General features: G+C 43.6%; 1 protein-coding gene across 1 annotated transcript; it reads left to right on the top strand.

Moving 5' to 3' along the window:
* Positions 1–15,245: 15,245 nt before the first annotated feature.
* Positions 15,246–126,672, top strand: LOC119222665 (phospholipid-transporting ATPase ABCA1-like). Its single transcript, XM_037479473.2, has 50 exons — positions 15,246–15,374; positions 19,112–19,241; positions 22,262–22,355; positions 22,745–22,886; positions 23,050–23,177; positions 24,988–25,115; positions 25,862–26,059; positions 28,968–29,054; positions 29,187–29,361; positions 36,534–36,673; positions 37,466–37,582; positions 40,738–40,935; positions 43,271–43,476; positions 43,929–44,105; positions 49,092–49,314; positions 53,157–53,378; positions 55,941–56,145; positions 56,367–56,483; positions 56,997–57,168; positions 57,975–58,106; positions 58,798–58,937; positions 59,667–59,804; positions 63,812–64,026; positions 64,945–65,023; positions 66,555–66,760; positions 68,120–68,168; positions 68,836–68,943; positions 69,102–69,134; positions 69,681–69,820; positions 72,598–72,722; positions 75,310–75,408; positions 75,987–76,176; positions 82,805–82,899; positions 83,551–83,656; positions 86,317–86,391; positions 87,822–87,991; positions 91,597–91,774; positions 92,640–92,755; positions 93,445–93,589; positions 98,476–98,599; positions 99,434–99,563; positions 99,902–100,025; positions 104,223–104,285; positions 105,402–105,508; positions 108,392–108,533; positions 109,399–109,533; positions 111,106–111,209; positions 112,393–112,485; positions 120,878–121,121; positions 125,575–126,672. Exons 2-50 carry the CDS (start codon positions 19,176–19,178, stop codon positions 125,701–125,703), a joined length of 6,729 nt encoding a protein of 2,242 aa, XP_037335370.2. The 5' UTR covers positions 15,246–15,374; positions 19,112–19,175; the 3' UTR covers positions 125,704–126,672.
* The last annotated feature ends 10,226 nt before the right edge of the window (positions 126,673–136,898 follow it).

Genomic DNA, 136,898 nt, shown 5'->3' with positions numbered 1-136,898 from the left:
TTTGTTGGGGGCCCTGAATACTTTGTAGTATTGCATTTGACAGGCATTGTGCAAGCGGATCGCTCTGAAGTTGTCGGCGCCTGCCTCCGCAATCAACCTTCTTTGAGAAGAAGTGGTCCAATGGGACTAACAGCACTTTTTGGGATGAGATTCCTGGCCTTGAGTTATTTGATATTTGTGTCATCACTCGTTCAGCTCTGACCAGCACCTGTCAAAACAAAATGGCCCCGGGCTGTTTTGGAGAGAATAGCGATGGAAGTGATTGTTCTGCTGTGGGTAAAATGAGAAATCCCCTTGCAGATGGATATTTGTAACTTGTCCCTTTCTTCTGTATACATGGGCGACCTTGTGAGATCTAAATTCCAGATACATAATCCACTCCAAATTAAAGCTTTGCGCAGGAAACTGAACTGTCGCACAGATGGCGGGGGAGGAAAGCGCCATTTGTAATATAGTTGATTTTCATGCAGAGGGTCCGCTTTTGCAAATGACAGATCTAATGACTGTTATTCTTTATGGAAGGCATGCTGATACACTTTTTTTTTGTCTCGGTGATTAATTGGTTGGAAGTCTATACCGTCTATGCTGAACATAAGCTATAAAAATGAAAAGAGATGAATGCACTCACAAAAGCAGGTTCGACTGACAGGTGGGCTACGCGGCCCTACGGTGGTTGTGACAGAGTCCCTCCCCTTTCGCCCATAGCATTTGATGTATTTTTCATTTCATGTATCTCTGGGCCTACTTTTTGAATTGTCCATCTTCCCCTTTGATCCTCAGTATGTAGTTATTGGCAAGTTTTGGGATCCTGTGTTGACAGAATTTCATTATTTCTTTTCCTTGTTTTAGAGCAGATGTCATTTTGTGGTCCCTCCCGTACATGCTACGTTGTCAATCACAAAAGAATAACAAAGATAATAACACTAAAAGATACTTTTTACTTTTTATTGTTTGTTTTATTGCACTTGCCAAACATCTTGCTTTTTAATTCATTGGAAGCAGGACTTCCTCTAGCTAACTCTGTCATCAAAACGGAGTTGAGTTGTAAATCAGTCCGAGGTACAAATGTTGCTCCTCCGGCACATGATCCATTCTCTTCCCATGTTACTGCCATGACCTTACGTTGCCTCTTGAGATATGAGTTTGAGTCGCCGTCCTTTTTCTCCCATCTAACTTAAAGTAATGACCCCATTGCTTATCGAGAGCTATTTCCATCCAGAAGTTGTGGTACTCTCTTCCCCTGGAAGGCTAACCAAGACAAGTCTCCCAAGCCTTTGACATTGCACCGTTTCGAGTAGATCATTCCTGAGTGAACCGAATGGCCTTGTCCTGGGAGCAATTTAAGGCAACAAATGACCTACCAGATGGAAAGTTGACTGCAGCCTTTGCTGTTATTATCATATCTTAGAGCAAAATACAGCTATACGCCTGGTCTTTTTTTTTTTAGAACTGTCCAATATTAAGCTTTTTTTCCTCTTAAGACAGATTGCCACAATATTTGCATATACTATTACACCTAATTTGCCTCCATTATTTTGAATATATCAATTGAATATACAATCAGGACCTTGTGTGCTATAAATGAACGATGACTGAAATTAGTATCCAACTAAATCTGAAATAAACTCCTGTATTAGGTTTAATCTCCCATCGGACAAATGATGTGCCTGCATCATATTGAGTGAGCCTTCTGATGCCATCATATCACCCCGAACATCTGTGTCTGTGTTCCCGTAATTATGCATGTCCCACTAAGAGAGCTTTAAAGGCCATCTATGCCAGTGCTTATGGAGTGGACCTGCACAAATACTGTCAATTAGGTGTGACTCCCACCTGGCCACCTAGACAGTGAGTGGATTGATTAAATCGTACACTCAAATGCTTCTTTTTCACTCTTTGTATGCGCTGGCAATGCAATTATTGGCTAATTTAGTCGCCTTTTTTGACATGTGAGTCAGCAGCTGGATGCCTTTTACGGTTCAGTAAGTTTTTTTTTTTTTTCTTATGGTATCATACCCTTGATATTTGGAGAACAGAGCAATAAACACAAATGCTAAACACTATTTGAGTATATTTTGCTGTACTTTGTGATTTCAACAGCAATTCTATCGCGCTTTAAGTGTGGTTAACCATGCACTGTTAAAAATGAAATTACTCTCAGTAAACTGCTTTCACTTGTCATTTTCTTTAAATCTAATGTTTTCACCATTGGCAGTTCATTGTGTAGTCAGACCGTTCTTTGCTATAGCCAAGCAATTTTCTGACAATAGAGTAATAGGTTCTGCTCTCCTTATCTCGACTGTTGATGTCAGACTTGGTGTGCTGTTTTCCTTAATCAAACAAACCATATGATCTGAAGCTTTGAGTTCTATTTGTAACGCCTACACTCCTTTTTCTTATGGATGTTTCAACTTAGAGTTTCCCCTATTCACTATGACATAATGGATAATTCATGCTTTGCCGTGGTGTTCTGGGTAATCTGCGTGTGAGTTCAGTGTGTCGCCGCACAGATATTAAAAGCCAAGCATCCAGCTATAATAAGTACAACTTCATTGGATTCTAATTTGTCATTCCTCGACCAAATGCGACCATTAGAGGAAATTGATAGCTATTTGATTGTCTTACTGTGGCTATACTTCATCGCTTTCAGTGGCAGTAGTGTCTAAAGCCTTGTCTAATTACCTTATTTTGATCCGCCATCCACATTAAAGCCTTTGCCTTTTTGCACTTCTCTTTCGTGGCTCATATCTTTCCCCGTCTGCCTGTTTTCTCTCCCAGGATCATTCAAGTCACACATGAGGATTAATGCACTCCTTTGGGGACACTTCCCTTGGAAGTGGCTATTTAGCAGCGTACGTGTATTGATAGTCAGCGGGCTGATCATGAAGTACAGCAGTGTCACTTCACCTCATTTCGTAGGCAGCAGTCCCCCACATAGTTTAAAGTTGTCTCATCTGGTGTAAGGTGATCTTAAATCATTTTGGTCTAAATTTATTTAGTCATACAGCTATATTATGTCACTGGATTCATAAGGCAGCAGGTTTCCTAACTATTTAAACTCTATACTATTTAATAGCTTACTAACTATGGTCCATACAATGACCCTCAGACACATTAAGCGTGATGCACCGTTCCTCAAACTGACCAATAGAGAAAAGGGCAACGCCGTTTAGCATTATGACTAATGGGGTTAATGTGCTGCTAACGCGAGATACTCCCAACATTTTATTTTATTTCCATGGCAATGAAACTAGAACAAATGATTTCATTATCATCTCGGAGCATCTTGCTGCACTTTGTAAAGAAAGAAATCTAAAGTTTTGTCTGTGTCACGGTGCCAGGGACGCAAGACGGTCGAGCTGTGAGCTCAAGAGGACCCACGTCTGTCTTTTCGCTCGGCTGTTCCACCCTGGAGATTGCAGGCGGCCTGGCAGAGAGCGCGCCGCGTTTCATTCTGGAAGCGGCGTGCCATCAGTGTCGAACCTCGTGAAGTTTTTTTATTTTTCATGGGCTGTCGTGTTTTGTCAGTGAGTTTTTGGTTATTCTCTTTTGTGTGTGTGTGTGTTGACACAAGTTTCTGCATCGGGCAATGATTCGGCAAGTCCAATGCTGATGGAAGTGTTGGTAAAATGTTTTTTTATTTTTTATTTTTTTTAAATGCCAGTCCAAGCATCAATGTATTGGTCACAAGTAATTAATTTTTTTGTCCCGTAAAAACGCCCATCTGGATGATGGAAAAGGCGGGTTCATTAACCTTCCTCACCCGAGCTTCCGGTGGCACTTTTACGACGTCTTGGTTGCTGCTGCGTCCAATCTCGCGTAGCGGAAAATGTGCAGGACCACTTTTTCCTTCAAGGTGGCTGTTTTTACTTGCAGAATAAAAAATGAATGTTTTTTTCAGCCTTTTGATAGAACAGGAGGGAGAGCCTCACTTGTAATTGTATAGAATACAATGCTTCTCCTGATCAGCGCAATTAAATGACACAGGGAAAAACCCCATGAATACAAATATCCACAGCTGACTCAAGTACTCAAATCTGAAAATCTAAAATCTGCTGATGCCGTCCTCTCTGCCAGGTTTCTTCCTGTCCCCTTCTCTTTCTCTCACCCACCACCATGTCGCCTGTCCTCCCAAGTGATTGGGTTGGATTTTGAATTGCTTTTTTCACAGTTTATTTCAAATTGACATTTCACGGCGTTTAATCTCCGCGGGGAACAATGGGTACATTCCATCACTCAGTGATATGAAACTCCCCCAGACCTGAATGGGAAGTGAGAGACAGAATAAAATCAATAAATTGTTATTTTTTTTTTGGACTACTGATGGCAGGAACTACAATGGTGGGCAGCTTTGCATTTAGACTTGAACACGTTTCCCTCTTTCTGTGGCGGTCTCTTCTCTGCTCTGATCCTCTTTGTTGTAAACATTGGTCATTAGCTGTAGATGTGTATTTATTCGTTTATATGTGTGTGTGTGTTCCCTCAATGTAGATACTTTCAATAATGCTAATTAGCTCCAACTAGCACTGAAGGGAAAAAATAGGCTGTGAATGCCTGTAGGTGATGCATTGTTATGCCTCTTGATCACTGTCACATAGTAACAAACCAACCAACCAGCTGGTGTCATCGATAACTAATGATCTGCAATTATTCCATTTATTTGATTTGTGAAATAAGGTCACTGCTCTTCAAACTCCCTTTTTGGATCGACCGCCGAGCCTAACCTACAAAAGCTTAAGAACGTCTCTAATTTAGTTGGAAAGTTGGGCTGATCCACTTCCTCAATACATACTTGCAAAGTTTTTTTTCCTTCTTTCTGTCGGGCTGTGAAACAAATTATTCTCAGTTTGACCTTTTTTATTGCTTATTCACCAGCCGAATGTTTTCTGTTCGATGAAGTCCTCTACAGTGGTGGACTTCTGGCATCGCAATATCATACATTTGGTTATAAGACTTCCAGTAGATTTCCCCTTTACTTTTTAATAGATTGCTTGGTCACGTCCGAAGCTGCGGTTCTCGCAGCGTTGTAACTCGTGGCTTAAAAGCCTCGTTCTTAATTTGTTCTTGATTCGTTTCATCTGTCGGAAAGACAGAGAGCCTCTTTATGAATGCATTATGATGAGAGAGGCGACATACATCTGGTGCTATAGTCTCCAGATGATCTCATTTAAATCCCCTGTCTGTCTATTTCATTTTATTTAAATACACTGGCTTAACTGGATTCTATGAATTTCGTATGCCAGTGTTGTTTATCAGGTTGTAACCTTATATACTAGCTATCAACACAAGGAAATAACACACAGTTTTCATATCCCTCCCCATGGCCCTTTTTTGGACAATGCCGCACCTGATGGGCTGATCTCCGCTCTTGGCTTTTGGACAGGCTTCGCTCCGTTAACAGCGGTTCACGTTCTCAGTCGCCACTCCCATCACTCCCAGTCATCCCCCCCCCCCACGGGTGTTGAGGAAGACTCGCAGAGAGATTGTGGAGGCGCCATTATCAGAGCCCAGTAATGGATTACCTCAATGGTCAGCCCGTCACAGGCAATGTTTGTCCTGACATTTCATGTATAGTTCCCTTCCCCTGTTGGCTGTTTGGCCAAATTGGTTGTCACTATCTTGGTAGTATAATTTCCTTTTTCTTCCACTCCCCGTCGCTCCTTGTGTCTTACCAGCTTGGCTCCAGCGATCTTGGTTTTTATTTTCCCTGGTAATGCTGAAAGGATGACAATAACACAAACAGAAAGTTGTAAATATGGAAACAATTTTGGCTAAGAGCCTGATAATTGGTATAAAGATGTTTCAGTGCATGGTAAATTGCTTTGTGACAAGCCGTGCACACGCACAAAGGGTGTTCTCGGCGAATTCTTGCTGATTACCCCACTGCTCAGGTGGCTGGTGGGTTACGTACGCTCTGCTGGGAATTGCTTGAGGTCACCCAACTCGATATTCCAATAATAATTGTAATTGTATAAGTAGCCCTGATTTCACAGTACAAGCAGTAAGTGAGCAAGATGTCAATCAAGCCCGTCCTGTGGAGAGGTCTAATCAGAAAGAAATAACCCATACACCTGTGGTGAGCTGTACAACTGGCTGGTTGTATTTAAATTTCATACATTTGGATTGTATTAAGTTACAATGCCACTTAACACATATGTCTATTTGAGTATCAAAGATTGTACCCTTTTGAGCCAACCATGCACTGTGAAAAACAATAGGGTAGTAATTATTACCCATGCAAATCATTTACATTTTTCTTGAATTATATTACTCGGCATACAAATTTATAATTATGTGTAATTTCCACATACACTATCTATTTTTCGACAGTAACAACTACATCCTTATAAAACATTTGTTTTAAGTAAAGCTTACCTTCCATGATTAAGTAATGGTTAATAACTAATATTATCCTATTTTTAATAACAATTATTAGGTCTTATGTATTTACTACCTATTTTTTGTAAGTAATTAAGTTGTCATAAAGTTTTAGGTGGACTTTACCTGATTTATTTTAGTGTAGTAGTTTAGGTATGCTTTACTTAAAACATGTTTCGAAATCTACTCAAACATACTAAGTGCAAATTGTTTCCTCACATTTAGTGAGTAGATTCTATAGGTTGTTTTTTGTTTTTAGATTTCCCTCATTGACGACATCATCAAAGCTATTGTGCTGTTCGTGGTACAGAAACCTGAGGCAAAATGAGTTTGACATTGGTCCATTGTACAGGCAACAAAAGGTGACATAGCCAATATCGAGTGAGTGGCAGGGCTAAATATTTTTGTCAGGCCAGCGGCTTTACTGCTAAGAGATGTAGGGTTTATTTTGGTCGGGATTTGAACCCTGCACTCTGTGAACTCTAACTCCAGGTAAATGATTGTGTATCCGATTTAGAGGCTCTTGTGTTTTCCAAAATACGCTATACAGGCAATCACAATCACTTTAGATGAGCCAATTTGCCAACGTTATATCGACTAGGCACATACAAAACATATTGTAAGTATTTTTACCATTGGTTGAAATCCATCAAAGCTCCCAAAATGGTGTTTCAATTAAATGAAATGTCCTTTGCACTTAGGGATGTCAGTTGTGGTTACATTTGCTTTCAACTCAATGAGCTTTGGAGCCCCATCTCAAAGCGGTATCCACTTAGAGGTGCTACATTTTTTTTTGTGTGTAAATATCTTTCCATTTATTTTATTTCCAGCCTTTGCTGAGTGCTGCAATCCATCGAAGTGAAAAATGTTCAATACTCAATCGCTTTGCTCGCGTAAAAATACAAACCGATATAAGTGTCTGGGTCAGCTATCGGTTATGTGAGACCAGCAGGGCTGCACCGTCACCGTCGGCCCTGCCGTGTGCTCTGTAGCATCGATGAAGACAAAGTCAACTAGCCGACAAAGCATATTGCTCAGCTAAAAACGTAGCCTAGAGCACAGTAACTAGACTCAATGGACGTGTAGTCCGTATTTCGCAGGAGATGGGATGGCCCCCCGTTGCTCATCGCTGCTGAAGATTGAGCAGCTTCATGCCTCGGTCGGCCTCTGTCCACTACTGGTGCTGTAGTTAACCCATGGGTCATAACGAGTTAGTTTGAGCCAGCTGGTGCCGCCTGCGCCTACAAGTCCACATCCTGCTGCGATACAGCCCGGGGAGAGTGTCACAGCGGGGGAAATAACCTGAACAAATCGATGGACTATTTTTTGAAATGCCAATCAGACTTTGAACTGAGAGCAATTTGGGTCCGCCAGAGCTGTCTGCACTCAAAGGTTTGACTCTAAGGTCAAACCTTTTAGAAATCCATTGTTACCCAGAGCTTTACAGTTCAAAAGACTAGATAAAAACATGTCAAGAAATTCTGGTAAGAGGCTCTAATGGGAGATGTGATAACCTTGTGCTATACTACACTATACTTAGTGATAATTTAGCAATAACTAAACTTCTTTAGCTTCAAATCAGGCCATACAGTTGCCAACATGAAGATTGATGCTGAAAACCTCAAAGCTATTTTTCCTTAAAGTACATTTGTGAAAAGCCCCTATTTTAGATTTCTTATTTTACTGGTGCAGTAAAGAGTTGTGGTGCATTGCAGATCTATAATATATTTACATGTCAGCAAATTCCTCATCGTTACCTTTTGAAGTCAACAGTACACTGCTAGGAAAGCACAGTGCTGTGTAACGGGGGGGGAAAATGCCGTGCATACAGATGCTGCTCCAAACTGTGTTCCTGTGTGGGTCTTCATTAAGAGACGGATGCTGCTCGTTCACATGTCCTGCAGCCAGTTTATCCGCCTTTTATCGACTCCTTTCCCTCATGCGGTGAGGTGAATCAGAGCAACCTCTTGTTCTCAAATACAGCATGAAAAGATACAAGACAATTTCCTGTATTCCCAGCTAGAGCTCAAGGCTGTAACATCACACTGAGAGCGATTCGAAAACCTACTATTTGTGTTTCCCCAGCCGTATTACATAAAGGATAGGTTGGAGAAAGCTATTTGATGGTTCTAATTTGTGATGGGTTAACCTCTTATTTGAAAAACCAGCTCTATTGCGTTGCATCGTGAGGTCTTTTCTTTTTTTTCCCAAACGAATCCAAACAAATCTTGTTTTTTGTTTTCGGAGTGAGATGGCAGTTCTTTGGCCTTCCTACAAAAGGGTCCTGTATGGAAACTTTCATGTGTGTTCACAGGAAGAAAAAAAAAACTGAGGATGGAAAAAATTCTTCTTCAACAACCTTGTGAAACACAATAACATTTTGCAGAAAGAGAAATGGAGAAGCATCAAGATGTTTTTCATTCCTAATTTGCTCTTGACCTAACCCTGTTGTTTTTATTTTTATTGGCTTGACTTCAAGTTGAAACTCTGGGGTGACTTGGCTGACAATCAGATGAGTATGTGTATGGTATGTTTGTTTGTAGTGTGAATGTAGAATATGATTTTCCAAGGGCAACTTAGCGGATTATTACGGATTTATGATGGAGTGAATGTCTCGTAAAATAAGAATGATATGGTCTTTAACAGCCAAAAACAATAAAATAATTAATTGATGCCTTTTAATTGCTTGACTCTGAAGAGGAATTACATTTGTAACACCTTTGTTGTGTATCATTGTTTGCCACATTGTGTGCCGGGGTAATGAATGAAATTTAGAAAAATTAAAAAGTGAAAAAATAAATAAAATCAGGTTGATCACTATCCTTTCGGTAGTCTTTAATATGTTGCCTTTATCAAGGCATAGGAGTATCAAACCAGCACAATAACTTGTGCTGCTGTGCCCATTGTGAAGGGAAAACATAACTTAATCTTCTAAAACCTTTGCTTATTTGCTGCAACTTAGTAGTTCAGTATTTACACTTCTCAACTTGCCTGTGGAACACTTTTCATTCCCTTATGCACTAGGAAGTATAATTAAATGCGATAGATCATTACAGCGCTGTCTTGTGAATATGACAGATGTTGCCTATAATCCATCAGATGTGCAGAGAGAAAAATATTTTATCGAGGTTATTAAAGGGCATTATCCAACCACATCCAACCATCCATCGTTTTTGTTTATGGCTGCTGACGCCGCTACTTGTTTTTTCCACCTTTCCTCATGAACATGAAAGCAACATCCTTGAACTCTGGGCAGTGCCTTACTCCCAGCCCACAGGTTAATTTTTTTGAACCACGGTGTCAGACTTGGAGATACTGAGTCTCATCCAATCTGCTTGGTCAATTTTTGAAGTAGACAACACCACATCATCTGCAAAGAGCAGAGATGCAGGTTTAAAGAAGCCCGTTTCCAGCACCCTGGAAAACTCCAGCGCTGTGAAACCACCATCATCTGGAGTAAAATATGTGCATTTTTTCTCCTTTTTTTCACAAATTGGCAAACATGGTATGTGTCGGTTGTAGCTATATTATTGCTGTTATTTTGAGGCACAACTTTCCCTAACTTTGGTTATCTGAATTGCCGACTAATTCAAAGTCTGTCTTAAACCTGATTGCAGCCTACTTTCACCTTTTCTGTTAAATGTTTTCTGAATATTTTTCTTTGACAGCATTAAAATAAGGAATGCCCACTGTGAGCTTAATATGACTTCTTCTCTACCTCACTTCTGAAAAGCAATAGGAAGCAGGTTACCGGCTGATTTGACCGTACTAATTGACATTAATACAAGTCTATTTGTGTCGGAGTCCATGGAGTGCTTACACTTTGTACGTGGGCGGCCATTAGCACTTTGACATGGAACCATAAACAGTGGTCATAGCGCACTACTCACCAAATTAAAAACACTAATTCATTTTGAAAGCTTTACAGTTTGATGAATAATGTCAATTTCAAAGTTGTATACTGTGTAGAAAAATAAGCCCCATGATAGATTTTGACCTTAAAATTCATTTCTATTCAATATCATTTAAAAAAAGTATTCATTATCCACTTGTGAGTTTTCTTTTAATGCTGAACAATGGCAAAACCTAAATGTGCTTTTGTGCATATATCAGACTATTCCATTTTTTCCCCTCTAACCATTTTCCCATCTACAAAGCTTAGTCCAAGAATGAGAAGCATGGTAACAACTGATGAGTCAGAATCAGAATCTATGATCTATATTGGCCACGTATGCTTATGCATACATGAAATTTGACTCCGGCTTCCTCTTTGTTCTCCTTGCATACATACAAGAAAAAACAAGAACAAAAATAAAAAAACAAAGATTGGATGTAACGATCCAAAGTGTGTGTATATATGTGTATAGAGTGACGTGCCGATGGGGGGTCTGACAGATTAGTTGTTCATCCTGAGATGGCCTGAGGGTAGACGCTGTTCCTGAGTCTGCTGGTCTTGAAGTACAGGGCTCAGTAGCGCCTGAGGGGAGGAGTCTAAACAAGTTGTGTGAAGGGTCTGCAGTGATCTTTCCTGGCAGTTTTTCTGACTCTGGAAGTGCACAAGTCCAGGATGGACGGATGGATGGCAGGAGCCAATGATTCTCTCTGCAGGCCTGATGATCCGTTGCAGTCGGTTTAGTGGCCTATCCATGCCAGTGATGGGAGAACAGGACCAGCAGCTCCTAAGGAAGGTTGAACTTCCACAGCTGGCGCAGAAAGAAAAGATGGTGAACGTATCCAGGTGATATTTATTTGAACAAGACCTAACCATTACTCAAGCCCCCCCAATATTTGGCCTGCCAGTGACTTACCCAAACACCCTCTATATGCTGATGTGAGGTGGGATATTCTTTTTCAGTTTCCTCTCAAGCCTAACGCTCCAATTCATACTTTTGATAAGGTTTCATATTGCAGAGGTTGCTCTGACCTTTTCCTCTTCTTAAATGGATTTGAGAAAACTTGATTTCATCTCTACAAGACTCAATGAATTCCACGCACCTCGCAGACGGATCAGGGACAACCTGCCTTTCTCTAATTGTTCTTGTTGGCACTTGGCAGTAATCAATACGCAATCAGTTTTGTTATTTTCATTTTACCTTGTAAAGAAATTATTTGCAAGCACTTTCACATTATTGGCACTGTCGCCGGAGGTAGACATATGGGGGGCTGAACATAACTGGCACATTCTGTGAAAAAATATTGCAATCCAATACAACAGCCATGCAATAAATGCTAGCCTCGTGAAGCTTGTAATATAGAACAGTATCAGAGACGTGTTGAATCAGGTCTGTGTGTCTTTCCAGAGGCCTTATGTTGTATGTATAGGGAATCGATGATAACTGATCTCCTGAATTGATCAGAATAAAAACCTTGAAGTCAAAGCTCGACGTTGCATAGATCTAAAGTGACAACCAGTGGTTTCCAGAGGTTCCATTACAGTCGCAATATCAACACAATGTCGCTAGACTAGTGTTTATGTTGTGTTTCTGCACCTTATGCTTTGGCCTATAGTAATCTATAACTTTAGTATGTGATGATGATAATAACCATGGAAGCAATTAGCATACACAGTGCTTAATGTTCTGTAGCAAATGGAGCGATTTCAGAGGCCGATGAATGGAATGCCAACAGGCTAGAAGTTATGAATATGAACTTGTCAGTGCACCTGATGTGCAGTTTCAGCTATTTGTCTGTGAATAAATGCTCCAACTCCTGGGCCATGCTTGTTCGGTGGCTTTTAAGGTGGGCCGAAGGTGCAGGGATGAGTGTACTGAAGTAAAATGACTTGGCAGTTAGCAGTGCGAGCAGTAATGCACATCATGTTATCTTTTTGCTTCCATTTTGAGTCAAACTTGTGAGAAAAAGACAGCATGCCATCGACATACGTCTGTGTCTTAATGACTGTCAGGTTAATGGGTGCTTGTTTTAAGAAGCATGTGTACTTTTTTTCCGCAGTTAACATGAGGGCCCGTTCTGTCAAATGTTCTCTATGAAATAAGTTATTTATATATAACACAAGCGCGTTATTCTACAGTGGAGCATTGTCTATATTTCCACAAGAGATAGAGATGAAAAAGAAATTATCATTTGTGTTGCTTTTATCTCTGCTGCAAATGTGGCACTTTCTTTTATCCTTTTGAAAGAGAAGATTGTAAAACAGTAGTGTAAAAGTTTAGAATTTCTTTTGAAAACCGAGTGCTAGCTTGGAAAGAAAACATGAATCTTCCACTAGAAAAATCAATCTGCAGTGTTACTAAACATTTAGTTTAATTTTAGAGCAGCAGATATGTTTACACATATTCTTAATGGGATAAAATGATCCATTGAAATGATTTAATCTGTGGCATGGATGTAAACTGCAACTTGCCTGGATAGCAAAGGCATAAAACAGCAGGTAAACCAAGAAACGTCTTTTTTTTTTTAACTTCTTGATCAACCGTGTAAGTTGATTGTCACCCTTTTATTTTGGCTAATCTCATTTCCTAAATTAATAAACCTGTTTGTATCTTTGCAATTTTCTATAATTTGTTTCCAAGTGAAAAAGCAGTGCATCGGCTTGAACAGAGTCCAGATTCCCAGGTGTTGCTTGTCTCGCGTTGTCACTGCAGCGTGCGCGGTGGCGATGTCACACAGACTTCGGAGGTTTAGCAAGTGTTCTCCCTCTGCACAGTCTGTGTGGGCTGAAGTCAAAACAAACACAATGGCACCCGCGGCCCGGCAGTCAGGAAGAGGCAACAGCATCCGTCCAGGAAGGCTGTTATTTACTGCTATTTTTTTCTTTTCCCCCGGACAACCCCCCGAGGTAGAGACATTACAGGAAGGAAACCAAAAATGCCAACTGTGGCCCGATGGGCCCGCTGACAGTTATCCCTCCACAGCCTCCATCGCCTGTCCGCATGAACATGGCTAACAAGCACTTGTGTGTTTTCTCCTCACCTCATCAACAGGCAGGGAGAAAGGCTACAGAGGGCGGGCCAGCTAGCGTTCGCTGGGCCGGCTTCGCAAGCAGTGACTCTCTGGGACTCTCTGTGTCAAGCAGCCTGGCTTCGCTCCGGGTATTTATCTGAGAATCTGTCATTTCTTTTGCGATGTTGGCGATGTAAATGCACCGGGTACACGGGTGTTACCGGGTGATGTTGCCAGCCCCGTGCTGTGATGTGCACAAACAAGTCAGTCAGTGAACTCATCCGCATTTGAGTTGCACTGAAAGGGCAACAAAATCAGATTCTAACTCCTTCCTCTAGTTTGTTAAGTAAGGAATATTTTGACATTAGTATGCTGTGGAATATTTTATTAGTCCATACTAAATTTTGATATGTCTTTTATTTTTTTTATTCACACTTTATAAGGATTTTGGTAGTGAGGGTGATAAAGTTGGAGCAGCAGTGGGTACGTGTGTAGTTGTGTGAGTTTGCAAATTATTTGAGTTTTTCTTTTTAGAATAATAAACCATTTGCTCATCATTCCACCCAGGCATCCCAAAGACTGGAAATAATGTAGCAATGTTGAGCCAGTCAGACATGGGAGCTATTAAATGAAGTGGTTTTTTGCCTCACTGAATATTTGCTTTCATCATAGCCTCCTCTGTACTTTCTTCACTTTTTTTTTTATTTTTTTTTTTACTGTACGCTCATCCACTTCACGCCCCTTTGCTCATTTCTTCTCGTCGGGTTCAGGTTGTCGTCCCGTTTTCACTTTCTCCTTATGTATGCAAGAAACAAGTTACAAGGAGTGCGCACCTTATTTTTCATTAGCATGGCTAGAGTAACGCAGGGTTTACTGACCTGGGAACAGCAGGTGTACACCACTACAGCGGCTCCTTCGAGCGGCAGCACTTCATTATTCAAAGCAATTACTTTTGGGCAGTTGAGGTTTCATCCGAGGTCCATGAGTGTGAGGAACCAAATGAGAGTATCACAGGAAGCCTTCGTTGATTGTGAAGGATCACGAGAGCTTGGGGAGACTTTGACAGCTATCTGGCTTTAAATCTTTCTAATCTCACTCAGGAAGAAACCTAAATAATCATTTTTACAATAATGCTAATGAAATGCAGTCATAATAAATTGCAGACAATTATTGAATATCCCTGCTTTATCTTTAGTGTGAAAAGAAACCAATGTTTTCAGTGACCCATTTATTAATGACATAATAATAAACACATTATTATCACCCTGAGCGTGAAGCATCCTGGTTTATTTCATGTCTGAACACCCCTCTCATCAACATATTCATGTCCTCGCTGTGCAGCTTTGATGTTATTCTTTATCACCCAGCGTAATAAAATCATAGCCCCTTTGTTACCAAACTATATAGTGGCTATAAAACACTACTGTTACTGCGCTTAGCTAACCCCCCCCCCCCTACCAGCACACACACACTGACATGTTTGAAACATTCGGATGATTATCAACCTCTCTGACCTCTCTAACCTTAAGTTAGGACTAAGTAACGTTAACGCTAACAGGTGACTACATTTGAAAAGTTTCCTGCGAGAGACCCCCCCGGCAGACAAATGGAAAGAGCCCAAGAAGGCAAAAAACAAGGCCAGCGTAAATGTAGAGCAATGCTCCGGTTCTCACCCCGTCCCCCCCCCCCCCCTCCGGCAGGTGACTCAGGCGAGACTACACGATGCGGCGGGCGTATGTGCTCCGCCACGGGGCGAAGCTTAAGGGAGCGCCCGGTCCCGTTAGTGTGGCTACGGTTGTTACCAACGGGCCCAGCTGAGGTAATTTGCATAGTTTATGACTCTAGGTAAAAGAGTACAGAAACACGATAGGTAGAAGAGAGGTGTGGGTGGGTGTGTGTGTGTGTGTGTGTGGGCGGGCGTGTGTGTGTGTTTTGCGTGAGAGAGAGAGACAGAGACAGAGAGAGAGAGAGAGAGACAGACAGTAAAGAGCGTGTCCCTTATGCGTGACTCATAAGGGCCGGCAGTTAAAAGCGGTCAAATCCATCTTCAGGCCCTAAGATGTGCTGATGGGTGGGAAGTAAACAGCTCGGAGGTAGGTTGATTTTGACATTTAGTTTCCTCTGTTACGACACGTGTTTTGTAGCCAGTGCTTCTGTGCTGCTGACTCTCGTCTGCTCTTGTTGTTGTTGTTGTTGTCGTCGCTTGCTCTCTGCTCCCAAGGCTGGGCTCCGGCCCGGGAGTCCGTACACCGCGTCCGTGTTTTTCTGCGTTCGCCTTCTAGCAAGTAGATCAAAACCTTTTCCTTGACATCTGCTCGGAACGTAACAAATAAATCCAGTTTTTAATTGTTACTTCTGTTGTAGTTGACAGCACATGAAGGACTTCAGACATGCTCTCATTCCAACAACTTTGTCTGCTTAGTCGAAAGGGTAAAGACCTGCGCTTACTCCAATACTAATGATTAACAAGGAGCCCAGACACATGTAACAGGTAGTAAAGAGACATATATAACCGCTTTACTGTGCTGTTTACTGTTTAGTTTTGAATGACATTTCTTCATAATTCCCTAAGTGCTAGAGTGCATCCCATCGTTTTTTATTTATTTATTTATTTATAATTTTCATTTGTTCATAATGAATGAGTAATTAGCTGCTAAAAGTGATTGACAGGTCGCCCGGGGAAACGCAGTTAGCAGAGACGGGAGCTGTTTCGTCTCTTGAACTAATTACGTGTAATGACAGACCTGGTATCCGTGGTATCATTTTGACAGACTCTAATATCACAGCTTCACGTCTTTGTAATTAAAGGTAGTTTGGCAATAAAACGATTGAATTAGAGACAGGCAGGGACACACAAAATGTGGTCAGAGGTGCGTTTTTCGAATTATTTCTATCATGGATTATGTGGATGTTGGTGATTCCACCCATTATACTTGATAGTATCAGTAGTGAATGGACATTTTGCTACAGTGAGATGCTTTCCAGCTGTTTAATGACTGCAGAAAACCTTTCATTGTTGGACAAAGTTGTCTTTCTCTCCTATTTTTATCCGAAAACTGCAGGTATCAGTTTGAAGGATCTTTTACACCATATTATCCGCATAACATGTCCCTCTCTAGAACATTTAGTCAGTTCACATTATCTTTGTACAATGAACTAAAGCAGCAGGATGATGAGGGTTCACGCTGGTGATTAAATTGTACATCAATTAAATAATCAGCATGATCATGCTGATGTTAAGCAAAAAACCAACTGCGCTCTTGTAAAACAACCTGAATATAACATCCAAAAGGGAAAAATGTTCACGCTCAACATAGCGTATGACCTGAAATTATTAAAAAAACAAAAACAAATATGTCCTTGCCTCGACTTTGTCAGAGTAGTGTGACATCCTGCTGTGGTGAGGCGTGTGATAGAGACGAGTTAGAAAGACAAAAAAAAAAGACAGAGTGAAGGAGCACAGGGACCACTACGCCCTTCATAAGGCCGTAGCTGCCCCCCCCCCCACCCCCCCTCCCCCCCATGCTGCATGGAGAGTATCCACTTCCTCTTTTCAATCATTTTAGGGGCTGAAATGACGCACTTTGCTGTCCCCGTTCCCCAAAACACCCGACGTGCATCAGCACGTGCGTTTTCTCTTCTTTGTCTCGCTACATTGTCTAATGTAGTCGAACTAATGATACCGTGAAAAAAAAGCTGATGGCGGCGCCTGATGGCCACACTCTTGTGTAAAGACAAGTCCGAAAAGGACTTCCGTTATTGTCTCTGCTCCTAGTTGGAGATTAAAATCATGATCTGGGAAGCACTCTTCACAGTGTGTGGTTTTTGTTCTCTGTGTGTTCATTGTGTTTGCTTCTTTTTCTTTAACTCTGCGTCTGCAATGCAAATCGCAATCATATCTTTGCTTGTTACTTCTTATCTGTTCCTTAGATGTGGAATTGCACATGTGCAATTCCCCCCCCCCCCCACACACACAATCACACACACCGTCCTTTACAGATGCGTCTCTTTTCTCGGAAACCAACGCGTTTTGCATGCACATATTTTAGACTGTAGTTTATAGTTTGAGGTTATTCTTAGAAATGTTGTTTACCCTTCATGCTTGACATGATTTCAGCGTGGAGGAGGTACACCAGGCTGTCCTTGTCTTACGCACTTCACGTTTCAAAAGATGAGGCTTGAAAGCAGCGGACACTCGATCATCCAATCGTTTCATGGAGCCGAGAGTCCTCGCGCACACTCCCGCACTTCCTTCATGGCGTCTTTGTGGAGACCCAGGCCAAGTTTTCCCTTGGACAATTCCGTAATCACCATCTCATTCCAACGATAGGATGAAGGTGAAACTAAATAGTGAATAGTAGTCCAGAAGACATGCTAGGAATTGACGTGGTAGTGTTAAATTAAACCTACAGTATCCCCGCCGGATGTAGTCTGACAGCTGATTGACGGGTTTTATAGTATGAATTACCACAGGTGGCTTTTACAATGCGTCACACCTCACCATTATTCCACTGTAGATTATTAAACCTACATGAGTGTCCGCTGCATGTGACCATGTGACCATGTGAAAGTGAGGGATCCTCAACTTTCCCATGACGGTAAATAAAACATCCATGAAGTAGCAGTAAATAATGTAAACACACAGAGGGAAGATGGAAGCTGTACACAACGAGGAAATGGAGCGTTAAAAGGTGGCACTTTGTCAGGACTACCCTGCGGCTAAAAAGCCCATCGCTAACTGACCCCCCCCCCTCTGCACACATACTCAAGTCTCTGCAGAGCATCCGTTTTTTCCGTGCTTTTAACACAGCCAGGTGGCATACTTTGGCCTAGTAAACATTCAAATTAAACGTGTTTAATCATAAAAGCCTTTTCAGTGTGTTTAAAAGCCGTCCTCACATTTGTTTGTAGTCGAACTTGTTAACATTCTCTGAAAGGCCGTTGCATTGAGGTAAAAACTCATTTTCAAGACCTGGCCAATTTATCTTTCGTACCAATCATACAATACTTCTGCTGCCCGTATCATTTGTTTCAAATGGTATTTTTTTCTTAAGTTAAATGCATAGATTTAACCTACAAAACATCACATAATACAAACCGTGATGAAACGTGGATAATACTTTACTGGAACACATTTTGAACGGTGACTATTGAATTGTTAAAACGTCCCCTTGTATAGTTATATTTAAAAACACGTAACATTCCTGTGATAATACCTGGGACCTTTTTGACTGACCGATGTAGGAGATGCAGTTAAGAACAGACATTGTCACCAGTAGAGTTTTTTTTTAATTTGTTATAAAGGTCAGACTTGATGTAACGGCATAAAAATGCCACAGTAGATCCATTTGTTTATTATCTGTGTAATCATTGTACAGTGTGTAATAAAACCTGTGATAAAAGGTTTACGGCAATCTTTGGCAGTTTCTCGTTATGTTGTTTCTTTTAGTTTGCTCTAGACTTTTCATTTTATTTTCTGAGAATTTGTTGTGGTTAATAATTCAACAAAGCGCCCAGTTTTCAAAGCATTGCCCACCTTTTAAGATGAACAGCGGTTTTAGGTTTTGCCTAATATTTTGTTTGTACACCATATATTAAGCGAAACAACCATAAAAAAACATGAAAAAAATATTCCTTCATTCGTACTGCGCAACCTCCAGGTGAGCCATGGCCCCGTCCTGAGATATTCTGAGTTTAGGTGATAATAATTCTTAGAACAGGTGCTGAACCGTAAGCCCCGTGGCCTGGGGAAGTGGATGATTAGTGGCACTCCCCGAAGATGCATTGCTCCTCTGTACTAAAACCAAACTCTGCCTTTTATTCCCTGCAGGGTTTATTAAGTGGGCCAGTTTCCATAGCGACGCTTTGGCAGGATATTGCCAGGATAAGCCGTAATGGGTCTCCTGACGCAGTTCACTCTGCTCCTGTGGAAGAACTTCACTCTCCGGAAGAGACAAAAGGTACACAACCCCCTTTGCAAATCCACGTATATCTGCTAAGATTGGTCAGCCACGGAGGGAAAGTGAGTATACGGTCCCAGAATTGTGTTATCAAGGGCAACTAAGTTATTCATGAGAGGGGAAGTAATAGGAGGGATTTACAACGAAAATGGTCTCCTATAGAAGTAAGCCGCCTTTTAGCTCTCCCACCAGAGAAAAAGAACAATCTCACCTTAATGCCAACCAATTCGGAGTGCCACTTTCAATTTTGGGAGATGCGTCTCTTGTGCACGTTATGTCACATCGCTGGTGTTTTAGTCCTATCGGAGCCGGTCTTTGGCAGAAGAGGAGCGGGACGCCGAGTGGCAATCGTTGGAGGCTTCAGTTGAAGGGCAAACGCTCCTTCTTCTGGCCAAGGCCCGTCCTCGGCGTGGTAACCCAAAGTGTTTGTGTGATTAATACGCCTGTCAATATTTTGTTGTGAACTAGGGCTTTTGTCATGACTACTTTTACACCGATCACGAATATTTTGTGGCCTAACAGCGGCTGCTGCCGAGGCTTAATCCTGTGAGGCGTTGTCCCTTTGCCCCGGCTGGTTCCCGTAACCTGCCAGTCATTTCTTCCTAATCACATAACAAGCACTGGCCTACACATGATGACCCAGTGTTATATCCGATGCATTTCATTGCCTCTCATGTCCTCCACAATGGCACGAGGTCACATGCCGGGGGAAGATAACAGTTGCACGATGTGTCGCAACTGCATTTCAAGGTCAAAACGAGTTGTCACGGAGGCTTTTTATTCGTCTTACGCGTCGTTCTGGGGCAGATGTAACGCGTCCCTTTGATTTGCGTTGTTGCAGTGATGATAGGAGTTACATCCACCCACTTGTTTTGGAAGGGGGTTCCAGCACAGCAGTGTGCCTGTTGCCAAAGTAGAACAAAGGACATCGTAACACAAAAAAAAAAAATCTACTTTCATCAAAGTTCATACTTTCTTGGAAAAAACCTCAAGGCAAAGTCATTTGCAGTTTTACAACTTTGATTCTGTGAAACATTCCCCTCGTCAATTTTGTCAACCGGCAGAAAGAACTTTCCTTTTTATATAAGGGAGAAATGTGCAGCTGCGTTCCCCCTCGAATATGTAAGGGGACAGTAGTGGTTTTGTGCATGGAATGTAGGATTTTGGCCAATGTCAACATGAAATATTGGCATTACACAAAACCAGAGGGAGTTAGCAAGGACAATGGTGTTTCTGGAGGGCTCGTGGAGGTTAATGACCAATTATATGAATGCTTCACCAAGCATTTTAAGATTTTATAACAGGCATGAAACCGATTTTATGGTCCACTATTCCACATAATTTCATAGGAGGAGATTATCTACTCACAAAGACACAAGTGTCCAATGGTAAATGCCTGGGGAGCCAGACATTGAGAAAGTCCCCATGATCTCTGTGTCCCGTTACCATTTCTATTCTTTGAAATACATTATGATAATTCACCCTCTCAGCAGAACTACATCCTCTTTGACACACAGACGGGGGGGAAGGGCACAATTCAAAGAATCTTTTTAGTTTCTTTGAAATTTATGCATTTTTTCTGTTCTGTAATTCATCGACAACATCATAGACACGGCCTTTTGCTTACACTAAATATACGCGTCTCCAACCCCCATCCCTTATTCCCATTCCTTTCTCTTTAATTTATGACGTTGCCATGGCGCTGTGACATTACATGCAATATGTGTTTTTGTATTTCCTCACCTCTGCCTGCCCTCCAGTTTAATTATCAAGGCAGCAGCGGCAGCGTGGATGGCTCCTCTTATTATGTGCTAATGTGCGTCATCATATGTACGATGACCGTTGCCATAGCAAGGCCGCAGGGCTAACCGGAGCTTTCTAGTTGATTCCTCGAAGCAAGTCGCTCCGCCCGAGACGCCGAAAAAAGAAATGGATTGAGCGTGCCGGCGGACCGGGTCAGCGGGAGGAGGGAGGGAGGCTCAGTGAAATGAAAGGGGATGTGGAGCGATGGCGTGTCTGCGGATGCGTAGGAAAAGCCGCGGTGGCAGGCGGCGTCGGGTTGAAGACAGAAGGAAGGAAGGATGAGCGCGCGGCATTGTAATATCTCACTGGAAGTTGTCGGCTGTCTGATATTACTTCTTGCTGAATTATGAAGTGACACTACCGTTTTACCATTGTCACCTGGCCCGTCTTCTTTCAAAGGTGCACATTACCGTGACTTATGTATAAAAGAACTCGACTACTTCAGAGTCTGCACAGTAAAAACAATGATCCAGATAATCATGGGAGTGTGGTAAATGAGGAAGCCTTGACGTGAGTGTGTGTGTGTGTGTGTGTGTGTGTGTGTGTGTGTGTGTATACCTCATAACTCTAAGGTAGTCTCACTTTGCCTCTAGAACGCGCCTTAAGGCCAACTGAGCAGGGAAAAAATGAGAAACAACTCCGTGAAGGAGTAAAGCCTCGAGGTCATCAATTTCTCTCTCCACCCATCCCCCGAGGTTGGAATAAAACGCCCGCCATGTCACATGGGCCTCTATTTCCTGGCAGGTATTGAAGGGGTTTTATTAAAGCAAGGAAGTGGTTGGTGTTCTTCATCCAGAAGAGGATTAAATGTGTGGTGCAGACGCGAGGGAGAGTGTGTGTGTGATAGCTTTGGCTTGTGGAGTCACACGCCAAGGTTTCTCCCTCAACCCAGTAAAGTGCTCTGAGTAAAAGCAAGACCAACAGCATAACATCTGGACTATGGCTTGCGCAGCTACATTGTAGACTCACAGGCACAGACACAAGCCCGTGAGGTCATCTTAGTCGATCATTAACCATTCCTCAACGGCCGTGACTCATCATTTTCCGTTTGCCTTTTAAATAATAGTCCACCCGCCTTTGCTTTCAGATTTGCTTTGTTTTCACGTGTAATGTCACGTTTCACTTATGAAAATACAATGCAAATGCTTTCATCCTAAACGTGTTCCAATGATGTGTTTCCAGAAGGTTATGAAAATGAGTCCACTTTGTTCGTGCAGGTGCGGCTGGTCGTTGAAGTGGTGTGGCCTCTGTTCCTCTTCATCATACTGGTGTGGGTGCGGTCCACCAATACGCCCGTCTTTAAAGGCCAATGTAAGACCAAGTCTAGTAATGTAATGGTGCACTCAAAAGCTTTAGAACCAGCTCTCAGATCCAAACCTGTTTTCTCGATCTATAGATCTATATACATTATTTTACATGTAATTTAGCCGACGCTTTCATCTAAAGCGACTTACAATAAGTGCATTTCCACCATAAAGATACAAACTCAGAAGAACAAGTAAGAAGAAAGTACAATTTCGTCAAATAAGCAGTTTAAAACATGTTATAGAAAAGTGCCATTATGAGTACAATTTAAGTACATAGTATATAGATCTCTCCTCGATGGTAACATTCCTAAATCCATACATCAAAGCATCAATGTGTTAACAAGAGATCTGACTGGAGGAATCCTGAAAAGTATTCATCCATTTTTCCGGCAGGCCACTTCCCGAATAAAGCCATGCCGTCGGCTGGCGTGCTTCCCTGGCTTCAAGGAATGATGTGTAACATCGACAATCCCTGTTTGAGCGACCCGACGCCGGGGGAGACGCCGGGACAAGTCAACAACTTCAACGACTCCATGTACGTACTGCCATGTGCCCTTTTCGTCTTCTCGCCTTCCAAGGTGCCGTACATTAGGATGGAGATGAATGTCTTGTCAATGATTTCCGATTTGATCGAAGACGTGACATTTACAGGCCGTTTGCGATCTTTTGTTTTTCTTTTGTCCTCCTGCTTAACAAAGAGTTTCAAGGATGTTGATAGAGCTGCAAAGCCTCCTAGGGAACGGATCCATTCTCAGCAGGGCTCGGTTTCTGGCAGAGGACCTCGACCAGTGGGATTCAGTGCTGGCAAAGGCAAACCCTGGCAACGGTAAGCTAATTCTCTGGATCCACCGACCTCAAAACGGTGGCACGATTCATCGAGATAACCTGGTTTTAAGGTTCAAACACAACCGTCAAAGTCATCGAAAAAGCAACAAGGTCAACATAGACATCGGTGCGTTTCGATGTGCGCGTTGTTTCGCAAAAGTACAAAAATCACGTCTCAGCAACAATCACTCTGCAACGTCTTTGTTAAGTACTCTCCATCAAGGAAAGTATCCCCTTCATGTCGATGACAAGTTAGAGGATTTGTTATTCCCCTTTATCCCTCAAAAACAATAGCGCATGATTATTTATGATGCAATTTGCTGTGCAGACTGACAGATCGTTTGTCTTGATAAGTTGCTGCTTTGCATTAGGCTCATTTACCCTGATGATATTCAGATTTTCATACGCCACCTAATTTGCAAAGAGACAAGGGGGGGGGTGGGGGGGAGGTGGCGCCGCTGTTCAGCAAGCGGCTTGAGGGCCATTTGCATTTTGGTTGGGGTCGCTGGCTTGTAATATACGAGATTAAATCCATCAAAGATCTAAGCCCGGCCATAATTAATGGGATTCACTGTCGGGAGGCAAGAGCACAAAAGGTCATGGACAAGAATGGGGAATGGAGTACTATCAAAAGACCGGGATGGCAAAGGGGATTGTGTTGTCCTTTTTTTTTTAGTTTTTACCCTGGGTTGATTAAAAGACTCGGGTGGTCATTTAAATCCGAACGGCAAGCGTGTTCGGGAGGAGCTCAGAGCACGTTTTTTTCTTCCCCCTAATCTAACCCGGTCCACCCCACCGCCCTGATGCTCCGGCAGGCATGAGGGGCATAATAATATATCCGCTCAGTTGGTCGCATCAAACAGCATAATTAACTCAAAACAAATCTGAATGATTGTTATTTTTACAAGACATTTATCCTAATTGAACCTTGAATAACCCTGCATGAGTCACTCCCTCCCCTCACCTTGACAATCGACTGAGCTGAATGCATTACACTGGCGAAAGGGCTAATTTAATTAAATTGCGTAACCCCCTTCGTTATCTCAACAGCACGAGCAGGAGTCCCAGAGAGAAGAAAACACATGTTGAATAGATGCGGTTTCTGCATGGGTGTGTGGAGATATTTTAGTGGCATCCCTGCGACGTTATGGCACTGTGAGGGGGGGGCGTAACAAAGCGCCGTCTGTTTTTTAACCTATATCATTTAAACCCTGCTTGTCCGTAGCAGCTATTCGGTGAACTCTGCGGTACGTGTTAAGCAACAAATTGTCCCCTCTTAACCACTCATTCGACTCAAGTGCTCAACCTCTACTTGCACCAATGAGGAGTTTAATTGCAACAGTCATCGTGAAAGCGGCGTTTAAACTTGAATAACTCCGACTGTAAAGCCACTTCTGACAACTTGTAAAACTAAACCAGATCAGAAGGCAGCCGAGAACTTTAATTACACCTATTTGATGGACGTCTTATAGGGGCATTGTTCATGTAATTTACAATATTATGTTCTCGGCAACTGCAGTGGTAGGGATTTTTGTAGTCGTGGGCTTTAGTTTGGACCTTTTTCCTTTCATTGACGGAGAGGCCGAGAATAGAGGGTTGGCTGCAAAATATCTGCAGTGCAGATGGCGAGTAGGAACGATTTATGGCTTAAACTATATGACGACACAAATCGTGTGAAATGGAAGCACACGCATTTCCCTTTTCGATGTTTCAACCGCTTACCAGTTGTCGGCATTACAGCATCAACATCAACTGCACCGCTGTACACTACATTTTGTATTGGTAATGCTTCTGCTTCTCTGTGTTTTAAGCTCAACCGGTGATCCTGAGGAGTGTCCTCAGAGACAATGAAACTTTCTCCACACATCTAAAAGAAAATTTGTCGATGCCGCCAGCGGTGGTCCAAAGCCTCATGAATGCTGAGATTAAACTCAATCCAGTGAGTATCCTTTCGCCACACCGGTCGCATGATGAAACGGCAAGCATCCTCCAATAGGAATGCCAGCTGCTTTGAGACCGCATTTTCCTCCTGTAAATAAAATAATTTTTGTGTTAAATATTGCATTCCAAATATTCAAAGGATCAAATGTGCCAGGAATGTTTTCTTGCGTGTTATAAATGTAAAATAGCACTGCCAAGGACTGCTTTTGAGACATCTATGCAAGTCATAATCAAAGCAAACTCTAACATTTACTTGATTAAAACAAGTTGTTTGAGGCTGGCTACAGAAGGTAAATTGGAATTAAATTAAGTCCCAACAGCAATAAAAATATCTCTGAATGTTCCCCAATTGGTACCACGATGTGTAATATTAGTTCGGCTGCAAATTTTGCTTCACTCACATTGACAAGACTGCTTAGTTACAGTGCGCAGTGATTAAAAGAACCTTACTGTATAAGTATAAAGGCATTCTGATGGCAAAATGTACCATCTGGCCAGAAAGCAAAAGCTCCTGTGAGTCATTGTCTGTCATGTATCCTGTCTTTCTTGGTGTCAATGTGTCTTTACTCATAGATGAGCAAAGACCAAATAAGGCTAATAAGTTCATTTCAAAACAATCACTTCTATCTGATTTTGAAGCGTGCTGTAGCATGCCCTCTGCTTGCTCGTGTGAAATATGTTGCTCTGATGCAAAGTCCCCTTGTTAGTCAACTTCCACCAAATTTGGGTTCTTTCTTTTTTCAGACGACGGGCCTCCCGAGACCAGGCGACCTGAGGAGCGTCCTGTGCGAGGGGACGGATCTGGATGAGTATATCCAATTTAGCAGCCAAGCCCAAAAGGAGGCTTTTCAAAATGTCAGCTGCTCCCGCGATCCGCAGCAGCTGATTAACGCCCAGCAAGTGTTCCAGCGGAACCTGGATGGGAGGAAAGTGCTTTCTGCGGTGAGCTGTCTTCCATACCAAGGAGGGACCTCGCAACTTTTGAAGTTGATGAGACGTGGAGTCCTGCGTGGCGACTCGCACACAATTAGTCTCAGTTTGACAAACTTTTAAGAGTGAATGCATCCGGGAGCTTTACATTAATTGGCCCGACTAGTCATACAGATCATAATCTCTATGCACGAAAAGCCGTATTTCCTGCTCTGTGAGGTCACCAACATTTGACATGCTTATGAATTGCAATGTCTGAGCTAAGGCGGGTAATATTAAATATGTAAATCTGAAACTTTTGTTGAGGAATTACTGGTGAGAATGCATACATGAGGGATTTTAAAGTCAACCTGGTGATACTTAAGCTACGGTGTGAGGCTTTTTTCAACATTTGTGTGGGAACTGCACCTTTCTAGGCATTTCCCAAGACTTACATTTGAGAGGTGCATGGTGTTGCTAGGAGATGCACTGTCGGCTCCCTTTGTCAGCGCGGCGCAGCTCTGTGAAGCCCTCGAACATTGGCCCCCGTGCTTGAAGCAATACAAGAAGGCATTTCAGCGTGTCCTTGCTGGCACATACTGAATGTGTCGCTATTTGTTAGTGCCCATTTGTTAGTTAACAGAATGCTTAACTCTGACCAGTAATCTGTCCGTTTTCAACATTTCACATTTGATGTGACGATTCTGTCCCACTGGTAGTATTAGAGGCGGATATAGTTGAGGCAGTAAACATCCCAATCCATCGGTGATTGAGAGACATTGTGTGTTTTCGCAATGTTGTGCTGAATACCTTTGCATTTAATATTTGCAGACACAATTGGATTGAAAAAAATGTAACGCTAGAGTCATGTTTTTTGTATGGAGGCATAAACGTCACTGCACACGGTCATTTTCGCCATGGATATTCTATCAATAGTAAGATTAGACTCCACAGCTAGATACCTTTTTTAAAGGCTTTTGACATCATTGAGTCTGCTCTAACTGGAATTCTCGCAGGGCTCGCAGTAATTTGAAAGGCAATGATTTTTTTGTGACGGACAATTAAGTCACCAATTTAAAAGTCAAATGTTATTCTTTTCTTGTTCTGTGACTTACATAGAAAAGAAAGTAGCTTTCAAAGGTAAAACTCGCCTTCTGCATCCAATTAAAGAGAGAACCTAGAGGCACCACGTTGTTACTGTACCATTATGTTAATTTATTTTTTGTGTGGAATAAATCACTTTTTAGGCCCATAGGGTCAAAACATTTAAAAAGCTCATCGGCAGTGATTTTACTAGAACGCATGCAATCAGGTGGGAGTTATTTCTTGGAACCAATTCTTTTAAATCTCCAAGTTCCCTTTTGGGATGATAAGAGATTGCACTTTTCTCTGAGCTTATCTTATGGAGAAAATATATGGGACAGCAAATCCAATAAATAAGTGATAAGGAAGAAAGTTTGTAGGAGAGAGCATTTGAACAATTTAAGCCCACAGGCATTTTCAGATGCAGGAAAAAAAAAAAAGCCCATACAAGATATGGCGGACGGGCTCTTCAGCGCCGCCAGCAAATGGATGGAAAAGAACATCAAGCCCTCGCTCTCAAAGCTGGACGTCGCTGAGTGATTGTGATAGCAACAACAGTAACATAAAGGATAGGACCAGGGAAGAAGTCCGGGTTTATCAGTGGGGTCGCTCGCGAGAGGCAGAGGGGGATTTAGACAGTGGTTCCACCACTCGGGTTCAATGGCAATCATTTCAACGACACAATGCAGATGGGAACAATGGAAAAAAAAAAAAAAAACACATTAGAATGTAATTTGAATGTCAAGTTTACCATCAAAACACTTGTGGCTGTTTCATTTTTGTTTGATTGCCTTCTCTAATCTGGCAGCAGGTTGGCAATAGAAACCCCTGACGCCTTGAGCTGTTAGTTTATGTTCAACAAATGAGCATGAGAAAACTATTCAGTTCATGTTCACATCTCCTAATGTGACCAAACGACCAAAAACTCCATCCGTTGGTCAGTGATTTTCCCCCCCGCAGAGCTCAAAATAGTGTGAGACTCACTCCCGCACATGTGGTTTACAAACCCTTTGGTAATTGATATTGGAATATCGGGGTTCCTTTTTTATATTTTATTAATTGTTGATTATTGTTATATTTGTATTTCCTATTGCGTGCTGTAGCCACACAGAGCCTCCCAGTTTAGAGACCACTGCCTTGGGGAATTACCTTGAGATTTAACCAATAGCCAGGCTGTTGTTTCGAAAATGTGCCGGAGTGGGATTCTATTTAAAAAAGATTTATTTTAAAAACTCAAAGCAGTGTGCTTTAAACCTCTCTCACCCTCTTGATTGAAAATATCTGTTCTGGACCAATGTCTCTAACCTCTGTAATTTTATTTGCTGAAAGACAATGCAGGCCCTCCTAGTGCAGCCTTCACTTGACACTTGATGCATGAAAATGACAATGGTTAAAAGGGCATGCCATTTAGTTCTAGTAATTGGACTGGGGCTGTGTACGTTCAGGATGTCACTGTAACACACAGTACCACTTTTCATTTTAATGTAGTTTTTATTAACCACTGCTCCGGAGGACGATGTCGGGCAACAATTTCCCGGTCCAGATGCATAAATGCGTGTGTGTTTTGCCAAAATATAAAAGCCTCAGCAGAGAGGCTGAAATGGAGCTGGTGTTTTTTAGCTCAGATGTGAACACACCCATGGAATCAATGAGCGTTTCAACTGTAGCTACTCGTTATGCACTAACCATAACACACATCTAGTATTTCTTTCTCTTGAGAAAATAGCTTCAAACATTTTTTTTCAATGGCAAGCTCAATTGATTACATTGGATTCCATCACCGTCACAGGTTTTTTTGGCCATTCATCTGGTGGCTACAGTATTGTTCTGTAAAACCTCTGTCCATGCCCACCTTCAGGTACCTGCAGCTTTGGATCTGAATGTAACCGACACAGTCACACTGATTGGGAAAACCACTCAAGATGCATTACCAGTGATTGAGGAGGTTAGTGTTGCTACTCAGTCACATACACCGCACACCGGAATACATATTTTTACTCTATGATCACAAGGCTATTTATCTGCATTTGAAGAATTCATTGAGATTACTTACTTTTTTTTTTTTCTTCTTCTTCAGATGACCAGGTTGCAGAACTCCATGATCTTCGAAGCTGCCAGTTCTCTGGATTTCCAAAAAGACATGATTGGCAGTATCAATATGCTACTTTGTGGAAAGCCGCCTAACATCAGCTTAAGCTCACCTACACCGATGGATAACAAGACGTCTGTCTCCATTAGGAGCAACAGTTCCGGTGAGTGCTGCAGCGAAGCACAAAGTCATCACATTGCCTTTATCGTCTATCTGCAGTTTGGCTGCAAAGTGCTGTGTACAGTTATTGTAGCCGGCAAATGGAGAAAAAAAAAAAACATTTTTACATATTCTTTTAAAAACCAGTGATGTATCGGCAGTCCTTTGGTGATTTGCCAACCAGAGGCGAAAAAGCATAGCTGGGTTGGGTAGAGTGGGAGTTATGCTTAATTGGTAGGTGGCAGAGGATTGAGTGAATCGTGAATAATCAAATCGAAGTTCTCAGCCACAGTGTGTCGGGCGGTTCCTCTGTACTCCGCACAGACATATTCGGTGCAAGCCAGAGTGGTCCATGTTAAAACAAAGGCTCCTATTTTCCATGAATAGCGGGCGCATGGCACACACGGTGCCTGTGTTTTATGGGGACGGGGTTGTTCATCCGCCGGCGCGTCAGAGGCAGGCATCAATCGTAGCCGATCAAGTCAGCTCCTCTCCTTCCATCTAAAAGCGCTTTGACGCAGTGATGGTTTCTAAAATGGAGAGACAAGTCCACAGCAACGAATCCCAAGTGGTTGATGTTGTTGTCTGGGTAGTGCAGCGGTCCCAAGGCGGGAATATACGACATCCTAAATATGAACATATGGCGACCCAAACTTTGTGCGGAGGACAGATGGTGTCACTAGAACACTTTTATCTTAAAACTGGTATTTTGCACTCGTCAGCAAGGGTAGTTTGCACAACCATGACTGGCATATTGTTATCAGGTGTACAAACATGATATGTTGTTATTCCTTGTTCTATATAGATGGACTGTTTATTTATATTGTCAACTTTGTTGTCCTCCTTTTTAGCTGTATTTAGTCTTTTTAGGTGCATTGATGTCCACTGTGTTGCATCACTATTCTTGTGGTCATAGCAGAGGGCCCTCCGTGGCTTTACCAGCCACAGTCGTGTGCCTTTGCTACAGCACCGCGCTTCTTTTAATGAACGGCGTGCGTCAGGTAGACACATTTGAAGACCCTTTGGTACTTTCACACTGCTTTGAAAGTGCAGGCCGCGCCACCCACCCTCCGTGTGGTTGTGAACAAACGCTCTCATGCCTGCAAGGAATCAATTAATGAAAGAGGGAAGATATACTCCACCAGCATTTGTGGATGGCAGATAAAGTCAAGTATACTGATGCGAATCACACTTTTGATCTAACCCAGAACACACTTTGCTGGCATTACTGCATCAAAGTGTTTTTCTGATTCACACATTTGTACGGGACTCAATATGAAAGTGAAAAGGCACATTTTACATGGACAATTACAATTCTGTAACATACTAAAGCTTACATGTTGACCATGTTGCTTGCTGTGTAAACCAATGGTAACAGCCAGGTTCACTACAGACTGCATTAATGCATCCCCAGACGTCTGTATGATGACTCACAAACGAGCACGGGGTGATCTGTGTGAAGTATTGTTCATTGCCCAGTAGGCAGACCTTCCTGACCTACCATGTAGAATAAATGTGAGTTTCCCTTTCTTTATTTCATCTTTGGGACTTAGGGAGCCCGTGAACTGGAAATTTAAAACAAGCCCTGACCTTGTGCCTGATTTTGATTCATGGGTGGACATTTTCAGACTTAAAAATGTATTGATTGAAGTACTTCAACATTTTCTTTAAGTGCATTAATAATTCCAAGTTATTCATCTAATAATATATTAATCATTTCTTTAGTAACAAATGTAATCATGTATGTATGTCATGGATACATTTTTTAATGAAAACATTTTCTATATATTCAAAAATAGGAAATAATCCCCTACTGGTGCGGTGCAGTGAGGTTTGTCAGTCTCTAATAAAAAGCAAGACGAGTAAACAAGAGTAGCACAATCGTTTTCCGTGTTGGTGGAGACGGCCTTGAAGATCACTGAGTGTCTGTTCCCAAAAATCCTTGAAAATTAGATCTTCAGCTCAACTTCGTGGAGTCTCATGCTCATTAGAGACCAGGCATTCCTGTTTCATTAAATGCCTGAGACAGCCGCATGGAATTAGATTTTAATAAGAAGCCCTTATTTCCTGGGAATAAAGTTACACTGCAAAGTAGAATCGCATGCTTGTGCCAGTGCAAATTAGGCAAAACAGGGCATCGTCCATACAAAATAAGCACTAACATCTCTGTTAGCATGCTAATGGCTGCTTGGGACATGCCGTGGGGCTTCCTTTCTATCTGGTCTATGTACGGTTAGATTAATCTGGAATATGCGGCTCGTCGGCATAATGGCCAATTACAACTATTTTACATGTAAAAGTACACTCCAAGGAATAGCAGAGTAGCAACAATAAAGGCCAACACAGAGGTTTTGTTAATGCCCCAGCGCAGTTCCCTTCCCAATTAATCGTTGACGGCAAAAGGAAAACGTCCGAGTCATTATACACAATTCTTCCACCAGTTATTACCGTTTTTTGCAATTTGCTGAACAGATGAACACAAATAAGATGGTGGTTACATGGCTCCTACGCGTATGGAATTGTTGGAGAAATTAGTGAAACGATGACTTGTCGGAGACACTTAAAATCTTTTTAATGGTTGCTTTCCTGGCTATTGTTAAATACAACATTATTTGGTTCCATATGGAGAAATACGGCTTTATAGAAAGCCCTGTAAAACCGGGGGGGGTCTCTTTTGGTCTGACGCCGTTTCCAAAGTGAACCTTTAACTCTGCTTGGATGTGTTGTACCCACTCCAAACATCAGCCCTTTCGAGTGAAACCTCCTTGCTGATCTGTCAAAATAGTCTTTCCTTTTTGCATCGCTTTCCCATCGTCCCTGGTGAGAATTTCCCCCGCATTGTTCATAACGTTCCCTAATTATCTCGAGACTTGTGCTGTCATCCTCCGAGCGTTTCCTATCGGTGTCGCTTTGAATGACTGGTAAGTGGAACCCTTTTATTTTCCCGGTTTAAGTTGCGCCCCTTTGAATACGCTGGAGCAGGTGAAGGCGGGATTCTTGACTTGCAGTACGGCTCAATGTCAAAGTGGCCCCTCTCTCTGTCTCGTTGGCATTTATTGAGGCCTATTTGACTTTCTGGTTGGTAGGCTGTACGGTAGCACTTGATTTGTACCGCTCGTAAGGAAATAAGTGCTCCTCGATTTGAAGCAAAGAAGTAGATCGCTCCGGACCCACGTGTCACGTTTGGCGTGTGCGCGTCTGCCGGTCTGTGTGCCTCTGGTACACGTTTTGTGTGCGCTTTGTGTGTCCCCCCCCTCCCCGTGGCCTCACGTGGGCGCACGGGAGACACGGCGCGCGCGTGTGTGTGTGTGTGTGTGTGTGTGTGCCCAACAGAGCCCTTCTCCAGGGTGCCGCTCAAATTGATTAAATTTGCCAGGTAAGTTGAGGGGCCGACTTGAGGCTCCAAGCAATTATTAGACTGTGGCTAAACCCGGCGTAAAGAACGGAGTCTCTTGTTCTGGTCCTACCTCTGTTTTTTAAGGTTGAGGGGGAAAAAAAAAAGCAAGAAAGCCGAGGAAGTGTTGTCAAAAGAACCCCAAGGCTCTGGCTAATGTGACAGTCCCTTTAGCACACATTCTTTCAAAAAGTGATATGTCTTTCCCCAAGATACATATGTTTGAGAGTAGTGCTTTGTGAACGGGCATCTAAATTCATGCTCCAGCATTGTCTATAATTCTTTTTAGTTTTCGCGTCGCGGTCAGAGTTTGTTGTTCGAGGCCCATTTGCATTGTTTTCTCTTCTCGTAATCCAAACGTACTTATAAAACAAAGGAGCAGACTGTACGCACAGAGGAGGTGTGGTGCAGACGCGCATATTTAAGCGGATGGGTTAAAAAATGCGAGCAAAATGATGAACCGCAGACTATAGGGACAACGATGTACGTCTCCTTGTTGAATAATGACGAAAAAACAACTGAAGTGACTTGTGATTGCAGTATTTCAACATATTCAGCTCTAGAGTTGTTTTTGTGTGCACCATAGTTTACTTTTATTGCTGCCGTTGGTGCGCTGGCAGCAGCGTGTTAGAATGTGCACACTGGATGTCTGCGCAGGCGCCCGAGCAGAACCAGTGGGTCCCAAAACAAGGCGAGGTTCAAATGTTTTACCTTGTTTGGATCACAAGTATATCTGGCTGTTTGAAACGGATGAGAAAATCCCAACGCAAGCTGTTTGCTGTTTTCTGGCCCGGCCCGAGCGGCGGCATTTTCCTCTGTGCCAGTGCGCTGTTTGTGGCTTTAAGCCAGCTTAGAAAGACCCCGGCACAACCCGTGGCTTCCTAAAGCTATCTGTGCCCCCGTCTCTCCCCTTGCAGGGGAATCGGGGGGGGGGGGGGGGGGAGGTGGGCGAGGGGGCTCATGTTTCCCATAGTAAGACTGTCTACAGCACGGCAGACTGTCATGGAAGTGTCGGGGGTTCTGCTGCACGAGCTCTCAAGCTTCATGGTTGCAGATTTGTGTTTTGACCTTCTAAAGATTAAATTGTTAACCCTAGCATAAAATATTTCAGGTTGTACTTATTTTCAAAAGTTGCCTCCTAATATTGTTCTCAAATGGCACCAGATTAGTGAATTTAAGTCTAAAGGGAGTGACACGCGCCACAGCATCACAAAATTCTGTTCCTAATATTTAGAGTGCAACATAAACTGGTACCAGCCTCATTGGTTATGATTGAAGACTCCATGTTGCAGGATACCCCACTTTCAGATATGAATTAAAAGCACATTTCCCTGCCCGATGCCCCTTTACTGTAACATGGATTTCTCTACTTTTTAGTAGCTTTGATTACTATTTTTTTCTTGCACCCATGACGCATTGTTTACTATGGTGAGTTTCCCTAGTAAACAACACAGTGAAATTTACATTCAGTATTTCTTACACATTACTGTTCCCGCAGAACACTTTCCATATGAATCCTTCTTCATTCACATTAAGGTCCCCTAGCCAGCTGTCTTGTGTCGATGCCTTGGTTGCTTTAATCGCTTCCTCTCTCTGCCACCAACAGTCAGTCAGTGGAATAGCAATTCAACAGAATGTTAACGATAAGGCTTAACGATATAGACGTATCACAAGCACGTCTATTTCTTCACTCTTGAATCATGTTGTGCCCCCCCCCCCCAGAATGGCACCCCATAGCATTCCTTACCTCCAGAGTAGGAACCACTGCTTTGAAATGGTTATTCTCCTTTTTTTTTTTTTGCCTCATTTCATCCGGACTGCCCCTTTTGTGTCAGTGTTATTAACATGCATTAAAGTCTACTCTTTTCTGAAATGGTGACAATTCCACAATTTGGACTAACAGGAGAGAGCTGTGTCAAGCCCGTTTTTTCATCCCCGAGTGTTATGATTGCGAGGAGTAGCATCTGTGCAGCCCGTAGAGGGAACAGCTGGTCCTACTCCGTCTAAGGGGTGGCCATTAGCTGCCCGCGCACAGACCTCCCGGGAGCACCAGGTAAAGATGGCCAGGAGACAGACAGGCTAACATTTAGTTGCAGCAGAAATGGTCGCTAAAATCTCTCTGATGGGGGAAATGGGTCACACTGGTGAGATGAGAAGGAGGTGAGGATTGGAGGTTACGGTCTTGACAGGCGGGAACGTGAGAAGAGACCGGTGGAGGCACCGATGTGATGACAGGTGTCTGAAAGAAAGGGGACAGTTAGCAACAGATCAAAAGAAAAGCAGACAGACGGTCATGTTGACTGGCAGACGACACCCACTGATTGATCAGATGTCTGATGAGAACCACAGCCCAGGGGCAAGGACGATACGGGCACAGGCTACTCCACGCTACAGTACGTAGTCGGCTCTTAACTCTCGCCATGTATTTCCTCCCTGTGTATGTGTTTTAATTAGTCTTCACCAAAACGTTCTGTATGTACATTTGCTGATGTTGTAATTGAGTACCAGGGCTTTTCAATTTATAAACGCAGGGGGGCACCTTCTCTGGAAGAATCTTGCAAATGTATGCAAGGAGTATCAAAGGTGTGTTTTAACAGATATGATTGGACTCCCGTTGACATAATGAAATGCTGTTGATTGGGTAACTTTTTGTTGTACGTGTTGATTGGATGTATCAATGCTTGTCAAACTTGTCAAAACCCCAGATTCTACAAAAACTCTATGCTGAATATTGTGATATATTGCAATTTTCTTTCAACAGCAAATTGTCCCCAAAGGAAACCGTTGTAAAACATCTATCTTAAGAACTAATAAGATTCACTTTCGATCATTTTTGTTGCAGAAAAATGGGTCGAGCAGACAAACTGACCGACACTGTCATGAGTGATGCACGGGCCTGATAAACTGAACTGTTTGTATAAATAATAGTACTACTACCACAAGTATTTTGAACACTGAAACTTGTAGAAAAAATGCATGCAGCACCTTTAGCAACCAGTGGATTTGAAAGTAAAGAGTTTTTCTGTGATGCCCCGTCATTGGTTAACGTTATTTCTGGCTGGTGGCGTGGGGAAACGAGCCCTCGTGTTTTTAGTATTCCCACAGTTTTTGATTTTCACACGGCACTACTTACAAATCTCATGTACCATATCCACGACTTTCTTCCCTTCCTTGTTAAAAAATCCTGAATAGGCCCAGACGTTTGATATAAAATTTGATTCGAACAACTCCTTCCCAATCACTGACCTGACCTGTAATCTCGGCAGATCTCACCAGAAAACCGCACCACTTAGTAGACGGAAAAAGCATTTTATTTTTCTAGGACCAACAAGTTTATAATTGATATAATAAAAGGTTGATACTTGGCCTCTGTGTATCGATACAAGATTGCCACGTAAAATTTTGCAATACTAATGCTCTATGGATTTTTTTTTTCTTCCCGTTGCTACTAATACTAAAATTGATAGCTAAATGTATCCTGACTGTACGAAAAGGCAGTGTGTCTGTGGGTTGTCTGCTCTGAAGTGCTGTGATTGGATCACTACTGTATATCTGGTCTAAACCAGAGGTGCTGTGTACCTTCCTCTCTTTGCATCTACTTCATTCATTTCATTTGGCATTTTGCCGGCACTTGGTGCTGCGAATGTTATGACTTCTTCCGGATCAGACCGCTTGTTTCTTCTGATCCGTCCTGTGTAAATGGGTGTTGGTGAGGGGGGGGCGGGGGGCTTGTGGAAGGTTGTATCTAGCAGTCTTATGCCCTCTGTTCTTCTCTGCTATAGATGCTTTTTGTCAGACTCTTGTCGAAACCCTGGAGGGAACACCTGGTCTGCGCTACATTTGGAGCACCTTCAAGCAGTTATTGCAAGGGAAGGTCCTCTACACACCCGATACACCTGCTGTTCGCCTTGTGGTGAAGGAGGTAAGAACAATGAAACTTTTCATGCCTTTGCAAAGTAGATGAATGCGTTTCTCCTATCAGTGTTTTGTGAAAGTGAAACAGCATTTTTTTTAATCTTCTTTGTGCAGTTGCTTACCTTCCATGTACGGGACAGAGTCAATTTTTGAGTATGCGTAAAAAGTGTGAAGAAGCCCCCAGTAGTGAAATGAAAAACACTAGCTGTCACACAAAGTTACCACCTGGGGAAGAGAAATAAATATATCACGGTAGTTTGTCAGGGGGCCTGTTCATAGAACGCGGTGGATGTAATGCATTTTCATGACATGACATTTCTCCGAGATATTAGTATCATTTCGATAACTGCATGAGCAAAACAAACAGCAGGCAAGCCGTGAGGATTTTGTATTGAGAATACATAATGAGCACGAGGAAAATCCGCCGACTTCACAGCAAGTGGTCCGGTGCTGGCGCAGGGGGCCCTTCTCACACAAGATACAGGCGGATTGTTTACAAGTCAATGTTCAGGGGTAAATAACCCTATTTACATTTCTTCACCGTGGGGGGTGGCTGTGTTACAATGTGATGAGTTCCTCTCGGGGGTTGGCTGAAACATGTAGATGTACTTTCATGTTTGGATTGGCTCACAGCGCTCGCAGTCGGAGAAAGGCGGCTTAGCTATTGTCGCAAACATGAAAACGTGTGTGTGTGTGTGTGTGTCTATATATATATATATATATATATATATATATATATATATATAGACACATATATATATATATATATATATACGTTTTCTTTTTTTTCTTCTTTTAGGCAAATAGCACATTCAATGCCCTGGCTATGCTAAAGGAGCTCGCTGATTTGTGGGAGGAACTCGGGCCTCGTGTCTGGGATACCCTGCAAAATGGCCGGCAAGTCAACACATTACGGGTAAGATCGCACTCAGTAACTGTACAACAAAATGACCTGAATCACATTTGCCATTTTTTCTTTTCTTTTGCTAGTGTTATTCCAACATGTTTTGTTTATAGTATCTCTACAAGTGACAGCTTTAGAATATCTAAAAGGTCAAATTACACTTGCAGTAACGCTTTTTCACGATGCTGTTTGACCTTTTAACCTGTACGGTTCAGAATTAGAGGACTAGTGGGACTTTTTGGAAAAACAGCTATTTTTCCCCCAGAGTAAAATTGACACCTCAATGAATCTGCAGCAAGGAGAGCATTAGCTTTACCCAACCAGCTGGTAACCAACCAGCACCTCTAAAGCTCACTAATCCACTGCAGCAGAGTCACAAGTCAGTTGTACTCATAGGTGTAAAATCAATCTGCTGCTGTTGTCAATGTGTGTGTCTCTAACCAATCACAGACATCCTGAGCAGTGTTGAGCTGGTGACGCAGTGACAGCACTATAAAAGCACAATAAAAAAAAAACTCCTTTGAAATATAAGTGGAGAAAATACACCATCCTCTTTAAAAAAACAACATTTTCAGGTAAAAATCACACAGAAATGATTAATCTTTTATATATATATATATATAAAAGATTAATCATTTCTATATATATATATATATATAGAAATGATTATATATATATATATATATATATACTGCAGGTGAGAGTATAAATGATGTTTATACCAATTTGTGGCACCTTCTGTTAGGAAGGGAAACCGAAAGAGGAAGGTAATTATGGATAAGTGCAGGATAATTTTCATCCTGGCGGAAAGGATTATCTATAGAAGGAAAGGACATGGACTCTTCGCCTCCACTTCTCCCACTCCCTCTCTCCTCCTCGCTCCCTTTGCCTCTCTCCGTATTTCTTTGACACTGACATTACTCCAGTGTCACTCCAAATGAGCTTATAGGCAGCTGGAGGGAAGCAGACATCGGGAGCTCCATATAGCCAGGGTATTCATTACCCTAGCCCTAACCTTTACACAAATGGGCCGGCAATCCTCCTTTGTCTTCATTTTCTCCCGGCCCCCTTTCCCTCTCTCCCTCTCTCTCTCTCTCTCCGTGCACATCTCCCTATGAAACTGTTGGCTTCTGTCAGCTACAGAGGTCCGTCAAGGTCGCAGAACGGGTTGATGGAACAATTGCCATCGGCCCCGTACGGCACCAGCATGTGTGAGGTGGATGAACCAGGGTGTAGGACACACCGTACAGGGATGACGTACAAAGTGTAATTGTCTGAGAAGATGTTGGACATAACTGCAAGTGGCATTGCATTGTGTTTACGGGTCAAAAGCTGGAATCCTTAAGATTTTCATTCCTTGTTGATTTGCTGGCGTCTGTGGTTACTATGGTAACAGCAAGCGCAGTTTATTACTGCAGGTCCCAGAATCACAGTGCAGCCAAACAGGCTGGCTTTGTTTTAATAAAGATCTCAATAATCTGCCTTTTTCCATCTCGCCACGAGCGACTGAAATATGATTTCATGCCGCTCTTGACAACTTGAAGTTGTTTTCCACACAGCGGCATGAGAAGTTTACGAAGACCACTGTGCGTCCGACAGCTTACTGCGGCTGCTCTTTTTTTGTCCCGTGATGTTGAAAGGGTGTTTTTGGTGATCGCTGTTTAGGCTAACCGCAGTGGCAAATAGCCGGCTTGAATACTTCTGACGTGAGGCAGCAGCTGTAGGACATTCTGATTTGTGGTAGCAGTGACTCAATGCAGTGTAAAGGAAGCCAACAGCAGACAACCAGGCTGTGGATGATAATGGGAGAGATGATTCTGTTCATATATAAACTTACACGGGACTCATTTAACGTGAACCGGCAGTGCTTTTTTCGCCCAATCACGTAACCGCTATTTTACATATTAACAATTGCTACAGGAATCGGACTATTTATTAAGGCAAGCGAACACATGTCACTTCCGAACCTTTGACACATGGTTAAATTGCATATATGCAGCTCATTGACTAAAATGCCCCAGAAATCTGTGCCAAATGGAGCCGATGAAGATGTCAAAGTCCTGAGCCTGTCCAACGGTCGCAATCAATAGGCAAGGGATTCTGCCGCTGCTACATTAAGTGGGACGTGTCCTTAATGCAGCACCCTCCGAGATGTACGTGTTGATTTTCTTTTCGGTTCTCTTTAAAGGTCACATGCGGCATTGAGATTACTTAATTTGACACTTTTTCTTAAGGTTAAGCAGAATATCATCAGAAGTGTTGACACTGAAATGCCACTGAGCACACTGGCCAGAATATATCTGAATCTAAACTCAGAAATTTCACACTTTAGAGGCCTAATTCTCCGCTGACATCCTGCGCCCTTTCCTCTCCAAAAGTCAGAGTCCAACATGGTGCCGTGAACCATACGCAATCAACCACTGGAACCTTTGGTGCTCGAGGGAAAAGGGATTTTTTTTTGTTTTGTTTCGCCCCTGGAATAGTGAATGGCTGTGTAATTTTAAGCAACATGTTGTCTAAGTGGGTGAGGTTCCTTTTCGGTGTTCCCCTGTGTACATGGCAGGTAAATTACCACTGTTATGGTTCATTTTGGTTTTGTACAGTATCACTGTCATTAAAGCAACAGTGTCCTTACAACTAATTGGGCATTTATCTCTCGGAAGCCTTGAACTGTGAACATACGCGCTGGGAGTGATGGGAATAAATGGTTGTTGGATACTAAATAGAGGGCAACCGATTAAAACAAACACGCGGGAGTAAAAAAAATATCTAATCATGCGAGAACTACTGTGTATAAGGAGCTCTCTGTTTTTCAAATTTGTGTGCTGTCTTAATTTGTGTTAATTTTCGCTCCCTCGTGTTTAAATATACATCCACGTGCATTTGCATCGTGTGCTGCTGTACATGAGCACTCCTTGGCCATGAGAATAGTTGATGTGTATTCCACAGCGGGTCCATCGCTCTTTATGCTTCTAATTAATGCTGCAAAAGAACGAACGCCACTGCCACCAAGGCAGAGCTCTGACCTCCCCGGGCTTTCTGCGCCGAAATAATTAGCTGCGGTCTAAAGCGTTTTGGTTCCTTAGATTCCATAGCATTCACATTCACTCTGATCCTCTCACCGGAGTAACTATTTAAATCCTCCCCTGTGCCTTTCTCGAAATCAGACGTTGCTGGCAAATCCACTGTTTGCTGCTGCGCTCAACCAGCGGCTCGTCGGCACGGGATGGACGAGCGAGGCGCTGGCCAACTTCCTGTACAACGGGCCTCCAGCGGACCGGCCCCACGGCGCGGCGCCCTACGACTGGCGGGACACCTTCAACGCCACCTCCGGCGCCCTGAAGCTCCTCTCAAAGTTCCTCGGTGTACGTAATTCTCTGGTTTATGCTTGAGGTGAAACTCCTTCAGCTAAGTGGGAGATTTGAATCAAAATGATAATCTGTATGCTGACATTAGAGATTATATTATATATAGTGTAATAATTATCACAGGGGAGGAAATGGGAAATATATATTTGTTTTTGTCTACCCTCTCACTTCGGTTTTATTTGTTCAGTTCAACTTATATGTGATTTCTGTGGTTGATTTGGTATATGGAGAAATATTTTGGTAAAATTAGGTTTTTAGATTGGTGTGGTTGGTTAATATGGAATGTAGAATTAATATAAAATGATCCAGGCTGGCTAATGTAAGACATGGTGAGCTACTGCCGCAGCATCTCACACATTTATCACTATGACTTTGTTTTGCAGCGTTGATGGTCATTTCCAAACTGTCTGGACTTTCTAGATTATATCTAAACGTTATCTTGCGCTCGCTACCAGTTCTTGTTCCTTTATTTTTTTAAGAACGAGCTGGTCTTCAATTTAAATGTCCTTGAGTTAACCGACTGTCAAACACACAGGAAGATCTGTCGCAACATTGCTTCCATGATCATCCTGAATATAAAAATGAGAGACTACAGTGAATCTGTATCAAACAAAGTAGAGTGTCCCTAAGTAGGAAACACACACACACACACACACTCAGTTTGACAGTGATATATTGATCTCTGGCGCACAGTTATCTGTGATAAAACACACAGACACACACACACATGCACATTACATCAAGCTACAAGGGAGATGGCAGGTTGGGCCCTTGGGGTTAGCCATACATGGCCAATGAAATTCCAACATAATGCAATCTGTTTTCTGCCCTAATGGAAATTACATTGCTCAAAATGGATATTGAGATAGGGACAGTTGTTAAGCAACCTTTACTGTGGTGCCCTCATGTCTGGGGGAATACATATGTTGGGGATAGATCTCCTTGATATCCAGGGAAAATCAGGCCCACCATGAGTCTATAATCTAACTTTGATTTTGGATCTCTCATCCGCCCACCAACTGTGGCCATTTTATCATTGGAAAGGTCATTCAAACCACTCCCCCGCTGCGTTGATGAATTTCCCCAGAATTAAATAGGATAAAAAATGTTAAGGGACAGAAATATCAATGTTAGGTAATAATACAGAAAGAATATGAACTACATAGCAGGTAATTCTGTATCCATGGCAGCACTAAACGCAGTGAAAAGTTGCATTGAGTCATCTTCGTTATCCTTGGAATAGCACCTCATGAGGTGCTTCACATGACGCCGTTGCTCAAACTGCAAGATTTAGGACACTTTTGTAATTCATATAAGTAGGAATTTGTTGTATGAGTCAGTCAGTCAGAGTAGATTATTATTTGATATACTCAATGTGTTTCCCTGGGCCTTCTTCTGAGTGAGGCCAAGATGGGATTAGTGAGCTATTAGTTGGGCCAGTTTCCTGTCTGATTGTTGACATCAGCCAGCGTCTGGTCCAGTGGTAAAAGACCAGAGGAAAACCAAAATGAACAAACAATCCATCTCTTTGAAAACACCATAGTTGGGAAATCTTGACACCAAATAGTGACGTCATTTTAAGATTAAATGGAGACAAGAAAGTCCTCAGAATGCTATTGCTGCTGTGTAGGCGCTTCATACATTAATTCATTAAAATAGCAGTGCAAGCAATAGAATTGTTGTGCTATTTAGTTCTGATCCATTATGATTTGCATCAGTCATCAGACTTGGTGGTTAACACTGTAGCTCCTGCCACGCTTTTTGCCAAATCTTTCCTCTGCGCTTTCAAACTTGACTAACCGCTCCTCAGCAGTGATATCCGCACTTTGTATCTCCCGAGCAAATGCCATCGCTGTGATATTTTGTTTACTACGGTGGCTGATACAGAATCCAGACTACACAATCCTGAGGGGTGCGGGCGGGGGGGGAGGGGGTGATACAACTATTGAAGCACGGGGATGTGTGGACAGCTGTCAGGTGTGACTGCCTCCCAGGACGGCGAGCTCGTTATCGTTTCATGAGACAGGGGGGGACAAGGCTACAGAACGGGGCGTGCTAGCGAAGCTGTATCTCATTTGCTTGTCTCTGCCGAAGCCCAAAACACTTCCCACCCCCTGGCAGCTCCAGATAATTTGAAACTGCAGTCAATAGTGATACTTTTCAAAAAATACCCATCTGCCGTTCTGTCAGTGAGTCCATGCCTGTCTCTTTTTTTTTTTTCCCTTTTTTGTGGGTACTGAAAATGTATAAAAAAAAAACAGGAATCACATGATAGAACACGATTTTATTAAAGAAGCCATCTTTTTGTAATACCTTTTGCATTTGCTGACAGTGTTTAAACCTGAATAAGTTTGAGGCGGCCCCCACGGAAAGCCGCCTGGTGAGCAGAGCCCTGCAGCTCCTGGAGAACGGGACCTTCTGGGCTGCCATCGTCTTTGAAAACCTCCAGCCGAACTCCAGCGGCCTCCCAGCGTACGTCAAGTACAAAATCCGCATGGACATTGATGACGTGGAGCCCACCAATAAACTCAAAGACAGGTATCGGACACAGCTCAGCCTCTCTCTTCAGTGCGAATAAGGGATTTCTATCATTCCTTCTAAAATACAACAATGACTTACTGAAAACGGTTTTTTTTTATTCTTGCTGACACTCTTTCGTGTCACGTTAAATTGAATTTGTTAAAGGAATAATTTAACATTTAGGGAAACGTGCTTACTTGCTTTCGCTGATTTTATTTATTTATTCATTAACCACTTTAGATCTATTGATATTTGCTTCTAACTCTCTGCCAAAGAGTTGAAATGCATATTTCACTTAAGGTTAATGTTGGTTTCTTTTCTTACCAAAAGAACTCATCTTGTCTTTCAAAGTTTGAAGTGCAAAATCATGATCTCTATAAGCAGTGATGAAACTTTGCCAGTACTTCTGACCATTTTGGTTGTGGTTCACTTTGCTAAAGACAGATCATAGTGTGTCTGATTTTAATAAGGTCTTGGTCTCCCGGGGCTCGGGGCAACTCCTTTAACGACCTGCGCTATATTTGGGGAGGCTTCGCCTACCTGCAGGACATGATGGACCACGGTATAATACAAGTGCAAACCTCAAAGACCCAGCCCCTTGGAGTTTTTGCACAGCAGATGCCGTTCCCCTGCTACGTAGATGACAGGTGAGTGCAAAGGTTGTTTTTTTTCTTCTTCTTTCAGCCTTGTGATTACTGCATACGGGAAGGCGGCAATATATAATGCAATTCTGCTCACCCTGGAGAGTTTCCACAGTGCCAACACGCTGTTGAGCTATTGTGTTACCAATCACTCAGGCCTTCCATATTTCCCCGTGGAAACTGCACGATGCTCTCTCTTATTTGTCCAACTTAACCTTTCTTCCTAATGTCTTGTTTTGCTCTTGCGTGAGTGTCTCGGCCCGTCGCTCGTTAGTCGAGAGGGGACAAAGTCACATTTAAAAGTCTGCAATAACAATGAGGCATCTTTGAGGATCATTGATTAATAATAAATTGAGACTCAACAAGGGGAAATAAATAAATAAATGAGGCAGCAAGAGAACGAGTTGGGCCAAAACTATTGATTTTACTAAAACCACATGAAATTCGTGAATAGTTGATGGATGGTAAATTATTTAACCAACCACCCCAACTTGGCTCTGTTTCTTAGAGAGGAGAGAGAGGACCGTACCCCACCTCTCGTACCTCGCTGCATCATGTTCAAAGATTGATGCCGGGGCTCCATCCGCGTTGCGTATGTATCCATCAATAGCACTGGCCTCCATCATGTTAGATCGTTCACCTAGGGTGCGGATTTATGTGTTATCACTCTTCGTCTCCCACAGTAGAGATTTCCTCAGAGTCGGGGAAATCACTCCCATCCACAAAACATTATGATGTTCATTAATAAAGGAAGAGCCCAATGATGCCATCAAGAGCGGAGATAATTACCAGGGAGATTTAAGTCCAACAAAACAATATGCCCCTTTGCAGTAACACAAATCTTCGCTTCCTGTGGGAAAACCCAGTTCCAGAGATTAGGGATCTAATTTAAAAATTTGAAATGGTTAGATAGCACAGAATTTACAATAAAGCAAGACAATGGGAGCTTTGAAGCTAGAGGAAGCATAAAAGCAAGAAGAAGAAAAAAAAAAAATGTGCCGAAGGATTTAGCGAGCTATCGAGAGCCAGTTTTAAATATTTATGTTCTATTCTGTAGCACATGTTTGTCTCAGAGACAGGATGACAGCGCTTTTGTTAAAATAAACAAATCTATGTAATGAATGTAATTATCAGGGTTCTCTATTGGTTCAACGTCAAGCGCTTTCCTTCTTGTCTATATATATATATATATATTTACAATGTCCCTTTTAGATTAGATAGAGTGGAGATGCTCCTTCTGAGGATGTTTCGGCATTTTGAATGACCTGTATTGTAAAAAAATTCCCCTCTAGACATTAAGGAGTAGACACACTGCAGTTAGAACAAGACGTTGTCTGACTGTACTGTTCTTATTATTCTAGAAATGTTTATCACTTTCAGACGTTGCATGCTGAATATAGAGCATTGCTTATCATCAGTCATTTGCAGCTTATTATTGTGATAATGATCTGAAATTAGACACGATACAGCTTACTTGCTAATGCAGGTCCCATAGCCTCAATATCATCTTCCTTACACAATGGACTAATAATTACATAAGATAAATGTGAACCATAAAGTGCTGCAATATCCCAAATCCCCTCACCATTTACTCTTTGCCTGAATGAACATTTGGGCATTTCTATAAATTATGAACACTTGAAAACTGCTATTTCATTCATAAATAATTGACAGTGAAATCACACAAAGGAACGATGTGCTCAAACACAGGGAAGCATGATGGGGAAGAACCTCGTCGGTAATTATTTTCATCTTGAATCTTTTAGTGTCGTCAGCCAGAAGGAGGCAAAGAACATTTTGCATTCAAACACGTTTGCAGTCTGCTGGAGCGGTTTTTCTCTTTCAGCGTTTAGTTACTTTCAGATGTGCCACACAGAAGAAAATGATTTTCTCCAGGGAAGAAAATATGAGATGAATCATACACATGTATATGCAATGGAAAGAGAGGGATACACCAGGTAGTGCTAATTAGTGTGTTGTTGCTGTAGCCTTACTAAATTCAAAATATGAATTTGAAGAAACGTACAGCAAGTTTAGACATGGTGCAGTAACTTGCAGTCATTTTATTTCTTGTTGCAATATACAGTAGGTTTAACAAATGAACATTTCAAACCAGAAAACATATATTTTAGCAGCTCAGAAAACAGTTGCCAACTGCACATATACAGTAGTTCCTGTTAGAACTGTCGCCTCAAAATAGTTATATTTATATTTTTGCACTTCCAACTAGCAACAAAGAGTTATCTGAACTGACCTCAACACTGTTATTATTAGACTTGCCTTTGGAATACAATGCTTTTTGCACTCCCTACATCCTCCTTGCACGGCTGATGCACTACCAGCAATCTGGGCCACTCCCGCCACAGATGAACACGTTGGCACTTCCAAAAGTGAGACAGCTAAGCCGTATTATAGCTTCCACTGTCTTCCTGTTCACAGTGTGCACCGGGCCGAGCTGACGAGGGGGAGAAAGGTGGACCCTCGCAGGGCCGGGGTGGCACACAAACTGGCCCTCATATCGGCCACATCTGCTCCAATGCACGTTTGGGTACAACGGTCTTGATGTGAGATCTAAGGCTGCTTTCAGCAGTACACGACTTCGGGCCACAGTGGGTGGGGAAGGCTATTTAACCGAAGGATTTTAGAGGAATATGCTTTAGTCCATCTCAAGGAGCTAATTAACCTTATGTGAGCACTGGTAGTACTGGTTGGAAGCATAAGAAGAAGAAGAAGAAAGCAGAAAATATAGTGTTCATTCTTGCTTGTATAAAAATAGTGGAGAACAGAGAAATGTACAATATAGGCTGTGTATTGTATCCAGTATTTTATTATTGTTAAATGGATTCTAAGCGGTCCAAATGAACATCAACATGTTGATTGGGGCTGAAGCAGAGTGGAAAATAATTAAACACAACCTCACCTATGCACATGACGTATGGGAAGTTCTTGTACATTAGTTCACATCAAATATCACTATTATAGTGATATATATATACATATATAGTGATATTTTATATATATGTATATATATAAAAAACTCAAAACCGGGGACCCCACTTTGATATGACTCTTTTATTGAGAAATACCTTAGAAAAACATTCTTATTCATTCTTCTCTGAAATGCATAGACGAGATTTAAATCTTTAAAATGATCTTTATATTCATAGTTTCTAAAATATGTATCATCTCTATTGTCCCACAGCATTTTACTTATTTTCATACATAGGATATTTCTGTCACAAATCCCCCCCAAAAGAACACGACATATAGGTCCCTGAGTGCTCTTTGTGCCATAACTGCATGCAGAGTTTCCCTAAAGCAATAATTCGTACCAGCGGCGAGATAATCCACATTAAACAATAAAGCCTGCTCCCTTCAATGAATTGCTCATTTCCAGCCAGCCAAGGAACTCAACGGTATATTTGCTCATAATGAGACAGGAAGCTTTTTCTTTTCTTTTTTCTTTTTTTTTTTCCAGCATAGAACGCCAACCTCTGGGGAGGCAATGCTCTACTATCTCTGGATTTACTGAGAAATCAGTCTTCCAGCTTACCTAAATTTAGGTCAGGCTGCCAATGTAACGGGAGCTCCGAAACACAGACCTGCCGGGAGTTCTATTACTTAAGCACCCTTGATCGATCAGCGAATGTATAATTCAAGAGCATCTGGTGGCAAGGTTGTCTGTGTCAGACGCGGTGTGCATGACTGATCTCTTCCCCCTTTCCGTGCTACGAGTCAGAGAAGGAGTAAACCCACACAAGCTGTCAGCTGTTACAGAGATGTTAGGGTGGAATCGGGAGCAGATAATACCAGAATTAGTATTCAACCTGATGCCTCTGCGACTTGAGACTGCTCACCTCCCCAGAATAGGTGTCAATGTACGAGTTAGCTTTATTTGTTGAAGTGCATGGATTTCGAGCTCTTGAGGTGGTGATTTACGGGCTTGCAAAGGCAATTCTACTCATGCGAATTTCAGTTTTAGTCGCTCCGGGTATTAACTTAATGAAACTGCAACTTATCCTTTATTGGTTTTTATTATTTAGGCCTTGTTTGAAAGAGATCAATCCCACAAGGGCTGGGAAAGTGTCCTCAAAAAAAAGAAACCCTCTCTCTCCCTCTCATTCAAGTTGCTGTATCAAAACTCTCGGTGCAAAACAATAGTTTGTATAACTGAAACTTAAAATGAATGTATTGAAAAAAATATAGCCTTGCAATTGACTTAAAGACCTTGAAATGGGACCATCGTTAGGCGAATGACTCCATATTCACATCAGGCTTTGCTTGCATATAGCGTCAGTATTTATACAATATCACAAGCAATTTGGGAAATCTTAATTCTGTCAAAATCCATCTGATATATGTCCTTCAGTGTGTAATAACGCAAAATAAACTCTTTGTTATATTGGCAGTGGAGACTGCAGTATTTACACGGCATTTTCGTGGCATTATAAAGCCAGTTTAATAATGCCTTATTATATTGTAACGGCATCGAATCACACATCCCATCTGGGCTGAGGTGCAGCACTAAATGGCTTGATTGAGCTGATGCACCAGGTTTATGAAGGTTAGCTCAGTGTGAAAATATAAAACGACTCTGTGACATTGACTCCATGAACACAACCCCCATTGTCAGGATGGTCCAGCTGATGACAATCTTTTTTTTTTATCTGCAAAATATTTCTTCAATTTCTTTTACATAACAGGCAAGTAGTAGTTGCAGTTACATTATTTTTTTGATGGAGTAACACATTCTTAAATACATTTCCTGACCCAAGTATAATAACATTTGTTTTTAACGCATCGAATTTTCCTCGCCTACACAATCTTGTCAAAAAACTTCACGAGACGCATCTGATTTCATTCTCCAAACACTAGTAGTTGACGTCTTAAATAAACCATCATGAGCCGACACTCTTAAACACAACCTCACCCACTCCTTTTTGTCAATGTGCAGTCCTGACCCTTTTTTGATTGCTTCCTGTCGCAAACCAGCTTCGTGCAGAGCATCGGAGGCATCCTCCCCATGTTCCTGGTGCTGGCCTTCATGTACACCGTGTGCATGACCATCAAAGGCCTCGTGCTGGAGAAGGAACTGCGGCTCAAGGAGGTGCTGCGCGTCGTTGGCATTCAGAACGGCGCCCTGTGGTCTGCGACGTTCACAGAGAACATTGTTCTGCTCACGGTTCCCTGTGCGCTCATAAGTGTCATGGTTAAGGTCAGTGGAAAAGGAGGCATCGAGAGGATCGACGTACCAAAACACAAAGCATACACAGAAAGGGATCTTAACGCATGCGCTGTTGTCACTGATTAGAAACGTGCCAAAAGATCACGGTATCGCTCGCCAAGAGCAGCAGGACCAAGCAGAATGAGCCTCGGAGCGAAAGCGTCCAACGTGACACAGAGAATTTGTCATGCTTTGTGTTTTGTTATGTTTTTGATCTTAGTAATCATAACCGACCATTGAACACTAAATCAAACCATTATCTGTGATTCTTGCAATCAGCTTTCTTGTTCTACTTAATTGAGCTCGACACCAAAAATGTAATTTCGTCAAAAGAAAATCATGGACCCTTTAATTCCTGTAATTGCTTCTCTTCTATGTTTTGCTTTAAATATAAAGATGGCTTCTGTTATGTAATTTAAGTAGTGATCGTTGGCACTATGCAGTTGCATGATTTCAATGGAAATGTATTGCTACTGGACTCTGTTACACTACGTTTTGGGGCCCCAAAGACCTCATGTTTGAAAAGGGGGGAAAAGGGGTTCAAGTGTGTGGAAACACTGGACCCCCCACATGCCTGGGGTAGCCCTGGTTATTTAATATTTTCATACACCTGATATGTCCAAACGACACTTTTTGGCCCTTTTAAAAAAAATGTTTTGACCAAAATAGAGATTGACCCCTTAGAAGTAATGTGAACCCCCGAGAAGCATCGGGTTCAGGTATGTTGTGTCTGGAATATACAAAATACGCAACCTCGTCTCCTCATCACCACGCTCATGATCCATAATGCAATCATCTAATGGGTCCAACATCATCACTCACAGGGGGAAACTTTGCAACGCAAAATGGAGTTGGTGTTATTACCAGAAATGAGGCGAAACACAACGTGACGTTAGTTATGTGCAGAATGTTTTTCCCCGTTCAGCCGTTGTCTACCTACTGGAAGTACGTGTTTCCAGTCTGCTGCAGCGATGATTATGCGGGATGTAATGAACTGGCTTATCTGTTGGAGGGATCGCGCTCAGCGATCGATGGCAGCAGATGCACGGAGCCCAGTCACCACAAAGAGGAGCCGCCTCGGGCCCCCGGGGGGAGGGGGGGGGGGTGTGTGACACACGAGGCTGCACCATTATTATTTCCCTCCTTTTTTAGACTTTTGTAGTCGCGGGTCGTGAAATTAAAAGTTATTGATATTATAGGAGGGTCTAATTAATTCTTCTGCAGTTTAATTGGGAAATGCGGCTGGTAAATAAAAACGTATATTTGAACAGCTGGCTGAAATGTAATTTCCCATCAGCCTAATGTGTTTGCAAGCCATCAACAATTTGTTAGCATTAATAACAATAAATTGAGTTAGTGGAGAGCCTTGGAGAAGCAACCGCAAACATGATGTGTATTCAGATCACAGGGCCGTTCTAAATGATAATTTCACAGCCATTTCCAGGACATTAATAATAATAGCAAATTAAATGGTAATTATTGTTATGTGGATACAGGTTGACAACAACCTGTTCTGTCACCTCCACCTGAGTCCCTTTTCACTTGTTTTCTCTTGCATTAGAGAGGAGGTGATGCATTTATTGTTTGGCATCCAGACTGATGTATTTGAGCTGCTTTCACATTTGGCTGCAGTCTCCAAAGAGGCTGAATTAGGGTGTCGTTTTTCATGAAAGCTCGCACTGATCAGTGATGATGCTCGTGTTGGCTATGTGATACCGCTATGCAAATGCTTGCTCCTGTTTAGAGCGTTATTGATGCAGAAATGGATAGTAGCTAAACATTCCACGTTTTATAGTCTGAATTCAAAGTACCTAATCTCTGTATTTTTCTACTTTACATTTCCTGTCATTCATTCATTTGAGATTTTGGCCGTTACTGGTTTAAAATTTGATACATCATAATGTAGTAAAGTAGCTTTTTTAATTAAAACGACTTTGTACTGCTAGTTCCAGATACACATAAAGCGATTAATACTTTTTATACCTGATAATGCTTACATACTTTTGCAGAAAGAAATTCCAAGCTTCAAAGACATTTTCCCAGTGAATTTACATTGGGAAATGAATAATGTTACTGGTATATCTTTCTTTGAGTGCTTCTGATGAACACTGATGATGGGTCACACCTGTATTAGACTTCCACTGTTCCGCCATGTTCAACAGTACTGTCACGTGCAAGGGCTTTTTAAAATCATTACCATGATGACAGACCTGTCCGCATTTACGCCAAGTACTAACAGTTAATCCATATTAAGGGTATCTCCCTCGGAAAGGACAAAGCGCACCATAATCAAGTTGTACATGTATGCAGAGCACATAGCAATCAGAATCTTTATGGATTGCTGTGTGATAACATCTCAGCAAGTGCAGTCTGCTCAGTGTGGCCACATTCTTGAAGCGGTTATACCGGTAATCAATATTTGTATATATCAGCAATGGCTGCGTGCGTGTGAAAGGTGATGCTTATAGTGAGGAATCTGCAAGGAATAGACCCCCCTCTGCTCTATGAAGCCCTTAAGCATCTCTCATCTCTTTTCGGGGTCCCACAATGTTTGCTGTTCAGGTAAAGTATTCTGTTTAGTTCGAGGTCTCTTGAAACCCAATGTACACCAGCTGCTAAGCAACGAACCCCAGACAGAGTGACCACTCACTAGGCAACAAAAACAGCACAACATGTTGATAAGTAACCCAGATTGTCCTTTTCCATCTATTAAAAACAAAAAGAAAAAGGTATTCTTATAGCAAAAAAGCTTTCTATGTTTGTTAAAGAGGCCAATTCATCTCCTTTGTTCATTTAAACCCAATCATATTGCTGGTACAATCACAATAAAAGGAAAACGGATTAGAGAAGTTAGTGTTTCTACATACAAATTACTCGTTAATTCCAGATTTAATAATGTGTGATCATCTGCTCTGGTCCGGGCTCCTCCCACCCTTTAGGTTCCTCCGGTCTCTGGCAAGCTCCCTCCCCTTATACATGACCTTAGCGTGGATATACTCGGTGGCCATGATCATTAAGGGCATCGTGGCGGAGAAAGAGGCGAGGCTTAAGGAGACCGTGAGGATCATGGGCCTCAGAGGTTCCATCTATTGGCTGAGCTGGGCAGCGTCCAGCCTGCTGCCGCTGGCCTTTAGCGCTCTCCTCCTTTCCTTTGTACTGAAGGTGATTTCAAAATGATTCAAACAATAATTCAAGGAGGACCCAACACTCATTTTGGAGAGTTACATCTATGAGGTCTAATGGAGTGATGCAACTTGTGTTTGAAATGCAGATGTTTGTCCAAGGTGAAGCACAAACACGTTTGTACATAATTGCACTTGAAACTAGATAATGAGAAGAGTTGCTCCACGTAACCGCCTCCTCTGTAAGAATTTCATCCCAGAAGCGTCCGTTACAATAGCGCCATTGATCCAACAGTTCAAGCGCCCTTTTGAACATATAATCAGAATAACGTGGTGTCATGTTGTCGAATTGGATGGATTAACGATTTGCTCGCTAAAATCAACGTTGGGTCCTCCTTCAAAAGTGCCGGGGTAAAAGAGTGTTCATTAGATCACGTAAGTATCAGAAATATGAACATACACATTTTATGTAGTGGATTTAGAGCAATAATACAGCGCCAAGCAACAATTTGCAATGTAGAGATGGGGGTAGATGATGCAGCCTGAGTTCCACATTGATCACCTTTTAACCCTCTCAAAACACTCTTCTACTCTGCCCACTACGTATTAATAAATGAACTGTAATAATCACATTTGCTGTTTCTCGGTTGCCTTGATAAATATCTATTTTTTTTTTATTTTTTATTTCTTTCCTCCCGACTACTCACACAGTATGGCAAAGTGCTGCAGTACAGCGACCCCTCGGTGATCTTTGTCTTCCTGCTGGTGTTCTGCCTGGCGACCATCACTCAGTGCTTCTTCATTAGCGTCTTCTTCTCTAAGGCCAATTTAGCAGCGGCGTGCGGCGGCCTCATCTACTTCGTCCTCTACCTGCCGCACGTCCTCTGCTACGCCTGGAGGGACGTCATGGGTTTTCAGGCCAAGGTTGCAGTGGTAAGTCCGTCTTTGGCTCCGACATGGTTTTTAATATCTGCGCCAGCTGTTACCGTACATGACTGTCTTTTTGAGTTTTATTCTTCACTACCATGATCCAACTTTTGCAATCACGGTTATTAATTCTTCTGTATTTTACCGCGACATCCAAAAAGGCACAGGACTGATTTGATTGGTGCTGGTTGTTACATATACGGACGTGAATTCAGTCCCACTGTCGATAATGTGTGTGAGGGATTGGCCTGTATGCCGCCTAACCAATTCTGCTGATAAGACATCAAATGTGTGTGCAAGATGAATTGAATAGTCCCGTATGGTATGAACCCAAAAAGGTTTAAAAAGTGTCGTAATATCTGTCGTTTTTCATTTTTTTCCCCAGTTTGTTATGACTTATTTGGGCAGAAAACGGAAGGGATTTGTCAAAAACCAGACAGTACCATGAAACATTCCGATAAAAGAAGAGACAGAGTGAGGAAGTTTGTGATATTCTCTTATCCTCCAAGAGATAAAGATAAATAGTACACCATTGCTCAACTTTCAGTGTAGCCTTTCTGCCTGACCTTTGTGGCGGTGCCGGTATCATTTGTCCTGCGGCTCTCCTTTCTGCAGAAAAGGACACACAAAATCTTAAATCTTCCAACGTGCGAGTGGATCCCTCCAGAGTTTCTATCCGCTCGTGTTTTCTTATTTGCCAATTTCATCATTGCTGCATGGGGTGCAGGTGGCCGTGGCCAACAGTCTTGTGTTTTGCATTCATTCAATTTGAATAGTGGAGGTCAATAATATCTTACATTGGCACCTGGCAGGAGTCCCATTCGTTTTCTTACACTCCCTGTTTACATCCAGCAGTGCCGACATGGCTTGTCTTCCTGTAAGCCCATGTTGTATATAATGCACTGCAAACCTTGTTTAATCTCGACACAAAGTGCTATTTGCTAGGTGCCCCCCATTGCGCTGAGTTTTCTCCGCTGCTCCAACTAGATGAATGGCCCTCTAGCCCTCTAATTAGCATGAGCAATGTTCCTCTGACCAAACCACTTCCAGTTTTTCCTTACTCTGTGTGTGTGTGTGTGTGTGTGTGTGTGTGTGCCCCCACACGCACACTGTCCTTGATAGTGAAGTCTTTAATCAGAACAAAATTATGAAAGATCCCTTGAATTTATTATTATAATAACGGGTTTAGATTGCAGCTTTGTGTTCATCAGTTTATCAGAGGGCCACTATGTCAATATCCAACAACCTGTCTGCGTACTTTCATTATTTCTCCGTCTTTCAACCAGTTTTTAATGAGGTAGAAACAAGAGAGAGCCCAGATATCCTGAAAGCCCAAAATATTTTTAATTAATCTTTCAGTCCTCAAAAAATGGTAATTTTCTCCCTACATCATTCTCCAAAAAACACCTCCTGTTTTCCTTTGCTGGAATTAATTGAATTGATCTATTCTTTTGCAACATCTGGAAGCTCCCGTAAGCATATTTTTTTGTTGAAACTTCTTGGTTGCAGTATTATGGCCGCTGACATTGTACAGTATACATTATAAATGTATTCTGCATTTATATTCAGGGCCCTTTGTAGTTCTGTGGTTTCGACCTTGACCAACCATCCAAAACAAGTCATTTCCCTCCGTTGTGATCATATCCGTCACTCCAGCTCTAGTTTTCAAACAAACACTGACCTGCAAAACGACGTCGTAGAAAGTGCTAAGATGCAGATTCATCGGAAGGGGCCGTATTTGTCTGCCTCCCCCAGGCCCCGGCCCCCTTTTTCTCACATGCCAAATAAGTGGCTCCTGTGATTTTGTCAGCCGTTCACACAGAGTTCAAGGATGGATGCCTACCAGCCCTGCTGTCACGCCTCATCTACTTGCTCACTGTTGATTGCTTGTCAGAAGACAGGGGCGGGGGGGGGGGGTGGTTGGAGGATAACGCAGGAAGTTGCGAGCAGTGTCAGGAGCCGGGCCAGAGGTTTCGGTGTCGCCGCGGGGGCTTTCTGGATCCTCTGCCCCCGATAAACGCGGCCGACGAGGCATCCGCGACTGTTCGTCCGCTATGCGGCTTCAGCTGCTTTTCGACGGGAGGCGAGGATGCTGCGAGCAAATGAGGCGTGAGAAGACAGCTGGCAGGCAACGTGGCAATGCAGAGTGATAGGCCATGCTAGATGATGTCTCGCGGGCAAAAGCGTCATTTGCAATTTCCTTCTGTGTGAGAGGCGTCAACACGTCTCGGTTTTCCAGCGCGCACATTTTAGTCTCCATCGTTGTTTCCTGTCTAAAATGAAGTCTTGAGAGATTTCCCACAAAGGCAAACGCGGCAATTAGACCAGCTGATGCCTGGCTGCGTGTGTTCTTCCTCCGTCTGCGGCGGAAGTTTCTTGATCAGTTGAGTGTGACCTTGGGTGGCAACGCAAAGTAGTTTACCTGAATTATTTAGTGAAATATAGTTTCAAAAGACACTTTGAGAGAACAGAGATCTCCTTTCCTATGGAGAATTTGATGAGCAGGTGGTAATGATTCTCACATGGGTTAAAAAGCTTCGCCTTGGACTTGGATCTTTTCCCTCCCAGAGTCTGCTGTCGTGTGTGGCCTTCGGCTACGGCTGTGAGAACTTTGCCAAGTACGAGGAGCAAGGCATCGGCATCCAGTGGTACAACATCAACACCAGTCCGGAGGAGGGAGGGCGCTACACCTTCATAGTGTCCATCGTCATGATGCTCGTTGATGCTGCAATTTACTGCCTTCTCACCTGGTACATCGAAAATGTCTTTCCAGGTACTCATTATTCAGCAGATTGATTAATTTCGTGTTATTTTTAAACTATCTAAAAATCCTTTTTCCCCGGGTCCTGCCTAATAGCCGATGCGGCCCTCTCCACAGACTAGGTTTAATGCATTTCTCATTGACTTCAATTAATGCCAGAATGTCAAGAATAAACACGCGCTGTAAATAACCACTGGCCGAGCTGTCGTAACGTTCCTCACGCTCGATGGCAGGCCAATATGGAATCCCGAGGCCGTGGTACTTCCCCTTCACTGCATCCTACTGGTGTGGGACAGCCTCCACGGCCGCCGCTGACCCCGCCGCGCTGCAGAACTCCACCGAACACGACGGTAAATTAGCCATTTCATTTTCAGTAACCCTAACCCGTGGTGAAGGTGAAAGAGCACAGGTGAGTTTCAAGTATTACAAAAATGTTTCCAATTATATTTCAGAGGAGTGGGGTATTTTTGTGTTTTAGTTTAGAGTTTGTTTCTTTTTACATTTCTGAAGGCCCAATCAATATCTTTGAAGTATCAGAGGAATAATTCTTAATTTAAAAAATGCATACATGAATAAACTTTCTGCAGCATCAATACATATTACAAATTTAGTAGTGCAGTATTTTCTCCTTGAGTTTCTAATAGAAGAGCTACCTTTTTCATGTTTCTGTTTAATTTATTTAATATGTCTGTTAAGCTTTGTTTCTTGTTTTAATTGTTAAATCAACTGTCAAACTAATGAAAGGTGGTACAGATGATTGACAATTTGACTACAATGGAAAAATTCACACCAAACCCTTTTAAGAAATGAAACAATGTGTGTGTGTGTGTGTGTTCATGAATGTATGCCTTGTGTTCCTGAAGAGTACCTGGAGAAACCGTCTCCCAATATGAAAGCAGGGGTCTCAGTCCGCAATCTCGTTAAAATCTACAAGACTGGAAAAAAGCTTGCCGTGGACGGACTGAGCATGGACTTCTACCAGAATCAAATCACATCTTTCCTCGGCCACAATGGAGCTGGAAAAACCACCACAATGTGAGTTTCATTTCATCATCTGTTTCCCCCACGCTTGGCCTCTTGTGCTCCGCGATCAGGTATTTTCATTTTCCGGGTGCAACTATAATCCAACAATGCCGACTGTACCGCAGCAACGTCAATGCGCCGGGCCCCCCTGCTTTTTAAAGCACACCGGGGCGGCCGTTGTTTTGATTGCGTAATTCATCTAATCGCTGTTTACATTTTTTTCTGTGTGTGTGTGTGGGGGGTAGAAGCCAGTGGCCCAGAAAGAATGAGTGAGAGAGTGAGCAAGTGATGCAAGACTAAGGGCCGAAAGGGGGGGGGGGGGGAAGACATCCGCTCTGAGCCGCTGTAACGAAACGTAACAGAGGAAGGACTCGGTCACACACCGGCGCTCTGTGGGGGGGGGTCTGTGAGAGGCAGTGTCACAGTGTCACAGTGTCACAGTGAAGGCGTGACAGAACACCTAACGGCTTGTTGCTGCTTTTGAGAATGTACAGACATTTCGTTGCGTTCCACATAGCATCCCACTATGACCCTGACACAATATCAGAAAGATGTTCGATGAGGTGTTGATTTTTTTCCAATTTCATGATATTTTGTTTGCGGCTTGGAAATGATTTGCTCATGTTGGTAACTAATTACAGTATAATTAATGAGATGACATTGACAAGTTAATGGAGGCAATGAGGATAATCATTGCTCCAAATCTCTGTTTCTTTTTCAGTTAAAAATATTTTTTGCTATCTTTGAATATCATGATATCATTAAATTTAGCTTCCCTAATCTGTTTTTTTTTTGTGTGTCTTTTATTCTCTCCGTAGGTCAATTCTGACAGGACTGTTCCCACCCACGTCGGGGACAGCTCTCATCAACGGATATGACATCCTCACTGACATGGACAGCATCCGAAAGTACTTGGGAATGTGCCCGCAGCACAATGTCTTATTCAATGAGTGAGTGAATTTCGAACCATTCCTGTTCCCCTCTAATTATTAGTCTAATCATGTTTGGCTTCCAGTGAATTTTAAAAAGAAGGACATGGGGAGAAAGAGATCATTACAGTGCTTTGTGGTAATATGCATAATTAGAGCTCAGTCCTGGCTTATGTTTCACATCAACACACCATTATCTTTTCCTCCCCAAATTTCACTTATTCACTGTCGCTATTCAGTTTTTTTTTAGTTTTTTTTATTCCACCTTTAGAGTCCCCTCTATTTCTCTCTCCCACGAGCTGGGTACCTGCATCCGAACGCAAGTGCTACATCATAATTATGTCTGAGGACCTGAAAATTACTTTCATTAATATTAATCCCAGACAGTCAAAGCATCTACACTAAGTACAGGTTAAAATATTCATGCAATCATAGAGTTAGACATATTAGTATCCCACTTCTGAGGCATATAATGAGGTTATGATGAAACTCTGCACTTTTTCCTTACATCATTTCGCAATAATGCCTTTAGAATGGAGCCAGATGATCTTACAGAATGCGTACGTCTGACATTTAGATCTTTCAAACACTTGCATATGAACGAGTGGGCAGGTGACGGCCTTTTTTTTTTTTTTTTTTTTTTTTTCTGTCACCCCGTGCCGCCTCACGTGTCAATCAAATGGGCGTTGCGATATTATTTTCACCTTGACAGCCTCACGGTGGAGGAGCACATCTACTTCTACGCCAGGTTGAAAGGACGCAGCCGAGCGGAGGTGAAAATTGAGATGGACCAGATGATTAAGGATGTCGGCTTACCACACAAGCGGAAGGAGCTTGCTAAGAACTTGTCAGGTGTGTCCGGATGTGCGCATGTGTGACATGTTTGGGGCGTGTGTGACGGGGTGCCTGATTGAATTTATGTAAAAATTTAAATTTAGTTATTGATGTGTTCATCAAATTCTGTGCTCGGTGCATTCATTTCCTCAGGGAAGGAATTTGGCCCGTAGATTATGCTTTTCTATCCAGGATAATGCCGCCCAGTTAAATGTGCATGTGCAAGCAGCTGTCTCACGGTACACATGCACTGTACCTGTGTGTCACAGGTTGTAATTCATTGTCTTGGGGGCATGAGCAAGCCCTGCTTGATAAATTGTTCCCAGTCACGGATTGCTTGTGTGCAAAATCACTGAAATATGACTTTCAAGGTTGATCTAGGCTGACATTTCCACTACATTAGCACCGCATTGGCTGCGTTTTGAAGAGCGAGCTTTGACAATGGAGACCAGAATAACCCAAGGAAGGTGTATCTATCCCACTGCTATCAATCATTTTACTCTATCGTGAAAATAAAAACCTGGAGAGGGACATCTTGACACATTTATTTGACAAACAGTTCTCCATATTGAGTCCATTCCACATCTAAAACCTAATGCTGTCGGATGTTTGTCGAGGACCTTTCACTGATAACAGGCAGAATAGCACGGGACAAAATGTCACGTCAATTGCCGTTTTTACCTTCTTTTTTTCTTCATAAAGCACCTGCGATACTAGGATACTGATGGAGATTGCACTGTGTTCTAGGTGGGATGCAGAGGAAGCTGTCTGTGGCAATAGCGTTTGTCGGCGGCTCAAAAGTCGTCATCTTGGACGAGCCCACAGCAGGAGTGGACCCTTACGCCCGACGGGGTATCTGGGAACTGCTGTTAAAATACAAACAAGGTACGGGAAAAGGCGGCAAGGACCAAGGCTTTGAAACCCTCCAAGTTTGTAGAATTGGCTTGAATTCACCGAGTGCATGTTTGATCCGTTCCAAGCTGAGAAACTTTCCCGAAAAACTGAGCTCAAGTTCAAGGTAGACTTTTAAGTGCAATGGTTGAGATATATTCAATATGAAAGCTGTTACGGTAATGACTATCCAAATTTGCCAGCACTTGTTTTGTAGGGTTTTTTTGGGCCTTTTTTTGGGCCTTTTTTTTCCCCTTGCCCTCAGTGACACTCTGTGGGTGGAGAGAAGTTATAATTTGTACTAGAACAGATTGAAATGGAAGTGAGGACAAGTGAATCCACGAAGATTTAATTGACATTGCTATTTAACGGAGTCTCTAATTGTCTGCACCATCGGCCTGCTTGTCACGCGCTGGCCTTATATACTGTGTGGTTGCTGGTGGCTTTAAGCGGGACATGGACGTCACAGTAAGACTGCTCTCAACAGATGTCTTAATGTTTAATGTGCATTGAGTGACATTCCGCCCTCGCTGTGTCATTAGCTTCTCTCTCTCTCTCTTGTTAAGGTGGAGATGACTCTGTTATAATGAGAACACCCACATCCTGGCTGCTTGAATGACTCATGTTTTCTGCCTCTGTAGTCTTATTCGTATCAAAGTGTTACTAAGGTTTGTCATTAAAGAAATGACGCTGCGGGCAGTCTGTTTGTATGAAACGGATGAAATTGGACCTAATATTGCAGTTGTCCGTAGCTAATTAAGTTTTTCATACGGAATGGATCCTTTAATGTACATTTAAGATGTTCAAGATTCGACAACTATGCTGAATCCTGAATCTTGTAGTGAATAGGGGATGTTTTTCATATAAGCCTAATAAGGTTGCATGTTGGTATTGAATTATGAGTTCAATTTTTGCATTTAAGTATGCTTCTATTCCGTAGAAAGTGGAGATTTAAAGTCATTCATTATTATCCACTACTAGAAGTCGATTGCTTTTAAATTGCCTTGTTCATTATGTTATGGAATGGGCTTTGATGATGCTATTCATATAATGGGATTTTACTCACAGCCTTGTGTGTTTTAGCTGTGGCAGCATCATTTCATATCACCTGTTTTATTGATTGTGAATTAATACCTTTAGCAATTTACAAGCCCATTCTCTTGCATTGAAAGGCCTGATTTCTTTTCTCTTTTAACTTTTTGTATTTCTCAGTGATGCACACTATACACGATGTAAAACATTTGAGATTAGATATTAAGTATATGTAAGTCTCCCACTTACAGGACCAGTTAAAAGTTTGTACGCACTTTCTCAATGAATTGAATGAGAAAATGTGTCAAAACTTTTGACTTGTACTGTACATACAGAATTTCAAACTTGTATTTGGACAATTAATCACTATCCATGCACCTAAATTATTATGATTAAGCTCATGCAATCGATTAAGACAGCTCCTCCAAAATGCAATGACCCTTGATATTTTACAGAATTTTAAGTTTAATAAGTTATATTTATTGTAGACATTCACTTTTTTGAGTTTCTCCGTGATTTGTAATAAAAGGTTGTGATTCCGGGATGCATTTTCCCATATATAGTTAATGTAAGTGATCTTAGTCGAGTCATTTTCAGGACCGAAAAAACCCTTTCTCAAATTGTTTGGGGTGGCTTATTTATTAATGTGCAACATTTTCAATAAACCCTGTTGAAGGGTGGAGGGAAACATTTTACCCAACACTCACCTGTGTGACATTTATCAAATTGTCACGGATTATTTGCAATAACCACAACGTTAAAACGCTGACAGTGAACAAAGATATTCATCTTCCAGCTGCATTTCTACCCATTTGTGTTTTTCCCTTGAGTTTGGTCACATTTAATCAAAACAACAGGCTAGCTGCGTCTTTTCGTTTCTAAATGTATTAACCTAAATTGATTGCGGGACTTGAACCCCGCTGGCTATGGCCCTCCCCCACACCTGTGTGGGATTTGCTCTGTTTTCCTCCCACAGTGTAGGTGTCAAGGAGGTTCAGTTGACTGTAACTGGCCCATGGGCGCGAACGTGAGCTTGAGCGGCTGGATGTCCGCGGACCGGATGTACCCAACATCTCTGGGTGGGATCGTGTCCCGCCCTTGCTTCCCTTCCCCGGGATAAGCAGGTCCAGCTAATGGATGGATTGATGGATGATTGCCACAAACAGCAGTTAATCAAGTTTCGTCCTGTAATTTATCTTACTGCCGATGTGAATCATATTTGTCCAGGCCTACTCACCCACTGTGAAATCCATTTCTATCAACTTGATTTAGAGGGAAGGAAGCTAAATAACAGAAAAAAGATCCCCAGCCTCACTTTGTTGTACGTATTGCGAGTACCAACAATTTACCTGAACAAGGAACTCCATTTGATATATCACTTTGTGCCGTAATGCACCACAACACACTATAAATCAACATACCTTTGTGGGCCATCTGCAGTCCAAACACATTTATTCTACTCCCAACTCGCAGATGATGCAGTGCAATTTGGGGGTTTTTTTCTCCCCTTTTGTAAAGCACAACACATCCTCGGGAAAAATCATTTGTGAGTTTGAGCATCCCCTGCTAAATGCGCACTCAAACTAAGCAACATCCCCCCCACCCCACCCCTTTACTCCCCCTCCCTTCTTAAGCATCGCTTTCTCCATCACATATGTTAAATGTGACTGAGTTGTGGCTTTTAGGAGTTTGTATTTAGAAGGATCCAGACTTGCTTGGCATAGCATGAGGCAGCAATACTTGACCGAGCTCAGCTGGTCGCGGGGCACAAAAAGTGTGGGAGGTGGGAGATGAGAGCAGGGGAGACGGATTTCGAAAATACTTGGCCAAGAAAAATGGACTCATTGGGCTGCAGCTAATCACCCCCGAGTGCGTCCTTGTCCCCCGGAGTAATGGGGACCTGCGACGATACAGATTTCAGCTAGACCCGTGTGACAACTAAAAAAGCTCAGCAGTGCACCTGACCTTTATGCAAAAAACACCAAATTCAATGAATACAGAATGACAACTCCGCCCAACCATCTACTTACTGAGAGTACATCTTTCAGTTTTGAAGCCAGTGGGCTTGATGCGACACACCTCTAATCTCTAAAAGGAGTTAGTGTGATCTGGACCTTGCTTCCCAAAACTTAAAAGGAGTCTGCAATCTTGCTATGGACATTCTACAGTTGGGCAAAGCGGTGCTTTGAGCTAAATGTTAGTGCAATGGACATGGTTAAAGCCTCCTTTTAGCTTCTTGTGATCTTTGGAAAATATATATTTTTTTTTTACAAAACGAGGGCTTTAGACAAAGTGGTGAACCCGTCAGCTGACCTCGGCATCTACAAAGTCATGCCAACAGCATGGCTGAAAATAAATCAGCTGTAATTAGCATTTGTTTAAAAAAAAACACAGTTAGTGACTTCTATAAACGATCTTGTCTTCATCACTTAAGGGTAAAGGCATCGGGTTAACTTTTTCCTGCTTTGAAATGGACTGGATCTAAAGTCCCAGAGTGCTCTGTGATGGCGCCGTCACGCCCACCGCGGGGGGGCAAGACCACGCTGTGACTTAATTACAGATCTGATCCTCCTGATCTGATTTCTGGGGTATGCGATAATGAATGTGTGTTATGTGGTACAGCGCTGTGTTAACGGATGATGACACCTGCGAATAACCTCGCTATGCATGCTGCAGTTGCAATTGTTTGATGCCTCTCGAATCAAAGGACTTGCAGCGCAAGGGAGGGGGCTGAAATGAACGTGAAAGGCCTCTGTCGTAGTTTGAGTGTAGTCCCAGAATCCTCTGCAGTTTCCTTTGTTGAGTGAAAAACCCTGTGGCAACGGCAATGACGAGATGGGTGACGACCAGATTGAGATGTTGGCGTGATTTTGGTCTGCGGCGTCTCCTCATTAGGTTGTCAGAAGACCGCACATGTACTACCACAGACGAAGACACCACTCAAGGGCCCTCTGTCTCTCTCGCTGCAGGTCGCACCATCATTTTGTCCACACACCACATGGACGAGGCGGACATCTTGGGCGATCGCATCGCCATCATCTCCCAGGGAAAGATGCGCTGCTTCGGCTCCTCGCTGTTCCTGAAGAAACGTTTCGGCAGCGGCTACTACCTCACCCTGGTCCGGGATGGGACTGAGAAGATGGCGGCTCAGCGCGGCGGCATCATACACCACGAGGCCAAAGAGGTACCGATAATGGATGCGATGTGTTCATGACCCCTGGGTTAACTTTACCTAACACCGCCGTGATTGGAAATAAATCGCTGTTTTTGGGATTCGCGTACAAAGAAAGGAACTTCAACGGCCTTTCTGCGGCCTCTTATTGAACATGGCTCCTTCTCTGTGCGCTCTTTCTCCCTCGCTGCCCTCCCCCCCTGTAATGATCTGTGTTTAGTCTCTCCCAGCATGAGAATTGGCAAACGCCTCGGTGCTGGATGATACTAATCGTCGCCGGGGAGAGGGGTGGTTCTCGCGTCTCCTCGCCAATGGTGCCTCGCGCACTTAGTTTTAATCAATAGGAGCAAATGAACAAGATGCACTGATGCCAGCAGGGCTAGAGCAATTACCATTAGTCTGCAGCCTCTTTGAGGCGAGCCGAGTCATTTGTTTCAAATAAATAAACATGCAAACACCTTTGTGGGCTAGGTAGAATAGAGCCCCCCCCCCCCCTTTTTTTCTTGAGGACAGGTTTGTAATTCCATGGAATCATTTGTAATTACACAGCCAATGCAGCTCTGATGAAAGCGCCGGACAAAGCGTGATTGTCCTGCCCTCATTTAGCGTGATTAAACTCCATTTAATGATTGTCATGAAGTTCTCACAGTGAGTGAGGTTTATTCAACCTTTGTTGGAATTAAAATCTAATTCTCCTTTGGCTGTATTGTCTTGGACTGAAAAGATTGTTGCATTACCGGCTGACCACAATGTCTCGCGCTTCTATTTTTTTTTTTGCGGGGGGGGGGGGGGGGGGGCAATTAAATGAGAACCCACCAACGGCTTCCATTGTAACATTGACACAAAAATGGAGTTGTCTAGGGAAGCACTGCTCATCATTCTCAGTGGTGGCGGATGACAAGTCTCTCGTAATCCAATTCTCGCTGACAGGAGAGAGACTTTTCTCCGAGGAGCAGCAGCCCGGATGACGGCATCGGCAGCCAGAGCTGGAACAACACGGAGCCCTCAGGTAGAAACCGCCTCCCAATGTTCACGATCAGCGCCTACGTCCGCCTGTGAATCTACGCTTCAGCTAAATGTTACGCAGTCGGCTCAACACACATTCCAAGGAAAAACTGTGGGGTCATTTGCTCAAAGATGTCATGTCATTGTTTACTGTATCTCCTGATTAATGCACTGTGGGAACGACACAAAAAGTCTGGGGATGAGTTTTGAAACAGGGAAACAATAACCATGAAAGTTGTAGTCGTTTTGTGATCTGAGGGGCCGTTAGGTCATTGATTTCTATTTCTCCTTTCATTATCCAACCAGCCAACACAGGAGTAGTAAAGTAGCCGCTGCCTTTTAGATTGTTGTTGAAACGTTGTGCTGCTGGTTCGAGGGCACTTATACGTCCCAGTAAAACGCTCGGCACAAATGGGAAGGAAAGAGTTTTAGTGATGGGGAAGGAGTTGGGAGAGTTTTGTGAGTGCAGTAGTATTTGATCCATTTTAAAGATGGTGGTTAAAGTTGGCCAACTTAGCAAAAAATAGACGATGTATTACAGTTGTGTTTAAAACCTGTTTGCACTGTCCCAAGTGGCCTGGAAAAAAATATATAATCGCAGGGTTTGATTGATTCCTCCTTTCAAATTTCTTTAGAATTTTAATACAAAACACTTTTTCTTGTGTTTTTATAGTAATGTCTGCGGGTAAATTGAAGGAAAATAAAGCTGGAAAAAGGATTTTGCAAATCATTTCAAATCAGTTACTAGACAGATAAACAGCACAAGCTGACGCTGGTAATTTTACTTTGGTTTGATCATTTCAGCCACGATGAGTAAACGAGCACAAAACATGATCAGATGAAACATTTTAGGCAGGAACTATTCTATTTTGGATGGAAAATGAACGACTGAATCCCAACTTCAGCATGATTATACGGTAGACTATGTGATAGAAAGTGCCATAAAAATAATCGTATTCCCACAACTGACAGCACATTTCTTTTCATGACAGCGCACACACCGGTAAACAGACAGAAACACACACTCATTTCCGCTCGAAATGATTCAGTCTGACGCGTGAGGCCGATCCATTTACCTCTTCATAAAGCATCAAGCCGCTGGATGTTAAGCTGCAGTAATTATGTATGAGAGGTTCTGGATCGATAATGGATGCGATGTGTTCTGCAACACTGTCCTGATTGATTCTCACTGAGACCCGGCTTCGGGAATGGATGAGACAGGAGAATTATGTCCACTAATCTGTTTCAGCACGTTTTAAAGGTCCCAGCATCAGGTGCCGTCCGGATCTCCACACAATACACGCCCCGTACACGATATTTTGGTTCCTTATTCTTTTTTTTACACTGCTTTAACTCGACCCTACGTCTCCCTTCCATACGTCTGACCAACTACTTCACAGAGAAGAAAGAGAGGGATTAAAGGATGCAGAGGGATATCTGTTGTTTGTGTGTGTGTGTGTGTGTGTGTGTGTGCGATTTTTACATCCTTTTGGTGTTTTGTTCAGTGTGTAACATCACGGCTCTTTTTTTTCCAGCTGACTTGGCGGCTCTAGACCAAATCGTGCGGCGCCACGTCCCCGGGGCGGTCTTCTTGGAGAGCGTCGGCCAGGAGATCACCTACATACTGCCTTACGGCGGAGCCAGAGACGGGACCTTCGCCCTGCTGTTCCAAGGGCTCGACCTGGCCATGGCGGACCTTGGCCTGACGAGCTACGGCATCTCTGACACCACGCTGGAGGAGGTAAGCCTAAGCGTGCGATTGACAACCTCGCTGCGGGCACACAATGCGTGCGCGGATCGCACGCACAGCAGCAGGAAAGCTCATACGCTGACGTCCTGGCCGTGTTTTTTTCTTAATCTATTATTGACTTTCCGTCACATCTCCTCCTCCTTCCCCACCCCGCCCCCCCACCAAAATGTTGACGGGCAGTTTTCAAATGCCGTCACGCAGAAGAACGAGCGACTAAGGAACGAGCAGCTTTCGGTCAGAAATGCTGATGAAATTCTTTGGTCATAAAATGAAGCGAAAATACAGGTGAAGGATTTACTCTATTCCAAATCATTAATACCCCAGATGAGGACCCTGATGCAAGTCAACAGTCAAGTCCACTTGTCGCTTCACATTTGAATCACTCATGTGTGATGCATTATAATTCGTTGAATTCAGAAACGGGAAGAAGACTCCGGTTGTTGCGCTGGTTTGCATTAGCTGCCGCTGTTCAGCATCCAGCAGTAAAGGGAAGTGCAATCATTTTAATTCAGGCCTGCTTAGGATGTAGGTGCCGAAGCCCCGCCCTCGCTTCTGCACAGGACAACGTGTGCTTGTTTCTTACAGTCTCTACACGCGTGGTATTATTTTTTCTTAATACTCTTGTATTTGGCCCTTTGTGTGAGTCAGGCATGAGTGAGACATTCAAGGCCTGCAGGCAATCCCCCAAAAAATCCTTTTGCATTTCAAAGATTTAGACACAACAAGGTTATTTCATCCATCCATGTTTTCTTTGAAGTCCAACCACACTGCAATTGAAATATTCAGTGAATTTCAATTCAAAGCACTAGTAAATAAGGGCTGATAAATGGGATGTTTCATCAATGTTGGCCATATAATACAATTTGCCCTGATTATTGTTATAAATAAAGGACTCTGACTGTTTCATGATGTCAGTAGTTAGATTTGATGTTTTTGACTGATGTGACTGACCACATAAAATCACATTCGGTACAAATGTAGGCTTTGCCAGGTTTGACTTTTTAGAGGGCAGACGCCCGAAACGGGGCTTTAACAACGCACAGCAGATAATAACCGAAGGTCAATTGGACATTTTTCTCAAATATGGAGATATATTTATTTTTGATACATGCCTTGAATTAATAAATAATATCAAAGAGGGCACTTCTCCGAGAGAAGCCTATGAGCGAGTGCTCCAGCAAAGGTTAGGGGCTCCGTGGATGCACAAACCAGATCTTATTCTGAGCAGGAACTTAATATTGTGTTACACTGTGTGTCATCCGTGTTTAACCATTGTTTGCTTGTTCAATACATTTTGTTTAAGTGTAAGAAAGAGCAAGTGTATTGATAGGTAATTTGTTCATGTCACAGATATTCCTCAAAGTGGCTGAAGATAGTGGAGTGGATGCAGAAATACCAAGTAAGGTGACAATATGTTTGCATGCCATCACATGTTGGGGCGAGGAGCAGTGTAATGTAAAACGGATGAAGCTCAAAAACAAGCCCTGTTCAAATGTATAACCGTTTAGAACTTTTTTTTTGTTATGTCATGTGAAAATACAACACCTTGAGCCTTCGACATGTTCTTGATGATTCTCCTCCAACTTCTGAGCCCGATTTCACTCCACACTGCAGTTGCACCACCCCAATAGAACCAACACAACATTTAAAAAAAGCAGTTCATATAGTAAAGGCAACTGTCTGATTCACAGTGAATCTCATATTATTGTGGAAATAAAAAGGAGGTGAGTGGCAGCTTTTGTGGCCATGTTTGCAGATAATAGAGATGCTCGTCTTACCCCTGTGCAATTAAATTGTTTTCATACTTAAATCCAAATAATATTGTGTTTACCGATCACTTCTCGTTTTCCCATCGATCCATCTCAGTGAATAAATATTCCATCCGGCAGAAAGCAGCCTCCCATTTCAGTTTAATTTCCTCACGTTCCTAAAAACACACGTTTTTTTTTTTGCTTTCATAAGTGAGCGATAAGGCAATACTACGGGGCAGGTAGCTTTTCTTATTGTTATTTATAACCCTAAATTGGGTCAGGCCAAAACAACATATCTTATTTGTATTCCCCCAGCAACAAAGGAGCCGTTGGTGAGAGACTGCAAAAGAGGCTCCGGTACATCCAAGCGGAACAGCATCGCCAGCGTCCACATGAAAACCGAGCAAGTCTCCGGACTGAGTGGCAAGTCTCCTCAACTTTGTCCTGCGGTTATTTGTTTTCACGAAGGAATCTCTGTGAAATGCTTGCAAATTTACTCGCAGCAAAAGGTGGACCAAAGCAAATATTCTGGGTGCTATTTCAAAATGAACTGTAATTCCTGCTTTCTGTATCTCATGCAGACTTAAAGGAGAAATTCACAAGTAAAGTTGAAGGTAGGTTCTGTACTTTGTCCTTTCTACAGACAATCTTAGTTGTATATTTTAGAAAAGGTTTTTTTTTTCCATCCGTCTTTAATTTCTCAGTTAACAACTTCAACTGAGTTTCACTTCAATTTGACCTCATCTAAGTGGAAATAAACAAGAGTTCTGTCTCCACAGAAACATTATTTCCTTCCAATCCATTCAATTTGGCCCTAATGAACGAAATTCACTTGCATACAATGTCTTCGTGGTGAAAATAGTTTTCAATCAGAATAGGCTTTATTGGCAAGATAGTTCTCCTTTTCAGCAAAGATATTCTTGAAGCATGTGAGACATAAAACCCTCTACAAAGCCCTTGTTTATCACCTGTTCCCTCCTTAGTAATGCCCAATAACCATTTCCAAAACCATGATACATTAAAAAATAACTGCTTCACTGTAGTGCAGCTGGCAGGTTTAATACTTTAATTTATACTCCATGTGCCCATTAGAGTGCTTTCCAGGTATTTTACATATGCGTTGATGATGAATAACACGGTGGGGTTAACGTCCACTCCAGACTTAACGAGCAACGCCGTGGTCAGCGGGAAGGGATCCACGGTCATCGCCGGGTGGAAGCTCATCCGCAGGCAGTTCCTGGCGCTTTTCATCAAGCGCTTCCACCACGCCCGAAGGAGCCGCAAGGGACTCGTCGCCCAGGTAATGGCCTCAGTCTGTCATGTTGATGAATTGAAGGGTTACACAGGGAGGGTTGCATGGGAGGATCGAGGTAGGATCGCATGAAATACGTATGGCCTTTTGAAATCAGTTAATGACAAATATGATGGAGTAAGCTCATTTAAGGCCCTTAAGGAATAAGTCGTGGAATCCATCTCGATCTGCTCAATAGTTTGGGAATTTTAAGTTGCGTGATAATGCAATTCAACAGAGTAGTTCATAGTAAAGGAAAAAAGGTTTGACAAATCTGAAGAGCAACAACAAGAGTGATGCAAAATCACCAGTGAACTGCACGTACAATAATCATCATTTCTCCCAGAGGAAAACTTGAATGACTGCCGAGGCCGATAACGACATGAACAACGTGCCCATTGCTGTTGTAGAGGAGATTTCGCTCATTGGTTTCCATGAATCACTCCCTGTGAGCACAAAAAATGTCGATAGCTGGGGCCGTGCTTGTTTAATGCAAAGTAGGTTCAAGCCACAAGTGAGTCCTTGAAAGGTTTTTTTTTTTTTTCTTTTACTGGCTTCAGTCCGGGTAGCTTCTCGGGATCGCTGCGATTGTCCCCAGAAAGGCAAAGTGACACACATGATTTGTTTTCCCTTCATTTCACTGTGCGCTAATCATGTGCATTCGTTAGCTATGTATTGAATGTGATCGCATAACAATTACAGCGATGACAGACTGCTATTAGCCTATTAAGTGAATGTCTACATTAGTTTGCTCCTCATAAACATAATTTTCAAAAGTCCAAACCAATCAACGGGTTTAATTTAAAATAAGTCAAAGCCAATTTTGATATGCAGCAATTTCCAAGGGACTTAATAGATTTTTGTACCCAAGTTTTAAAAAGTGTATTCTGACTTGCGTCGTGTAGTTTGTCCGTGAATATCTCGTAATGCCATCAGTTATGACAGCTGCCATGATGCTGCCATCATAACCGAAAATAAAATAAAACGTGTGTGTGTGTGTGTGTGTTAGAGAGAGAGAGAGCCAGCGAGCCAAGTGGAGAGACAGCGATCACTGTTCCACCTTTCTGAGGTGTATGGGCTCTGCTTGTAATTTGCTGCAGTACCGATCCCCATTAGTCACTGTCAATCTGGGACGTCCCTCCTTAGTGTGGACGCAGAGCCCCGGTAGAGGGACAAGTGTGCGAGCGTGCATGCACAAAGGTGCCCATTGTCTGCAAGGGCCGCACATCCTGCCTCTCATGTCAACAGCAGATGTCAGCAGATATGATTGTGCGGCGAGGTAATCTCCTCAAATACAAGTGGTTAGGGGGATATGAAAGATATTATGGCAAGTAACACAAAAGCAGTGATTTATGGGCATGGAAGTTGGGGACATTGGAGCGCTGGCAAAGTCAGAATCAGGGAGAGGCGGTAAGTGGCTACGTTTGGGTGGATGAGTTGAAGGGTTCTGGTTTTTAGAGCTCAAACTGACCATTGCAACCTTTTCCAGATGCAGGAACCGAGCTGTCAGGCACCTGATGATTTCCATTGAGCTGTCATTAGTTTAAGTTGTTTGTATTATTCGTGTCTATGCTTAAAAATAACTTCACAGACTATTTATTATCTGTTGTCCGAGTAAAGAAAAGTCAACTCAATCTAATGGGAAATAAAACACATCTTATTGTGTTTTGGTTTGCAGGCAATACCGTCCTCCTCTCTAAATCCCCAATGACTTTGAGAACACGCACGCGCTGTTCAATAGAGTGCATTGGCTTTCTGAGAAAAATAAGCTTTTTGCAGATTTCTCTCAACGGCAGAACACCAGCTGTCACCTGCAATTACCTCTGAGGGAGGGAGAGAGAGAGAGAGAGAGCGCAACAGGAAAAGAATAGTTGTTTCTTTGGTCCGCCATTACACTTTTCCCTTTCTTTGCTGCTCTTTATCTCACTTCCAAGCACATTTCCATGGCCGTGGCCCCATGCAGTAAATTTAGGGTTTTCAATTGTAGCATCTTGAATTGGCCTGGCAAATTGCATGCCCTGCAATTAATCAAGTGTACGCAGGCCTCCCCCTGCCGCCTAGTGCGCTCCAACCGACAAGTGATTAAACATTAGAGATAGCTTGCATTTTTCCCACTGACCTTTTTGTCAGCTCCAACAATGAAATAAAAAGAGAATTACATGACGAAGAAAAGAGGATTGGATTGGGGGGGGAGGGGGGGGCAGCAGGGGGGAGAAGGGGCCAGTATGAGCTTGGAAGCTTCTGGTTAAGAAAGAGAGAAGAGAAGAAAAACGCCCTTAGAGAATGTTGAGAAACTAATTATATTCGAGTGGCCAGATGATGGTGGCGATGTTGGAAGTGTTTAATCAAACTCATAAAGCGTGCAGGAGAGCCCAAACAAGGGGGTGTCGAGCATATTAATGTGCGCCCATTATCGCAGCGGCCCGTGTTGTTGTGGATCGCATCAGTCATTTTGGAGCACGTAATGACAGAGAGAGGGGCCTCGGCTGGGGGGGGGAGGGGGGGGGGAATTGATCTCGCGTTGAATCTTGCGCTGTTGTTCCTCCAGTGTACAGATAAATATCTATATCATCAATGTAGGCATTTTCTTCTTTTGCTTTTATTAAGGAGGCCACCTTAAATGTTATCTCTGAGAATGGTGCAATTACAGAGGTCTTAAAGTTGGAAATAACTGTTCCCGCGTCGGAAATGACAGCACTTTACTGTGATTGTACACCAAATGTTGATGTTCCTTTGTTCATAGATGTAGCAAAGGCGTAGCACTGACATGGTTGCCCTCGTCCTAGGTGGTCCTGCCCGCGGTTTTCGTGTGCCTGTCTCTGATCTTCTCGCTCATCGTCCCGCCCTTCTCCGAATATCCAAGTCTGGAGCTGCAACCGTGGATGTATATGCCTCAGACCGACTTTTACAGGTAACGACTACATGCAACGGCATCGAATGAATTGGCAGGGCTTCTTCTTATCCTAGTCCATCATGTCACTCTGACCCAATCCAACAATGGGTTTGATTTAGTTGCATATTATCACCAAAATATCCAATACGTTTTTTTTTTTACTTTAATATTGCAGAATGCTGTAATACACCAAATAATAAAATGCCCAGATAAATTCTAATAGAAAAGGATGTATATTATTATCAGAGGCAGAACATGTGGAACCTTTAATGAGAGCGTCCTAGTTATTGTAGTTGTGCAAATACGCTGCAAGAAAGTTGAGTTTCGAAGACAAAGAATCAAAGGAGAAAGATGTCACTGTGGTGCTCGTGTTGTTTGATCACCATCAATCTGGACACTGTCCCCTCCTCGACGGCAGCTTGCTAATCTCGTCATTGAGAACACACGCACTTGGTGACAAGGCCCGTCCTTGGTGGACTTCAAAACCAGCTGAATGCAAAGTTGAGTTATTGTAGGGAGGATGAGGGGTAAACTGTTTTTAAAAAAAAGTGCAATATTGTGCTTTTCTTATTTCACTGTCTTTTATCTTTGCTGAGGACGAAAAACTTAATCTTCTAAATTTTAACACAATGCACAAAGGGAGACGTGGGAATAAAATCCTTGCTCACAAGCACCAGTTTCAAAGTACCTGAGTTGCTTAATTAGTGACATAGCCTCTTGTGGCTGGACCTGAACTACTTATTTAGCCTACTTGGGAATTCCTTGGGATGGTCCTTGCATGATACATTGCAAAACTGGAGTGTATTTTTTCTGACATTCCCTCAGGCCAATTGGTAAACATTGTCTTTTCTCTTAAGGGACTTTAAACATCCTGCCTGATGATGACAGCATGATAAAAAGTGGTGTGCCTTTTCATCTCAGCAGTGAATTCAGAGGAGAATTGCAGCATTAAACACGTCATGCATACAAATGCTCCATTTTAGTTGAGGGTGATTGATCTAATTTAGAGGTTGAAGCTAACACATCTATACAACTATGGTAAATGTACAACTGAGGCAGTAATGTTTATTAGTTGCCCTCTATTTGTAGTTGGAAATGGAAGAAATGAGATATCAGAATATTTACACTTTGGTTTATTCAAAAGAAGTTAATATAATGTTGCCTTCATTTGACTTTCTTTTAATGTTGTCTCAGTTCTTTCTTCTGCGACTACATGAACTAACTATTCATTAGTTCCACTGTTTCTGTGTATATGCAAATGTCTGCATTTTGGAACTGTCCAGTAGTTTTATTATCTCAAATAACGTGGTAACCCAGCCATGGTTAATGGTAAAACAGATGGCTGCACATAATCCATTTTTACAATCAGGCCCCTTCAATTGCGCTCATTGGTGGCCCACGGAAGTGACCGCGGGACCTTCACGGAGACGCCTCTAAGTGAGACGGCGAGCGTGGCATTAATCCAAATGGCCCGGCTGGACTGTGACCACATCGGGCAGAAGCCCGTCCCAATGGTCTTTTTGGAGACCCTGTGCTTTAACTCCCACGCTACCTTTAAGATAAAGGGCAGAATGTGTGTTGTTAGCAATGAGAATGACATTGGAAAGGGGAATATTGTGTAAACTTGAGACGCAGGGCGTAGATATGCACAGGACACTGAGGCGATAACGAAAGGCTGCAAAGAGCCCGTGCTTCACTCAGAATGCCGAGGAGGCTCACATCCCAACGTGCTTGCGCGCTCATGAGGACACAGACCATGGAGGAAGAGAGAACAAATCACTGAGCTGCCCGATGGTGTTTTGACTTTTGGCCAAAAGAAACGAGCTGGAAAAACTCAAAAGACTGCTCCCGCTCTTGATGGAGATAGCCCCAGTAGCCTGCTGCAGTTTTTACTTGAAATGCACCACATCGGATTCCCAGATGCACGCCATTTCCTTCCAGGCCTTCTCCAATGTCAAGATACGTTTAAGATTAATGAGCATTTAAACTCCTGTGCTCTGCCAACGTGGAAGACTGATTAGATGAGTTGTAAAATGTTAATCGATTGCGAACCACACCTCTTAAAATCCTAACCAAGTGTGATGGAAGACATTACCCCTTGGAAAACCCTAGCTAATAGTGACAACGCATTTTCTCTCATACAGGAGTACAGAAATACTGCCCCACTTAACTGAAATAATCCTTGTTGTCAACTGGGAAAGAAGTTAAACCCGCGGTAGAGGTGCAGAGTCGGAATGCCTCACTGTTCTGGGAACTCGACTCTTATTGACTATTGGCGGTCTTCACCACAGAACCTTGAAGATGCAAATACCATTGGGTGATGGTTCACTGACCATGACCACCAAGACCAATGTGGATGGTTACATTTGGGATTATATGGGTAACTCCACTTAAAATCAGACTTAGAGGTTGTCCTGCTCAAGCAATCAATGCTGCAGTACGTTTAATAAGATACACCTAGTGTCACTTCACCTTTTTAGGGTTTCACTGATGGTCTAGGATTTAAAAAGTGTTGTGCACCTCCTATCAGAGATGATACTGAATGCCGTGCAGCACACGGAAATGGTTGCATTTGTATTGATAATGTCCCTCAATATTTTTACAGCAATGATGGGCCAGACATCGTTGAGGTGTCTAAGGTGGTGGAGACCTTGGTGAACAAGCCTGGCTTTGGGACTCGCTGCATGAATGGAAACCCAATACCGTAAGTATGACGTAAGAATGGCGTCGGTGCACGCGTGTGCAGTCATGCCAAATGTCTCGGGCCTCCATCAGGAAACGGTGCAGAAATAGAACAAGTTGTAAAAAAAAAAAAAAAAAGCAGAGTATCTCAGAGGAATACTCACGCACAATCATTTTACAGACTCTTCTAAGAATCCACTCCATTAATAAATCATTAGCTTTTCTCACACTGTCCGGTTCATCCGGACCAGAATAAGTTGAATATCTTTTTAAACCTAAAAGCCCCATAGAATACAGTATTAACTTGGGGCCCACACAGTTCACAGGAGCCTGTGCAGCCTACTCACAATGAAGTTCTTCAAACAGAAACCACACATTTTAAAATATTTTTCTTGTGACTCATGTACAAGTATGCCCGCCAATCCAATGGCATACGAGAGAATACAATACCTTCGCTGATTATGAAGCGGTTTTCTTTTTTCCGTCCCACACAGCCGTTACAATTGTGAATAAGATAAGAAAGCATATTGTGTATCAGCAGATGTGTTACGCATTATTTCCATTTAAGCACGCTCGCCCTCTTCCATCGTCTGCTCTTAGGAAGTTGCCATGTTCTTTGAGTGGCTCTGATTGGTTCACTCCCGCCGTTGATCAGTCCGTCGCTGACGTCTTCATCAACGGGAATTGGAGCATGTCTAACCCCTCCCCCCCGTGTCAGTGCAGCACCCCTGCACGGACCATCATGTTACCCGACTGTCCACGTGCTGCAGGAGGGCTCCCTCCACCTCAGGCAAGTCTCTTAAGCATTAGCATTTTAGCATCATAGATTTGTTGCCCTGCAGCAGTCAGTGTGAGAGTCTCCTTCTGAGGTTCCTTGAGAAAAACACCTGATCCAGGGCCACTGCTCTTGACTGTGCGCCCTGTGCGTGTGTGTGTGTGTGTGTGTGTGTATGTCACAGTGTTATATACTGCAGCCCACTTGCAGAGTGGGATAGTGTAAAAAAAATAAATCAATGACACAACAGTACAATAAAAAATGCTTATCATGGAAGCTTTTGGCTTGCCGTCTAAAAGTCCCAGTCAGCATCCTTTTGATTTAAAAATGTAAAGGTACTTACTAACAAGGAATTCGCATTGCATTGCAAAATGTAAATCAGTCTTTTGTGCCGCTTACCTTTTCTGAGCTAGCGCGCATGCATGAAAGCAGGGCCAGAATACGTTCCAAGGAAAACACAGTGAATTGGACATTACCAGGGATTCAGCCAGTTGCCCATACCTGCAGAAAATTCAGTTGAAATAGATGCTTAGTTTTTCCTACTCTGGTACTCACCTTTTAGGATTCAAGTCCTTGCATAACTCAAATTATGATTTTTTTTGGGGGGGGGGCTTGTGTGTCTCAAACTGAAGAAATCAATACCATACCATCTTTTATAGGCCATTACTTGAACAGTATGTACTTGGCAAAATGCAGCCACCTGCTGACTCAACCAATCAAGTTACAGAGAGAGAGAGAGAGAGACGGGGAGAAAGTAGGTGATTTGAGACAAAATGCTTTGCGCTGTTGTCTCACAATGATAATGAGAAATCTAAGCTTGAGAATATGAGGAGAATTTTCCACCTCCACCCAAAGTCATTTCGTTAGAAATGGCTATATGTCTGCATTATAAGAGATTTGAATTTCAATGTCTCCGTCCAAACCCCACCTACGTCTGCCAGTATTTTCTTCGTCATGGAAACATTTTAGCATTGGTTTGCCGTCTTTGTACCCTGATGAAGAGAGGAAAGCAACGGGGGAGTTCTGCCATCCGATCAGGGTTTGGATTTTCTGCCAGAAACCTATTGGGCCCTACCTGTAATTTGTTGAAATTCCCCTGTGCTTGAATGAAGCATATAACAGTTTTGCATTTGGCTAGAGGAGGTGCATGTTGGAGATTAAATCACATGTTTTTACTGCAATGAAAATACTTATTTTATAAAATACGGTACTAGTTTGAAGCTCATCATTCATAACGTCAACACTCAAATTACAACTTTAACAACTGCAGCAGTGGCCAAAAACATGCAGGTTTATTCAAGGTAAACTGGATTTTTTTTTTATACTTTGAGATTTCGCTAAAAAACAGCCTTATATTTACACAATAGCTAATTCTCAATATAGTACTCGAGACTTTTCATGAGAACTAGCAGGCAGCGGCAGTCCATAGACAGTATGCACGCTGAAAGCTTTTTGGTTATTTCAAGAGCTTTCAATCCCATTTAAAAAAAAAGTGGGGGCAATAACTCAAAGACTGGTCTTAGACGGCCTCTGTGTAATTGTTGTGCATGTGACAGTGAATAAGTTGAAAAGTGTGGGCCTCAGCTCGGTTCAGTATGATCGGATTGCCGATGTGGGTCTCTACAGCTTGCGCTTGTCATCGGAGTATATTCACTCAGTTGAAAACGTGTCTCTCGAGTGCAGATCAAGAGCAGAGACACCTTTCAATGCTTCCCACTCACACTTAACCTGAACACAGTTTAATTTGCTCTGCTCAAATTTCTTACAAAGAAGCTCTAGTGTGTATCGTTGTTCTTGTCATTGAGCTACATCATCCAGTAAAAGCAGAAAAAAAATATTTTTAGGCATATTATAAAAGTTTAATCAGCAAAGCAATGTTGTTATGTAGCAAAGTACCTTCGTGTCTGTTGTTGAGTGAAGGGAGCGAGTGTAAAGAAGGATTCTGGCTCAGTTAAGAAAAGACTGACAGGAAATCAGAGATGTGCCCAAAACGGTTTTGTCTCATGGTATTCACGGCGTCCCCACCGAGACGACACAGGGAGAGGCAGGACATAGAAGGACACGGTTTGAAACCGCTGCGCTCATCTCAGTCCTTTATTTTCCTTCCAACCCCACAATACCTCCTCTATGCAATAACCCGCACTATGTAATGTGCCGTTTCACACCCTCCACGGATCTGAAATGGCTCGTTGAACTCGCATGAGTCTTCCTGTGTGCTCCTTCCTGCGACAAGGCCATCCAGGGCCACTTTAAAGGAGCAATTGTCTAGGAATCGTGTTACGGGATGATTGTTGAGACAGCCAAACAAGAGACGTGCCCTTTGTGTAACCTTTTTCTCTATTCCCTGACGGTTTGTTCCGAGCTTATGACAGCACTGTCAGGGAAACCCTCATTTGTTGGGCTGATATTTGTATCTTTGTGTCATTCTTTATCGTGCTAAGCCATCAAGGTTTCTTTTTCTAACCCGCTCTATTTTATTCTGCTTTCTTCCTCCTCTCCACCTGCTTCTCCCGTTTTAAAACGACCTCACTCATTCTCTCATTTAAGCGTTTCTCCGCCTCAATCAATTCCTGTTATTCTATGATTTGTCACTACTTTGCTGGATTTGTGCTTTATAGTGTCATTTTGTATGTGGCTGGCACTTTTAGTACACTTAGCCTCAATAAAAACGACCATTTACAAAGGCCAGTTCTTGTCTCCATCTTGTTACATTCGCTTGCATCATATCTCTTTTATTTACAACATCCCATCCGGATCCTGTAAAAGGATGTTAAATGGACTCTCATCTTTGCAAGGAAATAACCTTGAGGGACATTATGACTCATAATGATGCAACAAGATTATTGCCAGCCATCTCCCGTTGTTTTTTTTGGGGGGGGGGGGCTTGTGTCTCTCAAACTGAAGAAATCAATACCATACATTGTGGATGCGTTGATTTGTCTCTGTACCGCAGAAAGCCAGCACTCTTTGCAGCCTCTTATTTCTTCATCTAAAATCTTGAAGGATTTACACCACCGGGGTAGTTTTTGAATATACATGGTAAAATCATACAGAGTGATAATGAGGGGAAATGATTTCTGGTGGTCAGACCCCAGCACGTTAGTCCAGTTCAGTGTGTAACTGTACGCCCTCCACACTTCGTCCAACTTTGCCTCCCTGCTGTTAACTGCAACCCACCAGCGGGCCATAACCCACAGTTTACAGTTTGTAATGAAGTGTGAGGTCGTGGGATAGAAAGTTTAGTGTGCCTGTCATGCTCAGATATACAGCACCAACTCTGAAGAGAATATCATTTCCGCGGAGAACCGTTGCTTTGCGAGGTAGAATAAATATTGTGACGGACGTTAATATATGATGGTAAAGAGCCGCTCGGTATAAATACGCAATATGAGAGCACGTCTTGTGTGTGGGAACATGCGCAATTACCACCATTGCTGCTTTGCCTACCTGTAGACGAGTCCATAGCACGGGGACGAGCATTAGATAGAAATCCAAGGCAGAGACCACCCGTGGAAGCTGAGCACATTGCGAGGAAGAACTCCCTTTGACCTGAAAGCTTCTCCTGCTGAATAAATCATCGCAATGTGTACCAGCTTCACACTTTACTTTTTTTTTTTTTTTTCTTTTATCCATCCCATCCTTTCGAATATGCCCATGAGAAACTAGAGAAACGACGAGATAGGGATAAAACATGGACGTGTATCCGCGGGAGGGCGTGTGGAATCATTGTTTCCATAGAAATGGCAGGCAACAGTGAGCCCATTATCAATTCTGAGGTATTGACTCTCGTTCACTGGTGATATTTAACCTTCATAGATGAATGGGCCGTCATGTGGGCAGAGGAATTGATAAAGCCGCCACGTTCACAGAATTACGATTGATGTACTTATCATATGGAGACCCGGCCTAACTAGAGCTTGCTTGCAAATTACTCTCCCTGGTCTCATCAATCAGTGTATTGAAGTTGGGCATCGGATGATCATTTGTGTGCGGCGAAAATAGAACTTGTATATTGGAAATGAAAACACCATTATCTATTTTAGTTTGTCAGTTTAAGGGGGGGGGGGAGAAAAACTCCCCAAACAGTAAATCAGTCTTTTCAGCAGGACTATTTGTTGCACTCTTAGACAAATAACTGGATAATTGTACAATGCAGCACCATCTATGTTATCATCTTAAGTAAACATAAGATATCCGTGAAATGTCGAGTGCGAGGTTTTTTTTTTTTTCTCCAAACAAATCCAACCTGCCGCTGATGGGCTCCTCTCTTCGATCTGTCACTTTCACTGACAACCGCGCATCCGTTTCACTGTGAACCGACCTGCCCTGAGCCACCCTCTCAGATAGAAGGCAGCAGACGCTCAAACCCAAGCAGAAAAGGTCATTGAATTGTGAGGTGGGGGGTGGGGGGGGGCGGGGGAGGAGGGGGGGTGGCGAGGTCCCTTTGTTGCGACTAATCGGAGGAGAAAGGGCATGGATGAAAATCTGTCACCGGCGTATGATTGTGATTCAATCTCTCGTGTTGTGGGACGGAGCCGGGGCAGCGTTTCCTTTTTTTTTTTTTTTTCCTCCTGTGGTTGCTAAGTGCTGCGCTGTGGCCCGGCGAGAGGGCTTCCCACGCTACTCTCACCATCATCTAACGGCGGCGGCGCTGATGGTGATCACAGTGGACATAATCGCAACGCAATGAAAACACGGCTCCTGAAATACCTGTCACTTTCTATGGAAAAATCATGGTGTAAAGAAGTTATACAGTACATGTTAAAAATAGGTTGATCTGCTTCTGCCACATTTTTAAAAAAAAGTCATATGCTCACTCGAGTTTTACCTCAGTGGTTCAGCGTGATGTAAACAGTGCCCGAGATTAACGTGAACACGACGGAGTCTCTTATCTCTCTCGGCGCTGCGGTACGCCAGCTCGTTCGACAGATTTGATTACTCCCTGGTTTACATTTCCCTCGACCCTGTTTGCTTTCCCCGTGCCATCAAGCTACGAGTTGTGTTGTGGAGAACTGATGTCATGTGCGGAATGCCAAGCACTCTGAGGCGGTTTCCAGGTGATGAACAAGAGACGCACGACCCACGTGCCGCACAGTGACGTCTTCCCATTTCAGGACTACGGGGGGGGGGAGGTGGACCGCGGCCAAAATAATTAGACCCACACCGACTGTATGCTGCCGTATAACTCAATGCACACACAGCGGAATGTAAAAGCTCTTATTCTCGGGTTCTGTTTGTTTTGTTTGGTTCCTGTGGCTTTTTGAAAGGGGAGCATGTTTGTTCAGAGATAAGCCAAGGTGGATGCGCCGCTCGTCCTCCTTATCTCTGATTCATAAGCCAGATGCGTCCGCTTTCTCCTTCAGTTTGTTCTTTTCCTAGTGATTCCAGTCCTCCTCGTGTGCTTTTCTTTTCGATCCTCTGATGCTCATCCCCCACCAATTTTATCTTCCATTTCTTTCCAGATCGGCTCTCGCTCCGCTTTTCTTATTCATCCTATTTGTTTTTAATCTTGTTTCTAAACTTTCTTTATTTGTCTCCTCCTGGCTTCACTCCGGCGTATCCTCGCATCCTCTTTTTGCATTTATGCTGCTTCTATTTCCCCTGGCGCTGCCATGCCATGTGCTGTGCACTGGATGTTACACGTGGTGCATAATCGCTCTACGAGCAAAGGTAAAAAAAACACGTGTACCCAAAGCTTGCCCATCGAGCTGTTTTTACTGAGGCATAGATAAGCACGATGACTAGGGGGTACGCTGGTAAATTGCCTTGCAGTCGGGGGTCTCGATTCCTTTATCAAGGATCACTCGGCTAATTGGCATTGCGTTGACTCTGTAAATAAGCGACGCTGGAGCAGCTTGGCGTTGGCAGCGGCGCGCGCGTGCACTCGAAACCATCAGTCCACGCGCCGCGGAGCGCATTCGGGGTCGCGTGTCGCACCCTCCCTTAATTGGATGTTTGAATGTACCCATTTATCCGCAGAAGGGCATCTAATTAGGGTTCCCTCGACATTAGACAGAGCATCGGCCGGGGGTCTACATTTCAGGCAGGCCTCCTAAAAGCCGAGCATAATTGACTATTATGATGAGGAGAAGTTTCTTTTTCTTTCTTTTTTTTGTTTCGTATACCTGGAACCGATCTCACCTGCAGAAGTAATTTGTACATCTACAAGGTGAGTTTCCTTGGCGACGTAGCCCCTCTGTGGTTAGCCTGGCTGCACATGGTTCTACACCACTGCTGTAGTCAAGGGCTACAGTTGATGCAAAAGTTATATATATATAGTTCCATAAGTAAAATAGTGAGGTATCCAGTCCTTTTCTTCAGACTAGCTTTGCACATAAAACATTTCTAAAAAGGTTTTGAATCAAATTTGTGCAACTGGAGGCTGCTCTAAGCAACAGTTTGTAATAGTCTTGGATGATGTGACAATGTGTAATGCACAAAAAAAGCTCAAATCCACTGTACCCAGCACCATGAGTTAGTGTAGCACATGTAGCACTTAGGAGCCAGATACCTTTTCCTCAGTAGTTGACAGAAACCAAATGGAGGGTGAGGGTCACTATTACAAAGACAACAAATCGCAAACCAATAGCGTTCATTTATTTTTGTTCCAGCATTTGAACTCTTTTGTTTCTTTTTCCAACAGAGGATCCAGAACACAACAGAAACGTTGTTGGATCTCACTGGACGGAACGTTACGGACTTCTTGGTGAAGACCTTTGAACGCTCGGGCAAAACAAGGTAACCTGAGGTTGTGAATGTCAAGTTTTTATTTTGTTTTCTGGTTGTCTGTTCCCTTCCCTTTGCTTTTGGGTGGGCGAGATCGCCAAAAAAGAAGGCCGGTAATGAAAGGTATTGGGCAATGCTTGCTTTTGCAACCAATCTAGGGCACCTTTTAGCTATAGAGGGCGATTCGAGGAAGAGGGGGGCGTCATGAGTAATGTGAATGATTGAGATGAGGAAGGAAACCGCAAAAATTAACAGCCACGCGTTCAGGGACTATTTCCCCTCCTCCGCTACGCGTCGGGCCTAACAACACCCTTGAACTGTAACATTATTTGCGATAAAGTACGGCCTCTCGTACCTTATTGCTTAAAGAGAACGTTTTGGGCCGAGATGGAAGTGACTTGCAACATACAGGCCTCAAGTGGTAATAGTTTCAATAAGCCGGAGCATTTAAGGTGGGTGATTTCTTTTTGTCCTAAAGACAGCCGAATTACCGTTGTTACCCTAATGGTAATATCCATCTGCTTTTCCTTGAGGCCCTGTATTTTGTGTGTGTGTGTGCCAGAGCAAGTGCAAAAAAAAATCAATGGGCGTGTCCTTGCTATTAACCACATACTTCTATTTACCGCATACCTAAACCTCTCTCTTTTTTCACTCCTTTTCCAGGTACGGGGGCATCTCTGTCGGAGGCGTCAACTCCCAAGTCCGCCTGAGCGAGGCAGCAATCAAAGCTTCATTCAGGGATTTAAAAGGCCTATTCAATTCCTCTCGGGTATGTTACACGTGTTGGAATTTGCAAGTCACACGTGTTGATACCGAAACATTATCTGCAGCGTTAAAACAACCTCCCGAGTGCTGTGTTTTCCTTTTTTTTTCAAAGTACGGTCCACGTGGTCCCATTTTGTTTGAAAGGACAAAAAATGCTCTTGAGGTTACTTTGTCAAAAACAAACACACATTGTCTTTTAAATCAAGACAAAACAAAGCTTTTTCAATTTCAATTAAGATTTCTCTGCCGCGTCACAGGAATCTGGCAGTGATGGTTGGTACGTTCTGCTGCTTTGTAAGTCTTTCTCCAACACTAAGGGCTCCAACCAGCTTTGGTCCTGAAGAATTGGTTCAAAAACAGTTTCCATCCCGTAAATTCTGCAGTTTGCCAGTTGCTCCTCGAGTGAGCTGCTCCTAATTGGAGCATGGCGTTCTTTGTTCAGCTTCCTTTTGTATCTTGGGTACAGGTGACGGTATTTGTTGGGGACTTTTGGACCCTGCTGTATTCTTGAATGATTGACAAAAAAAAAAAAAAGAGTGAAATCAAAGAGGAGAGGAGGGCTAGATTCTTCAAATCCATTCAGCTGAGTGTCCATGGCAACAGGCTCTGATTGTGTGTGCAGTGCCTTGAATAAATCAAGGTAGCTGGGTCCTTTCTGCACAAAAAAACACAATCCTGTGTTTTGTTCTACTATTTGTTTATAACTTGTATTACCTCAATTCAATTAATGTATTCAGACATATATATGTATATAACACTTTTACTTTCGTACTGTGTTCCTTGAACTAAAGGCCAGCTCACTTTTCCCTTCCTTCTATCTCTCTCTTTCAAACGCACAACGCACATCTCATTAACATTTTCTTTTTTTACTCTTAAACTACCTTGAGATCGGCACATTGCTTTGCCCCGAGGCAACTCTGGACTCATCCTTACACAGAACCCCCCCCCCCCCCATTTTCTCTAACCTGGATCTCGCCAGCAACGTGACTCTAATTCGTGCGACGGCGATGATGTAACCCTAATGGCCGGGCATTAGCCGTCGCAGCGCTGCGTTCCCTGTTATTAAAGTGCTTCACTGTCCTTGGGAAATGTGTCTCTCTTCTGCTCGGCCCTGCGGGACAGTGTGAGACGGTGGCGGGAGGTGGCGTGTTTTCTGCACGCTCAGCCACATGTGCAGCCTGGGAAGTGGGCTCTGAGACTTCACTTAAATTGCATTTATCGGGTCTAGCAGGTAGGAATCGGTTTCGGTGGTGCAGGAGGTGAAGGAAACGATGCGAAGAGGAAAGCCTGTGTACTGGAAATGGTCGAACTATGCCCAATACTTGTGTGTTAGACAGGTGGTAATAATGTCACTACCACCCTGTTTCTCTGGTAACCTTTTCCAACTATATTTTGTAATTATTTATATTAATCAACCTTCTTTCCTGGCAACTTCTGAGTACACACACACACACACACACACACACACACACACAAGCAGACGCCTATTAACACAGCGTCCCTGGGACCATATACGACCAGTGAGTCACGCGGGACACTCGACCGCTGAACTGTGCAGGCCGCTTTGCAATCCGAGCCAAGAAAGTCACCACCCACTCGAGTGGCTTTATTGCCGTGACGATAGCCGCGGCACGGGCCCGGTCCGCCGGGCCAAAGCAGCCTCGTCATTGTCCTTGAGCCGGGAGGAGTTTGTCAGGGATTAGACCGAGGCAGCCGGCCGGCCCACTTCTCATCTCGTTTCAGCCACCGCTAATCCTCCGTGAGGCCGCCTAATGGTGCTGGAGGGGAGGGGGGGGGGCGGCTACAAAAAAAAGATTCCCTGAATTACAGACGAGAGTAACACGGTCAAACACAACTGCCTTTTAATTTGGGTGTTTTTTGTTGTGGCGTCATGGAAATTGGGTCCATGCTGCGCTGCTGAAAGCTGGAGGAGAGGAAAACATTCTTGAAATGTTTCGACATTTCAAAAAAAAAAAAATGCCATCATGTGGCGGGTGCAACGTCGGCTGAGGAGGGGGATTGTGTGGTCCCAAAAAAAGCGAGGGCACAGGTGGCGTGATCTCCTTGGTCCTTGTCCTTGGGTATCAGTTTAGGGGTCTGCGGTGCCGTTAGTATTTCTTTCCACTTTCACTCAGAGCAGGCCTGCACTTGCACCTGAGCACACTCTTGCATTCTCGGGGTGTCGGTCTTGATATTTCTCCTCTCATTTCGTCCACCCCCCACCGCACCCCCGAATGTCAACAGTGCTTTTCATCCACCGACGACTCGTCACTCCATGTCACATCCCCCCCCCCCCCCTCCTCCCCATGAAGGCATGCTTCCAACAGGAGGTCCATTTGCATTTATATCACATGTGTGACGTGCTCGGTGCTCTTATGGTTGGCCTGAACAGCATGGTCTCGACATGGCACTTTGGAAATCGCCTGTCATCTCAAGCCCCTCATCCCACGGCTCATTTCACATGCAACATGAGTGGAGTGCATTTCTCCCAAGTCTCAGGAAAATAAGTGTCTCAACACACCCAACTGCTCCCGGGAAGTCTTAATTCTTGTCTCCCTCTGCCTCATGCTTTGCATTTCAAAGAGGGTTGGTGTTTTTCCAAGTGTATCCAATTAAGTCTCCGACTCAGTTTTTCTGTTGTCTTCCTTTCTTCGTCCCCACTAGGATAATTTGACTGACCAGATCTTCCAGAAGGCTGAGACGCTGCTGAAGAAGCTGGGAACCAAGGACAACTTAAAGGTAATCTATTAATTAGGGGCTACTTTATGAGATTATGTTGAGATTGAAGTTGAATGATATTTGAGTTGAAATAAGGCAGGTCCTGCTTAGATTTTTAGGGAGTCACTGTGGTGATGAATTCAAATATAGAAAGATAATATTGAAACAAAGATATATCTAGGTACATTCATGGTGCACCTAAACATTTTCTTCACATATTTCTACGTGCAATTCAATTCATTGTAAAGTATAATGCCTATATCGTTAATATCTTGAAATGAAGAAGGGGATGGGTTGATGATGACACCTCGGCATATCGTGCACCAACAGAGGTGTTGTGTATGCAAGCAGTTTACTGCTGTAATTAGTTGAGATGGATCTAGGCTAAACTACAAAGTCTTGGTTCAGCTTAATAAACCAGCTTTCCATATTCACGTATCAGCAGACTACCAATGTAGTGTGATTTATTGGGGACAGATGTTTTGATAAATCTGCAGCCTTTGAAAAGTGCCATGTTTTGAGCACAGGGCCGTCACACGTCACCTTTGTTCTAGTTGAAGTTAATACGCTGTACTGAGACTGGAGTTTTGCTTCTCACGAAAAAGGGTTGATGTTTAAAGTTTCAAAAGCAGAAATGCAATGTATGTTAAAATGTTCTCTCCCTCAACCCCACCTCCCCCCCCCCATGCCTTTAGTAGACAAGCTTGTTCTTTTAACTCTCTCAAACACATCAAATGGTATTTTAGCTGTAGACCCTTCAGAAACTGCATTCTGAGGAAAATATGATATGAAATAATATCAATTGCGGTTGATGTGTGCTTGATCTGAGATACAGTGAGAACAGGGAGAGGCAAGAATGTGTGTGTGTGTGTGTATGTGTTTACTCCATATCCTCCTCTATGATGCAGTGTTATGTTAGGCTGGCACTCAACCACCATCCACTCTTATTAATTAGCGCTGCACTACCAGCGGGGAGTCCTCTCCCTCCCACTCTCTATCATCCATTCTTTTTCTTCTGCACGCCAGCCGCCGTGCGAGTCGGAGAATCACTTACATTTAAAATAAAGGTCTTTACTCTGTCTCTGCATGCTAGCATGCTACGCCGCTTTGGGATTTGTTGTTGAGTGTCCTGGCCTTTTTATGTTCTGTTGAATGGAAAAGAAACGCTCGATTGCTTAATTCTCACAGATGGCTACGTTGGCCCCCGAATGTTTGAGGGATCATTTGACCCCTCTCTCTTCGGAGGGCGTACCAAGTGGACACTCACTTTTATCACTTACTCCAACCATTACATATACAGTATGGGTCACTTCACTGTACTGTACGTTTCGTAAGAATGTGACCACCGGCTTAAGTCCAAATGTCCATTCTATTTAATAAAGATATGTTATTTTTATTTCCGTGCTGGTGCATGCTGTGCTCAGTGCTGATGCTTTCCTCTACCTCTGCAGGTGTGGTTCTACAACAAGGCCTGGCATGGCATGGTGTCCTTCCTCAATGTGGCAAACAACGCCATCCTGAGGGGAAATCTGCCAGCGGGACAGGATCCCCGTCAGTACGGCATATCCGTGTCCAATCACCCCCTCAACCTCACCAAGGCGCAGCTCTCCTCTGCAGCCTTGTGAGTAGAACAAAACCCGGGTCAAAGGTTAGATGCTGTTGGGCTTTAGCTTCGTGGAGCGAAGGTACAATCCCGCGCCGTTGGTCATTAATGCATCACATGTGCCTCGTAGTGGTTCGGGGTCAAAGGGTCGGAAGGAACATGGCATCTAAAATCTGAGATGGGTGAGCCAACACGTGTAATCTGTATGTTTAACAGGTGCTCAGGACCTAAACGTGTTAAAATAAATTGTCTACGGTGTCTACAATTTATTTCCGGGTTGCTGCAACCTCCTCCTTCAGAAATAAATATTTAGCGCTTTCACATAACATATGACTCCTGCTGGATGAGGCAGATTTAGATTTTCCAAAAAATGCATCAGGGGACGCAGAGGAGGGGGGTGGCTTGTGGTGACTGGGGAGCTGAGAGGGATAAATCCGAGCGAGAGGGACAGAGCGAAGGAGTGGGAGGAAGAAAAGCTGCGACAGCACGGACAAAGGGAGAGCAGATGAGTAAGAGACAACACAATAGAAAGCGCGAGACAGATAGATAGATGAGGCGTCCGTAGAGCCCTTTATGAGGATACACCCCTTTTTCTCCGGGCCTCATCCCAGGGCTTGCAGTGGAGCGGCTCCCCGTGGCAGGCAGAGATTAATGGCGTGCTAAATCGCAACACACGGATCCCCGGCGCTCTCCGCGTAGCGTGTGACTTCAGAGCCCGGCGTCTGTTCCTCAACGCAATCAGTGGCTGATGTCATGCGTTTAGTTTGTTTGGAGATTTTGATCAATCCTTCTTTAAAGCAAAGAAAATGGGAACGCATCCAGCTGCAGCAAATTGCCAAAAACAGCGCCACAGCCACAACTCCTGACCTTTTTACGAAGGCGATCCGCTGGCTGCTAACAATCGGCACACACCGCAGCGGTTTTATTTCCGCATTCACGGCGTGGCTCCGGGCCGATCACCAGGTATTTATGTAGTGATCGGGGGCCCTGAGTTAGAGAGGGAGACTGCGGCATAGTTAGGAGATGATTACGGCGGTTCGGCTACCACAGATTCGGGATGCGCCTCTGCTCCTCTCTACTTCAGAGACCACAGAGTGTGACGACTACAATTTATCAACTATGATTTCCAGATAGGCTCGGACAGTTCTTCACTGTTAAATGAGGCCGCAGGCGAGAGTGGAGGGGTGGGGGGGGTTGAGGGCCGAGTCTTCCGGAGCAGATGACTCGAGAGCTACGGAATTAAAAACATCTCACGGTCCACTTCAGTGAGTTTAAAATGAAAGTGTTGTTTTAAACCATGAAAACTGTTAATTTCAGAGTCAGATTATCTTCTTAACAATCTCAGTTTGTTTAGAACAAAGCTAGGCTAAAGGAGGAACATTGCATAACTATGAGGAACTTTGAACTGGTTATGTTTCAATGCAGATGCCTCTGACCTATAGAAGGGAGACATTACTTTGTAGCAACTTTCAGTGAAGGCTTTTTAAAACTAATGTTTATAGCTTGAGCTGTTCAATTTGTATGTGATTTGAACACAAGGGTTACACTGCTCCATCTAAAATGAAGTGACCTTCCCTTTTAGTGCGCCCTCAACGCGACTGGTTTTATGATCCATTGTGACCGTATGCGGAAAGAAAGTAAGCCCAAGCACATACCTGTCGCAATTACCACTTCGTTCGCACAAGGTCTCCGAGTCATTTGCAGCCGTGCAGAAATAGATATTCTCGATCATTTTCCGAAATGTCAGACTTTGACACCATTTCATTATGGAAATACACAGGATGTATCACTTCTTAATTGCTCAGGAGTATCAATTTGGCAAACTGACAAAAAAGTAACGCTCTTGCGCCCCGGTTGAATTTGATGTGTAATTTGGTTACACTCTGCAAATTAATATTGTTTCGGATTCTTGCGTGCTTTCCGCACAAAATATCCCATTTAAAAACCTTACACGGTTGAGCTACCAAATTAATTGTAATATGCTTCCATCAAAATTGAAATGGTTCTCAATGTTATCTACCTATAATACAAATGACAACCCGAATGTTGCGCCAGGAGCTTCAGGTTTGATAATTAGCTCATGCTTTTAGCTCCCCCTACACTTTAACATTTAAGACTGCACCCCTGTAGCCCTTGTCATTAAAAAAAAAACCTTAAAAGCAATAGATCCTGTAGAGCTTTTCCTGCTGCTCGCCTTTTTTTGCTCTTCAATTACTAGTTAATTAGCAGATAGCTTGTCCTCTTCCACACAGCAATTAAGCAGCTTCAAGCATTTGGGCTTAGATCATTCACAGCTTTGCCCCCTTTCATTATCAAACCACCCAACCGGAGCACATAACCCTTGGCACCTGTTGAAATGTGGGGGCCGGTAGCCACTGCGGCAGATTATTCTATATTTATGGGTTTTAATTGTGCACGGTTGCCAATGATGAACACATCTACATGTTGCCACACAGCGTGATTCATTTAATATGCTAATCCCACAGCAGGAAATTGCGTCAAATCATATGTGGGGGGGGGGTGAAGGTGAGAATGATACTGGGATTTTGAAGAAACCCACACCGTGTTAATCAATATCAATATAGCTGGCATGAAGGAGGACAGTCTCACAGATAGGATGGATGAATGAAGACACGACAGTGAAATGAAGGTCAACGTCTCGGAGGAGAAAGGAGCCATTTGTTTCAAACCCGTGAGGAGGAGACGGTTGCGTAGAAAAAAGTCTGGGGAAGTAATATGCTCCTATTATGTCTTTACTTGGATATACAAATTAAAGGGGAAACAGTCGTGGTGCCAGGACGCTAATGAGCATTATTATACACAAACTGCACTGTTAATGCTTTCCACTAATGTGTGTAGTGCTAATGTCTGATGAAGCAAGGACTACTGACACAAGCCTGAAACATTAGTTATATATGGCATTTCTGTAGGTGTAACACAATGTATTCAGACGCATCCTTGTTATTGCAAAGTCGTGCAACATTGTGTATTTTACATTACAGCAAATGAGCCAATTGCCACTTTAAAGTTGTTTGAGGGTCATCTGACTTGAAGAATGGAGGCAACAGATGGCTTTTATCTCCCCCAAAATCTCGCATACACTTTTTCCTTTGAGCAGTACAGCAACATTTTCTATTTTTCTTACCGAGACCATTGTCTTTGGTCCTTTTCCCAAAGGAGGTAAATGTGACTGTTTTGGGATTCACTGAATTAGTGCCCTATTCAAATTGAAAATAAATTGAACCAGCGTGCCCGAGGAAGTGCCGGCTAAGAGTCACAGAAACCGTGATCCGCGGCTTCATAATTTGTAGATTTGACTCCTGCAACTCTGTTGCTCTCTGGCATCAACCAAAGAAATTGCCTTCAGCTCATCCCAAATCCCTCGACTCCGATCCAGTCTTGAATCCCGTGTTGTGACGAAAACAACTTCTGTCTTCATTTACTCCCTTTGTTCACATCCAACCATGTATTTTCCGAGCATCATGTGACGTTTTGTTTTGAGTGTGAAAATGGACACGCCGTGCCCTGTTTTTGTGTTGGTGTCATTGTCCGTGTCCTGGCCTGCTACACAACGACCGCTTTCCACTCAACTTCCCTATTTGCTTTCCTCCATTCAATCACAGCGCCTCGTCCTCCACTGATGTAGTGGTGTCCATCTGCGTTATCTTTGCCATGTCCTTCATCCCCGCCAGCTTTGTCCTCTTCCTCATCCAAGAGAGGGTGAACAAAGCCAAACATCTGCAATTTGTCAGCGGAGTGAACCCGGCTGTCTACTGGTTGGCCAATTTTGCCTGGGACATGGTAGGTATCAGCTGCGCCAGGCCGCCTTATCACCTCCTCGCTGAACGTCTTTGGGTGCAGCATTTCGCGTCGCCGTTCCTTTAGGTGCTTCATAAAATCTGTGGCAAAAAAATACCCACGATAATGCAGCTCAGACGACTCAGGAACACGTTTTGTAGCCCTCAAATGTGCCCTATTTTGATACTTTGAACTGTACAGTAAGGTGGAATGTAACAAAATAAAAACAAAAAAAACACCCATTCACTGTAATCGTTAATATAGCTTTGACACCGCAGCCTTCTGGGAAAAAGCTTCCTAAGAGCAACACTTACTGGCTGAGGCGTAATTATTGATGCTGGCCGCCCCCGCTGGTTACACACAACTGCCTTACTGACTCCCTGAGGCATCATGGGAGTAAACATTTTATCAGGTACCTTTTAGTAAATAAACGGCACCTGGACCATTATCATTATGCTCGTTAAATTCTGACTGAGTAGAAGTTTAGCCTCAAGCTTTCTGCATTATAAAACACTCTCCATCAAAACATCAGGCAATCCAGGTTAAAGAGGTTTTTTTTTGTATTTCGGTTTAAAGTTTAAAGTAAAAAAGTAAAAAAGTTAAAAATTGTAAACAAACAAGTAAACTATTGGTTTGCTCAGCAGCTAATGGGAATATTAGATCTGCAAGTGAAAGCTCTTGTGTCCAATCTTCTTTGAATAATAAATCGGTGTAAGTTTCTGAAAGTCAAAATCAAAGGGACCGCTTGCCTTAACCATAACAATTGGATGGGTCTATTATTTAGAAAATTGATGGTGGGTTTTTTTCAGTGCTAATGCTGATGGGGGTAGATGCTTATTTGTTTTTGTGCGCTTGTTTGTTCCGACAGTGTAACTACGTCATCCCATGCCTCATTGTGATCTTCATCTTCCTCTGCTTTCAACAAAAAGCCTACGTTTCACCTCCTAACCTGCCTGCTTTGATTCTGCTGCTTTTCTTTTATGGGTAAGTAAATTCAAATACTCAAACTTCCAATATCAACTTTAATTTCACCCTGAAAGTTTTAATTTTATTCTCAAGCGGTTTATGAGCGATAGTGGGTTGCAATTCATTATCTCAAGTAATGTTGTTGTTTTTTTCATAACATTTGGATTATGGATGGTTCTTTATAAGATTGCTTATACTGACGTTTCTTCTGCATCCGCTAATTTAGGCACGTAAGCTGCAATGCCACCATACAAAATGTAATGATCATATAATGTCATCGGTTACTTAAGGGGTAACCGATGCTGTATAGACTTTCAAGTGAAATGTGCAACACATTTTCCAGCGTGTCGTGGTTGTAATCCGAGCCAACGCAGCGGTTGATGCATCATATTCCGTCTGAGTGAAAATCAAAAGGTTAAAGAGGTGCATCGCCCCCAACGTGACCAGCTTCATCATGGAGCCCACAGTCATGCATACAATATTATCTGAAACATTTATCTGTTGTACATACTTCTGCTACCTCTGATATTGAATTTGAACCAGTGCAGCGCAAGTGTGGGTGGAAATTTCTCCAGCAGTGATTTACGAGTAGTTTATTGAACATATGGAGGCAGAAAGGAGAGGCTACATGGTCATCTTCGTTTTACTTTGTCTCTAAATCATAGCAGAGGATCCCCGTTTGTGTGACAGTGCCTTGTTTTCTGCAGGTGGGCCATCACGCCCATGATGTACCCGGCCTCCTTCATCTTCAGCGTGCCCAGCACGGCCTACGTGGTGCTGACCTGCATCAACCTCTTCATCGGTATAAACGGCAGCATCGCCACCTTTGTTCTGGAGCTCATTGATGACGACGTGAGTAGCTGTTGCACACAAACACACACAATAACACACACAAGAGACTCACATATATGCAGGCGAGCGGTGGAAGACACAGTTCCTGTGAAGTAGCAGGCACAGACATCCATTCTCCCGTAGTGGCATAAAAAAAATATTTTGGGGCTATAGCGGTGGATTGCTAATTGAATTCAATCGTGGAAAGACGTGTTTTTTTTCTCCCGAAGCAAAGGATTCCATGTGGGTGAAGTGTGGACCCACCTGCTACAACTTTTAATTTATTTCCTTTATCCTGTCAAGGATTTTTCAAAGCAGTTATTTTCCCTATCCTCTTCATTGTTTAATCGTTTGGTTTGAAACGGGGTCTTCAGAGAACCTTCCTCATCCGTCTTTCAGCAAGTGTTCGTTTTAACTGCAACCTGCTTTGGTCTATGGGGAATTAAAATACAAAGACACCTAAAAAGACCTGCATCAGTAATGGAGAGCTGAGGAAGAGAGAGAGAGGGATGTGGCCTGTCAGTCATTCTGCTTTTGGCTAGAATTTAAATGACATTTCGTGAAAATAAAACATATTTAGAAAGGTGAGAAAAATATTCTCAATGGGACCTCAGTCCCAGTTACAGGTGATGATTAAGAAAATGACAATTTTTTCTGAGTTTTTTTCTTTTGTTCGCTGAATTAAAGATGAGCAATTTTATTTTGAGACTTAATTGTTGTCTGCGTGATCAGCACACGACAGCGACTTCTGTTTTTTTTTTTTTTTTTTGTTGACATTTCGACTGATCAGTCGTTGCCCCGTCAACAGACGCAATGGCCGCTTCATTCCTGACAAGCTGCTTCCCCATCTGATGCTCCAGACCGCTCTGAGCCCACACTTCAGACCGCAGCGCACCACTGCCGCCCCCGGGAGGCTTTTGCCTCCGCGCGTGCGCTGTCCTCTCCGACGCGCCCGCCTCTGAGTTCGGTGCCGCCTCTGGCGCCGCTCGTCTGTGGCGCGCAGGTTTCCCGTCTCCTAACGAGGCGGCCCCATTTGCGTCGTGATGTAATCGTTGCCAACATTCATTATCAATTTGTGTTGTTCATCTGGCGAGTTCTTGTCTGTCATTGTCTGTCATTGTTGCCGTTTTGTTGTTCTGTGCATCCACTTTATTTATTGATATGGCGTCAGAGGAGCGTATTACTCATGCTGGGTGCCATTGGTAATAATTTAATGGACAGCATGTTGCCCACTGGCAGTGTAAAGAGATTTATTGGGCTCTTCCCTTGTCCAAGGTGCTAGGGAAAGAGACGGCGTGTCTCTGCCACTCGACAGGGACAGAGGTCCGTGGTAATTCTGCTAATCTGACTTGATTTCACTGCCGATGTGAGAGCCAGATGGGTCGACATCAATCAACCGACGTTACAACTCAATTCAAGTTTTGCATGTGTCCCCCCCCCCCGTCCGGAGGAGATATCCTTTGAGAACAGACTCTTCACAAAATAACTCGCCGCGATGGGATGAGTGCAAAAAGGCGCAAGAGCTCGGGCAGAAAGGGTTGATCCTACATCTGACAGCTCAGCCGAGCCTTCCCCTCTTGCGGCTTCTAGCGCCTCAAAGCTTTTGTCTCATCATTTCCAGACTCCTCGGCGGTGGCATTAGTTAAACAATGTCACTCAAAAGTAAAGCCACAGGCCTCAATGTGTTCCCTGTTTTCCAGCACTGGGCGAATCGAGATCCCTTTGGGCATAGCGATATTCTTTTTTTTCAAAGGGAGGAACGGAGAGCTGCAGTGATACAGACTCTGTGCCCCAGTTTTGTCTCGAGAGCAATGGGAGATGGTGTTTCCCTCAGGACTGGCCGCCCCCCCCCCTTGTGGATTGCATCCATCCCATCCTGCCTTGTATGCTGGAAGCGGTGTCTGAATCAATACCTCCACCACGTGCCACTCAGAGATAACCACAGGCTCAGGCAGATTTTCCCGGGATAAACCTAAAAGGCGTGGGCGGGTACCGACCACCTCATGCAGTGTAGCTGTGTGATAATCCGCCATCCGTCAGCGATGTATTCGGATCAGTCCTTTGGTGTAGCATGACGTGGCAAAAAAAAAAAACAACAACAAAGAGCAAAGCAAATAAATTTGCTTGATTTCCATCCAAATTATTCATCTCTGACAGCTCTCCTGCGTTTTCCAAAAGAACTGAAGCAGTTTAGAAGAAACATGAAAATATTCTGTGCTGTATATAGTTTAAAATAAGCACATGTAGCGAGATGGCTCAGATGGGTCATTTGAAAATCATCTATAGGTACAAAGCCCAGCGTATAGAGGGCAATTGTCTAGCATTTCATCACCCCCCCCCCCCCCAAGCGAGAGCTTCTAAGATCTCCTTGATGAACACCCTTGATGAAGAGAAGATGCTTTACTTCATGTATTGATCTCAAATTAGGTCTCCGCTTTCTTCGCATTCCTCTGTCAGCTAGATTCCTTCAAGGTCATAGCTCTTTGTTTATTTGGCTTTCTCTATTTCTGTGGAACTGAATGTTCAGAACAGCAAAGTGTATTCGAACATTAACATACAGAACAACTGGTTTTTCAATGCGTAAGGAAAGCTAGAGTTGATGCATTTTAACGTAAACATTACTTTGCGATATTGAACCTCAGATGCAAAGATTAAAATTAAAGTCTTGGCTTACTTTAATGAAAGAACAAATGCATCATCAACAGGATAAAAGTCAACATATCAAACTAGTTGAAAACACCAATTTATAATCTTTTTATAGGTCAGGAATCATGAACATTTATTACCAAAATATATTAGACATGGAATTGGACTTGGCGGTTGGTGCATAACATCAGACAGTAAGACAATGGACAAAAAGACAGATAAGACAACATAGTGCAAATTTGACTCTCGGGTATGAAATAAAGTGTAAGGCAATGTGCTTAGGGAATATAGAATAAACAAATAAATAAAATAATAAATAAAAATAATGATTGAGAAGGAATTTAAATTAAAAATAAAAGCTAAAAATAAAAAGTTAAAAATAAAGTGCACCAGTGGACAGACTGCTATTTTAATGATTAGACATAAAATGTGTCAGCGTGCGCTGACATACATCTGAAGGTTCCATTTGATCAGATCTGGCCATACCTTTGCTTCCAGTATCATGCAGGGCGATGCAATGACACAAAAGAGAAAAAAGAAAATTAATAATGAGAAGAAAAAGTGAGGAAAGGAATAGTTTCACATTTTTGGAAATATTCCGTTTGAGTTGGAGAAGAGAAGATCAAGGCCACTTTCATGTCCCCCCTGCTAAAAATAAAAGTGTGGACATGAAGTAGCACCATCTCTGGAAACACCTCACCTGGCTCCGTCCAAGGGTGACACTATCCACCCACAAGCCATTCACCAAAATGACAATTAGCGATTTCACGGCCCGACTGTTTCTTGGCAGCGACCAGTTGCCAGGCAACCTGTGAAAATCCTAGGAAGTTACTAACACAAAATAAAATATGCTATAGCTGAACTTTAGATATGCTACTTGATTACTAGTTCTTCTCATCTGTTTGCCCTTTTGCAAGGCTAAGCAGCTGCTGGCTCTGGCTCCTCATTCACCGTAGATACATAGCAGTGTGATCAATCTCACCTCTATGGAAGAAATATTTGGACATTCACCTGAAGAAACACAAATCCAGTAGTTGCTATTCATAAAAATACTTTTTAAGCTTTCGACTGTTTTTTTTAAGACAGAATTGCTTCACGCATTCACCTTCCCATCGGACGCTTACTCAGTGGAAGTCATAAATCACAAAGCAGGTACACATACCCATGAATATATATTGCAACAACAATTGCCAACATCTGGAAATCTTGCACACGGCTTTGACAAAATGCACTGCTACCCACGCCCCACCTACTCTTTGCTCGGTCTTGCCCAAAATACAGAAATGATGAATTTATGACTATGCTGCCATGAACCAGTAGCCTGTGCATAATGCATGGACTCGACATGGACTCAAACATGCCAAGCGCAGTCATGTTTAGTCCTCTCACTCGAACCTTCCTTCCTCCCTGACTCACTGTGCGTCCTTCCTTATTTCAGCCAGATTGTTACAGCCCAGTCCATTGTGTGTTCATTAAATTCATTATTATTTTGTGATATACTTGGGCCCCATTGATTTCCTGCCTCGGGGAGGAGGGACGCGTTAATGGGACAATTTTGGGAAGAGAGACAAGTTGTAGCTGGGAAAATGCCCCGCCAAGATGGGACCAGTTTGTTCCGATCCCTCGTGAAACAGTGAAACAATATGCTTTGTCTCGGTGCGCATCCATCTTTTTGTCCTTCTATACGGTATAAGAAGAAAGAACAGAGGCACACAGCGAGTTTCTGTTGCTGTTCTCACAGTTTTTGTCGTTTTTCCAGCTGTGTCTTTTTTGGTCTCAGGGTGCTCCTTCTACCCTTAGTTAGGATTTTAAGGACGCACATCTGCTTACCTGAGCACCACCTCATTAATTTGTGTTTACACATTGGGTGTGTGTGTGTGTGTGTGTGCGCGCTAGCTCACAGATCACACAGTGTGTTCCCTAATGTTTGCCGAATCCCAACATCAAGAAGGTAGATGAACTTGGATGCTCTGCGCCGCCTCAGCGGGACCATTAAGGAGCTCGCGCGCGCGGCACCTCGCAGCATGCAAATGTAATGCGGGATGTTTTTTAATTATCCGCGCTCGCGTCGGGGCGCCGCGGCGCCGTCCTCCGAACCCCCCCCGTGCGCCGCCGGCCCCCGCTGATTCAAAGCGGCGAGTCAACATATTTAGGCCTGTGCCGAGGCTCATTCCTCTGCCGTGCCTTTAAAATTCAAAGGCTTTTACAAACGCCGCTAATTATCATCTCGTTTGTGTGATTGTGTGCAATTTCCTCCACAGAATGTCTCCCGCATCAATGACATTGTGAAAAACGTGCTGCTGATATTCCCCCATTTCTGCCTGGGCAGAGGACTGATCGACATGGCTCAGAACCAGGCAATGGCCACCCTCTTCAGCGGTTTTGGTAAGAGGCCCCCACCGCTACAGATCATCATAAGCGTGTTTGTAGCATGACGATGTTTCTACGCAGGGGGGGGGGGGGGGGGGGTGGAGGGGGAAGCGGGTTCGCGGAGGCCGGTGTGAGGAGGCCATCAAGGGGCGAAAAGAGCCACATGAAAGGGGGATTGTTACCTTAAGAGAGAGACGGAGCAGGAAATGGGGGCTGGAGGAATCGTTTTGCGACGGTGGCGGAGCGAGCGGGAAGGGGAAAGCAATCACCACCCTAAAGGGGGCTAGTGTGGAGAACTGCTATTTACCAGAGAATGAGTCTGCAAGCACCTTCGTTTTACTCGTCTACTTACTCTGCCCCCTCGGGCTCGAGGGTTGTGGAATCTTGAGAGACGCCGGAAAGACAGAGAGCAGGAATCCAAATGATGATGAGTTGGGGGGGGGGGGGGGGGCTTTCACCGGTCTACTCGAGTGTTCATTAGCCGAAAAAAAAGGCTCAACATGAAAATGCCGGATGCCATTGATTTCCGCACATGACCACGTGGCAGCACGTTTTTTTTACATTTTATTTTTTAAGGCACAGTGGCATTTAAACAGCCGTCTTTCAGCAATGAATATGTTTCAAAAACACTTCAAAGAGCTCACAAACTCCTGCTCTTTTTGACAAAGACCTATTTTTCTGTCTGTGAAAGAAAACTCACATCTCGTCGTATTTCCTTTTTGAAGGCATTTCTGCTAAATCATTCAGCTTATGGATAAGGGACGGACGTAAAAGTGAATTGACACAGCAATGAAGAATTTCATTATTTCCCATTTGCCCTGTGTATTGATCTCTTCTTCCCTCTTTTAGGGGAAGATCGTTTCAAGGACCCACTCAGCTGGAATATGGTGGGAAAGAACCTTTGTGCCATGTCCATCCAGGGAGTCGTCATGTTTACCATCACCATCCTCATCCAGTATAAATTTTTCTGCAAGCCCAGGTATATTCAGCTGTTTGTATTTAGATCAATGTGGTTTAAAACCGGCCAAAGAAATTTGCTTTCACTACACTCGCTTTTCAAAAAGATATATTTTTCAGTAAATTTCCATGTAGTGTGTTTTTTTTTATTTAAGTCATAAAAAACATATTCTCTGCCCTTTGAATGAGTAATACACTTCATATTAATTTTCCTAAAATATTTTTTGCACTGGAAATATATTCAAAATTCTACCAACTCCCCAGATTTGTTTGCATTTACTTCCTCCAAAAGCCTGCTGAGCTTAAACTTTGACCAAGTTAATTTGTGGTGTCCAACTGTGGTTGACTTCTCCCTGCCAGGCTTATTTCAGGAAAGTCATTATCTTCAGAGGAGGAGGAGGATATCGATGTTGCTCAGGAACGCAAGCGCTTGTATGAAGGCAAGGCCCAGAAAGACCTTCTGAGGATCTGTGACCTCACTAAGGTATTGTGCTGCACATAATTAAGTGATTGTGTTGTACTGAAGTTCATAGGTTCCACTTTTTTATTCAGTCATATGTTTTATGTGTTTTTGACCAAACCTGACCAGACTTAGAAAGCTTATTCCTTCAAGTCTTTGGTCTTCTGTACAAAAGTATACTGTATGTAATTATTAATTAATAATTTTGCCTTTTTCACAAGCAAGAAAATTCCAAAGCTCACCTGCATGTGCCTCTTTTATATTTTCTCTCTATTTCAACATTGCTATTTATTTTCCATTTTCACTCTTGTTCTAATTCTTATTCTTTATAACAAATACTGGCTGGCGCTGTATTCCACTGTGATGTATTTTTACATTTCACATATTTAACAAGCGACAACGTGTGTAATTAACTTCTCTGTTCGTGCCTTTTTTTTAATGTTATTTTCTTTCGGAAGCTACATTATTAAAAAAACACAGTATAAATGTTCGTTATCCACTTCATCTCTTGCACGTGGATGTGTGGGGGTGGAAGAAGTTTAGGGAGTTTTTTTTTTTTCCTCCCCGCAGTCGCATAATTCAGCTGCATTTTAGCGCGTCGGCGCGGTCCGCACTCACACCCTGGCCCTTACCCCCCCCCCCGCCGCAGCCCGGGGGTGGTGCGCGCCTCAACACAGCCCGGATTAACGCCGCGTCCATCGGCAGATGTTTCCTCCCCCCCCCCCCCCCCTGCGGGCCCGCGCGGCAGCAGGAAGTGACACCACAGCAGGCTCCTCCGCGGGCCCCGGCGCCGACAGCTGGACCGTCTTAACAGCCTTTTCGCTTGGTACCGCCCTGCCTCGCTCCTCCACTGCCTGCGTCTCTCCGCAGTCTGTACTTAATCTTTCACTCATTGCTCACGGACACAGGCCCGCTCCACACTCCCTCGGGTAATTACCGCACAAGCGCTGGGTAAATCAGTCGGACGGGTAATGTCTTACAAATCATCTGGCAAGGTGAAACCGGGTGGAGTGGAACGCTTGCAGCTAAAAACTTGTCAAAAGAACTTTTTAATGTTCTGCAATCTCGGGGGAAAAGGCAAAAAAAAAAAAACACGACGAAACAAAAACTAGATTTGATTGTGCTTCCCTGCTGTTTACACGCGGCCAATGTTCTCCACCTTGATCTCTTGACGATATTTCACGGAGAGGAGACTCGGTGGCACCGCCCATCACGCGTCAACGGCAGTACGGTGGCAGAAGGCATCGGGATTCTTCCTGCGGTGGCCCCGTTGACTCCCACCACAGCTGTGCCCCATCCTTTTGGGATGTAGATAACACATTGATCTACGAGCTCGTGGCTTCGGTGGCCACGTGCCACGGGCTGAGCCCTGTCATAAATCCAAGCATGCCTCTGAAGCGATTGACAGCCCATCGATCATGTGTCAGATTCGCGCTCCTCCCCTTCCTTTTGAAACCCCACCTGCTAGCCTCCACTTAGCTGCTGCGTTAGCGCCGGTGCAGACCGTAATGGAAGTGTGTCCATCTGTGAGCAGTTCACGGACCTGGTGCTGTCGCTTCGACCTTCTAGGCACTCACGAAGTTGACAGTGGAAGTTTTACAGGACCTTGTGACAGCTGTTTGAATTCAGGGGACTAAAGAGTGATGAGTTGAACCTTGGAGTACTTCAAGGAGGCTCTTGTGATTATATTTATTCTGGGCATGTAAGCGGTTTGAATAAGACTTGTACTGCCTCTGGGGAGGAAAACCATGTGTGTACATATATATATATATATTTATTCTCTCTTGAATGTCTTCATTCCGGTACATTATTTGATTTCATTCCCTCATCAAAATATTGACTTCAAAGAGAAGAATTGACACCATGCAGTGAGAAAGAGAGAAACATTATTACCACGAATAGTGGTTTCAATGAATTAATACAACAACATCATGCAACTGGCGGAAACCCGACCAAGTCATTAGAATGAATTAACAGAAAAAGAAGACAGTCGTTTTGAGTATCACTTAGTATTGTATAAAATACATGGAAATATAAACTGTTGCTATCCAGTTTAAACTAACACAGTTAATTGAACGTGACAGGTGGTGGGGGCGAAGCAGTCTTGAGCTAATCCGATACGCCTGTGAGGGAACATCAGCCAAAAGTAGTACACACGCCGTATGCTGCTGCAGACAAATAGTCCTTGGAGAGTCCTTTTTGAAAAAAGCAGTGTCAGTGTGACGGGTCGCCACCTGAGCTGTAAGCATGCAACGTTTGAATCTAGCGATGCTCTGACCTAAATCTGCATTTTAGGGTTTCCCCACTACCGCTGCTGTCAGCTCCTCTCAACCGTCTCATCTAATTAGACGTCAGCCTGCTTATCATCAGCCGCCGTGGTTTCTAAGTCGGAGGGGGAATCGTCCTTTGATTGCCTTCCTGCATACATGTACGCGGTGCTTTGATGTGGCTTTAGCGCTGCAAACTGTCACTAAAAAGCAGTGCGCATAATACAGGTTGATTTAGTACAGAGTGCAGCTGCCAGGTGGCACTGAAGGGATGGTGGCTCGACGCAGCTCCATGTGCCGACTGTGAATTAAATGCAATGTCATTGTTTGTCGGGGTTCAACGTGACAGTTCTAAATTGACCTTGGTAGCATTTTGCCCTGCGATGGTCTTCAATGGTGGGTAATGTTTGGTCTGGAGATTCAATGCGATAGATGTATCCTTGGAAATGTATGTTGTCACTTGTTTTGTTTTTAACATTTACAGTTTAAGTCTGTGACACTCGCACGCAGGCTTGTAAACAGGCATCGTCACTCTTTCATAACCCAAAGGGGCCCCGTGCTGTCCTTGATTTAGAATTTGAAATGCCTTGACTGTCACAGTCAGCAACAACAACAAAGGCCTTGTCTTGTCTTGGCTTGTCTTTGCTTGCTAGAGTGAGACAACGCTGCTTTCAAATCGCTTTGAAAATACATCAAACCCAAACATTCTCGGTCTTGGATTTTGAAAAATACCTCACAGACTAAATACCGCATTTTGTTAAATTTTCGACTGCTGAATCTTTCTTAACAAACATCATGTTCACTTATCTTTTTTTCAACGATGCAGACTGGAATGCAAATGTGGAAGGAGGCTGGTCAGCGGGGGGGGGGTGGGTGCAGCACGGAAAGTTTTCATGTGGGATGTGGTACGACATCAATCGTCTTTAGTGGTGTCCTACAAACAGAATGGGAAAAGTTGTGTTCTTTTTTCCCCTTAGAGATGGGGTTCTGAACGTAGTGTTCGGTATGGAATGTGGTGTACATATTCACTCACTAATGCGTCCTGTGTTTTCATCAACGATGATGGGAATGATGACTTTTCAAGTATTGCTAAAACGCCAACAGGTCAAAATGTGACTAAACCCTTCTCTAAAGCTAAAAGTCAATTCATGCATATTATACGCCCATATTATCTATATATTACAAGCCTAACAAGGACATGTTAAATGCACCTTTTAAACATTTCCTTAGGTGGATGCAATGTGCAGAGCGTTTTAGCTTCATTAATCTCATTGTTTTGGATTTACTGCCTACGACTTTGTTGTAGTTTTTCCTTTGGGTTTCTGCTCTCATCTGGAGCCTTTCCAGCTGTTTAAGTTTTACATCACGACCTTATCCTCTCCCTGGTTTGGCTATAGGCTTTATAGCATGCGTAATAGGTTTCCTTCAGGAGTACTTTTTCAGATTAAGGACAACATGCTCCTTCACCAAAGTCATCTCTTGTGTATTGACATCAGTGAATGCATAGAATATCGGTTTGACTGGTGAACGTGCTAAAGGTTATTGAGGGTACCGAAGTGGTACTCAAATGCAAGACAGATTTCCTCATGAATACTGTCATGCGGTCACAAATACTAATGTTCACGCCCTCCTCTCGTTCCCCCTTGTGGAAGCGTCTCACTTTATTTTTTTAACTGCCTTTTACCATCTGGGAGGCTTTAAATGTTGCAAATGATTCCTTCTTGATCATTTCTTTTCCTCCACTTTCTCTGTCTCTCGCTCCCTTCTGCTTTCCCCACCTGCTCCTTCCCTGCTGCTCTGGGCTATCGCTCCATATTTCGTCATGCCATCTTCTCTGGTTCGCCTGCTCACTGTCTGCTCCCCCACCCGACGCTGCCCCCCCCCCCCCCACCCCTCCCTGCCTCCTCTTTCTCTGGCTGGCTGCTTGATTCATTTTATTGTCTGCTCCCTGCAGGTGTACTCTCGGAAGAGCACCCCCGCCGTGGACAGGCTATGTGTGGGAGTACCTGCCGCAGAGGTGAGCCAAATGCCGCTGAATCACACAAGCAGCTATTCGGGGGTCTGCGAGGGACTGTTGGACAACTTTCTTTTTCAAAATACCAACGCAACATTTGTTGGCAAAATGATACACATAAGAACCGGGCACAGTGTGAAGATATACTCGGTCTGAGCTTTGAATTTACAGTTTTCCGGGTATTTCTTGAAGATTAGCGTTGTTTTTGCCTCTTCTTGGCTTTTGCTAAGTCAAATCTAAATATCTTCCAAATGCTGCTCAGAGAAGGCGTGAGGAGAAACACTAATCTCCTTATTGGGATTGTTCTCTGCCATTGTATTACTGCCAAGCATTCGTGTGCTAAAAACGCACAAGCAGGCTACGAGAAGAGCATTGCCAGAGCAACAAAGTCTATCACGCAAAGGAATGAGGACCCTGTGATGTTTAGTGTAGAACGCTGCCAAATTAGCGGCAAAAAGAAAAAGAGTACAACTTTTGATCAACGTATTGTAATCTAAAGCATCCAAAGTCATTATGTCGTGTTACGCATCACACACACCCAGAGACACACACCCGCTGTAGGCTGAAAGCCTCTTTTTAAAACATCATCTCAGATGCTGACAGGCGGTCGTGCTCCAGGAGCTTTTCTGGTGGTGTCATTCGTCCCGGCCACTGTTTACTCAAAGCCCAATGTAAATGCCAGTGGAATATTGTGATTCACAGGGCTCTACTGATCACACACACACTGCATTTCCATGCATTATTTACATCACATTTAGTCTTCAACTATACATTCACAGGCACAGGGCACAAACAAGCCGGGATCAATGAATGACAGGAATCAAATATTTATGACGAACCACCTAAGGTGGGACTTTTTTTCTTTTTTTTTTTTTACAGTATCAACTCCTTTGTGCCTAGCATATTCATTTAGTGAAAATAAACGGGGGAAATACAAAAATGAATTTGTTATTTTTGCTAAACACCAAAGCAATTATGGATAGTACGTTAATTTGCAGTTCAATTATTCTGTATGTTGTGAACAAATATTAACTTTATATAGAGAAGGTTTGGGTCTGCTGTCTGTTTTTCAATTAGATTTTTATCCACAAAATCCCTTTTTTTTTTTGTCTCCGTCAGTGTTTCGGCTTGCTGGGAATCAACGGGGCCGGAAAAACCACCACGTTCAAGATGCTCACAGGAGATATCCCAGTCTCCGGTGGAGAGGCCTTCCTAAATGGATACAGGTGAGGAGCTAACTCCCACTAGCGCACCAAGTCACTCATCATAATTAGCCACCCAAGATGGCTGCTGGAGCGGAGACGTTTTTTTTTAATACAGGTCACATCCTTTTTTTAGCTTCACTTGTTCTGCGTAACTCAGGCTTTCTATTTCCTTCCCTTCTCTCTCATTCACCTTTCTTTGTTGTTGTTGTTTTTTTTTGGTAGTTTTGATGTCCCTTACACATTCTGCCATCGCTTTCCTTTTAAACTTTGCTCCTCTCATGTCATATCCCAGCGATATTCTCAGGAATGCCGAAAACTCCGCTCTGACTTTCTTTCTGACTCTTTTCACACATTTCCCTTCCCTCTCACATCCTCGCCCCGGCACAGCGCTGTGTTTTTTGTCTCTGCTTTACAAAACCAGTCACAAGAAGTCTTTGTACATGCCAAAAGAATGAAAATACCTTGACACCAGCAATACGCGACTCAAGCACTTGCACTTCCTTATTTTTAGGAGGAAACAACTGCTTCCCCCCCCCCCCCCCCCCCCCTTAGCATGCAGCGCTAAGGCTGCACAGCCGAGCATTGTTGTCGGGCAGGCTGCGGTTGGTTTTGCATCACTGCAGTCGCTATAGTTGTTCCTTTATGCAGACAGCGGCTAATTTACTTTGAGTTCAATAGAAACAAGAAATAGAGCTAAAGCAAAGCAAGGCCCGAGACAACGATGTTAATGTTGATGAATGTGGCTGACAGAGATTAAAAGAAAAATCCAGAGACCTTGAGGAGGAAAAAAAAACATTGAAAAGTAAGAAACAGATGTGCGTACGCCCACTCTTCTGCAAAAGAAAAGAAGAAGCACCATCTTTTTAGACAGCTATCTCTCTTAGGATTAGTCATTCATACCTGGATGTCCTCGCCACCTGGTGTCCTCCTGTCTTTAGAATACAAAAGACAAAGTCTTGCCGGTATAACATCGGCAGTCTCTTGTTATGGAAAACCAACTGACGAATAACAGCAGTGGACTACCTCGGTTTTGATTGCGTTGAAGACATATTGACGCTTTTTCAATGAGTGTTGTGTATGTGTCACATTTACCACTATAGTTTGTATCAAGAGGTGCTGCTAACCTTTGGACAGATCCGGACTTGCCTTTTTCCAACCTTCCAGTATTTAATAAAGAATCATTTCTGTATGTATGTGGTACCTTTTATAGTCATAGGCACTATTAAAGGCGTATTCATAGTAGGATGGTCATTGTCAGAATCTGAATGCTGACAAACAAATAAAAGCACTGTTGACATGACCAACTTGGACCAGCTAAAGGCTGTATCGACATTTGGTGTTTTTTGTTAGTTTGCTTTATTTTGTTTTGGCAGGCTGACCTGAAATAACAATGCAAAATGAAAGATTTGTGCTCTACACTCACCGGCCACTTTATTAGGTACCCCATGCTAGTAACGGGTTGGACCCCCTTTTGCCTTCAGAACTGCCTCAATTCTTCGTGGCATAGATTCAACAAGGTGCTGGAAGCATTCCTCAGGGAGTTTGGTCCATATTGACATGATGGCATCACACAGTTGCCGCAGATTTGTCGGCTGCACATCCATGATGCGAATCTCCCGTTCCACCACATCCCAAAGATGCTCTATTGGATTGAGATCTGGTGATTGTGGAGGCCATTTGAGTACAGCGAACTCATTGTCATGTTCAAGAAACCAGTCTGAGATGATTCCAGCTTTATGACATGGCGCTTTATCCTGCTGAAAGTAGCCATCAGAAGTTGGGTACATTGTGATCATAAAGGGATGGACATGGTCAGCAACAATACTCAGGTAGGCTGTGGCATTGCAACAATGCTCAATTGGTACCAAGGGGCCCAAAGAGTGCCAAGAAAATACTCCCCACACCATGACACCACCACCACCAGCCTGAACCGTTGATACAAGGCAGGATGGATCCATGCTTTCATGTTGTAGACGCCAAATTCTGACCCTACCATCCAAATGTCGCAGCAGAAATCGAGACTCATCAGACCAGGCAACGTTTTTCCAATCTTCTATTGTCCAATTTCGATGAGCTTGTGCAAATTGTAGCGTCAGTTTCCTGTTCTTAGCTGAAAGGAGTGGCACCCGGTGTGGTCTTCTGCTGCTGTAGCCCATCTGCCTCAAAGTTCGACGTACTGTGCGTTCAGAGATGCTCTTATGCCCACCTTGGTTGTAACGGGTGGTTATTTGAGTCACTGTTGCCCTTCTATCAGCTCGAACCAGTCTGGCCATTCTCCTCTGACCTCTGGCATCAACAAGGCATTTCCGCCCACAGAACTGCCGCTCACTGGATGTTTTTTCTTTTTCGGACCATTCTCTGTAAACCCTAGAGATGGTTGTGCGTGAAAATCCCAGTAGATTAGCAGTTTCTGAAATACTCAGACCAGCCCTTCTGGCACCAACAATCATGCCACGTTCAAAGTCACTCAAATCACCTTTCTTCCCCATACTGATGCTCGGTTTGAACTGCAGGAGATTGTCTTGACAATGTCTACATCCCTAAATGCACTGAGTTGCCGCCATGTGATTGGCTGCTTAGAAATTAAGTGTTAACGAGCAGTTGGACAGGTGTACCTAATAAAGTGGCCGGTGAGTGTATATTAGTATAGAAAAGGTTTGTAGAGAAACGCACTGGACACACTTGACTCCAATTGTGTCTTTCCTATTAAGGTAGTGTGAAAATCAATGAGTAAATGTGTTTTGTTTGAAAGAAAGACAGAAAATACTTTCTGTCTTTCTAACTGTTATAGACGATATACTGTATATAGGATATTGTACTCTCTGTCTTGCGAAGGCAATTAATATCTCATCTGAAACATTAATGACATGCTTTGTCAAACTCTAATTATATTCCCATCCCCAGCATACGAACAGAAATGAGGGACGTGCACCAGAACATGGGCTATTGTCCCCAGTTTGATGCTATCGATGACCTGCTGACTGGACGGGAGCATCTTGAGTTTTACGCCAGGCTACGGGGGGTACCAGAAAAAGAGGTCGCCATGGTAACCATCACAATCTTTTCCTGCATCTAATCCCCTGTGCATTGAATAACTGAGGAAGGCATTGTTCTACAAATGGCGATAATGGAATTGAACGCATTTTAGGAAAAACATGAACAAAACACAGAAGCTGCGCTACTTATAGGACATTTGTTTTTCCGGAAATTACTGTTGTTACGTACTTCCCTTCAAAATACACCAAGGCCAAGCTGAAATACATGTCGATGTGATTGAAAACCTCATTGGAAGAAGCCATACATAATGAAAACTGGCCGGTGGTGCAAAAGCAGCCGCTGCGGGTTACGGCTCTACATTATTCACCATGCCCAGTGGTGTGGCCGGCCCGACGCGGCCTCCCCTGCACTCCTTTCGCAACCGCCCTCTGCTACCAAAGGGGGAATAGGCCCGGCGGCGACCATAGGCCTCAGAACCGGAGCCAGGGCTTTGATGTCCCAGCTCCAATGAAAAGAGGCCCAGGTCCGCGCTGCTAGCACAACCCTCAATTTGACCGTGGCCCCTTGCGACATGCCTTTCATGGTGCCAATTCTGGATCCAAATGGAGCCCTTGTGGAGTCTCAATTGTATCATCGGTAATCAAGAATGCCCACATCAATAATTGAGAATTGTACAAATGGTTCAATGCAGCTGGATTGTGTGCTGATGTTGCTTATTGCAGATGTTTCTACAGTTCCCCAGTGAATACGGTCTTAGAGTGATGCCAGCTTCCCTGCCTTGTGTTTGAAAATCACAGAGCTTAAATACATTGGAGATTCAAGTCGAAACATCCTCCATCACAGAAAGTCTGTTTGTGAAGCCTGTTTTAGACACCCTGGTAGCTTTGGTCACTGATTTCACTCTCTCTCAAAAGGTGGCCGAGTGGGGGATCCAGAAATTGGGGCTGGTCAAATATTCCAGCAAATCGGCAGGGACCTACAGCGGAGGGAACAAACGCAAGCTTTCCACAGCGATAGCCCTGATCGGTTGTCCTCAAGTCATTTTCCTGGTGAGATACATCTTCAGCGATTTAATATGTGATTTAAATTCAGACTTAAGAGTGTAATACTTTAATAAGACGCTGTGAAAATGTTTGGATTCGAGCCAAATTGGTGTTTTTTCTCATATCCAGCACACAAAGACTTGACTCGCAGTAAGAAAATTAGGTACTAGTAATAGTAATTTGAGATATTATATGCTTTCGGAAATGTGTGGCAAAAAAGTGTTTAATCAGTCTGGCAAGTCGTTTCTGATTATCCCCATGGATTACGAATACATTAATGCTGATGGAAAGGGCGAATTCTTCAGGGGTCACTCAACGGTCATCTCTTGATATTTTGGATATATATATATATATATATATATCACAACCAACCAATTCCAAAAACTCAAAGCACACAGAATTTGCAGACAGAAGGGTATTTGCACACATTAAATTCCTCTTTATCAGGACTTATAAAGCGGGCAAAAGCATCTTCTCTCTGGTGGAGGATTAATGAAGACGTGACTCGGAATACACCGCATCACGTGCCTTTGGTTAATCAGCTTTAATGTGCACGAGGAAGTTATATTATCCATGTACGGTAGTTATGAGGGAGGAACCTACTGACCTTAAATCTTACATGAAAGTACACATTCGTCATAATTGCGTTAATAAACATGTTGCGTTAATAAATATGTTATCTTTTAAAATTGCCTCGATATTTTAGTCTGATTGGCTGTCCGTAAACTGCAATAAATGCTTTGCTTTGCATGAATGAGAGTAACTCGTCAAATTATGCTACTAATAATTTCAGTCAGGTAATGAGTAATCCATAATGAATCACTTTTACAGAATAATCTTTCCAGGCATGTCTCCTTTTTGGCTCAGCGCTCGCCTGTCGGGCTGCTCCGTTCCAAAGCCTTCGTTGCTGGCCAGAGCCGGGCTAGGCTTCCCTTTGAGGCAGTTGGGATAATGTGTCGCCTGCGTCGGTTTCAGTATTGTGTGCTAGCCCAGGGAGTCGAGGCGGCCTCCAGGCTGTGCCACGCAGGGTGCGCACAGGGACGCGTTTGGCACGGTGGTGGAAAATGCCCCGCGGGATTTGTGTGATTCTCCTAGCGAGAGAGAACCAGGCCCCGGGAATGAAACTGGCCAAAGGACTGAGTACTGTCACTCTCTAATCATGCATGGACAGACTAGCCCTGAGGGAAAAGAAACTGCAAGTCACTGAGACTCCTTCTGTGTGTTTTGTGTGTGTCTGTTTGTCCTGTGCTAGTGTGCAGAGTGCCGAAGGATGTGTCTCCATTATGTGTGTGTGTGTGTCTACTTCACCTATATCTATATTTATGTATGCAAACACGCACAAAGCAAGTGTCTTATTAATGTGTTGGGTCAGAATGAGCTGCCAGAAAACCTCTGTCTTAAAATCCTTCATTTATCAGCTGGGTTTAAATGTGACGCCTGCATAATGCTACTTAGTAGTGCCCAATATATTTCGCTACACATCTGCCCAGGTGTTTCCCTTGCCTTCTTCTATGTCTGTTTTGAAAACACCTCATTTTTAAATGACCTCATAACGTAAAGAGTTTACATTTATTACAGGATGAACCAACAACGGGGATGGACCCCAAAGCGCGGCGCTTCCTGTGGGACTGCATCCTGAGCATCATCAAAGAGGGCCGATCAGTCATTCTCACATCGCACAGGTGCAAAATCACTCTTAATCTATTGATTTTCTGATGGATTCACACTTCAGCCTGCAAAAAGATAAGATCAAACTATTCATATTCTTCACCAGGGGGGTAGCGCAGCAACCCAACCATAAAATGAACGTCAGCCACAAATATTGTAGTTAGAAATTGATTGAGTTGGTCTTTAGTTGCGTGGTATTGTTTCCGTGTGGCACTCACTGCTGGCCGGCAAAAAACACACTGGCTGCAATGAAGATTTCATGAAGCATGAGGTCTTATTGACTGACTGGAGCTTTTTTTTTTCCTCTCCATGAAAAGAGAAACTGTCAATATCCTTGCAGGTCTTTTCATTATCCAAGACTTCCTGGAGCAAAGTTGGTCTAAATATTTTCCTGGGCCATGTTGGCCAGTTTGCGACACGGTTTAGAGTGAGGAGGAAAAGATGAAATGACTAATACCAAATGCATATCATTAACGCGCCTATTCATGTGATTTTTGTCCATATTGCATAGTTGTTTTTTTAATCATTTGTGCCCCTAGCAGTGCATGTGAATTGTCTGTTGTTATTTATTTTATTCTGTGTTTTCCCTTCATGGGGAAATGAAAGCATTTGTCGTCCTCCAAGGCGACGCGGCTGAGCCGCATCCAATCGTCCATGGGATGACCAGGTGGTTGTGTTTTGTTAAGTGGCAGATTCACCAGGTTTTACAAAGTCATAATCCTAATTGGACCATTCCTCAGAAAGGCTTCACAGGTTTTGCCTCAACTACAAATGACTCCTGCTCCAGCACAACGCCGAAAGAGAAAAAATGAGATCATAAGGACTACAGATGGTCCCCTCCTATCCCTCTAATTACCAAATTTGTCGGCCATTTAAGGTGTTAAAGTGGACCTGAAAAAATGCTCTAATCCAAACCTCAGATGTAAATAGAAAGGTTCTCGGTATATCATTAGATTTTTTTCATCATAAAATTGTCTAAAATTGATTGAGTTCCACCCTCTATAAAAACCCAAAGCCATGAATGATCTTGCCGTAAATACGTGGCATGTTAGATCATTAATGAGGACAGATATTACAAAAATCCCTGAAATACTCATTATACTAAAAAAAGTTTTAATAGGCGATTGTCTTTATTCTGGTAAGCAGGAGAGTTGCTGCTTCTCATTAATGCAACATCACCCTTTTCTTACCTACCAGTATGGAGGAGTGTGAAGCCCTTTGCACGCGCATGGCCATCATGGTCAATGGTCGCTTCAAGTGCCTCGGAAGCATCCAGCATCTAAAGAGCAGGTAAGCCTCCTTCTTTTGCAATTGAGAGCAGAGTATAAATAAAATCTTTGAAGCTCCACGAATGGAGAGGAAAGAGATGTTTTGGGTCCAACTGTTTTTGCTGTTATTTATATATGAGGCCACTTATATTAGTAATGACAATACAATGTATCTGTATTGAATAAATCCATTTTCTTCTTCTGTCCCTTATTACTTGAGTTGAGAATGTTATTCTCTGGATATCTCCTATCTATGAGTGTATAAAAAAGTTTGGGGTTCAAAAGTTGAACTAATTAAATTATTCCGATCCAAAGAATACTTAAAACAACTCCAGCTTTTATTAAAGGTGTCCTGGATATGTAATGATGAGGGTATTCATTTGTTTTGCTGAAACTGAAACTAAGCTTCGTCTTAATAAACCCACCTGTATGCCCCATACGTGCGGCTGCACCTTTTTGCGGAAAGTCATGGACATGGTTGTATTGATCATTTTAGATGAGAAGATCCATACACGAGGCAAAAGGTCTGTGGGCCCCAGGCCAGTGTCCCAGGTCTTTCACCATTATCCCAATTCCACACGTGTCTCCCAGCAGACCCATACATTCTGTTCCCACCGTGCCCGTCGTTACGCGCATCCTTGATGGGCTCTGTGCATGACTCCTAATGGGTTTTGTTACGTCCCCGTAGCAGATACGATCTGCCCCTAACTCCTAGCACCCGAGAATCCTCTGATATTCATCTGACATTTCCCAAGGCCAGCACTTATATCCTGAGCCCTGCATGTAGCAGTGAGCCCGATCCATTACCTTAGGTACAGTCCGGTGACATTATTACCACTCCATTGTGCGATCTTGTAAGAGGAAGGACACACACACACACACACACAGAGAAGAGCTACACACACAACAGGAATATGTGGTGGCAGTCGTTGGGTGGAGAGAAAGATCAATACACCTGGGATGAAGGGAGGAGAGGGGCAATTTTTTTTAGGTTGTGCCGAGGATTACGGGGAGGGGGGGGGGCGCTCGTAACAACAACAACAAGGCAAGGGGGCAACGTTGTCAAGGGTATTTCGCATCAAGAGCGGCGATGTCATACCACCAGCCGCTGTCCCACTGGGGAGGGAGAGAAGAGGTTTATTGTCGATGGTGCTGAAATAAAGAGAGAGAAGCGAGCGACATTGGAGAGGCGAGGGGCTAAAAGTGGGCGAGCGATGTAGCAATCAGTCCATCCCAGATGTTGGGGTAATTGACAGATCCGCTGTGTCTATTACATCCTGTCTGTAGGGGGGAAGAGCAGGGTGCCGTAAATAATTTATGAACCACGCAGGAGGTATCGGCTCGGTCGTGGCCAGCGGAGCCAGAAGGGAGGAAGCAAACGAACAAGGGAGGAGAGCGGAGGGTCAACGCATGTCCCAACTCACTTAACCGTGCTATCGGTTAAAAAAGGGAATCGCACTTCATGAGGCAGACTATGGGGGGAGGGGGGGGCCAGGAAAGCACGACGTCGACACAGATTTTTGCTGTGCTTATTTTAGATCTCACACGGACGATTTGCATGCCGCCGAAATGCTATCGCTCAGCTCTCGCCACGCAGTGAATAATTTCTAATTAAGCGTCCCTATCTCCTCAGCGCTTGGTGTAATTAATGTTTCATGAGGTGTGGGACCCTGTTAATGACTGAAAAAAGGCAATTAAGGGCCGTCTTCCGTTTGTTTTCTTTTCTCCGTCACTGTCCCCCGCCCGCCGCTTGTGTTTTTGCTATACCACGCTGCCCTCCCGTCACAGACGCACGCGCGTTCCCGCGGAGCATGTGACCCACCAGCCTTTTTTTAACGCGCCGCGCGGCCTCCTCAAAGGCGTCTGTCGCCACACCCGAGGCTGGGGGCCGCACGTCTCCATCCTCCCTTTTCATCACTCCCAGGAGGCGGGCGGGAGCGCTCACATTTTGACCCCCCCCCCCCCCCCCCCACCCGAACCGCCTCATCTCCTTCAGCTAGATTACCCTTATTTATTCCTCTCTCTGCTGCTCTCAGGTGGTGAGGCTTCCAGTGCGAGTGCTTGTTAGTGCTGCCCCCCTTTAGTTCGGCGGTGACCCCGTCTTCATCACGGAGATGCCCTTCTGCTACTTTAACAACCCCCGCCCCTGCGTATCAATCAAGCGCCAAACGAGCCAAAGTAGTCCATCTAAACGGCCGGAGAGCGCGCGCGAGTGGGGCTGACGAATCGGTTCGGACGGGGAATTCGGGAACGTTAGGGCGGCCATTTTAAGAAGCCCCCTACATTATTGTTCTCCACGGCTGTTAAAAAAAAAAAAAAAAAAACATCCCTCAACTCAATCACACTTCCTGGAATTTATGTGAGCCTGACAGAGAAGAGGGGGGGGGGGAATAAATAAGTAAAAGGAAATGTGCATGGGGCTATAAATAGTGCTTTAGCACGGTGTGCTGGTATGAAAGCTCCCAGGTGTTAAACCCAAATGAAGTGGAGGAACCAATAAAAGCGGCTTCAAAGATCCCCTATAATCTTGTCAGTTAGAAAGGACACCCGCTCGCCCACGCCGGATTTCTTCACTGATTGATATCATTCATATCCCCTCTTCATAAAGTACCCGCAGTAAGCGCACGGACCAGCTCGGTGTCTTTCGCTCCTACCTCAAAGCACGCCATGATATAAAAGCGGAGGCTAAAAGTGCCTTAAGTGCATTAAGGTAATGCGGCGTGGGCACCGGAGAGTTTTTTACAAGTGGTGTCTAAAAGTTTGGATCAATCCCTGTGAAGTTGACGTTGAGAAGTCCAATAAACTCCTTCCCACTCGCTGTACATCAGCTCTGCAGGTGGGCCATTAACTAAATAGTTTATGGCTTTTAAGTGTGTGTCACCGGCAGAGGAGATGGATGACAAAATAATTCTCTTCAAGGTTTATGATGCATCAGCAGAGTCGGTGTAATTAAGACTGCTCCAACATTGACAGACACAGATGGGTCACTGTATATGTACTTTACATACCCGAGAGCTGTTTATTATCTATATCTATATACCTGTATTGTCATTGATATCTGGTCAGAGTATTTGTGGTATTGGCATCAGTTTCATCATGTTGTCCGTACAGGCAAGGCGATCTTGCACCTATATTTGTTCATTCAAGGTCGTGCAGAATTGCTACATGGCTAGAGGCTGTTTTATTGGGTGAACTGTATGTTTTAAAATCTAGGAATTAATAGCCTCCATGTCAGATATCTTTTAAAACACTATATTGACATGAATAAATGTGTCTTGAAGATGGAAGCAAACCGTAAGGACAGATTTAACTGTTTTATTTGAACACAATAATCTTCAGTCAAGGTCCAATCCACCCTTTATCTGCAGCTCTCAATTGCACTAAGTGCAACAACTACTACATCGACTACTTCTGCAAAGCTACTACCCCCCCCCCAAAGTTTATTTGTAAGTTACTGAAGCCCCCTTACAATCTCACATTGAAAGCTCACGACGACATGAAGGCTCTAATTCAAAGCACACTTCCCAATCCAACCACAGTTGCTCGAGGCTCGCAGTCAGCCGGCGCACGACCATCATTATTTCTGAACACATTCATCTGAGATAAATCTGAGCTATAATAACAGTTTTCTGAGTGCACAAAGCTGAGCTATACGCCGATCCCCCTCTCTATTCATCCACCTGAACACCCCTCCGTGCCCAGAGCTCTGTCAGCTCTCCCTCCAAGAACTAAGGATGTTTTTTTTGGATGACTTCCTGCCTGATCAAAGGATCAGAACACCCAAGCCACGGTGTGACCGCTCCCCCCCCCCCCGCGGACACAAATACAAGGTCTGACTGTGGCGAGGGTGACCTTTCCTACACTCCGTTAGATGAAGAAAAGCCGCAGGATTATTTTCTGCCTGTCTCGGGCCTTATCTGTGTCTGGCTGTTGTTTGTTTTAAATTACACGGAAGAACGACTTTCCAGAAGACCAGGGTGGAGGATGACGATTGAGGCAGAATAATGGAAATGATGGCGAGAACCGCAGCGCAGCTATTACAGTGTCGCCGACATGCTGGGGTTGAGCTGCTGTATCGTTTCTCTAATGTGAAACAATATGCAGGGATTAGTTGTGACAACATGTTGCAGCAATGACATAATCCATTCATTATTTCCTCTTTGCTTTAGTCAACCCCATATTGCAAATATCCTGCCTCTTGCTTTAGAATCACCAGTCACCAGCTAAATGCGTAATAATTGTTTCAAGCTCGCTGCGCTGTTGTTTTAACACGGGCAGAGTTTATTCCAGGAGAGCGAAGACAGACAGGCAGCGGAGCGAAGATGAAAGAACGCGTTTTGTTTTGAATACAGAGGCAGAGTAGCAATGATGAATATAAAGGAAAGAAAATTTTCTCCAAAGTGCCGCCTGAAGCCCCCTTGTGTAGCTGCAGACAGCGGCGATATAAAAGGTACGTGTGAAGAAAGAATGAGCAAAAGCTAATTGATAAGCCCTTTTACTTTCACTGAGGAGCTGCGTTGCGTTACTCGCGTACACAGCAAACCATATCGCCGTCCCTCTCGGCCACAATGCCTTCTTGTCTTATTGGTTTTTATGCAAAAAAAAAATTAATGTTTTGGCATCTCGGCTGAGCTTTCCCAGTTCCTTTGACAAAGCACGGCAGCTTATAATAAACACAGCCCGATTACGGTCATGCTCCTGATTGGATGATGAATTAAGCCTGATGTGTGAGGATGGCTGTGACGTGTTGGTGCTGCTGCCTGATTGCGGACTGCGGAGTCTTTTTAGAAATCAGAAATCACGTGGCTGTTGTCCCGGATAAACACTCGTCTCGTGGAATGCGGCGCTTGCGTGTGCAACGCCCGACAACCAAGGTGTGACATCATTTCTTTCTGTGACATTCCAGCCACAGTGATGATATCTGAGCAGCCGTGCATTATTGAAAATACTCTTTATTATTTACTTTTTTAGTCCTGTTATCCACAACAGTGACCCGTTCACTCATTGCTTTTGATGGAATGTTGTGATGCCCAGACTTTGCAGTGGTATTCATTATGAATGACTACTGTGAAGCGCACCTTACCCATCATTATTTTATTCCTGTTGTGCCTAATTTAATTGGCAAATATAAATGATACATATTGAAGAGTTGGTATTTCAACTGGAGGGAGCTTTTTAAACGCAGTGCTGCTCTGGTCTCATTTGCAATGCGTTTTAATAGTAGTTTCTGAGACCCCTACGCCTCTGATGGCGATCCTGCTTTTTTCCAGATGCACTTTGAGAGGATGAAGCTCCAAGTAGGCAATGAACGCAGCGTGAAAGAACTGAGCAGGGTTCGCGTCAGTGTGGAGTATCATTTTGAACCGGCGGAGGGCTGTTTAAAAGAAAACTGCTTAACGAAGTGCTGAGACGCCGATACATGCAGGACACCCGCAGATTCATCCTCACGATGTGCGCTGGAGAATATGTCTTTGAGGGTTATGGGGATGCTTTTGATCACTTGTGGTGCACCCCCCCCACACACACACACACACACACACACACACCTGCAGGGTGTCTTGATGCCAACGCAGCTTGAAGAGGTCTACATTTGTGTGTGCATTTTGGTTTTTAATTCGCCTCTCGCATTGGAGCCGTTATTTTTATATTATGTTGTTTCAGACCTCAATGCTAACAGACACCTAACATTACGTACACCGTGCGGCAGGGGGCATGGCTGTGTGATGGCGTATGAGGGCCTATTGTTTCAAATGCCAGCGCCTCTTGAATTATGTCAATATACTTGTGGGTGCAGGTTGTTGTCGGGCTTGTCCAATCACAATGACAGAAGATTTGACAGTCGCGCAGGTTTCAGGCCTGCCAGTCCATGAGCCTTTGCATGATTCTACAAGCAGCGTTGAAAACAACATGTTTTGCATTCTTCATGGACATGAATATTATACAAGCAATCCCATTTACAATTTATGCAAAGTTTCACTTGCTCTGTGGCTCTTCAACTTGAAGCAGTCGTGTTTAACTAAAGGGACTCTGCTACCCATGGGCTCCGTTCATTGTGCTTCTCGGCCTCACTTCCACTCTCCCTCCCTTAGGGATTGTGTAGGCCTGCAGTTTAGTCACCATATCTCTAATTGCCACCAAGGGAGCCTCTGACTCTCGTTGCTTCTTGCTCTGCACCAGCCCACTATGGACATTTCCATGAGTAAATCCAACATTAGGGAATTAATTAGGCAGAAAACAATGGGTCATAAGAGTGCTAACGACAGAATAACAAGGCACGGAGTCTTAGTTGGAACTCAGCAGACGTTGCACACAACTGGGAAGATGCATGACGCTAATTAGCTTTACAGCTTAGCTGTGGCATATTTTCATTTGTTACAATATTTTATGTTCAGCAATATTGTGTTGACAAATTTTCAAATCTCTGGCTGTTCAAGCACTTTCATCTTCTCTGCCTTGCTCATCAGGGATGTGTTGTTATTTAGATCGCCCCATGCTCCATGTTTTCCTCAATGACAGCTGGCAACAACAAAAAAAAACCATCATCCTATTTGAGATGCAACCTTTTATGATACTGCTGATCACATTTGTATTGTGGATGTAGTACCCAAGCTGGCGGAACTGTATTCAACAGCTCAAAATCGGTCTGTGTCGCGATCTCAAGTAATTTAATGGTTGACAGATGAAGCCAAGCCAACCTTTAATCTTTTCCTTTTTTTTTTTTTTGTCCTTTTAGTTCTTTCAATCATGCAATGGCCTCTTCACTTATGTACACCTTTCAAAGCAATTTCTGTTTCTGTCGCTGGCTTTGCTGGGCTCAAATTGAGGATTTCTTTGACATGTGGTGCGGAGGAATGTGTTGAAACCTGTTATTACCTGGAAAAGTTGATCCGTTTCTCGGCGGGCGTTGATGTTGCGATGAAGTCAAGCTGCTTCTGCTTTAAGACGTTCGGGCTCGCCGGCTCCTGCCGCTCGGCACGTCCGGAGGATACGAGACCAATTATATTTTGTCATCTTTTGCGCTTTCCGTCTTGTCTCCTCTTTCCAGTGGACCTCCTTGTTATTTGTCACCAAGCCCTGATTGCAGAAGAAAAGAAAAGTGAATTATTTAGGAGGCCAGCTGTGGGGAAATTGGCACTATGTCTGCAGGCATGTTTGCAGTTACAGAAAGATTAACTCGATGTCTCTCGTGTCCTTTAAAGACAAAAAAATTAGGGCTGTCAAAAATAGCGCGTTAACGGCGTTAATTAGCTGTTTGTTGTTAATTACGTCAATTTTTTTGACGCATTTCACGCATGCGCAGTGTGAAAAATTATTCAGGTCCGGAAAGAACCTCTTCTTCTAGGGAATGCACTTCATCCTATACAACACATTACTGCCACCTGCAGGCATACGTCAGCCCCCCCGGTTCTCGCGCAGCGGAACAGAGAAGAAGAAAAGCTCCGCCCAGCAGAGCTTTGCTAAGAAAAATAAATAAAGAGCAGCGCTGAGATAGAGGAAAGACCATCGGAGAGACCCGTAATACTGTTCTGAAACATGCGGAGGAAGAGAAGCCAATGCGATGTAAATCCTCCCAGGTATGGGAATATTTCACACTGAAATGGGGGGGTGGTAGCGAATTCCTTTGCAGCGCCAGTCGTTCTAATCGCCGCGCTTGACTTTAAGGTGTAACCTTTATTATTGTTCGGTCTGAAACGGCGCGCCCAGTGACGGGTGGTGCAGCAATATTGTTGTTCGGGTGGAAATCGGGAGAAAGGTCGGTCCGGGAGATTTTCGGGAGGGGCTTTGAAACATCGGGAGGGTTGACATGTCTGGTCATGTCTGGTCATCGCAGGAGCACAAACTCACAGCAGAGTGGGATAAACTGCAGAGGCTCGAGACCCTTCTAGAGCCATGCAGGGAAATCAGTCTGTAACTTATCAAATAACATTGATTTGATTATTTTCTGGAATGAATTTAAAAATCAAATATCAATAACATGTATTTATGTAAAAAATAATAATTATGATAATTATGTATCTGTGTCCTGTTATTTATCTTTATTATGCATTTCAGAAAGAAAAAATGGTTAGGATTCAGGTGATTAATCATGATTAATCCACTGAAAATTCTGATTAATTTGATTAAAATTTTTAATCATTTGACAGCCCTAAAAAAAAATATTATTATCATTATTAATTATTTCTGTATACTTAATTCAAGGGGGGATTATTTACTTCACAATCCGGGTAATGTCAAAATTGTTCCACAACCACTCTGAAGATGGTACTAAGGTTGCTAACATTGACCCCTCCTTAACATCATTTCATTTTCTAATTTTTCACATTTTGACCCTTTTGAATGGCTGTTTTACAACGACAAAAAAGTGATGCCCTCATTGCTGCCCCCCATGAGCTAATTGTGGCTTCTTGTTCTAGATTCGGTGATGGCTACACAGTGATTGTGAGGGTTGGCGGCTCGCCGCCCGCATTGAAGCCCGTGGAGGACTTTGTCCGGCAGTCCTTCCTGGGCAGCGTCCTGAAGGAGAAGCATCACAACACGCTGCAGTATCATCTCCCGTACACCCAGGGGGCCTTGGCCCACATCTTTAGCCAGTTCACCAGTCACCAGCAGAGGCTCGGGGTGGAGGACTACTCCGTGTCCCAGACCACGCTCGATCAGGTGAGGCCCAAAACATTTCTTCGAGTTACATATGCTGAGTCTACCCATTTGCTACTCAACTGTAAGTAAGTGAAAGGATGATAGACAGCACTTGGATGTAAATATTCAGGCTGAGAAAAGATACGTTGCTGCTTATTATAGATGAATTGCATGAAGATGGTAATTCGCCCCCGGGCTCAATTCCCCCTGCATCAGATGAACCTGTGTAATATCTAGAGGTGATATATTTTTCCCTTTCATCGCTAATCCATAATCTCATTCCATTGTTAGTGCCATACAAAGCCGATACATTTATTCATTGTCCAGCTTCATCTCTCCAATCAGAATACATGTTAATGAGCTTAATCCACACGGAGCCTGAGCCTTTTTTGCCGTGCGTTGCACAGTTGTGGCTGTGCATCGGGGACCTGGCAGGCTCTGAAAAATAACAAAAGGGGCAAAAAAAAAAACAAGCAATGCACTCAATTATTTCCTAAGGGTTGTTCACAGCAAAGACTTTTTCCAAATATACTGTTTTGGATTTCTCTTGATGGAAGAACATATTCTTTTCTCGCCGATTTCAGCTGGCACAATAGTACAGTTTCTGCCTTCTGACATGAGAAGAGCTTATAACTGTCAAATATTCAGTGTCATGCGGTAATTCTGTGGCGGGTCAGCTCAGTTCAACACATCATCGGGGCAAGTGTCACTGACTTGTAGACTTGTAAGGGTTCTCGGCTAATGCAAGTCTGCTCAGTTCAGGATGAGATTTAAGTTCTAGTATTGCCTACGCTTTGTCCTCTCCCATTCAGAGTGTCAGACTGACCAATGAGGACTGCGCTCATTTTGTGTAGCCAAGATAGTTCAGCCTCCAGGTCCCAGTATCGATCAAGAATCTGGACTGAGGTCTCTGGTTTTTATTAAAAAAAAAGCTCCCCCAGCCAGTTCCTGTTATTTTAATTCTATTCCAAGAGCATTTGCTGGACCCCCTGATTTGTGAGATAAACTGCGCCCTTGGCAGGTTACGTGTGGGCTTCACCTTGTGTTTTCCAAATGGCCCCGAGGACCTTACGCAATCAGCCGCTCAGAGGCGAGTGTGTCTGGTCCTGCGAGCCTGCCATTAGCTCTGCAGCAGAGGACCTGGTGGGAGGTGACCTCTAAGGAGTGCAGACAGTCCTCGGTCTATTCCACCACGGGGAGGAGCGTGTGCACTGTGCCACCGTTGTATAAAGAAATCCAGCTTTTCATAATCATCTCCCTCCAGAGAACACAAAATTCAAGATATTTGGTAACAATATTCAAGTCGAATGTGGCCTTCAGGGGGACATTAGCTTACCACTAGGAAAGGAAGAAGGGATTTGGTAGTCAGGCTAAACGCTTTAAACTTTGCCAAACGCCCGGTTTGCTTGTCAGGCGGGTTTCTTTGTCCGGATGTTTACAGAACTCTGCTTTACTTCTCAGATTGTTGGTTTTCAGCCGTACAACCACCTCCAACAACAGCATTATTCTTTCTTTACTTTTCCTTTAACTCGCCCCACATTCTGCACTGGTCAATATTTACCAGATAAGACGTAGTAAATAAATCATACTTCGTCCGGGAGGTCACATTATCTAAAAACATAGGGGAGGCCTGGCAAACCTGTGGAGACCCAGACGGTCACCTTTCAGCTGGTGATTTATAGAGCGGGGCTTTGACCTATAGTATAACACAAGACTTGCACTACAATTAATATTGATTCACACAGGCTGCTGCTCAGGCATTAACACCGATGGCGGTGCAGAGCAGATGGAGCGTGTGAAAGGAGAATGTGGCTTTCTGAGCTATCTGATTGGAGCAGGTAGTGTGGTAGGACTGCGAAGCATTTGCTGCTTTATGTGTGGACAACGCCTTGCCACGTTCAACCTTGCCGCTATATACGTTGGCGCTGCACAGGATGAGCCTTTAGTTTTACTTAATCATCAATCTCCTCTGATTTCTACGCGAGTCTATTTCAACTCAAAAAAAAGGTTTCATCACACACAATATAGCAATAAAGTAACCTGATCTCTCAAGAAACATAGTTTCCCTTCATAACCCTCAGAGTTGATGTAAAACAACCTCTTTTTTTTTACTACTTTTTAAAAATGTATGAAGTTATAAAGGGCCATTTGAAATCCTTCCCCTCGTGGTAAGCTGACATTCTCTCCTGCTAAGTAATGTAAACCACCCGTCCAATTACTTATTAATTCAAGAATAAATAGAAGCAGCCCTGATATAAATGCACAAATGGTACATTTTCAGAAGAAATGAATTAAACCAAATAATAATCATGGGTAAATGAACAGGTTTAATGAAGCTTTCCACCCAATGTGAATGGGAACTTTAAGTATTTGCGTTTTTGCATGCGTTGTAAATATAAAATATGTATGTATATCTATTATTCTCAAGAGTATTTGCATATAAAAAGGCAAGTATATGTTTAAGGTGATTAGATTAATATATATGTGTAAATATTTTGTAACTTAAGTTGATTCCAAATGTGGATGACGTGAACGTAAGAATAGCCGTTGCATGCCAAGCCACATGAAGCCAATATTAGCCGAGGTCAGGGGTCGCGAGAGGCTGTGTTTGTTGCTGCTGTCCTCTAACTCATTCTCCCCTGATGAGATGCCTTGACAACTGCGACCTTGATACGTACTGCTGACTGTCCGACCTCACACACACACACACACACACAGAAGCATCATTTAGCCTGAGGCGTTCTGCAGGCATAGCTTGTCCCTCAGTTATGAGGTAATCTCCCGTTTTACTTTCAATGAAGCCAACTAGCCAGCAGCTCCACGAGCTTTGAGGTCAAGAGGTTTTACATATGTACGTACAACATTCCAATTAAAGAGAACACGGTAATTGTTTTTGTCTTTGCATATGAGAATATTTAGGTACGTTTTACATCGGAGGGAACAAAGGGCCATAATCTGTGCTTTGCAAATTCTGAATGGGAGCTCCGAAAGTGGATTCCATGAAATCCCCATTTTGAACAGTCTGGCTCATTAGTGATAAACTGGGTCGGCAGAGTTAAAGAGCAGCCACACAGCGAAGGCTGCGGATTCTGACCCGCTGGCCGCCTCGTGTTATGTGTGGAATTGACATGTTCTCCCTTCGGGTTTTCTCCGGCTGCTCCCTTCAGTCCAAAGACCTGCAGGGTTGCTTAATTGTTTACTTGAGATCTGCCACTAGGTGTGAACGGGAGCTCTGCCTGCTCTAGAAAATGGAAATGGGAGAAGCTTACTTGGACCTAAAACATATCAGCTGTAATAATACTAGAACCACAAAAGCAAGGCTAACAGCAGGACTTTATGTGTGAGGGTCATTAAATAATAACACTCACTAATGCCAGGAGGTACACGAGCACGTGTAAAATGAAATTACGTAAAGCTTTTATGTGTTTGTTTATTCACAACATGACATGAGTTTTATTGTGTGTTTTAGTGAGCGCTATGTGAAGTTGATAGTGTCAGGGCTCAAGGCCCATAGTGAAGGCACAGACATCAGAGTGAGAATGAGTTCTATCTTTACGAAAAAATGTTTCAAGGTGCCGATGTTAATACATTATTAAAGTCTACGAGAGCAATGGAAATCACACAAAAGGGACCAATGCATCAGCGTAATAAGCCACCTTCTTCATTGTTGACAAAACAGAATTATCATTACATTTTAAGGGAAGCAATAATATAAACAGGCTAATTAAATTACAGGAAGCCATATAGGATGACAGGATAGATCTTTCTTAATCTTAATTAGATGAGCCTCTCAAAAACAAAAGCCTGAAAGGACACCAAGTTCTGTTCATTTTCATTTTCTTCTCTCACAGGTATTTACATTCCATCCCATTTCATTTATTTGCGACTTTGTTATGAAAAAGTGTTTATTTTTGGACAAATTCTTTTTTCCTGCTTAAAATGTGCTAATTTGCATATCCTTTTACACTTACCCAGTCTGAAAAGGCAATGCTCTTATCCTTTTTTATGGCCCCCTTTGTTGCTCTTCTCCTGTGGGGTAGAAATCTGTGTGTGTGTGTGTGTGTGTGTGTGTAGTTTCATCGCAACAGACAGCTAATGCAAAGAGAATAAAAGGCCTGGACACAGCTTTTTACGAATGCCATAGGATTGATTTCCTCTGACATTAAATGCGTATCACAGGGAGAAGAATGATTGTTTTATTCCTCCTTCGCAGCTGGTCAAAGATGTCAAACTGACATTCACTGTGTGAGCCTGGACGCTTACTTGATGCTTCATAGCCCTTGTCTTGATACTCATTCGCATGCGTCCCGTTGTCTGTGCTGCAATTTCTGTTTGTTTTAGAGGCGGGGAGGGGGGGGGGGGGGGTAGGGAAATGTCCACAGGGCCCTGAGCATTGTGTCTACGTTCTCCATCTCGCATTTTCCTCTAAGTAGCTTCCTCTCTCTCTCTCTCTCTCTCCTCATCTCTATTCCAGGTCTTTGTGAACTTTGCGAAGCTCCAGCACGGGGAAGATGACCCTCAGGCCCACGACAACGCAGTGGACACTTCAGATGAGCTGCCGATGGAGTCTTTGAAGACCTCGCGGGAAGCGCAGGAGGTTTAGCGACCATTACGCGGATCACAATTACTGCAGGCCGGCAATACACTTTAAACGCGCTTCGTTTCCCGTCGATTCCAGCGGCGGAATGACGTTTGCGCGCCATCGATCGAGCATGTGATGACCCGTACGTGTTTGTGCCCCAGCTTAAGCATCCCTTAACACAACTCATTTTAATCCGGAGATACAGTGAATGTACGCTGCAAAATTCTTTCTCTCTGGAATTCTGTATTTCCTCCAAATATTTATTCTCCGGGAGATCATCTTTTCTCAGTGAATGCCGGCTCTGCAAAGGCCACAGCGTGGACTTTATAGAATATGGTTGTAGTCTCTGCAACCTCGCCCCCACAGGTCTCTGAAGTGGGGTTGTAAAACTCAAAGTGGGGGGGGGCTCGGGTCGTCTCCATCTCGCCAGCGATGACACAACCTGACCTAAAAATGGAGAGAAAGAAGAGGTAACGCCGGTGTGATTTAGTTGGAAGGATATTGCTGACCTTAGTGGATACTTTGCACAATATGTACGACTCCCCTGGGGTTGAACTTTAAATTGAAATATGTTTTAGATTTTTGCTGTTTATGATGATCATATTTTCAAATGTAAAACTGTATGAAAGAGAGGAGCTTGCACTGATGTTTTTAAGCGGGTGTTTGGTCACTTGTGCTGATATTATATATTTTTAATCAATAGATATCAACAAGGGACTAATGTAAGACTATTTGGGTTCAAACACATTGATCCACAGTTCGTTCCTACCTCATATTGTGAATTAGTGAAAGGCACTTTAATGATTGACGAATGCTGACAGCTCCGTCTGACGTTCTGGCTTCGACCAGTTGACGGAGCCTCCGATCAGCCGTAGATGTGTTTGATCTGCGTTGAGGTTTACGGCAGCGGGGCGATGAGTGAGCGTCAACCAGCTGTTCAGCATGTTGGGTCTGCAGGGAGGACCACGGCATCCGTGTGGGGGGGGGGGGGGGGGGACATGGATGCTGAGCCTTTATGTTGGTAGCTGGAGTTCCAGAGAATAGTTACACACACAATGTGCCTTTTAAACACCCACGTTTGGAAAAAACCCTTTTCGGCAAATTAGTTACCGTTTAAAAAGGAGTGCTTCACTCACAAAACCCGTTTGTATACAATTCATCCACCGTGTGTCGTTTGATTTCTGGAAGAACACTTTGCTGTTTTCACTGAGATGCTCGTGGATTTTAAATTCAGAATAAGTGAGAAGCGAGATGAATGAGTCTTATTCCCTGGATATACTGAAAAAGTTATTGAGGCTTTGTAAAGTGATGTTGTTCAAATTGGGCCCCCGTTTGCTTCAGCTCATTAAGACATTTTTCTTCCAGAAAAAACTAATCAAAAAATAAATCTACGGATGAGAAATGATCTACAAATTGGTCATTTTGTGGGTGAAGTGTTCTTCTTTTTTTTTACTCTGAAATTTAAAGAACTGTGTTTTTTTGTGTTATTTTAATTAAACTAGACAACATATCTGTAAAATGTAACGATATTGCATTGTACGCTTTGGAAATCCCGACTGTTAAATGTTAAATGGTCCATATTGCTCATGTGTTGTGTAGATGTAGAGAACATTACACGGCTCCAATCTTTTCAACATTTCTTCTGTACTGTACAACACTCAGGAACTCCATGTGGCCACTTATATTACTCTGCACTGAGTTCAGAATGTAAATACCTCCTTACATAACCGCTTTGGTTTACTTTGAGAGCTTGACATCACTTTTATGCTGTGCTGAATCGACTGTCACGCCTGCTCCAAGGAATAATGAATCCTACGCACACTGAATCCTGCCAAGACAAACGATTAAACATTTTGCTCAAATTGTAACGTGGTTCCGATTTTCATTTTCGCACATTGCTTTTATTTGTCATCGGATCCCGTGCTCGAAAAGTCTCTTTAGTTCAAGTCTTTCTGCGGGCGGTTTTATTCTCCTTCTTTTCCACTGGTGTCAAGTTGCAGGCCGACATTTGTCGAGCCTCTCATCCGTCCATCCCCTTTCACTGAGGCCCCGAGCAGAGCGGAGAAGGCGCTTCACTCCACCTCCACTCGGGCGGTGGAGACGTTTTGCCGGAGAATGAATTCATTTTCTTGTCAAACTACCGCTTTCAGAGTGTTTCTTGTTTTTGCGTTGCTTCCAGTTCAGCAAATTCAAAAGCTGGAGTGCTTTAAGGTAACTCTTTCCTTGATATGTATTTCTAAATCTCAAAACAAAACTCCTATTGTCAAACACACCACCCTTCTAATAATTTTTTTTGTAGTTTGGAAAACATGTTCAATACTGATTACCTGTTTGGCCCTGCTGGATTAGACACTCAAAGCCAGCCTAATCTATTTAAGTACTTGCTCAGCTTTTTCTAAATTAGAAAAAGAGCTATGTGTACACATATTTTCTTGGCCCTCTCAGCTGCATATTGTTTGCTTTGTAGTGGCAGTCAGATGGGGATGAGGATAGCTGGGATCCTCTGGAAGTTTCTGACTCTTTTATTCTCTATCTCAGTTTGCCAACATATATCTGAAGAGATCCGCGATGACTCATAGCTATACTTTGATGAATTTATTTTGGTAAATTTGGGTCGTATTGGTGTCTTAAAGTCTCAATCTGAATGGGGGGAATTGATTGTTTGATATAAAGACGATAGATAACGCGCAGTGGGCTATATACACTGTAAAATATAATTGAATATGACATACATTACAAGGGATTTCCCTGAGATAATTCTAGTAAAGAGCTTGATTTCACGGGTCATTAACTGTCTGTGAGAATGAGCAAATCCTCACTTTAATGACTCCAATTGTTCAAAACCACCACTCCTGTTTCTCACGTGCACAGAGGAAGGCTTAATCTTGGCAAACTGTTGCCCCAACTTGAGTATCTTGAGTTAATGTTCCGGCTTTCCCGCGTGTACCTCACCTTCTCGTCTCTCTCTTTGCTCATTAGAGCGCCGAGCCTCCGGTGGCTCACTTCCAGAGGCAATCAGTCAGGTGCCAACGTCCCGGAGGCGATAAAAAAAAAAAACTTGTGTCTTAAGGTAAGATTACTCGTCACATTCCGCCATTATTCCCTGGCGCTTCTCGTCCGAGTGTAATACTGCGGGGGGGGGGGGGTTTATGAGCAGGGGGTCACGTCTGCAGGGCAGGAGTGTTGGGTGGGAGGCTCCGTGTGGGCCGGCTCTGAACGCCTCTCCGCCATATGAATCGAAATGTGCAGAAGCCAGACCTGTTTTCTTTTTCATTTCGGAAAGGCAAGCTATTGGTGGGGCTTTCATTAAATGTGTATTTAGTTTCCCTTGGTGTCCATTGTGAACATTTAATGAAGATAGTTATCCCTTTTGATGCAGTAGTCAGCATTATTATTTGCCATCAAATGAGTGAGTGGAAAAATATACCCAGGATAACAAATGAAAGGTATTTTCCATTTCAGCAAATTGAATGCTGCAGTCCTATTTCAGGGGGGGGGACATTTGTCATAGTTACTCTGACAGTGTGTCCTCATTCTTCCTCAAATTATTTGGCTTTGACTTTGTTTGGTCCTCAAACCACCACTTATTTCACCGATAATATGATCCTGAAGCTCATTCTATACCTAACAGTCTTTCCCGTGACTCGACATCTTCCGCATCTCGGCGTGGCGTCGGAGGAATACAATGAAAGGCATTGTCAGGCGAAATGGGAAGATTACGGGAGTTAGAGGAGATGATCTGTGATCAATGATCTGCTCGACAGGCGAGCTTTACAGAAAGCTCCTGCCACCCTTTCAGACTGTAATCACCCTCTGTACTCGGAGAGATTGCTGTTCTTGCTTCAGGCTTCCTGTGATATAAGCTGCCTGTGTATCTCCCCGCAGTTTAACTCTTGACTCCTCTGAGCAACTTGTTACTTTCTGTCTGTCTAGAGGTGTTTTTCCTCCTTTTATCTTTTCTTTTTTTTTTATCTGAAGTGACTTGTGTTTTCACGACGCTTTCACTATACCTTCCCTCCGGGCCTGCGGCTCGGGTCATTTTAAAGTTCCATCCATCCGTTCTTTCATTATGTGTAAACACTAATCCCGTGGAGAGTCACAGAGGGGCTGACGCTGATCCCGGGCTGACATTGGGTCGAAGGCAGGTATCGGCGGCGGCGCCGGGTCCACCAGCGGGTCGACACGTGGGACACGGGCAACCGTTGGTGCTCGCATCCGCTCCTGCAGTCGGCTGAAGGGCCGCGTGTCTTCGGCCTGTGCTCAGAACCCGCGCCTTGGATGTCAACCAAAGAAATTAGCCATGAAAAACAATGGCTAGTTTGACAGCCGATGTAAATTAATATAGTTGTGCAATTGCCAAAAAAAAACGAGGATTTTATTAAAGCAGTGGTTAATATTAAAGTTAAACTGATTTTTTTTTCCTTTTGATATGATAATGACACTTTTATCAGAATAATGAATCCCTCAGTCATGACTAACTCTAAATAGCCAGTATATGAACTACATGTATTTTGTAGGAAACATGGTGTTGTTTGGGTATGAAAACAACTGTTCTTTGAACTTGTCCTAAAGCGGACTTAATCATTAAAATACTCTAACAACAACAACAACAACAACAACCATGTGCTGTAATTGTCTGAAATGTACATTAACACTCATACTGGCAGTCCTTGAATGTATTTCATTTGCAATCATTTTTTTTTAAAAAGCACGTCTATTTGATAACCGAGAGGTTTGCAGCTGATGGTTTTTGAACAGGTGCATTCTATGTGTCCTGCAGCGTCACGCATACGCTTTTTACATCAACATGGCCGATGTCATGCAGAGGATCGCCAACGAATGCGATACGGCTCACACATTGAGTTAAAACGAAAATCAGGTTTGACTCCTGACTTTTAAAGCCAAAGGCTCGCTCCAATGGATGTGTATCCAATGTGGAGTCTTTGCAGGCTACACATCGAGACATGTCACAGCAGGAGGAGCACAGGTGTAAATAATGAAGTGAGAATTAGCGATCTTAATTTGGCCGCCTCAGTCTCGGGGTGTCGGTGTGACGTATGCCCACCACTTCCCTCGCTCATGTGATCAGTAACAGGCCCCGCCCTCCATGAGAGCTGAGCCACCAAGTGTCGAAATAAGACCCAATAACTGCTGCTCATGAATGCTGTGCATGCAGGCGGTCCAAGATGTGTCACTGGGAGTGCAAAGCCATTCGTTTTATGATAATTGTCCTTGTAAGACTCGTCGAATTGTGAATTACTCACGAGTACAGCGGGTCACATTCACCACGGCCAATATTTAGAAGAACATGTGCGTGTACGTTTTGCACGTCGCGCATCCGAAGCACGACGTGGATAAACAAAGTCAACTCTGCGTGAAAGGCTGCTTTGTGTGGGGAGGAATGTTGGCAACATGTTGCAGACAAAAGAAAGAGAGGCAAAAAAAGATAAATGCTGCCATCACTTTGGACTCCTGGCCCCCTGTATTTCACAGTGTGCGCTGTTGTGTAAAACCTCACGTTTGCTTTGTTTTGAAAAAAGCTTCACCTGTCCTCCTGCAGGTAACTTTCCTCGTTGACATTTGTGCGCATGCACGTCACAGGGAGATGTCCGTCTTGTCTCCCAGGGTTTGATTTAAAGGGATGAAAGTTAGCGTCTCCTAGCTGTCCTTTCCCCCCCAGTTTACGGTTTAGGAAGCACCTGCAATCCAAACTGTTTTCTCACCGGCTCCTTTATGGCGGCCGTTATGGTTTTTTGCTGCTGACATTTGGGGATTTATTAAGTTTGTGGCATTTGTTTCATTCCCTCTGAGGCATCGTTTGTTTGCAGCGCTGCTCTGGACTGTTTTGAGCCGGTTGGGAGCTTCACATTGTCTACTGTGTGGCTGACTGACCTCTGTGGAAGCTGGTATGGAGGTACCAGGAGGGAGGGGGAGGGGGGGGGGGGGGGGGGGGTGTGCCGGAGTCCCGTTTAATCAAATGTCTAATCTTGAACAGAGGCAGGACTGCGTCGGGAATAGCTGTGATGACCCGAGCATCGCCGCAATTTTACTCCTGGGCTGTTGAAGTTACACCAGATGCCGTTTTCCTCAACAGCCCCCGACCTCTCCGGGGCTCCATGCTGAGGGATGATGAGGGGTTCGAGCTCGCCGCGTGGGCCTTTTGATTGGTGTTCATTTAGGATCTCCCGCAGCGATGAATGCTTCATCACCACCACAAAGTCAGAGACATTTCCCAGCACCCTCGGGCCATTCTTTGCCCTGCCTCCAAAGTGCTGCTCCTCTTTGAAGGTGGGGTTTGCTGTCGCAGCAGCAGCAGCAGCAGCAGCAGGTATGGATTGTCTGCTGAGCTGATTATGGCCATTATAATTATTGAACTTCCTTTAAGTCTCCTTTGCAATCAATGGTGATTTACTTTGACGATCCAAGTCCTCACATCGCGTCTCCCTTTTGGGACATTTGGACATTTGATCATTGCACCTTCATATTACTGCTATGGACATGAGTCATCCACGCACATCTTGAGGACAAACGTGATCAGCCGTTGATTTGGGCCATTCTCTCTGCAACCACTAATAGGCTTCGCAGTGACACTGATTCAGTAAGGTTTTCTCTGGAGATGTTTCCTCTTTTTCTTTTTCCAAAGTGTCAATCACAAAACCAACCCAAAGTGCACCATACTTGTTGCTTACATACACATTCAATTTGTCCCAAGATCGTATTTCATATCTACAGTCGTTTTACATCAGATTAAACTGCTTGTTAATTGTTTTTTTTCGGTAGGGCCAGTGCAGATGCATAAAATGTCTCTGTAAATGAACCAAACTGTTCTCATCTATTGTCATTGGACAGATGTTAAATATTCCCCCTAATGATTAAAGAAGAGGAAATATTGATATTAGTAGATTACTACATTGTGAACTCCTACTCATAAAACATGACGTGCAAAGCAAATCAAAGAGGGAGAATTATGTTCAATAGAAACATGGCTTAGAGAGAAGATCCACTGGTAATTGCAAGCTGGACAGGCAGGGGGCTCCAAACCGACCTGAAGAAGTTGAGCTGTGAAAGATTGGGACAGTAATGTGTTGTCACGTTGGAGTGCTGACTGAGCTGGGTACTAATTAGACATTTCCTTTAATAGGCTTTGCAATGCGTCCAGGTCTCTCACGGTCACTGGCATGGAGTCCTGTTCCAGTGCAGCTTTTACAGAATAAGACTGACTGAAAGCAATTTCCCTGAGTGGGATAATGTAATCCCCTGTTGCTGCCCTTACCCTTGCTACTAATTTGCAACAGCAGAAATGGAATGACTCCCAGATTAAGTTTTATCAACATCACGAGGAAGAATTGAATCAAATGAATGTATGACATTATTTTTTTTGATAATATGAGTGCATTTTAACTTTTGTTTTTGTATTCAGGTTCGAGTGTTGTCTTAGTCAAACGTTCAGAGGAAAAGAAAAGGCATCTCCTGTTGTCACTTCTTAACATGACCTTCCATTTACGGGCTGAGGTCCGTGTCGAGGTCTTGAGCCTTTTATGTCCTCCTCAACTGCTCTGTGGTAAATCACAACACTTCATGGACAACGCTGTTTGACACAATGGACCACGCAGAAATGACATGTCCCAACGCAAAAACACAAATACATTGAATTGATTCATAAGTGATGATGAAAGGAATTTGTTTCCAATCAGAGAGGTATTGTGAGCATGCATACACTCTTGGAAGAGTCGTGTCAGCCGGATCTCTCTTTTTCTCCCTAAAATCCTCCTCTGTCAGTGACTGGGTGCGTTTTGTCGTTTTTTTGTCTCGTCTACTAAACGGAGCCTTGACATCTCGAGACTTTACATGTAATCTCGTCTAGAAAGTGTTGCACTCGCATGGAAGGGTGCCGGTGATCTCGTTGACAACAGAGGTGGAATAACGATCGGGCTCTCGCCGCCTTTTGCCACTTCAAACCCTCCCGGTCTAATGGGCCCGGCGAAGGGGAGCGTTTTGTGGGGCAAGGGGAGGCAGAGGCTAGAGCCCCCCCCCCACCCCCCCCACCCCATGCCCGGCTGTTCCTCTTCTCTCTCGCTCTCCAATCTGTGCTTTGTAGCCGAGCATCCAACTCCCCTCCCGGTGCTTATCGGACATGGTGAAGGGCTCCTCCCAGCATGCTTTGCCCCCAGCACGTCACCTACCTGGTCTGGCACAGACTCGCCCCCCCCCGGAGACCACCTGGTTATTCTCGCCGGGCAGGGTTGCGTGACCCACCGCGGTTCCTTGTCGCTGTGGTTCTGGTTCTGTCGTCAAACTTTAATTGTGGCAGGAAGCATCTGTAATTAAAACCTCTACAGAAAATACACCGAGGGACAAATGAGCTGTGTGAGGTTGCGATGTGTTTACATTTGGAACAGAGTCGCGGCTGATATGAAGCAACTGTCACCCAGAATTATTAATAAATACAACCCAAATACAGGGAAAAGTTGGATTTCAAATTGTTATGCAGGCCATGGTTAAGAGGTAATAAAAAAAAAAAAGAAAGCCAGGAAATGACCTATTAATGCACGACACACACACCTGCCTGCAGGTGCATACTGATCAGCAAAGCGTCATTGCGTTCAGGATAATTCACCCGGGCTTTTATTTTGATGGAGCGTTTCAGGGCGCCACTTGAAGTGCCACCTTGGTCTCCCTTTGGTCGCGAGTCCCCTCGTGAAGCACCGGGGGGGGGATATATATATTTTTTTTTTGTATTTGTTTCGTCCTCCTTTTAAATCCAATGAGTTTCGACCTCAGCGCCGTTGGAATACAAAGTGAGCGAGACGGAGGGCCGGAACGGGGGAGCCTCAGCTTGGAAACAAACAGTATCAGCACACCGCACTCTCACAGATAAGCACAGTCGGCTAAAAAAAAGAAAGAGATACATATGTTTACCATCACTATACTTTGCTGCATCAGGGGGAACAAAAATTAAGGACACACGAAAATGGCTGACCTTGAAAAAGCTGCAGCAGCTGGACAAGCTCCTTCAAATGATCCTCGGCTTCTTATGAAAGGCAGAACGCAGCATTTATACAAAAAGCCCAACGTTGCTGCAGTGTTCTCGGCCAGTGTGTTGCAACATTGAGTTGAACCCCGGCAATAAAGACAACAGGCCTTGTAGGTTTGACCTTTCACTCTTCTTCAGTGGTCACATGAGTTGTGCCTGGCTTCTGGTTTAAAAGGCAAATAAAAATTCATACTGTTTTTATACCTCTTAGATGTAGGCCATTCTTTTTTTCCGATGTAAACGTGACTGCAGCAGGAGGATAGTGAGCCACCTTGGATTCTCATTTCAATTCCGTCCCCCAAAATCAGTTGAATAGAACGGAAACATTTTAGACAGTGCCACGCAAACAGCTTTCTTTGTTGACCCCCTGAAAAATGGGGAATTTATCCCGCTGGCCTGGAATGAGACACATTTCGTGCCGGGCCACTCTACAGAGCAGAGGTGTAGATTATCACACTAAACTGCAAAAGCATCCCTGTAACCAACATCCATCAACGACAGATCCCACCGACGCGATCTACTTGCTGTGTTGGGTCCATGAGCAGGAGCACGATGTCTTTTTGACACGTTTGCACAATTGCATCGTTGATGCATGTATGGGCGAGAGGGAGCAATGTCCTACTATGTCTGTGTGTGTGTGTGTGTTTACAGTCCCAGTGAAAGGCCAGGCCAATCGATCAGCAGGGGCTTAACAGCTTTAGTCAAAGAGCACATTTCGGCTTGCTGCTCTCCGCCCCGCGGGCTTCCGTGCCGTGGTTGTTCCACCCGTGAGTTCAAATGTCCACGTTTTTGGGGGAGTTTGACAATTGGCCGAAGTGCTGGACGTGAATACGTTGATTTGCACGGAGGCTGAAGGGGACGAATGCCGCCTGGATGAAGGTCAAAAAGCTTGTCGAGGGGTTAAAGGATTTTCTCACTATCATTTCATGACACAGAGTTAAAGGCGGTCAAAGGCAACATTAATGTTTGCATTCATTCATGGCAACTTCCTAGATATATTTGAGTGGGTAATTGATGACCGTATAAGTCCCCCTGTCTTCGTAGGCCAACCAAAGAAGTACGCCTCGCACTGGTCAATGGGCTTTTTCCACTGGACTTTGGCTAATTGCATTCGCAGACATGCCAGCGAGCTCCAAACACAGGATTATGACACTCGCACGTGTTGTTCGGCGAGATTAACTTCACAAGGAATGACTTTAGGCTTCACTGACTGCCCGGACTGCTGCGGTAAGGACCCAGGCCTCGGCGTCACGAGCTCTTCAGCACCCGGTCAGCTACCAGCGTGCCCCTACCTGATGTCTTTTACGATCACATCAGCAGGAGCAGTGAGCTGTGAGAAATCTCCCTTGCACCGTGCACAGGCCAGCAGCCTTGCTGGAGACTCGCCGCTCACCAAATGTTCGCATGAGAGCCCCTGCAGACTAAATGCATTTTGGCAAAGGCCTGTCCTAAACCCCCCCCCCCCCCTCTGCAAAGCCCGCAAGTCTGGCCAAGTGTGGACTTTTGGATTCAGCTTGTCTCCTCTCTTCACCCCCTTGAGTTGTTTTACCGCGTCTGAAGTCTTGTCGGGAGGCGGGCTGAGCCGAGGTGCACAGCCCGAGTGTGGCCCCCGAAAAGCCGGCATTAGTGCCAGCGGGACGGGCTTGATGTTGTTAATGTTGACACCTCGTGATTGAGTGAGCGATGTATTCACGAATGATGCATTGTGATGGTAAATAAAACGCTTCGTAGATGCTGAACAGTATCACGTCTCGTGAACTCTGGTTGGATATTTGCACCCAAAATCCATTCTTTTTTTTTTCTAATGCAGGTGAGTCGAAAACGTAATTAAGGATAAACCAGCTCCCAGTTGTTCCCGGGAATTGATTGCCTCTCAGTGTCATGTCGTTCCTTATCAACAAAAAGCACATTTTTGGAGTCATTCGCGCGGGGTGTTACAAGCGGCACGTGTTCTTATCTGAACCTCGCTGTTAAGACGCTTAATCAAAACCACTTCACTCAGCGGACGGATCCGCTAGAAAACCCAAACGCCACGGCTCGCGGCGCCGAAGGGGAGAGCCCTCCGTGACGCCCGCCGTGTGTCTCGTCTGTGCTGCGTCGTTGTTTTTTGTGTTTTGCAGAAGCTTTGATTACCCCGCGCCCCCCAAATCACTGGAATACATTACCGACGGTGGAGGTCCTC

This window comes from Pungitius pungitius, chromosome 1 (assembly GCF_949316345.1).
Source record: "Pungitius pungitius chromosome 1, fPunPun2.1, whole genome shotgun sequence".
NCBI classification, from domain to species: domain Eukaryota; kingdom Metazoa; phylum Chordata; class Actinopteri; order Perciformes; family Gasterosteidae; genus Pungitius; species Pungitius pungitius.
This window is presented reverse-complemented; position numbering and strand designations above follow the sequence as displayed.

What these genes read in the sequence shown, in the direction of transcription:
- LOC119222665 (XM_037479473.2), top strand. Translation starts at nt 19,176, where the DNA reads ATGGGTCTCCTGACGCAGTTCACTCTGCTCCTGTGGAAGAACTTCACT. An exon ending in CCCTGCTACGTAGATGACAG is followed by an intron (nt 44,106 to 49,091) that starts GTGAGTGCAAAG and finishes GTCGCAAACCAG; the next exon opens with CTTCGTGCAGAGCATCGGAG. An exon ending in AAATTTTTCTGCAAGCCCAG is followed by an intron (nt 99,564 to 99,901) that starts GTATATTCAGCT and finishes TCTCCCTGCCAG; the next exon opens with GCTTATTTCAGGAAAGTCAT.